Source organism: Papio anubis, chromosome 18 (genome assembly GCF_008728515.1).
Source record: "Papio anubis isolate 15944 chromosome 18, Panubis1.0, whole genome shotgun sequence".
Classification (NCBI taxonomy): domain Eukaryota; kingdom Metazoa; phylum Chordata; class Mammalia; order Primates; family Cercopithecidae; genus Papio; species Papio anubis.
In genome coordinates, this window is record NC_044993.1 from 3,404,100 (window position 1) to 3,545,435 (window position 141,336).

General features: G+C 50.1%; 4 protein-coding genes, 3 long non-coding RNA genes and 1 pseudogene across 18 annotated transcripts in view; 3 read left to right on the top strand and 5 right to left on the bottom strand.

The window, feature by feature from the left end:
- Positions 1–1,829, top strand: part of LOC103880596 — a 3,870-nt gene extending 2,041 nt beyond the window's left edge. The window contains exons 2-3 of the long non-coding RNA XR_641712.4: positions 1,329–1,466; positions 1,599–1,829. This is a non-coding gene — a long non-coding RNA (uncharacterized LOC103880596). The remainder of the gene's footprint in view (positions 1–1,328; positions 1,467–1,598) is intronic.
- A 34,827-nt stretch (positions 1,830–36,656) lies between these two features.
- Positions 36,657–42,018, bottom strand: FOXL1 (forkhead box L1). Its single transcript, XM_021932253.2, has one exon. It carries the CDS (start codon positions 39,530–39,532, stop codon positions 38,495–38,497), a length of 1,038 nt encoding a protein of 345 aa, XP_021787945.2. The 5' UTR covers positions 39,533–42,018; the 3' UTR covers positions 36,657–38,494.
- A 6,478-nt stretch (positions 42,019–48,496) lies between these two features.
- FOXC2 (forkhead box C2) lies at positions 48,497–53,323 on the bottom strand. Its single transcript, XM_021932252.2, has one exon. It carries the CDS (start codon positions 50,882–50,884, stop codon positions 49,379–49,381), a length of 1,506 nt encoding a protein of 501 aa, XP_021787944.2. The 5' UTR covers positions 50,885–53,323; the 3' UTR covers positions 48,497–49,378.
- A 5,471-nt stretch (positions 53,324–58,794) lies between these two features.
- Positions 58,795–63,176, bottom strand: LOC103880595. Its single transcript, XR_641711.3, has 2 exons — positions 63,089–63,176; positions 58,795–58,941 (listed from the first exon to the last, which is right to left on the bottom strand). It is a non-coding gene; the product is annotated as an uncharacterized LOC103880595 (long non-coding RNA).
- On the top strand, positions 62,711–87,651 carry MTHFSD (methenyltetrahydrofolate synthetase domain containing). 12 transcript variants are annotated; one of them, XM_009196995.4, is made up of 8 exons: positions 62,711–62,802; positions 64,756–64,862; positions 66,065–66,178; positions 69,666–69,779; positions 71,596–71,686; positions 76,025–76,137; positions 76,447–76,572; positions 86,022–87,625. In XM_009196995.4, exons 1-8 carry the CDS (start codon positions 62,787–62,789, stop codon positions 86,490–86,492), a joined length of 1,152 nt encoding a protein of 383 aa, XP_009195259.1. In that variant the 5' UTR covers positions 62,711–62,786; the 3' UTR covers positions 86,493–87,625. The 12 variants fall into 12 exon arrangements, with proteins under 12 accessions (XP_009195259.1, XP_009195260.1, XP_009195258.1 ...); XM_009196994.4 differs by lacking the exon at positions 66,065–66,178 and adding an exon at positions 66,211–66,324 and having other exon boundaries at positions 62,712–62,802; positions 86,022–87,651; XM_003917276.5 differs by having other exon boundaries at positions 62,717–62,802; positions 64,759–64,862.
- Positions 87,652–90,602: 2,951 nt separating this feature from the next.
- Positions 90,603–91,551, bottom strand: LOC110742070 (annotated as a pseudogene).
- Positions 91,552–102,243: 10,692 nt separating this feature from the next.
- On the bottom strand, positions 102,244–106,137 carry FOXF1 (forkhead box F1). The gene is made up of 2 exons (XM_003917275.3): positions 105,110–106,137; positions 102,244–103,739 (listed from the first exon to the last, which is right to left on the bottom strand). Exons 1-2 carry the CDS (start codon positions 106,089–106,091, stop codon positions 103,579–103,581), a joined length of 1,143 nt encoding a protein of 380 aa, XP_003917324.1. The 5' UTR covers positions 106,092–106,137; the 3' UTR covers positions 102,244–103,578.
- Positions 106,138–126,003: 19,866 nt separating this feature from the next.
- LOC108583584 lies at positions 126,004–131,190 on the top strand. The gene is made up of 2 exons (XR_002519345.2): positions 126,004–126,191; positions 128,186–131,190. It is a non-coding gene; the product is annotated as an uncharacterized LOC108583584 (long non-coding RNA).
- The last annotated feature ends 10,146 nt before the right edge of the window (positions 131,191–141,336 follow it).

The following is a 141,336-nucleotide window of genomic DNA, read 5'->3' on the forward strand; positions in this document are numbered from 1 at the left end:
AGAGCCCTCTGGTCATAACAGCAGCATGTGAAAGGCACTGCAAAGCAAGGCTGAGTTGTCATCATTGTACATTCTGCTTGTAAGATTAATCTTGATGATCTTGATGGCCGGGTTTGGTGGCTCACGCCTGTAATCCCAGCACTTTGGGAGCCTGAGGTGGGCGCATCACCCAAGGTTGGGAGTTTGAGACCAGGCTGACCAACACAGAGAAACCCTGTCTGTACTAAAAATACAAAAATTAGCTGGGCATGGTGGTGGGCGCCTGTAATCCCAGCTACTCGGGAGGTTGAAGCAGGAGAGTCACTTGAACTTGGGAAGCGGAGGTTGCAGTGAGCCGAACTTGTGCCATTGCACTCCAGCCTGGGCAACAAGACCAGAACTCCATCTAAAAAAAAAAAAAAAATAATAATAATCCTGATAAATGAAGCACTCAACAGCCCCTGAAGGAGGTGTCTCATGCAGTGTGGTATTGTGTCCAGAACTGGTTCCTTCTGGTGGGTTCTTCATCTCGCAGATTTCAAGAATGAAGCCGCAGACCCTCGCGGTGTTACAGTTCTTAAAGATGGTGTGTCCGAGTTTGTTCCTTCACACGTTCAAACGTGTCCAGAGTTTTTTCCTTCTGCTGGGTTCGTGGTCTTGCTGACTTCAGGAGTGATGCTGCACACCTTCACATTGAGTGGTACAGCTCTTAAAGGCAGTGCAGACCCAAAGAGTGAGCAGCAGCAAGATTTATAGCAAAGAAAGAAATAAGAAAGGTTCCAACAAACGTTCCACACTGTGGAAGGGGACCTGAGCGGGTTGCCCCTGCAGGCGCGGGTGGCCAGCTTTTATTCCCTTATTTGGCCCCTCCCAAGTCCTGCTGATTGGTCCATTTTACAGAGCACTGATTGGTCCATTTTTACAGAGTGCTGATTGGTTTGTTTTTACAGAGTGCTGATTGGTGCATTTACAAACCTTTAGACACAGAGCACTGATTGGTGTGTTTTTACAGAGTGCTGATTGGTGCGTTTACAAAGCTTTAGGTTAGACACAGAGCAGCGATTGGTGCATTTTTACAGAGTGCTGATTGGTGCGTTTACAAAGCTTTAGCTAGACACAGAGCGCTGATTGGTGCATTTACAATCCTTTAGCTAGACAGAAAAGATCTCTAAGTCCCCACCTGACCCAGAAGCCTAGCCAGCTTCACCTCTCAGTATGGTGAGCACTGAAGCAGCAGTGCTCATTACAGAGTGTGGCAGTATCTTTTTAATAGTGACAATAGCAGGTAATGTTACCTGGACAATCAAGATTCTCTTGGGAAAAAATTTTTGTTTTAACAATGATTCTAGGTACTTCTGAAAAAGCAAGCTGTCGTTCAAGGCACCTTCAAAGTACAGGATGTTAAACAGGTTGTGGAATAAGAAAATCCATGTAGGAGCACCAACTGGTTCAAACAACCTGCGTGAAGGACAAGATGCTTGTATGTAGTAAGTTTTCTTTAAAGAATCACCTCTCCTTTGACTTAGAGTTCTTCTTCGAGAAATGTATCTTGAAAGGCACTCTCATAAATGTGCCAAATAGCTGTACGAGGGTTTTCACTGTAGCACCATTTATCGTAGCAAATAACTGGAAGCAATCCAAGTGTTCACTGAAAAGGGATTGGTTAAACGAACTGCAATCCGGAGAAAACCATCCAGCCATGAAAGAGCAAAGATCCGTGTGTGTGATCATGGAAAATGCCCAAAGTCTATCATTAAGTGAAAAAGCAGCAATAAAGCAGGAAGTAAGGTCATTTCCCATTTTTTATTAAAAAGAAATAAAAATAATAGCTGCTGGATTTTTCATGCAAATATGTTCCAAATGTCTGTAACTGTGGTTATCCCGAGAGTGAGGACTGACACCCACTACGTTATAGATTTATTTCATTGTTATTTGAATTTTTTAAAATAACTGTATGTTGCCAGGCGCCATGGCTCAGGCCTGTAATCCCAACACATTGGGAGGCTGAGGAGGGCAAATTGCTTGAGCCTAGGAGTTCAAGATCAGCCTGGGCAACATAGCAAAGTACCATCTCTAAAAAAAAAAAAAAAAAATACAAAAAAATTGGCCAGGTGTGGTGGTGCTTGCCTGTAGTCCCAGCTACTCGGGAGGCTAAGGCAGGAGAATCTCTTGAGCCCAGGAGGTCGAGGCTGCAGTGAGCTGAGATGGCACCACTGCACTCCAGCCTCAGCGAAAGAGTGAGACCCTGTCTCAAAAATAACATAAAATTAAATTAACTGTGTGTCACTTGTTTATTTATAAACATATTTAAATACATTATAACTGAACAAAAATAATTCGTATAAATTACAGATTAAAATCCCAGAAAGTGACATGAATAAAATGTTTTAAAAATAAAATCTTTTCTACATCTGTAATGTTTGGATTTTTTACAAACACTTATTAATTTTACTGTCAGTAAATGACCAAAAAAGTCTTTGAAACTTATCTGCTGGGACTTTGTAAACCTTTGGAGAAGTTGTTTATTATTATTATTTTATTATTACTATTAATTCTCCTGGATACAGTGTCTTTCTCTGCTAACAATAAGGTATAGTAAATATTTGCATTTACTTCACTTTGAAGGAAGCAAAAAGAATCTTCCAGGCCTTCACTAAGTGCTTTGAATCCAATTTAAGTAAAGAAGTGTGCCAAATATTACCAGAGTTGATCACTTGTGTGCTAGTTTGGTTTCTAATAACTTCGACGAATAAAATAAAAGATTATGTGCCTCAATATAAGCAAAACCTGGGGTGATGGTGAGGCATAAGTAGTAGTAAATGAACAACCGAAAAATCATCCTTTGGATTTTTGTTGATCAGATACTAAGGTGCCTTCACACACCCTCCCACCCCATTTGCACTTTTGAAGATCCCCGGGTCTTATTTTCTGAATGAATGGATTCCTTCTGAAACCAGCATGCCTCAACTATTACTATTATTCAGAAGCCTTCAAAATAAATGATTCTGAATAATAATAACGTATCATGTACGTCCACACCCCAATTCAAGAAAGACCTCACACCGACGTGTCGGACAGCATCAAATACACAAAGAAACCAAACTGAAAACTCCACCAGACAGAAATACATAGGTGCACACACACATAAACACAGAAGCCCACAGTAGCTAGCCTTCATCAGATTCAGCTCGTGGTGGTCGCTGTAGGGAGTGGGAGGCCAAGGGGAGGCTGACCCACACATCTACGTGACCTTAGAGTGCTCCCCAAATAAAATAAGTGTCTCTGCAGACATGCCTGGGAAGCTGCTCCAAGTAGCAGAAAAAAAAAATCTAAATCAACCTTTCTGTGTCGCCTGTGTCATCTTTGAGCTTCTCTGGGTCTTAATTTTTATCTGGAAAGTGGGGCCAGCTACACCTGCCTAGCAAGGAACACAGACTGAGCCCCTGCCGTGTGTCTGCTGGCATGCCAAGCCCTGGGGGTACAGAACAAAAACCATATAGAACACACCTCAGGGAGCGTGTGGAAAAGACATGAGACCTTGTATACCATGTGAAGCTCACAGAATGTTGTCTACTTGCTCTCAGAGCCCACGTCTCAATTTCACAAACAATTAGAAATGCAAAGTAGAGTTTAGCACTGTGCACCAAAAATTCTGGTTTCCCTCCTACAGAATTATACACCTCTGCCCCATTTAAATCCAGCTTGGCCACTTGACTTGCTTGGCCTAATGAAATATAAGTGGAAATGCCTGTCACTTTAAGAACTAGCCCATAGTTCACCAAGCCCTTTTCCCTCAGCTCCAGGTAACAATGTTTCAAATAGGAGCTGCTTCCTCCTCCTGGGTTCTGGGTCAAACACCTGAAGAAAACATGGAACACAGCCATGCTGACCTGCAAGGGACACTCAGTACTAGCTAGAAATAGAAAGCCACTGAGCTCCAAAGGGGATTTCCTACTGCCCCATAACCTAGCCCTTCCTGGCAGCTACTAAAATGGAAATTGTTGTTGGAGTGATTGGAGCAAGCATACAGATCTCAGAAGGTGTGCTTGGTGCAAACATGCAAACTTTTCGAAAAGAAGAGGCATTTTTTACAAGTCCCTTAAAATCACACTAATGCATTTGTAGTCAGGCTATAATGGTCTTTGACATCTTGCATGAATGTGCCTCCCAGAGCCAACCCAGACTCAGCAGCTTTGGAAATTCTAAAGCCCAGGTTACAGATGGCTGTGCATTTTACAGAATTCAAAAGCATCAACACAGGAATAAAAAAAACTTCCAAAGCTGGACTTCTACATCAACAAAGACAACCCAAAGAGAACCTGACAGATACTCTCGCTTCGTGCCTCTAAACCAGGACATGCAAGCCTGGACTTGGAGTTAAAAACGAAGGCAGCCCACCTGCCTGGACCATCACTTTTACTTAACGAGTTTGTTCTAGAGGGGCTTCTTCTGGCCATCTTCTTTTTTTAGGGTGCATTTTTAATTCTTGCTTGAGAAATCCTTTTCTGTATCAAAGTCAGGAATATATCCACCTGTATTTTCTACTAAAAGTTGAAAGTTTTGCTTTTTACATTTTAGTTCCTAATCCATCTGGTGTGTGTGTGTGTGTGTGTGTGTGTGTGTCTGTGGTGAGAGTAGAGATGCAATTTCACTTTTAATCTATGTGGATAATCAATTACACCAGCTCGTTTACTCAGTAAACCCTGCCATCTCTGTCATATGCGGAGATTATTTTTATAGTAATCGGAAAATGTGGCTGTTATTAGAGAATGCAACATTTATGTGAGTTTTAGTAGATAAAATATAAATTCAGCAATTGTCAAAACTTTTTTGTTTGCAAGAAAAAAACCTAACTCAAACTGGCTTAAACAGTGTGTGTGTGAGTGTGTGTGTGTGTAATTCTGTGTGTATGTGTGTGTGTGTGTGCCTCCTGAGGGACGCAGGGTGGCTCCTGCAGCTCCAGACTTGTGTCCTATCCCTCTGAGCTACCCAGCCAAACAGGAAAATTTTTATTTTTATTTTATTTTATTTTATTTCATTTTATTTTTTGAGACAGAGTCCCACTCTGTCGCCCAGGCTGGAGTGCAGTGGCACAATCTCGGCTCACCGCAAGCTCTGCCTCCTGGGTTCACGCCATTCTCCTGCCTCAGCCTCCCAAGTAGCTGGGACTACAGGTGCCCACCACCACGCCTGGCTAATTTTTTTGTATTTTTAGTAGAGGCGGGGTTTCACCGTGTTAGCCGGGATGGTCTCGATCTCCTGACCTCGTGATCTGCCCCCCTCAGTCTCCCAAAGTGCTGGGATTACAGGCGTGGGCCACTGCACCCGGCCCAAACAGGGAGATTTTTTTCCCAATGGTCCATGATCACTGGGTCACTGTGGCTTACATGGGTCCCACGTGCACCCCTGGCCCCAGCACTGTCCAGGGAGTATGTGGGGTAGTTGTCTGATTGGTGAATTTGAATTCCTCAACCACTTCTGGACACAGATATAAAGTAACCTGGACAGGCGCAGTGGCTCATGCCTGTAATCTCAGCCCTTTGGGAAGCCAAGGTGGATGGATCACCTGAGGTCAGGAGTTCGAGACCAGCCTGGCCAACATAGTGAAACCCCATCTCTACTAAAAATACAGGAAAAAAAAAATAGCCAGGTGTAGTGTGCAGGCACCTGTAATTCCAGCTACTTGGGAGGCTGAGGCAGGAGAATGGTTTGAATCTGGGAGCGGAGGTTGCAGTGAGCCAAGATCACACCACTGTACTACAGCCTGAGCGACAGAGCAAGACTCTGTCTCAGAAAAAAAAAAGAAAGAAAGAAAGAAAAGAAAAAGAAAAAATTAGAGGAGTGTGGTGGCGGGCACCTGTAATCCCAGGTACTTGGGAGGCTGAGGCAGGAGAATGGCTTGAATCCAGGAGGCGGAGGTTGCAGTGAGCCGAGATCGCGCCACTGCACACCAGCCTGGGTAGCAAGAACAAAACTCCATCTTAAAAAAAAGAAGTAACCCCACCCAAACCAAAGGGACTGAATGTGGGGGAGCAGTGACCCCCATGGAAAGCCACAGTGCTGATGCCAGAAGACAGAGAAATGATACTGAGTCGATGTATTACTAAGTGATCATAAGATAAATCTCTGCCTCATTGATATTTTTTTCTTCTTAGTGAGTAGTAACTAGAAGGATGATTTAGTCCAAATCATGTATAAGTGAAGAGGCTCAGATCCAGAGTACAATGTGATTCAAGGTCACCCAGCTGCTCCAGGAGACCAAGTCTTATTTCCCTCCACTGATTTGAGTCACTCAGTAGTTCAAACCACAAGTGTATGTATTCTTGTGTGATGTAACACAAATCTTCAAAAGAATGGTAAAGAAAAAGCAGAGCCAATCAGGATCCATAGTTATTCTTACAAATAACCCATTAACAATAATTTTTCAATGAATTCAACTATGTTTTTTAAAATGTGGTGTTAGGGTTTTGATTTTGCTTTTTAATTCCCAAACGAAAAGGTGCTTGCATCTGGTTTGGATTCCAAGATTCTAAATAGCACTTCCAGTGGAATCTGCATTGATGTGTTCTAAGAGTCAAGTAACCCCTGAAAGTGCTTATTCTGCAAATCAGAGAACTTGTCTGTCTCTGCTGTCTGATTACTGGGGGATAATATCCCTTCCTGATAAAAGAACTTAACTGGGAGGATTTTTCAAATCACTGCAAGAAAGCATATTCTTGCAAGGTATTTGGGAGGTAGAAGTAATAATTTTTTCCTCTTTATGTCCTGGAAAGAATGTGTGGGCTCATTCCACCTGAGTGTCCTTGGCTGCCCCCTTAGAGGTAGTGAGAAAGGTTTTGAAATAGAGTGTGGGCTCTGAAATGGAAGATGCAAAAACAGATGCTGCATCATGGAATGAAAGCAACATGCTTTTCTTCAACATAAGATTTCCTCCCCAACACAGCATCGGAGACTGTCAGAAGCTGGGCGCCTTTCCAAAGGTCACAGAAGGGGCCAAAACGTATAATTTTAGCCTTTTCAGATGGCCATTTCTGTCTCTAAAATGTTAAATCGTGTCTCACCACAGTTGCAAAATCCTCGCACACAGCCTGGAGGGTGAGCCCTAGCCTCTTGGTCTCCAGGCACGGGAGATTACAGGAGACTAAACAACCACCAAGCTTCTCCCGAGGCCAACAGAAGGCCTGCGCTGCTGCCCTGAGCATTGCAGGAAAGGGCTGTACTCAGGAGGCAGGAGGCCTGGGTTCAAGTGGTGTCCTTACTTCCCGAGAGCAGCGTGGCCCCGGCTGAACCACCCGTCTGCTCTGGCCGCAGACGACTCAGCTGTGAAGTGAGGAAGGGAGAGTTTGCTCATCTGTACCCGCTCTGACATGGGGTGGCAGCTGGCTGTGCCCTGTGAGATAGCCTGAGGCTGAGCCCAGGCTCAGGGTGCTGGGAGGCTATGACAGGAGCAGAGGGGCACACAGCCACTCCTCCTGGTCCCAGGATGAATCCCATCCGTGGTCTTTCCAGAACATTGGTTTTACAGCCCTTTGTCACAGGGTAAATCCTGTCTCTCCGGGTCATCAAGAGGAGGTCCCTGTGCTGGACTCTGGCCTGTTGAGGGAGAGCTGAGAGCAGAAGGACTCCTGACCTTGGTGAACACAGCTCAACTCCAGCTGGAGCCTCCGGAGTGAGGGAGCCTCTGGCAGGGCTTCATGGTCACCTCTCTTATACCAGAGGCCCCCTGTGCCTGGCCCAGGCATGCTCCCACTGCCTGTCCATGACAATGGCTTCCCACCACAAGCTCCTGAGACTTGCTGAAGACGTTCCTGGCCATTGGTGCTCAGGCCTTGTTCCTGCCCAGTGGGAAGCACAACCCCACCCCAGAGCAGCCCTCAGCCACTGACGAGCTGGAGGCAGCCCATGCTCCTGCATCCTGGTCCAGCATGGGACAACGCTGAGGCCTGTGCTGTGACCTCCCGAGGTCCCCAGTAGGGCTGAGTCCAGGTGCTCTCACAGCGACCCCCTCATTCATGCACCCCTATTGGCTCCATCCCTTCCCTGCCTCCCTTCCCCTCTCCCATATGGGTGCTTCCTGGAACCACCTTGCCGATAAACTCCTTGCACCCAAACCCTTGCCTCAGGCTCTGCTCCTGGGGAAGCTGAGCTGAGACACATATCTGGTGACTGACGGGCTGCTGGGAAAGCTCCTTCTCCTCTATGACATCTGCCACCTGAGGCCAATCTCACTCTTGAGTCTCGTCATTAGAGATTCATCCTGTGGGGTTTAAAGATTGAAGTCTGGTCCTAGGATCCAGCAATTCCTAGACAAGAAAGAACTGAAAGCAGGGACTTGAACAGATATTTGGACACCCATGTCCACAGCAGTGTGATTAGCCAGAAGGTGGAAGCACCTCACATGCCCACAGATGGACAGAGTAAAATGCGGCATATACTTACAGTGGGGTGTTCGCCAGCCTTTGAAAAGGAAGAAGATCCTGACAAAGGCCACGGCATGGATGAACCTTGAGGACATGATACTGAGTGAAGTCAGCCAGACACAAAAAGACAAAGACTGCACAATTTCACTTTTTTGAGTTTTCTAAAGTGGTCACAGTCACAGAGACAGAAAGAAGAATGGTGGGTGCTGGGGGCTGGCGTCGGAGGAGTCATGGAGAGTGGGAGGTTGCTGGGTGCAGAGTTTCTGTTTGGGATGATGAAGAAGTCCCAGCAATGGATGGGGCAACAGTTGCCCAACAACGTGAATGCACTTACTGCTCCTGAAGTGTGCACTTCAAAATGGTTAAGATGGTAAATTTCGTTACATGTATTTTACCACAATTAAAAATGAAAATCTAAAAAAAAAAAAAATGTTTAAGTGTGGAAATAGCAAAACCTCATGGGAGGCGGCACATCAGTGCTTCCTCCTTGCTTCCCAGGAAACACGTTGGCAAGTGGAGTGGCACACCCAGGAAACTCGTCGCCAAGGCACCAATCCTGGGGGACATCCCAGACTTCCCACTCTTTCTCACCCCTTAAACCCAGCAATAACAAGCCCCAGCGTCCTCCCCACCCTCACGGCCACCCTTGCAGCCCTGGAGAGCCACCTCACCCTCCCCTGCCCTCCCAGCAGCCAGCCCCATTCCTGCCACTCTCTGCCCAGGGATCCCATTGAAGCCCACTCTTGTGATGCTCACGCTCTCCCCCAGATCCCCAGAGCTCAGGGCTGTATTTTCCGAGCATAAGGGATCATGTGTGACCTTCAGAATTCCAACCATGGCCAGCATGATGGCAGATCCTTCAGGAGACTTGATGTGGTCACCAGCACTCCTGGCCACTGACACCCTTCCCTAAATTGACTCACTTTTATCCAACTAAACTCACTTTAGAAGAAACATTCACATCGCTAATATAAATGGAAAACCAACACTGGGTGCCACCAAGAGAAAGTCACAATGTATACAAAGAAATGCCATGAAAACAAAAGAAGGTTTATGAGTATCTAGCCAGACACTCTGGCTGCCCTCAGCTTTGAGCTGAGACTCATCTCTTTTTGTTAAAAATGCAGATGAACAAGTGGTAAGAGAGGGGGTGAAGGCATAGCAGGGCAATCAGATCATCAGAAATCTTGAAGAAGGAGTGAAAGGAAATAACTTCCTGCATTTTTAACCCAATTCCGTTAAACATAAGCCCTGACATCCCACCTAAACCATCTGAGGAATGCCCAGTAGAATGTGGCTCAGAACTTGGGACACACTAATCTTTAGCAAGAACTGCAAATAGGTTTCAGCTTCCCTGTCAACTCTAACCAATTGGGGGTGACTTCCTGGGGCTTATCCTGAGAAAGATCCCCAAAGACTGCACATTGTGTGATTCCATTTCATTTGCAGCCCCATCAGGAAAGACATGATGATCGATTAGCAACAAACACGGGATGGGAGCTGGACAGCATCGCCATACACTGACCCCTCCAAACTACAGCATCCCAGTTCCCAAAAGATTTCTGTGATCTGACCAGCCCTCTTCTCCCAGTTCACATCAGGCCAATCCTTCCTATCCCAAGATGTTCACCAACGCAACTTGTTTGAAATCGTGTTTGCATCCATCCTTGTTGGTTCCTTCTCACAACCCTGGGAGGGAAGGTGTGTGATTGTCATTTTGTAGGCAGAAGGCAGGCCCGGCTCAAGGAAGTTAGGGGACTTGTCCAGGGTCACTCTGCCAGGAAATGACAGAGCTGCAGCACTGCCCAGGTCTCCTGGCTCCAGACCCAACGCCCTGCCTCCCTGCCACCCTGCCACCCGGCCTCCCTGCCACCCTGCCTCCCTGCCACCCTGCCACCCTGCCACCCTGCCTCCCTGCCACCCTGCCACCCTGCCTCCCTGTCACCCTGCCACACCACCAGAGAGGGAACTGATCCCTGCAACCACGTGAGCCTTGTCCCCATGACCCAAAATGTATGACTGAGTCAGGAGAAAAGACGTTGACTTGTATTTGTCCTACAGCTCAGTCGGCTGCCCTCTCCCAGGACAGTGGCTGTACCATCAGAGTAGACACAACAAACTTTTAATAACTCTACACAGCTCCAACCAGAAGTGTATTTTTACGCTGGTGAGTCAGTCATTTATTTGTCAATAGAGGCCAGTAAAGGAAAAGGCCCGGGGTCCATCTATAAACAGACTGTAGCCCCTGGAGACATCCCAGGGGAAGCCAAACTGTGTAGCAATGCTCTTGTTTCTGCAAACGATGCCACAGAGCAGACAAGCTGCCGAGAGCTGTCTGAAAAACGGGCTGCCAGGATGAACCTAAGGCTTTGAGGTGCCCAGAAGCAGACAGCGTTGTGGCTGAGTGCATGGCCTTGGGCAGATCTATGACCCAGCTCGAAATGTGCTGGCAGGAGGTCACTTGTGCTCAGCCTCAGCTTCCTCACCTGTGAAATGCGTACAGTGATACCAGCCTCAGCGGCCTCTGTGAAGATTAGAGAAGATGACTGACATGGTTTGGCTGTGTCCCCACCCAAATCTCATCTTGAATTGTAGTTCCCAGAATTGAATTGTAGTTCCCATCTTACCACTTGTTCATCCCCATGTGTTATGGAAGGGACCAAGTGGGAGGCGATTGAATCATGGGGGTGGTTGCCTCCATGCTGTTCTTTTGATAGTGAGTTTTCACAAGATCTGATAGTTTTAGAAGCGACATCCCCCACTCCATTGCTGGGAACTTCTCCTTGCTGCCACCATGTGAAGGAGGACGTGTTTGCTTCCCCTTCGGCCATGATTGCATGTTTCTTGAGACCTCCCCAGTCCTGCAGAACTGTGAGTCAATTAAACCTCTTTCCTTTATAAATTACCCGGTCTTGGGTATGTCTTTATTAGCAGTGTGAGGACGGATTAATACAACAATGTCCCTAGGGAGGTCTCCTCAAGTGTCACCTGTGATGGCAACGAGACTGCTGGCAGTGACTGTCCTGATGGTGAGATGGGAAGAGGGATTTCTTCAGTATTCATTCCCCAACCATTAGGTGTTTGCTGAACACCTACTATGTGCCAGGCACTTTACTGTGTGTTGGGAGAGAAGGGGGGCGAAGCATGTGCTTACATAGCCCCCCCAAAGAGTAAGAAATAGAGGAGCAGGAGCTTGGCCTCACGAGAATGCAATCTGGCGAACCTACCAAAGCTAAAAGTGCTTACACCACATGACCCAGCAAGTTCTTCTCCAAATCTCGACCCAAGAGAAATGAGGGCTTGTGTTCTCCAAGAAGGCATGTGCAAAAAAGTTCTTTACTCGTAATGGACAAGAACTTCGAACAACCCAAGCATCTATCAACAGTAGACAGAACGCCAGGTGCAGTGGCTCTCACCTGTAATCCCAGCACTTTGTGAGGCCGAGGTGGGTGAATGTCTTGGGCTCAGGAGTTCAAGACCAGCCTAGGCAACATGGTAAAACCCCATCTCTACAAAAAAAAAAAAAATACAAAAACTAACCAGGTGTGGTGGCATGCACCTGTAGTCCCAGCTACTCAGGAGTCTGAGGTAGCAGGATGGTTTGAACCTGGAAAGCAGAAGTTGCAGTTAGCCAAGATGACACCACTGCACTCCAGCCTGGGTGACAGAGTGAGACCTTGTCTCAAAACAAACAAACAAACGAACAAACAAACAATAGATGGAGAAACAAATGGTGGTGTATTCATATAGAGGAATACTACACTGCAATAAAAAACAAAAAGCCACTGTTAGATATGCCACATGGATGAGCTTCACAATCATAACCTTGAGGGAGATAAGACAGATGCAAAGGGGCACACTTGTTTTGATTCCATTTATTCTCTTACAGTCAGGAATAGAGAAAAAAAATCTATGGTGCTAGAAATCAAAAGAATGGCTTCCGCTAGGTTGGGGCGGGGGTGGATATCAACCGAAAAAAGGACACAAGGGAACTTTCGGGGAATGAATATATTCCATCCCATGACCTGAGCAGTGATGATAAAGGTGTATACTTGATGCGAAATGTTGTGTATGTTGTACCTATACTTTTAAAAAACACTAAGATTTAATCATAGAAATGTCAGGAATAGAATATATGTCAGAGGCTACCTAGTGATCCAGGGGCTGCAAACTCAAAAGTCTGTAAGGGCCTGGAAGATAACAAAAATGACTGAAGTAGGCCAAACATAAGGCAACAGATGCTAAGCTGCTCAAATGGCTACCAAGTATAAGATCTGCCTAGATACAGTATATTTAAAAATATATTTGAACCAAATAAAACTGCCAAGGCTTGGGTGCTCACACTCATAGGCTGCACGTCATGAGTCCTATGTGTCCAACACTGTGTTTCACCGTTCGGAGTGCAGGGGCCCAGAGACATCCACAGATCTGCCTAAATTGGTATAGGCAAGCACGGTCACCTACCTGCACCAGTGGGAACAGGCCACAGCTGGACTCTGATTGGCCCCAAATGAGTCATGTGCCTGATGCAGGGCCAATCGCTGTGGCCCAGGGGTGGGGTCTGATACAGACACGCTGGTTTAGATCAAGAGAAGTATCTAAGAGAGGGCATCTTTCAAACACTGCAAAGTGGCAAGCAGGCTGAAGTGGGAAGACTCTAGTAGGGAGGTTAAGAGATATGGCCCTACTCCTGGTTCCATTTGAAAGCCCTGAGACTTTCCAGGCGAGTCCCTTAACCTTGCTCATTGCCTCTGTTTTTTGTTTTTGTTTTTGTTTTATTAAAGGGATAATGACATCAGTGTGGTGCAAACGTAATTGCAGTAATGGCAAAAAACCACAATTAGGTTTGCATCAACCTAATACTTGAGTGTTAGGGCCATATCTCTTAACCTCCCTACTTGGCTACAGAAATTCCATCTTACATCCTTATCCCCCAAGGTCCCCCAACTTTTGGCAGGTGGTCCACAATGTTGCTTGGTCAAATTAATAAATCAATCAATCCATCGTTCTTGACTATATCAAAGGGACACTGTGACAAAGAAATGGCACAAACATGAAAACACGTAGTGAGGTGATGAAAACATACAAGCTGGAACAGGCTATCATAGGAGCCAGCTGCTGGCAATGACGCTAAACACATTTAAGGGTCAAATACCTGAACAAGAACGCAGGTCCTTTCTCCAGAGCACTTCAGGAGGCCAGCGCAAAGCAGCTAGACCCACCCAACGTCTGTCCACAGATGCCCTATTTTCTAGCCACCAAATGAATTGTTTAATATGTGCTTTTAAGTGTAATGTTAACAGATGTATTTAGTCAGGACTCTGGGTTGAAGGTGACAAAAATGAAACAGAAACTGGCTTAAGCGAGCCAGCTTAAGAATTTATCAACTTCTTTAATAAAATATCGGGATTACAGAAGGTATCAAGTTCCTTAATCAAATATCAGGAGCAGAGTGGGCCTTGGGGACTGAAATGTTGCTCTGTCTCTCCCTCTTTCCCCTCTGTTTTTCCTCTCCAAGAAACAAAAAAGGAACTACCAAACTGAGCCCCTCCTTCTGTAGTCAGACGCCACTGGAGAGAATGGAAAAGGGAAAAGCCTTCTCACGGGGGGCCTCTCAGTCAGCTCCATCGGGCTCCACTCCCCGACACCTCAATCACAGCCCCTGAGCACCCTCCTGGGGAAGAGCGGGGTCACCCACCTGCGCCAGTGGGAGATAGCCAGAGCTGGACTCTGGCCCAGTATGAGCCATGTGCCTGACACGGGGCCAGTTGCTATGGCATGTGAGTGGAGTCTGATACAGAAACGCCGCGAGAGGAATCCCTGAGCGGCCAGCCCGAATTATTTCTAGTACCTCTAGGAAGGACTCATGGCTTTCATTTTAGTTTCTACCTTTGTTAGGCCGTTCTTGCATTGCTATAAAGAAATACCTGAGGCTGAGTAGTTTATAAAGAACAGGTTTAATTGGCTGGCAGTTCTGCAGGCTGTACAGTAAGTGTGGCACTGGCATCTGCTCGGTTTCTGGGGAGGCCTCTGGAAGCTTCCAATCGAGGCAGAAGGTGAAGCAGGAGGAGGCGTGTCACATGGTGGGAGTGGGAACAGGAGGGAAGGGGAGGTGCCACACATTTAACCAGATCTCACAAGAACTCATTCACTGGCACCAAGCCATGATGGATCCACCCCCAAGACCCAAACATCTTTAACTAGGCCCCATCTCATGTTGAATTGCAATCCCCACTGTTGGGTGGGGATGAGATTTGAGTGGGGACAAATATCCAAACCATCTCACTACCCAACTGCCTGCATGATATCCTTTCATAGCTCCAGAAAGATGAGTAAATGGGGAATCAAGAAGAAAGCAGAAAGACTCTATATTGGAGAAGGAAGGAGGAGGAGGAGGCAGGATAAGGAGGGAGGAGAAAGGAGGAGGAAAAGAAAGAGGAGGAAGGGGGGAGGAAGGAGGAGAAGGGAGAAGGAGAAGGAGGGAGGAGAAAGGAGGAGGAAAGGAAAAGAGGAAGGAAGAGGGGAGGAGGGAGGAGGAGGAGAGAGAAGGATAAGAAAGAAGAGTGAGGGCAGGAGGAAAGAGGAGAAAGGAGGAGAAGGGAGAAGAGAGAAAAGGAGGAGATGTGGGGGGTTGAAGGAGGAAGGAGGAGGAGGAGAAAAGAGTAGGAGGAAGACGAAGGAGGAGGAAGAGCAGGAGGAGCAAGAAGGAGGACGGGGAAGGAGGAGGAGGAAGGAGAGGAGTGAGAAGGGGGAAGGAGAAAAGAGGAGGAGGAAGAAGAGGGGAAGAAGGGAGGAGGAAGAGAAAGGAGGAGAAAGGGAAAGAGGAGAGAGAAAGGGAAGCTAGACAAGTACAGAAATGACCATTAAATTATGCATAATAATTATTGTTTACAAGGCACTTTCACATTCATCATCTTTCTGCTCCTTAACCGCAACTGCAAGGTGAGACAGGGGTTCTGGGCCAAGATTATTGTCTCCACTCTACAGATGAGACAAACAGATTTCAGATAGGTGAAGTGGCTTGCCTGTAGTCGTGTGCCTTGTTAGATTATGGAGAAGAGGAAAAGCCCCAGGCGTTCCCACTGCCTCCTGCAGAACCCCATCCTGCCCAGCTCTGCTTCCAAAACATTAACCATTCTAGTGAGCATGGTGCTTACCGGAGCACATGCCACTGTTCCATTATTTCATTAAGATTTTCCTTTAAGTCGAATCATATTTTTTACTTCAATAATTTTTAAAAGCCAACTTTACAGCACTGCTGCAAATGGAAAGTTAGTATCTCTTGATAAGGAGAATGTAACTAAGAATAAACACAATAAAAACAAAGCAATGTGATTAAACTCTAGCTAGACATCACTACCTGCCCAGGGCTCTGTGCTGCAGGCCTGGATCTGTCTGTTAAACGAGAAGATTAGCAGGTGCTGGACAGGCCCACACCAAGCTGAGACTCTCCTTGATACAATCAGGTGGTGTGGAAGAGAATGGAAAAGGGAAGAGCTTTCCCACTGGGTGCCTCAAAGATAAGCAACACTGCATCTGTGCACCACCTAAAAATCAAATAGGGAACAGCTTGCTCATTGTAGTTAAGTGCTCATTTTCAGGGTTATCCTTTATTTGTGGCAGGGATGCCTGGCTTTCCTCCTCCTTAGGGACATAAAGTTCCTTTGTGAAATAAATGTGTTTGGATTTGCAGTTTTAAGAAAGCAGAATAATCCCTCTATGCTTTAAAAAAAATCAGCTCCCTCTGCAAGGAAAAAAATTGAAAAAAGTAAACCCAAAGTCTCCTTACAATGAAATGAGAAGACATCTGTGACCCTGAATGGCTCTAAGGTGTTGTACATGAAGCTGGGAAGCAGCTGGAAGATATCTCCAAAGCGATGTGTTGAGGAGGGTATCCCCACAAGCCCTAAGCCCCCCTATTCGTTCACTATACTCCTGCAGACCCCTGGGAACACTTGGGAGTTGGAAGCCCCCTTTACCTCGGAAGGTGAACTGAGGCAGGGCTGAACGAAGAGACGGCGTGGGGGCAACTAGACTGCATAGGTCCCTGAATCAGACCTCAGTCCCACGTCATGCAGAGAGGATATCTGTCCACCTCATCCCTTTTCAGGGGTCATCACCATTTTCACTGGATATATTAAACTGAAGTGCCCAGCACAGGGTCCCCAGAGATATGGAGCAATGCTGCACTGCAAACATAATGACAAAAGTCAGCATCCTAAAATGTAAGCTCCTACCACCTCCTGCCGTGCTCAGCCCCAGCGTGCCAGTCACCAGGCTCGTGTTCCAAGACAAGAGGCAGCAAGATCCATGCCAGGAGAAACAGAATGTACAGAGAGAGAACCTTTGGAGGACTGCAGAACCCTCCATCCCCTGGAGGGAAGCCCACCCATGTACATACCTCCTCTGTGCTCATAAACCCTCCATATGACTCTGTGTGCCTGGCTTCAAAACGTGACTGCCAATTCAGGGGTCTGCAATGTGAAAGTCAGAGAACACAAGCAAACATTTAAAAAAAAAATCCTCACAAACATGAGAAAATCCAGAGCATTGGGGAAAAAATAATACAGTTACAGATACTATTAATATATTAACCTTCGAGCAAATTTGAACAAACTATGGCCCATAGGCCAAATCGAGCTGGGCCTGTGAGCTAAGAACCGTTTTTACTTTATTAAATGACTGGGAAAAGTCAGATGAAGGATAACATTTTGTGACACATGAAAATTATATGAAATTCATATTTCAGGATTGATAAAGTTTTATTGGCACATAGCCACAGTCATTCACTTATGTGTGGCCCCGGGCTGCTTTCACACAGCAGTGGCAGATGGGAGTCAATGCAACAGAGACCATAAGGCCCACAGAGTTGAAAATATTTACTATCCAGACTTTACGAAACAAGTTTGCCAACCCCTGCCTTAGAAAAAAGAGAAGCTACAGTATCTATCAAAGACAGCAAGAATAGAATGCTATTTTTAAGGCTCACCTAGAATGAAAATAGATTTTTAGACAAGTATGACAGCATAAATCAAAAATTCAGTAAGTGTTGAAAAATAAAGGAGAGAAAATGCTCCCAGAAAGTAAGTGGAGGGGTTCGGGGGTAGTAATAAGAAGGATAATGGGAGAGAAAATTCAAAATTTAGAGAATCAGTCCTTGAGGTCCAATATTCTATTAATAGACATTCCAGAAAGACAGAACAAGAGAACTATAAAGAAATAGTCAAAGAAGTAAGGTGAGAAAAGTTCCCATAATCTAAGAACATGCATCTCCAGATTGAAAAGAGCACTAGTGTCCCAGCACAAGAGAAAACACCACAGCAAACATGTCAAACATTTAAAAAAAAAAAAAAAAAAAAAGAGGATCCCTGTTGCTACGTCCCCTACTTCCATCATGCCTTGCTCTCAAGGCAACCACTTTTAATTCCCTTAGCTCTCTCTTCTAATATGTATGTGTTACTGTTTCTTGATTCATCAGTTTCAGGCCTTAACTACTGACTTTTATTAAAGGAAATAGTTCATGTATCCACCTCTCTTTCCCACACTCTCCTAATAGAACTATATTGTAATTTTCCATAAAATTGGCAGCCAGTGTTTTTCTTCTTATGACCATAAAAATATTGTTTAATCTGAGACAAGTAGTGTACTATAATTTTATTTCCTTTTTGTATAATTTCTTTTTCTTTTCCTGGACCTAATAGTTGCCTCTAGTTCTTTTTTACCTGTTTTTTGTTTGTTCGTTTGCTTTTACTTTTTTATTTTTTTAACTTTTCTTTTTTAAAAGCTATTTTTATAAACCAAAATGTTAATACTATTTAATACGTGTAATTCTGATTTTTACTTTTTAAAAGTAAAATGGGCTGAGTGCGGTGGCTCATGCCTGTAATCCCAGCACTTTGGGAGGCTAAGGCGGGCCGATCACTTGAGGTCATGAGTTTGAGACCAGCCTGGCCAACATGGTGAAATCCTGTCTCTACTAAAACTACAAAAATTAGCCAGGCATGGTGGTGGGCATCTGTAATCCCAGCTACTCAGGAGGCTGAGGCAGGAGAATCACTTGTACCTGGGAGGAGGAGGTTGCAATGAGCCAAGATCATGGCACAGCACTCCAGCCTGGGCAACAGAGTGACACTCCATCTCAAAAAAAAAAAACATATATATATATATATATATACACACACACACACACACATATATTTTCTTAAAGATATTAAAATTTTCTTTTGGGAAAAAAGTAGATTTAATGAAAAATAATAAGTAAATAAGTGTACAAGTAACATGACTGTATTAGTCCATTTTCACACTGCTATAAAGAACTATTCGAGACTGGGTAATTTTTGAAGAAAAAAGGTTTAATTGACTCACAGTTCCACTTGGCTGGGGAGGCCTCAGGAAACTTCAGTCACAGCAGAAGGCAAACAGGAAGCAAGAACCTTCTTCACTGGGTGGTAGGAGAGAGAGAGGGGGCGGGGGGAACTGCCAAACACTTTTAAACCACTGGATCTCGTGAGAACTCACTCACTACCCCAAGAACAGCATGGGGAAACTGTCCCTATGATCCATCACCTCCTAGGAGATCCCCCCACCCCTCGACACGTGGGGATTACAACTTGAGATGAGATTTGGGTGGGGACACAGAGCCAAGCCGTATCAAGGACCACATGGGAAAGTTTGGGAAAAGTCCTACGTGAGTGATGAATGTGTGCATACAAATGGGTGGCAGTGATGGCAGCGGGTGTTCTGGGCAAAGGGGCGAGCCGTGCAAAATGTTCGAGGTTAAGGCAGGACCAGCCAGTGTGAGGAGCCGAATGAAGTCAGTCTGGCCACAGCTTGCATTTCTCAAAAGCAGGTGGAGGCAGGAAGGAGCAAGACAGCTTTCCTCTCACCTGGAAATGGGCTCTCCTGGTTCATACCCTAGTAACCAATGCATCGTGTGAGTGAAGAAAAGAGAGTTTTTGGCTTCTGACTCACAGGAGGGAGCTGGACAAGAGGGAAAGATGATTGGGGTTCCCCTCTGACCAGGAGCGAGGGCGTCCCTGGAAAAGCATCTCCCTCCCTGGCTGTTCTTGCCTCTCCTTCCTGCCAAGGCTTGGTCACAATAAAACTGGCTCCCCACCCTGCAACATCTGTGCCTTGTAACCATGGACCCAGACAGAAAATGCATGTGGATATCAGGTATGCCCAGAGAATGGAGTTATGTTCAGGGCTGAGAGGATGTATTCCAAGGTAGGAAAAAAGGAGATGGTAAGCCTATCAAAATTTAAAATAAATTGTTCTAATAGACTTGATTGTATGAAATACTTTTCCTACATAAGCCTTAAGAATTCATATTTTGTAAGGGAAGAACTTGTTAAATGCAAGAATGCAGTCAGAAAAATTCCAAGTATGGGCTATGCCACATGATAAATGGCTTGTTTCCTTAATAAATAAATTGCAGTGAGAGAGAGAGTGGGATTGGGGAGGGGTATGGAGAAGAAGAAAAGAAGAGAGGAAGGAGAAGGATGGGAAGGAGGAGTAGGAAAGGAGAGGAGAGTAACCATGGATTAGAAGCAACCTCCTCCTAGCCTCCATCCTTCCTCTGTGCTGGATGCTTCTTGCCCTCGAACATCAGACTCCAGGTTCTTCAGTTTTGGGAGTTGGACTGGCTTCCTTGCTCCCCAGCTTGCAAATGGCCTATTGTGGGACCTCGTGATCATAAGGAAGGGAAAGGGGAAGACTAGGAAGAGAATGGTTCTTAAGAGAATCACTCTACCACTGAGCCTTGAACAAAATTCCAGAATCCAACCTTGGCCCCACTGCAGCAGCCACGGAATCCTGCTTCACTGGACAACGAGCCCATCAGCAGTGACCTACGTGAACAGATGATCAGAGTACCTACTCATCTGTTTGGCTGGTACAAGCCCTTGGATTTTCACATGAATTAGGGATGAGGGTCCACGGATGACATTGAAGCATCATCACCTTGGTGAATAAGATTAGAGGTTAGATTTAATAAACTCAGAATAAAATGTATTCCTGACAAACAAACAAAAACAAACAAAAAAGCAATCTCAGAGAGACAGCAACTAAATGCAATATACAGCCCTTGATTCAAATAAGCCAATTGTAAAAAAAATTTTTAAAAATTGAGAGAAAATAAAGGAAATTTAATCTCTGGCGGATATTGTATGACACTGGAGATTTCTCGTCAGTTTGTGATAAGGGTATTGTGGAATTTTAAAGAATCCTTCCTTACGTCTTAGAGATAGACCCTGAAATATTGTAAGGAGGAGCTGATCTGAGATCCAAATTCATTTTGGAATCACCAGGATTAGCACTGCACTGATACGTGCTAAAGCTCCATGAGCTCAGGGAGGCACTCTCTACTCTTGTGTTTTAAACTTTTCATCATAAAAAGTTCAAAATAACTCAGATTTTACAAACAAATAAAATATGTTTTATTAGAAGTCCTGCCTAAGTTACATTCCTCTAAAATGGGGGGAGTCTAGTCCTCAAAAATGTTTTCCAGGCTCCAATTCTCTGGACAGAGTCAAATCGGTTCCCTGTAAAGGAGTTCCATGAGTCCTGTCTCACCCAGCCAATGAGGTGGCTCCTGGCTGAAAGGCTTTTCACCCAGCCAATGAGATGGCTTCTAGCCCCAAAGACTGTTCACCCAGCCAATGAGATGGTTCCTGGCTGGAAGGCTTTTCACCCAGCCAATGAGATGGCTTCTAGCCCCAAAGGCTGTCCACCCAGCCAATGAGAAGGCTCCTGGCCCCACAGGCTGTGGTCATGATTTGGGGGAGTGCCCTGACAGGCCTTGAAAAGAGAGCAGGTCTTGCTCATATCACAGCCCACTGAGAATTCACATTTCTCTAATTGTGAACCAAACATGAACCTTTTTTTCGACTTGGGAGCTCATTTATGCTTGGCAAAAGGCAACATCTCATTTCAAAGCCGGGAAGGGAAGACTTTAAAAGATTTAAAACCCAACCCCAAAAACTCGTTGGACATCAAATAGCTTTTGAAACAAGGTTCTGATGAGTTAAGAGCACATGGATCAGAAACATATGGATTAAATTCCTCCTAAAATCCACATGGGTTTAAAAATGAAGGGAAAAGGGGCTTGGCAAATATCTTTCCAGTTTTATCAAACCCCAAGCATGTTAAAAACAGTGTGAGATGGTCAGTGAATCCAAAAAGCAGATGAATTCATCCAGTGCTAATCACAGGGCTAAGGAAAAGATCCAACAGAACAAGTTTGGAACACCATGCTTGGATGGGTATTAGTTTCTCACTCCATCCAACAAGCACGGGTCTCCCTCCAACATGCCAAAAGCCGGAACTGAAAACTACAGCTAACGGTGCCATGAAGTCGTTCTGGTCTTTGTAGTCACCGTTGTTCTTCTTGGAGGCACGTAACTGCATTGCAGGAAATTGCAAAAGGCAGCATTTCCATGTAGCTCTGGCCTCCACCTGCAATGAGAGACTCCCTCCAAAATTCTTCCTGTAGCCGTGTATGGGAAACCAAAATGGCTTCCACCAAAAAAAAAAAAAAAAGTAGTATCTTCATGCTCTGTGCACCGGAGATGAAGGCCCGACTCAGCCTCTAACGAAAGCAAAGCATGTGCCCTTTTAGAATCAAAGTTTGGACTCTTGAAGAGGTATGTGTGGTCAGGCATGTTGCACTGTCTCTAAGTTCAGATGGCAGAGATCCACAGCATGCAGTGACCGAACAGCTTGGTCATCACTGAAGCCAACTCCCATTTAGTAGGTGAGGAAATAAAGCCCAGAGAACATGGGGACCTGCTGGGGGTCACTCAGCCAGATGAACGGCAGCCATGCCAGTGACTGGATTCATGACGCCCATTTCCCAGGCCGCACATGCTACACAACTCCAGTGCAACACTCTAGAGCACGACTCCGAGAATCCCTGTGGATGGCACGCCTGGGGTTGTACCAAAAAACGCACGGGTGGCCAACGCTCTTCTAGAATCCAATGCCGACTCTCACCTCTGTCTTGTCTGTGCTATCTGAATGCCAGCAGCCATCTAACCCTATTGCTGAGAACCTGCCACTGCGACAGATGAGAATGGAATGGTGCCTGGAGAATGGACTCTGGTGCCAAACTGCCTGGGTCTGCCTCCCAGCTCTACCACTTAGAGCTGCATGAGGTTGGGCAAACTACTCCACCTCTCTGTGACCCAGTTGCCCCACCTGTAAAACGAGGATGGTAGCAGTTCCCGCCAGAGGCTTGCAGGAAGAATTGCAGGAGTTTGTACTTGTCAGGCTCTGAGCGCTCAGTTGGTGCTTGCTGTTTTTCCGATGATGTTCCAGGCACTGCAGATACATGACCTCATCCCATTTAACCCTCACCACTACCTCAGTGTTATTAGCTCGTTTAAGGGATGAGAAATCTGAGGCTCCAAGCGGCTGAATAACTTACTAGCAAGTAGCAAAGCAGGACTGCCAGGTAGGGCTGGCTCCAGGGCCACTTCAAACCCCAAAGGTATATCTTCTTCAAGGTACACAGCTTGGCAAGGAGGAGTGACGTTTTCACCTCAGCCCCTCTGCTGGTTCTCAGAGCAGTGAGCAAGCAACACAGCCAAACACTATCCCCTGTCCCACTCCAGAGCCCTGGGCTCCTCTTAGCTAACCACAGGCACAGGGACGAGAGGAGGGGAGAGTCGCCACCAAGCACACAGGCAAGAGCCCTGTTTCTGTGTCCTCTCAGCCATGTAACCTGGAGCCAGTGACTTCACTGAGCCTCAGTTCCTTCACCTGTAGAATGGGCCTAATGTTAGTGCTTACCTCACAGGCTTGGGAAAAATAAATGACGGAAGATCTGTCAGCTCTCACTGGGCAGGGTTCCCAGCACATGCTAATTGCTGGATAATTGTGAATCCTCATGACTATGTGGTCTCTGGGGCATGCTCCAGCCTCCATCCCCAACCCCCACAAGTACAAAATATCTCCATAACATGGAGTCCGGCAAACTCGGTGTTCTTTCTGCAAACCGTCTCCACTGCATACCTTCGTAACCAGCTTCCTGTGCGCCAGAACGGGTCTGGGATTGGGGCACGGAGATGCAAAGAAATGCCAGTGTTCTTGTCGTCTGGGGATCTCCACAGACATCTTAGGGTGTGTCTTCATGGGCGTGCCAGGTGTCTGGCGGTTGTTATGTCTATGAATGTGCGGGTGGCTGCAGCTAGTCAGACTTCAAGATGTGAGACCAAATGAATCACTGCCATTCTAAGATGTCACCAAGGATGGGGTCACATTGGTGGGTCATGTTTTCTGTCCAGTCTGATGGATACACTTAGCCCACCTCAACCTCGGTTTTTTCACCTGCAAAACACAGCCAATAATACCTACTTCTAAAGGATGGCACCAAAAATTTAGCAAGTACCCAGTGCCTTCCATTCCCACGGCTGGACACTCTCCCTCAATCCACAATGCAGCCTCCCACGAAAAGCCAAGGACACCGCAGGTTCAGACCATGAGCAGTCGGCACTGGGATGAGTTCATCCCCTGGGCTCCCCGAGGATGACAAGAATCGCTTTGCTACATGGAGATCACAAACCTAGTACATGTTTAAACCCAAAGAGGGGTCCTTGGCCCTTTGAAGCCAACGTAAATACAACTGCTTAACAGCGTCTTTTAACTATCCAACGGGAATCGAGTTGTTTAAATGGATTCACGTTGCTGGCAATCTCTTTTTGCAACATGGTATTTGTTAGAAATCAGGATTTTACTTAACTAAATGTCTTGCGGTTGCCTCCACTTTGTTTCTTAACGGGGTTCTCTTTATGTGAGTTTTCTTTGGCTTCTCAATAGAAGAATAACAGATTCCTTTTGAAGTTTTTTATTGATGAATGAGCCGCTATAAATAACCCTTCATGGCAGCCGCCCGATCTCTGAAGTTTACTCTGGAATAATAGTAGCAGTGGGAATGAAGGGCAATTTACAGCAGCGTGTCATGAAATAGTTTAATGGGCTTCATACTGTTTAACTTAATCTTTACAGATGTAAAAACAGAAATACAATTATTTTAACAACTATTATTACATATTGCTTTGCTAATGAAAACAAAGGCTTGGGAAGCCCTCGGAGACACTGACTCAAGAACTTAGAGGATAGTTTTAAAACGGAGAGGAAGGGAGGGTGCCGGGAGGCTGGCGGGGATCTCCCTCCATTTGAGGATAGATCGAGTCAAAGGTAGAGGTTCTAAATCCCCCCAAAAGCCTCTTTCTGCCCCCAGTTTTGCCACACACAGACACACACACACACACCCCCCCCACCACACACGTCATAATCATGTGCCCATGCAGAGTACAGCGTCTCTGGCCTGACTTCAAGCTCAGCTCTGCCATATACATTACGGGCCCCATGGAGAATTTCTGTTGCGGGAAGGGCAGCCACTTGCTCTTAATGGAGCTCGAAGGACTTTTGCTGTTTCTCCCAGTCCCCAGGGGCCACCCGCTCTCCTTGTTCCTATCCCATTCCCCAGCCCCCTTCATCACAACTCCAGTTCCCCGAGGGCATCCTTCTCACCAAAAGGGAAGGGGACACAACTCCCTGGAAATCCTGTAAATCCAGAGTTTGAATCTGCAGTTTGAAAGTTTTCCCTGTCCCTCCAGGAAGTTGTGGAGATCAAAAAAACCAAGCCCTTGGGTCTTGTCTATGGTGATGTGAATACTACCCTGCTCTTTCATTCTTCAGGGAGGTCCTCCAGAGTTGAGCATTGCCATCCGGTTAGCATTCTCATATGAGGTACAGCCGAAATCCACTGCACCCCCAGACTGGGCACTGGGAGCCCCCCGTCAGCCCTGACTATCAGATTTTGTATCTTGGAGGAGTTCATTCCCCGCCCCCATCCCTTAGTGAAGTTCTCTCCAGTAAAACTAGAAAGTTGTCTGAATTCTGAACCACTTGAGACATGACAGACTTGGGCAAAGAGAAGCCAAAACTTTTGCTATGAAAGCTCAGTTGGGAGCCGGTGGCTTGCTTAGATTCACAGTGGGCAACAGAACCACCCATGCAGCTACGGCAGCCTGGGACCGCTGAAGCCCCCATCCATTATTAGGGTGGACGTGGACAGCCCCTTCTAAAACTCAGTGCACAAAGGAACAACATAGAATTTCCCCACTGCCAGGGGAAAGAAGAGCCAGGCTGGGTCTCAATATCCCATTAATTCTACTGTTGTTTATGAATCAGATCAGCCCTCCCACCCCCTCCTTCCAGAGGTGAGTGAGTAAAGGGGTGGGGGCGCCTCTGGATGGAAGGAACCTTCAGAAGCAGGAAGGAAACATGGAGAGGAAGAGGGCACCTTCACAAGATCTTACATCCGTGCCACAAGCATTTATTGTTTATTATACTCTAAGCACTTGGTTTAATGAGCTGGGGACTTTCACTCCAGCAAGAGAATCAGCAATAAGGGAAACATTCATCCTTTAGCAAGTAGTTTTGGGGCACCCACTGTGTGGCAGACACTAGGCTAGACGCTCTAGAAAAAAGTGGGAGCAGCAAAGAGAATAAACTTCTGCCTCCCTAGAGCTTATGAGTAGTGGGAGGAGACAGATACAAAACATACTAATAAGCAAATAATTACCTTATTGCCAGCATGACAAGTCCATAAAGAGCTGCAGAATTCTATAACAGTGCATGAGAGGCAATCCAAGGGAGACAGAAGCCTCACTGTCCAATGCAAGGACCACTGGAGGTGCATCTTGGGCACACGACCTGCGGCCAGTCTAACCCAAGATGTGCTGTGAGCACAAATGATGAACCGGATTTTGAAGACTTAAACCAAAAAAAGTAAAGTAGCCATAATTTATTCAATTAAATTACATGATGAAATGACAGTATTTTGTTGTTTGTTGGTTTGTTTATTTGTCTGAGATAGAGTATCACTCTGTCGTCCAGGCTGGAGTGCAGTGGCGTGAACTTGGCTCACTGCAACCTCTGCCTCCTGGGTTCAAGCAATTCTCCTCTCTCAGCCTCCTGCGTAACTGGGACTCCAGGCGATTGCCACCATGCGGGCTAATTTTTGTATTTTTAGTAGAGACAGGGTTTCGCCATATTGGTCAGGCTTGCCTCGAACTCCTGACCTTAGGTGATCCACCCACCGTGGCCTCCCAAAGTGCTGGGATTACAGGCATGAGCCACCATGCCCAGCTGATAGTATTTTGGATATGTAGGGTTAAATAAAACATATTACTAAAATTTATTCACTTGTTTCTTATTACTTTTTTTAATGTGGCCATTAAACATTGTTAAATTACTCCTTTTTTGGTTCACTGGTCTAAAAGGTCATAAAAGGCAGCCCTGCTTAAGAGGTATTCTATGCCCTTTAGCTTCAAAATCCCAGAGCTCTATGAACTTCTCACAGAAGGATGAGAAGGTAATAGAAACGTGACTTATACCATTACCATTCTTTAGAGTCAAGACCTCACAAAGAGGGATTACACAAGGTTTCTGAAACCTCAGCACTGTTAACGTTTTGAACCAGATAATTTTCTGCTGTGAGGCACTGTCCTGTGCTTTGTAGGGTGACAGTGGCATCCCTCTGTCAGTCATGACAACCAAAACTGTCTTTAGACATTGCCAGTTGCCCTCAATTGAGGACCACTGTACTAGACCAGTGTTATATTCTATAAGATTAATGGCTCCCACCCATGACTGTGCACTAAGATCACCAGGTAAGTGTGCACCAACCTCAAGCCAAATACATCAGAATCTCTGAGGGCAGGGTCCACATACCACATTTTGCTAAGTTCCCTAGATGGTTGTGATGTGCTGTGCAGACCAAGGACTTCTGTGTAGGATGCTGTTTGATAAGAGGATGTTTCCTTGCCTGTCTCTTTCATTTTATGAGGTGAGTCTGTAAGCATTGGCGCTGTATTCACCAATCCTCTCATTCATGCATCATTATCATCATCATCGATTAGTGGCATCACCACCTTACCGATCACCATGCACCTATCCTCGTCATCATCATCATTATCATCATCATCATTATCATCACCACCACCATCTACCAGTCGACCATCCTCTCAGTCAAGTAGACATCATTAGTACATACACCACTAGGTCACCATTATTATCACCACCATTATCATCCTCTATCATCATCATCAGCTTCATCATCACCCATCATCATCATCACTATTATCATTATCACCATCATCATCATCACCTTCAGCAGCATCACCATTACCATCATCTCATCACTGTCATTATCATCCTCATCCTCATCACCCTCATCATCATCACCTTCAGCATCAGCATCCTCATCATCACCATCATCATCCCATTATTGACTGTCTTCCCTACTGAAAGCCTTCTGTAGGCAAAGGCCTGTGTGTCATTCACAGACGTATCCTCCATACTGAGTTAGGTTCCTGGCATCTGGTCATCATTCAATAAGAATAAACTACCATTGTTTTTCACATGTTGGGTGTAGTGATGTTCAACACAAGTTTTGCTTCATCTCCTCACTCAACAACTACACATTGAGCACCTGGCAGAGAACATGCCCTAGGTCATGTGCTGAGGATAAAAAGAGGAAGAAGCTCCAGTCCCTGCTCAGGTCTTCCTGGAGAAAACAAATGTATAAGTGGCTTCTACTAATCCTTTAGGATTGGGTTAGAAACACTTCTCCATAGTGTGACTATGGAGTAATTTTCCATAGGGTGAGTAACCATCCCAACTTACCCAGGACAAAAGGGTTTCCTGGGACCCAGGCTTTCAATAATAACTTGGGAAAGTCCCAGGCAAACTGGGATGAGTTGGTTGCTCTACTTCTTTGGCTCATAAGGATGGTGGCAAGGAACCCTCATGCCATAGAAGGCTGCTTCAAACAATGGGAGGTGTGGAGTACAGTGGTTAAAGGCATTGCACCAAAGCCAGTGAGTCTGAATCCAGTCTCTAGCCCTGCCACTTACTAGCTATGTGAACTTGGGCAAATAACTAAGCTCTTTAAACCTCTGTTACCTCGTGCATCTACAAATAAGGGAAAACAATAGTTCCTAACTGACAGGGAAAAGTAAATGAGTTAATACTGTGTAGATGTAAAGTGCTTAGAACAATCCAAGCGGAGGCCAAGCAATCAGAAAATATTAAAATTACTATTAGCCCCTCATATATCTTATCATTCTTATTGGTTTTAGTTTTAATTCAAACTCTCCTTCATTTACACAGAAAGTGTTTATATTAAGGGATGCACACAGCTTACAGAATCTTTGCAAAACTTACAAAATAGATTTGAGGCTGAGCTTCCAGGGGCGACTCCCTGCACTATACTGCAGAAATGAGCACCAAGGAAACTGCTGCCTCTTCTAGGGTCAGAAGCCTTCAAATCACACAGAAAGTGGCTGCCACAGCCACCTCCACGTTCCAGAGCAGCAAAGCCAGCATACCATGACCTCCCCTTTGCTCACCTGCCTCCCTGAGAAATCCAAGGTTCCCTGCCTATCTCGGTGGTTGACTCCAGATGGCTAGCACACAGAGACAAGCAGGGCTTTCTTCCTGCTTATGTTGGGAAGGTAGGATTTAAAGTATGGGAATCTATCAGAAACTGAAGAGTGTTTAAAAGATTTTGAGTAACCATAAATGTCCAAATTGCCTTAGATGGCGCATATCAATTTGCTTCTCTAGTTTTTCCCACCAAAATATGAACCCTTGAAGGCCAGGACCTGGGTCTGGTTCATTGACATATTCCTAAGGCATATCACAGCCTGACAGTTAATGACAATCACTATTCGTTAGATGAGAAATGATAAACTATGCCAATTACAAAGACCACTAGATACAAGGCATGTTCTTCACCATGGAAACATGTAAGCCATGCTCTTCATCTATGGATATTCCTAAATGCATGCACTTACTTTATGCTGCACTGAAATGTGTTTTAACATTTGTGAAACTCTAGGATGGGCAGCATAGAAGATGGTGTGAGGGACAGCAAGGGTTCTAGAAGAAATTGACCTCAATTTTTGACTCAGCCTCTTCCTAACTGTGTACTGCTCATGAAGTCCCGCACCCCAGCCTCAATTTCTTATCTGTCAAACGGAGAGACTTTAGCCAACCTCCTGGAGTTGTTGAAATGATCAAATGATAGAGGGCAAAGATTGTGTGCTCAATCCTTCTCCCAAGAGTGAGGACAAGGAGATGAGGGTACAGAGCTTGTGTAATACCAAGCAGTTGGGCTGTTTCTTTCAGCCCTGAACCCACTTTTTTGTTCCTTCATGCCAAGTGGTTTTTCTGAATAATCTGGACACTTGACCTCAAGCCTTCCCTTAATGATGTCAAAACCACTGGTTCCCAAAATCAGTTACACTAGAATCATTTGGGAAGGTTTCTGAAATACCATTTGGGGTTACAACACTGCTGCCAGCACTTTTAAAGCTGCTCCCCCCAGCACGCGCACACACACAAGCACACACACAGAGTGATTTCAGTGCTTGGCCCAGATGGAGATTCAATGGTTTACACAGACAACAGAAGTCACAATTCTAACCAAGTTATTCCTGTAATTTCAGAAAGGATAAAAATCAACCTGAAAACAGAAAGAGATCCTGGCAGGGCTTAGAGAGAGAAGCCAGCGTGGTTCCCCCATGAGAATGATGGAGAAGACGGCAAAGTCACTGACTGGACTTGCCAACCAGGGGTCACTTGGCAGAAGTCTTTGTTCCCAATCCCTGGTGCCAGATGCCACAGCAGGAGGTCAGAATGAACCAGAGGGCTGGGAGTGCTAGACTCTCAATTTCAGGACTAATTCTGAAACTGACTAGCCATGTGCCTTAAGAAAAGCCACCTAACCCTCTCTGAGTGTCCCTGTGTTAGAGTGTGTGTAAGTGGAGAAAATGGTAATGTCTACCTCACATGAAGGTGGTTAAAATAGAATGAGAAAGTGGATATGAAAATTATCATACAAAATAAGTCTCTTTCACATCTCCGTACATTTCTTCACACCTTCCTGTGAATCTTCAATTATATCAAAATTTAACTTTTTAATAAATAAATATTTTTCACTCACCTCTCTCCATTACCAAGCTGTCAGCAATTAAAGTAAAAGAAGTATGACTTGCAGAGTTCTCTGTCTCCAGTGCACTGCACAGGCAATGTTGAGATGCAACTTAGTGACAGTAATGATGACAACGGTGTCAAGGCTGGTGATGATGATGATGATAGTGGTGATGGTGATGATGGTTAAGTAAAGTAAATGTAATGCGTAATAATAATAAATAAATGCGTAAGTAATAAATGTCGTAAGTAATATCTCGTAATAAATAAATGTCATGTCATGTATCGTAATAAATAATAATAAATAAAGTAAAAAATTATAATAATAATGTCATCATCATCTCCTCATCTCATGTCATGTATCATGTCATGTCATAAATATCATGTCGTAATAAATGAAATGTCGTAGTAATATCATGCGTTAATCCTAATAATAAAATAATATCATGTCATAAATAAAATAAAGTAAATGTCGTAATATCGTATCATCATCTCTTAATAATAAATGATGGTGGTGGTGATGATAATGGTGATGGTGGTGATAATGGTGATGATGGTGATAATGATAATGATGGTGGTGGTGGTGATAGTGATGATGATGATGATGGTGGTGGTGATAATGATGATGGTGATAATTGTGGTGGTGGTGGTGGTAATTGTGGTAGCATTAATGAAATAAAAACAACCTAGAGAATGATGATATACCAAAAGAAATACCAAAATACATTGGAAATACCAAGCATACACTCTTGGAGGTAGGATTTTTACAAGTAATTGTGCAGCTACAGGTTTGTTCCCTTTGTACCACTTTTCTGAATATTACGCATTTCCTGTATGAACACATATAACTTCTAAGTGGTATTTTATTGAAAGACAAATCTACGCAGAATAAAGGGAAAGGGTAGTTGAGGTCATAGAGAGATGGTGAGAGTCTACTCTGAACAAACAAAACTTGTATATAAATATGCATAGATGAAAAGAAAGAAATGATAGCTAATGCTGAGTATGTCTTCTCTCCACCCCTACAAATGCACCCAGTGGCATCTATACCTCACTGCAGGGGCTGTCAGCTCTGGTTGCAGAATCAATAGAATTGCCTGAGGAACTTATAAAAATACACCTGTCTGGTTTCACCAGAGGCCAAGTGAACCATGGTCTGAGGTCAGGACACAGGTGCTGCACAAATCCAAAACTCCCAGGTCATCCTTGGTGCAGAGCAGGTGGGAACCACAGCCTTATGGGTTTCTTCTCATCACATTCAGATACTTCAGTGAACACCTCCCAAAATGGCTGGGTCAGAAATGCAACACATTGGAGATACATTTGCTTCTCTTCCTTGTGCCACTGAGTGGCCCTTATGGAGACAGGGGGCTGCCCTCCTCCGAGAGTGTCTCCCTGCACGTACATCCTTGTCCCACAACTTCAGTCAATGCAGAATATCCAGTACACTCAGGGTTCCAAAAAGAGCCCTGGGCAGCGCCATTGATGAATTATTCATCATTTCCCCACCAGTCATGCCCTCAAGATGGAAGCTGCAGGACCGACTCAAAGTCCAAAAATGTGGGAAAGTTTATTTATTTCTCCAAAACATTCCTGATTTGTAATGTGCTTTCTAAAAATGTTCTAGCTGACCAAGCCCTGCTATATTTAGCTACAGCATTGAAAAGAAATACTCTTTACACTTTATAAGGCGGGCTATGAAATGCGTGAGTTTAGGGAAAACTGTTCCTCCAGGCTAGGCCCTTTCTCCCCAGGAGAGGGGTGGAGCCTCTGTTTTGGCTTATAGGAATGGTCTCCGTGCTGGGGGGGCAGAAATAAAGACTTGTATTCATTCCCAAGGCCCTTGAGTTCACAGTGGCTAGACAGTCAGCCCTGGGAAGTCTCCTCTAGGCTCCTTGTACCGCCCGGGCAAAGCAAAGAAGCACCAAAGGAATGTTGCCCTCCTCCAGTCTGTGAAAATCATCTCTCCTATGGTTTTCCTAAGATTCCCTGCCATGTGTAGCAGCTTATTTTGCTTTTGGTTTCGTGTTCAAACGGTTGGATCATCTCAAGAGAGGAAACATGGCAACAAAAAGATGAAATGGATCCCAGCCTGCCCGGGCAGGAGGACTGGAGGAATCAGCCCCAGGAGACTTCTGTTCTCGACAGAATTCTCTAACATGAGCAGTGCTGTTGGTTTGTGATTTTGTTGCTGAACAGAGAAGTCACAAATGGAGACTAGAGGTTACATCTGTATACAGCCATAAGACCTAGCATGTTTTGAGTGTTTTCTGTATGCCGGATATTTTATAGACATCTACTAATTTAACTCTGATGAGGTCCCATGGAGAAGGAGAGATTATTCTTCCTATTTTACAGATGAGAACCAGGGCAGGCTGTTGTCATGAACGTATAACCATCATTTAATTTATGCCCCATGACAGCTCTATGAAGCAGTTACTAATGTTATTTGTACCCATGCCAGGAGTTAAAGGACAAAAGAGTTAGGTCACTGTGCCAATGTCAATAGCAAGTGAAAGCTCAGCTGCCTTTTTAGCCTCTATCTGATGGGCACTGAGACCACACTCTTCTCCAGGTTAAGGAACCCTCTTCCGGGGCCACCCCACCCCGACTAGATCAATTACTGAGGTGTAAGGCATCAGTAAGATGCAATTACAGCAATTGTTCCCATTGTTGGGTGTGTAGGGGCAGACCTGGAAGAGGTGGATAGGAGATGGTGACCAACTACCTGGGAGAAATGAGAAGCCAAGAGCTCTGGGTGGCATGAGGTTCATAATACTTTCTGCTGCACATTGCAAAGGCATGAGCTGTTCCTTAAAGTTCATGCTGTTGAAGTTCACATGACCTCAGGAACTCCAGGATGTTCTTCCTCACCCTTCCAAGTGGGCTTAACACAGACACTGCCCTGGGGTGGAGACCTTTTTTTCATCCCAACGTCTTCTGGATTGGGCTTGAGGATGCCCTCGCCAACATGTGGTCCACACATTCTAGAAGGGCAGGACAGCATCAGTCACACAACCCAGTGAAGGTTAGATGCCGTGGCTCACGCCTGTAATCCCAGTGCTTTGGGAGGCTGAGGTGGGAGAGTCACTTGAGGTCAAGAGTTCGAGACCAGCCTGGGCAACATGCCAGACCCCTCTCTGCAAACATAAAAATTGTAAAATAAGCCAAGTGTAAGAATGTGCACGTATAGTCCCAGCAACTCAGGAGGCTGAGGCAGGAGGCTGGCTCGAGCCCAGGAGTTTGAGGCTAGTGAGCTATCATTACACCACTGCACTGCAATCCAACCTGGGCAACAGAGTGAGACTCTGCCTTCAAAAAAAAACAAAAACAAAACACTACTACCATGCACAATCACAGGCAGTCCAGCAACTTCTCAGGCTCCAAGACATCCAGGCAGAGATGCATGGCCAGGGCAAGCCTTCTCTGGAGCTCAGTTCAGGCCGAGGCCCTGCCCACCTAAGAGGGACCCAGATTAGTATCTACAGCCTGCTTCTCTTGGAAGCTTGCCAGATAGGAGATTCCAATCTTCTGGAACTCCAGATGCAGCCACAGGCATTGAACTGGGACATCCTAACCTTGGCTCTTGTACATCAAGGTGTGGTGAGGGCAGTGGCAACTTCCTGATCCCAGCAGAAGAACCCTCAGTGTGCTGGTCACAGTCAGCCTGCCCAACCCTTCCCTGGTCCACTCTCAGCCCTTCTTCACCTCCTCTTCAGGTTGACCCCTGTGGACAGCATTACCTGGGCTCCATTGTAGGTTGGGCTTCTGACAGTTTTCAGCCCATCAGAGGCATCGGATGAGGCTGGAAGGAGGAAGAGGAGAAGTGGGATATTTCCCTTCCCTCCTGTCTGCTCCAGCACTTGGCTCCTTTCCACTCCAGCTCTGAAGGTGGTACCTGCTGCGGGCTGAGGGGGGCAGAGGCAGGATGGAGCCATTCTCACCCTTGCTAATCACTGATAGTTTCCTTTACCCAGCCCACTCCTCCATAAATAGTCCTTCCACCCTGATCCTTTCCATGGAGCCATCTAAGTGGGTTTCTATTTCCTGCCAGGACCCTCATTCTTGTACTTAATGGAAAAAACAGGTTGGGACCAAATCTTTGTCCCATTGCCTCCCTCCACCCCCACTGCTAGTGTAAAGACACCTGAGTTGACTGTGTCCCCCTAGATTTCATTTGCACCCCATGGTGGAGAGCCTGAGCTTGACTCTACATCTGGCCTATAAGCCACACATTTGATTTGCCCAGTGCAGTTGGCATTTGGATGCCATCTGAAGGGACAGAACTTCCCCCCCCTGTTCAGCCCAAGCCCCACCACTGCCCGCTGCAGTGATCAGGCCCCACTCCAGGTCACTGTAAACACCTGTGGCCCCTGTCTGAGCCCTGGAGAACTCAGCACTGGGGCCTCTAGATAAGGACCAGCAGAGGAGAGAGCTTGCCATGTGGCTATTCAGGCATATTTTTAAAACTGCTTTAAATGGGAGTCAAAAGAATCTTACTTTTCCACAAACTCACGCTCTTTATTTTTAATGGACAAACTTTGCTTTTATCATTTATGTTTTTCATTCTATGAAACAATCTTTATTTCATGGAAGCAAAACTCCAGCCACCATGGAGCCAGGAAATGCACAAAATCACGACTCTCCCCCGATTTTCTCACTCCGGGTGCAGCTGGTCACTGGAAATGTCACCCACTTTTGTGATGTTAACATTAACCTGCCAGTGTCTGGGCAGGCTGGCTCTGGCTTTCAGCTATAACAATAATTATATGTGGCTAATTCTTTAACACACACACGGGTATACACTCACCACTTTGAGTGAAATGGTGAAGACCACCATTCAAACGGGCACAATTAAATCTGAAAATGGCTAAGCAGGTCCTGTTCAGGTTCTCAAAACTCTTATGGTTCATTGGAAGCCCAGGAGGCCATTCGCTTCTAGAAGAGCCAGTAACTAGATGAGGCCAGGCAGAGCAAGAGTCCTTTGTAAAGTTCTCTGTCATTGTGAATGGAGGGAAAAGTTCTCAAAGCGGGTGTCTTCTACGACGTTTGAATAAAATCTGTTAGTTTCACTATAATAACACAGAACAATAAAGTTATCCCTGGTTCACACTACATAGAGAAACAAAACTATTAAAGCTATATAAAACAAAATCTTTCAAATAGTATCAATACTTGGGTTAAAGTGAAAGGACTCAGTACTTGATCTGAGTCTCAGGTATATTCAAAAAAGATAAATTTATGAACATTCATGTACACAGAACAAATACACACACACACCCCCTACACATTCATGTATATATATATGTATATACACCTATATAAACATATACATATGTATACACAGTTTCCTACATGTGCCTGCCATATCCTCATTACGATCAGTGCACTCATATGTGTGTGGGTATGTGTTTGTGTGTATGTGTGTAATCAGGGCTTGAACCAAAACTCATTTACAGAAGACAGATCTGTTCCCTTTGTTTAGTTGAGAGCAGAGAGGTATTCCTTCAGATGGCATAAGAGTACAATGATAAGCTTGCTTCTGGCTCACCCTAATTATAGCTGAGATTTTGTTTTAATTAAGAGCAGAAACTATTGACCTTATTGAGCCATAATTTTGAGCCAACGATGAAATCTGGATCAATAGAACAGTTGTTCAGATTGGTAAGACCCCAAGTTCCTCTTTTTGGTTCGGGAGGAAGGAATACACATGAAATTATATAGATTACATAAAAATGACCTCACTATCCATTTGTCTTAGCTTTTCTAAACCAGATGAAAGTGGGGATTAAATAGAATTTATCTTTATGCATGTATAAACACACAAAGTGGATACATTTGCATTTTTTCTGTGTCATAAAAGTAACGTTTGTACAATACTTTTTGGAATGGTAACTTTAAAATATGATCCTTTTAAAATTGCAGTATCAAATTATTTGCTTCTTCAAAACATAGCCATCACAAATTAACAAAACCTCCCAAGACAGCATACCAAACACAAAAAAGAAAAAGCAAAGATTAAAAACTGATTCAATATGGCAGCATTAACTCATTGTGCTTTCTGATATGGAGGCAACTTCCCGGGCCCGGCATCCTCTTCACTCCTTCCCGTCTGTCTGTGTGTTTACCCCTCCGAAGCCAGAGCCTCCTGAGATGCTAACACGACTCCCAGATATAATCCCAGTCTCCTCTTTCTTATTACACTGTTTGTTTATTTCCCTCCAGTAATCCACTGAACCAGTCACTGAGAGGTTAATGAAAAAACAACTTTATTCACAGAGGCTGAGAGTTTGGGATAACAAAATATCCAGTGACAGCCATTCCACCACATTTTCAGTTAAACACAGTGAGCCTGGATCTCAGCAATGGTTCCTCCTGGAAGTTCTTCCAATCAAGGCTGGGCTGCAGTTTCCCAGAGTCTTCCCACTGGCCTGGGTGGAAACCAGTCACGGAAGCCTGGTTCAACATGGATATGAGAATGAATTTTCCAAAAGTCACCTCTATGCCTATGAATTATCCAATTACTCTGCCGGCCTGAAATGTCCTTTCCAACACATTGACCAGCAGGCCCTCTGGATTCAAAGTTTGTCATCATTTTTAGAGAAGTCCCGGAAACTATTTTAAAAGCTATCTTAAAGACCTCCCTCCCAGCCTATTTCCAAGAATGCGTGACTACTTGTGTCTTTATCACATGACATAAAATAAGTGACTTAGAGGTTCAGAAAATTGCATTTCACGACCTCGAAGATAACCCAGCTAGAGATGGCATAGAGGTTGGGTGCATTTCCCCGAAGTTCCAAGCCTAACTTGGTTGTGAACATCTCAATATTCTTAATTAGATTTTTGTTGCAGACCTCTGCTCCCCTCCCCAGACTGTCAGTCACCTCTTTAAGCTGCTGGGGGTGCGGGGCCGGGAGTGTCCTGCCATCAAGCCTCAGGTCCTCTGGGGCCTGGAGAGGCCCCTTCCAGCTGATACCAGCACATCCCCTTATTCTTCCCCCGCATTCCTCCCTCTCTCTCTGCATTTGCTTTTGCTTGTTTCACCCAACTTTTTAAATTAAACGTAGTCCTTCATTATCTGTTTCTGAAAAATATAGCGACCACAAGCCTGGATCTTGAAAAAACATGGAAATCAAAACTCCAACATTGTCTGAGGCATATCCCCTCCCCCTCACACCCTTCCTCATGGTATGTCTTGAAATATTTTGATCCCTTAAAAACAAAAGCAAAAGGATAGGCCATCTGCTGTTGTGGGTTACATAGCTGCATGTGTATTGGCTAATGAGATATCATAATGCAAGAAGATGTTATATAGAGTGCACTTTCTTAATAAAAGTTGTTAATACACGCGTTTTCAAAGGTCAATGCTTAGAGTCAAGTATTTATGCAAATAATAAAACATGTTCTTTTTACTACCCAGAAAGAAATTAAGAGAAAACTTCTCTGTTTAAAATAAAAGTGTTACTGCTCTGGGTGGTTTATCAGCTTCTGTACCTGAACATTGGTCATAAATCCTAATCAGGCCCTACATCTTCCAGAAAACCTGAAAACCCGGGGTCACCCCCGGCACCTCCACAACTTCAAGTCGGGAACAAACCCAGCTGTGACCACCCCACACCCAGATGGGCTCATAACCAAGGCCTGACCCACACAGCAACAGCGAAGCAGGCGACGGTCATATGGGGGTCCCCAGTCGAAAGGACTACACTGCACCTGTAAGGCCTGTCTTGGGTAGTCTGCGGGCCCTCGCATGCCCGGGACGCGCAGGACCTGCGGTGGGCGGCTGAAGACCACTTCATTAGACAGGTCAAAAGTCAAGGAATCTCCCGCGGTAGAGGTCCCCGCGGGTGCCCATGACCCCGCAGGGATCTTTTAAGTCTCCGTAGCTGCGCCCAGTTGCTGGGAAAAGTTTGCTTCGGAGAAGGCAGGCCAGCTCGCCCACCTGCGCGCAATGGTTGGTGACACTTCCCTGAACCCATAGGCCGTCCCAGGCAAAGATCATTTTAGAATCCTCCGCAGGTGGGAGCTGTGGCCTTTCGCTCAGCGGAGGCGCAGGCCGGGCCGGGAGAAGAACCGCGCCATCGTTTGCTTTACTGGAAGTGGAGCACCGTGTCGGGAAGTTGCAGGGGGAAATAGGAGAGGAAGGGGATCCCGAGCTGGTAAAAACCGCCCTGGACGTGCGGGTCGAGCATCAGGGAAGCGTTGAAAGGCGGACGGAGGCTGGAGGAGGCGGCCAGGAGCGAGGCACCCAGACGGCCGCCAGGCCCGGGCTTGGCGCCCCCCAGGAGCTCGTCCCCTGCAGGCGGCTTCTGGCCCTGCCTTCCCGCCAGGATGCTGTCTATGCTGAAGCTCTTGGACTTGTCGGAGCTCTTCGGAGAGCTGCGGGAGGCGGGGCGCAGAGGGGACCCCGGGCCGTCCCCCGTGCGCGCTGGCTGGCCGACGGCCACGGCCGCTGCGCCCTGGACAGCGTCACCGGCGTCCTCGTCTGGGGACGCGGTCCCCGGCCAGTGGAGGGGCGCCGGCGGAAAGGGGCCGTCCAGGAGGGGCGAGGGGCCCGCAGGCGCTCCCTCCAGGTGTGGGATTGCGGGGCCCGAGCCCCCTGCCCCGCTCCCTGCCTCAGGTTGCCCCTCCGCGCTGCGCTCGTGCGTCTCGGCGCGGGGCCTCTTGGCCTCCGGGGCCCCAGGGCCCGGCTTGGGCTTCCTCTTTCGGCGCCGGTAGTTGCCGTTCTCAAACATGTCCAGGCAGCGGGGGTCCAACGTCCAGTAGCTGCCCTTGCCCGGCCGCCCTTTCTCGCGGGGCACCTTGACGAAGCAGTCGTTGAGCGAGAGGTTGTGGCGGATGCTGTTTTGCCAGCCCTGCCGGTTGTCGTGGTAGAAGGGGAAGCGGTCCATGATGAACTGGTAGATGCCGTTGAGCGTGACCCTCTGCTCGGGCGCGTCCTGGATCGCCATGGCGATGAGCGCGATGTAGCTGTAGGGAGGCTTCTGCGGGGTCTCGGCCCGGCCCGAGGCAGCCAGAGCAGCCGCGGGGGCGAAGGCCAGAGGCAGCCCGGGTCTCTCGGGACCGTACAGATAGAGCATGGGCGAGGCTGCCAGGGCAGACAACCGGGGATCGAAGAGGTGGCTCATGGCAAGCGAGAGCCTGCGCTGCGCTCCCCGCAACGCAGGCGACCCGGGGGACCTAGGCACTGCGCCCCGCGCCGCAAGGGCCCTCCTGGGGAGCCAGCCGTGCCTCTGCCTCTGGCTCTGCCGCTCTCCCCGGCAGCTCCGTGCTCTGTCCCTTCTTCATGGCTTTAAAAATGTTAAATAATTGTTGTAAGTTTGCTGTTATATGTTGACTTAGCCCTGGAAAATAAATTGTCTATGATAAACAGTCCTTGTGTTCTCAGCCCACCCACATTAATTAAAATTTCATTGCTGAAAAACTCCAAGCTTTTCCCTCCACGTGTCTTTTTGATACCAGCCAATCGGTTTTGGGGCTATTCCTTCATTTGTTTATAGAATTAGTCTGTTGATAAGTCCGCCCACCCAAGTTGAATCAAGCTGTGTTTATTTGGAAAAATTTCCGGGCACCCAATATATAAACGCACTGATCTGATGTTTGAAATATCACGTCCACCCCTTGACGCTGTAAGCACACACAGTCAGTGAGGCAGGATGTAGACCGCGGTGGCTCGGAGCAGGGTCTGCTGAGCCAGGAAAGAGAGGTGGAGATGGGGGTGGGTGTGCAGGGGTGAGTTTTACGCTGGCCTGGGGGAGCCCCACAACCCCAGGGCCTCCCACAAAAGGCCTTTTCTTCTCCCAGGCTTAACCGGACATGTCAAGATGTAAAACGTCGAGTCTAGTAAAACGCTTTCTGAGGTCCTAGGAACCTTTTAGATCGGGGCAGGGAGGGTGTCTAAGAAGCCTGAGTGTCTGCTGAGAAAGGGATTCAGCCCTCTCTGAAAAAACAGGTGGCAGACCCAATAGGAGGTGGCACTCTCTAGGGACCTGCTCTCCCACACCCTCCCTTCCAGGGCTCTTTGGAAATCGGAGGGAAATTGGACGCTGGGAGCCCAGCCTCTCTGGAAGGGAAGGCCTCGGGCACTGGAGGCCTGGGGAAGAGCACCTGGTCCACAGCTCCATCGAGGAAGGTTTCAAAATAAACCCATTTAGAGAACTGGGGGCAAAAGTAAGGTCCTCCTGATGGGGCCAAGGTTGCAAGGGAGGAACACCATAAAAGGAGGCTGTGGCAGCTGGCGCGGGAGGCCTGGTATTTGTGAATGTGGGTCTCCAGCTTTATATTCTGGGCTTTCCTGTTTATAACAAGGAGGGGGTTATAACAACTTTACAAGTGCATGCAGCTGGCCCGTGATTACATTAGGCATTTGGGAAGCCTGCTTGCTCTCCCTGCATCCACCCCCCCTGGGGTGTACGCTGCTACCCACCCCCATCTCATTTTACATTTTCCCACGTCACTGTTTGAATAAAAGATCCTGAATCATGCTGATTTCGAAGGCGGCCTCTCTTCCCCACTCCACTCCTTAGGGTAGGGGTAGAGGGCACCTAGTGTGACTACTTCCTGTTTATGATCACCCCCTGAATATGAAAACACACACACTCTCACACGCACGCACACGCATTCGGATAACTGGTGTCTCATTGAGTAAACCGTGTGAGCATGTCAAAGAGACGAAGGAAGGGGGATGATGGCAGGTGGGTGTACAAATGGCCCACTACATGTGGGCCAAGAAGGAGGGAGAGGCACCGAGGGCACTCAGAGCGGTAGGGGGAGTGTCCGCTGCTGCCACACCCGGCTGGGGATGTGAGTGCCCGGGTAGCCTCTGAACAAGGAAAGGTGGCGGGTATCCTTTTTCAAAATGAGAAAAAGAGAAATAGCCGGTGTGTTTGGGGTTCCCGGGTGCCCAGCCCATAGAAGAAGCAGACCGCAGGGGAGCGGGTAAATTTAAAATATCAAAAAGGAAGTCGCAGGAATGGTGGAAAAACCGGTCTGGCTGCCGACACTGCCTGCGGGAGTGACAGGCCAGTCCCTGGGACACCTCGGGCCTCCTCCCTCCGCGGCCCTACTCCTTTAACGTGGGTCCAGCGCTCAGCCCGACCCGCCTAGGTCCTGGGGGTGAACCTCTGGCCAGCAGGGGCGGGGCGTCGTCGTTTCGTGACCGCTCGCTCTCACTCGCGCACACCTTTCAACCTTGGGACGAAGAAACCTCAATGCCAGCGCCTTTGCAACCCGCAGGCCCCACAGTCTCTGGGGTCACCCAACCTCTCCCGGGCGGCGCGCCCCCAACAAGCTCAAGTTTGGATCCAGTTCCTTCTCCAGCCTCGGCGCTCGCTCCAACACACCCAGACCGAGAGCTAAACCGGTGTCACTATGCAACCCTTTCCCCACCTTCCTATCCCACAGCCCGTCCTGGAGCTCCCCACGCGGCACCCGAAGTCCAGCACGCACATCCCTGCCTCTACGCAAACGCCTGCCGTCCTGGCGCGACTTCCAAACTCTAAGACAAATCCGAGCTTGAATTTCTACAGTGATAAACACTGCCCGATTTGGTAATGGGCGGGACGCGGGCGGAGACACGCTAGGCTGGTAGGCGGGGCACCGATAGTAAAGCAAAAAAAAAAAAAAAGAGAGAGAGCGAGAGATTGGGAGAGAGAGAAAAAACAAAACAAAACAAAAAACAAATGCCCATGCTCCAGTTGCGGTTTGGAGACGCACAGCCAGCCCCGCGCTTTTGCAGAAGTGTGCAGTCTCTGGGAGGTTTCAGCTGTAGAACTCCGGCATTGCGCCCCAGCCCGGCTCCGGAGCGGGTTTGAATCCCGGGCTCCTGGGTGATTGATGAGTTTGTAACCTGAGCCTAGGAGGGGCCTCTGTTAGAAGGAACCCCGCGCTGGGGCAATTTCCATATTTCCGGGGAGTGCAGGCTCAAGCCCCGGGAGTCCGAGAGCGGATGCGCCCTCGTGCGGATGCTCTGCTGGCTGAGGACTGAGCGAAGGGCCTGCGGGGGGCAGCGGAGCCTGGGAGACGGCCTGGCGGGCCTCTAGAACGAGTGTCCTAGAGAGCCAGATGGGGACACTGAACGTTCCCTGCAGATTCATAAGCCTCGGATCCCAGAAAAGAGCGTCATCTGAGAAGTCACTTGGTGAGGGTTCGCCTCCCAGCCTGCAAGAAAAGCCTGAGATCTCCGGCCTGCCCGGATGCTCCGGAAGGACTGGAGTCTCCAGCTCTGAGGCTTGAGCAGAAACGGGGTTCAGCGTGGGATGAGGGTAGACAGCCTCGTTGCCAGCCCTGGGACAAAGCGCATGTGCGATCCTTAGGCAGGCAGATCGGAACCCAGGCACTGGTGATGAAAACTGCCTCAGATAAAAAGGCCGAGGGGTGAGAGACAAGAGCTCCTCCCACTGTGCCCCAAGCCATCCACTCAACCTTCCTCACTGACAAGTCAAAAGCAGAAACCTGAGTTAACAGTAATCTGTGTCGCCTTTCCAAATGTCTGCATCACTTTTCCAAATGTAAAGACAGTTAACACATATACAGTGTGTGTGTGTGTGTTTTACACGTATGTGTGATTCAACCGCATGTGTAGCATGTTTGAGAAGAGCTGTGGTGGAAAGATGAAGGGCTTAGCCCCTCACCTTACTGACAACCTAAAAACACTGGAGACATAGATGATAATAATATGAATAACTAAAATGTATTGAGCCATTTCGTCCTCACAGCAGCCCTAATAGAAACCTTTGTCGTTCCCATTTTGCAAACCAGGAAACCGACCGAAGCTCTGTAAGTTAACCTGCCTCAGGTGTCCCATGGGGAAGTGCTCCAAAGACAGAAAAACAATCTTATAATAGCACCAGGTGTGGACACTCAGGGCTCCATGGAAGTTATCTTGCCAACCCTTACTACCTCTGTGAAAGGCAGGCGTGGCAGACTCACCCATTTGACAGACGATGAAACTGAGGCTCGGCACAGAATACCCCAAGACCCTAAAAGTAGGAAATGGCGGCACAGGGACCACAGCCCATGTGAGTGTCCTCCAAAAGTGGGTGCTCTGGGGTCTGACATGCTCAGGTATCTGGAAGGACTCAGAGGCAGAGATTGTCTGGAGTAGAGAGTGGGAGAGGGGCCCTCCAGAGCGGAGAGGGTGTGCAGCACCCCTGGAGCTGGGAGATTCAGGACATTATAAGTAGAAAATCCCAGAGTCCCTGCTTACGTTCCACCAAAACCCCGAAGACCTCTTCCTCCTTCCCTCCCCTCCCACTTTGAAAAGAGTGGAAGATTTCCAGAGCTGGGGGAGCAGGGCCCAGGGCCTCCCTTCTCTTGGGAGGCAGCGAACGGGACATGAAGGTAATGGCAGTCCGACTGGGTCAGTGAATGCAGAAGGAGACCCAAAAGCAGGGCAGGATTTCCCAAATGACGCACTTATTTATAGCGCACCTTTTTCCCAGAAATGATGGAAAGGCTCTACACAGAGGCAGCTGGTGCACATGCTCTCTCTGGGTTTTTGAATAGCCCAACCCTCTGCTTTCCCTGTAGAACAGGAAGGTTGAAAAAGGAAGGAAAACGCCTGGCAGAATTAAAGGTGAGCGGCATCTTCCCAGACACGGTGGCTTTCCCTGCCAGGGCTGCACAGTACCGTGTGATAAATGCGCGTCACTCAGACCAAAGATTCCTTTCTCTTTTTCTTTTCTGTGCTCCAGGTAAACCTTAATGGCTGGTCATGAGTGTTTACGATGAACAGGACACTATGGAAGCACCTTGCCAACCTATGTGAGGTTCATGAATCCTGGAGATAACCCTCTCAATCCTATTACTGTTTTCAGCCAAGAGACTGCCCCAGAGTGCTTAAGGTGATCTGTCTGATGTCACCTGAATCTTTGTAAGGGCCTGAGTTGGTGCATGTGGATTCAGCCTTAGAGAGAGTGATTCCACTGGGGAGGCCACCTGTGAAAATAACACAAGACAGATGGAGACCCAGGGCCAGAGGGCCGCTGAGACAGGCGAGGCCCAGTGTCTCCATGATCTCGCAGCCTGGGTGGGCATAGACTGGGGTTCCAGAGCATGAAGCTGCACCTCAGGACACAAAGGGGGTGGAAGCCTCCCAGCTCCATCCCCCCTAAATGGGTCTGGGATGCCAGCAGCTTTACCAACCATCCCCCCTTCCCTCTTCACACACCCACCGCCCAGGATGAAGTCCCCACAAGGCTGACACTCAGACAAACCTAGCCCTCTGCTTTTGGTCTACAGCAGGAAGGTTGAAAAGGGAAGAGAAAGCCTGGCACAAATTACAGGTGGGTGGTGTCTTCCCAGACCCAGTGGCTGTCCCTGAAGAGCAGCTGCCAGCCTTCCAATCTCCCCTGAAACCGTCGGCCCCCTTCCTTACATGCCTATGTCAAAAAGCAAACATTTCAAACGCCTTGGCGAGCTGAGGCCATGCAAGAGGCAGGCAGGGAACGCTTCTCAAAGTTTGGGAAAGCATTTCAAATATGCGGTGCAAGAAAGCGCTCACTGGGAGGCAAGGGGCGGGCTCTCTGGGTGGCTGTGACCCGGCCTGTCCCACTCACCTGGAACAAAAGCACCAGACCCCAGACCCCCAACCAGCCTCAGCCTACTGGCACCTAAGGCATAAAACCTCAGGTCTTTACTTACCCACCTTCATCCCACTGAGAGTCAGATAGGGACGCAGGCGAACACAAGTTCCCAAGATGCCAACCACAGGCTCCGAGACCCCAGCACCTTCTCAAGACATGTGGCTCTGCCCACCCTTCAATGGGTGTTTTATCTTGGTGTGTCTATCTCCCCCCAGCTCATGTTTTCAGTTAACAATAGGTCCCCATCAACCAACCTTGCCCAACACCCCCAACCCCTTTTTTGGATGAGTGGGGAGGAGGAGTGAGGAGACCTTCACTAGCACACAGGGTTCATTTTCACCGGTGAGCTGGGAGCTCTGTTCACAAGCCTCTCCCTGCACCAGCAGCAACCCCCACGCAGTCACTGGGTAAAGGGAAGGGGACGGACCCCCGAAAGATTTATGAGCCAAGCGCAGAAGTTCCCAGGACCCTGTGTTTTCTTCTGTGTCTGGCTTCTGATCTTCATGTCTTGGTGGCAGGAGGGTCAGCAGCATAAGTGAGGCCCCATGGCTGCAGCCCTGGCTATGCCCAGAAGGGGAGTGCAGCGTAGCCCTGGCCGCCTGGTCATTTTACAGATAAAGAGACCAAGGCCAGGGAGGGGAAGCAGTTTGTTCACACAGAAAGATGTGACTTTCTCATTCCTAGCCCAGGGCTCCAGCAATTCCTGGACAAAAGTTACAGGAAGATTTGCATCTTCAGGGATAGGTCACCTATTCCAGAGCAGTGATGGCCTTTCGACCACAGATCCAAGCCCAGCCTTCGAGAGGCCCCGGCACGGCCGGTGGGAGGCAGGCAGTCTCTCTACCGAACGTGCGGTGGAGCCTCAGAGGCTACACAAGATGGCCCATTCAAGGAGGCCACTCTGGCTGCAGCCTCTCTGGGGCTGAGAATGTATGGGACGCTCAGAGGCCATGGGGGTCTCTCCGGGTAGCCCATATCTGTCATAACTGGACTGTGCTTAGAGTCAGAGGCCACTCAGCCAAAACCCGCCAGGGATGCAGCGCTAATTCAATGGGAAGGTGTCTGCCATGGTATTCAGGTGCTTTCATTTTATTTGCGACATCTTTGTGATTGGCCCTGAGATATCTTCTTGCTGGTTCAGGAAGGTACAGGGTTATCAGACAGACTTCGTGCAAACTGCATTTGCGTGGTCTGCAGAGCCGCCCCAGCCCAGAGTCCCTGCAGCCTGTGGCAGACACTCTGACCCTTCCATCCTCAACCTCCTTTTCCCTTCCCTTGAAAGGCCCAGAACCTCCTGAGGACCAGAAGGCAATAGGAAAAGGTGGCAGATGAGTGGATCAAGAACAGCCAATGTCCTGGGCACGTGCTTTTTGTACACTGGGCAGCAGACGAGCAGGGTGGCTGCCAAGACGCAAAACTGTTGGCGAGAACGTTGGCTGTTCACAGCATGTGCTGTGGAATCTTCCCACCCTGCTGGGAGCAACAGATGCCCCAGGAGCCGCTAAGCCCCCAGGCCTGAGGTCCACACAGGCACTGCAGGAGGCTGGAGTTGCAGGAGACCGGGGCTGCACAGAGCTCTGAGCCAGCTCACAGCACAAGGGGCTGCCGGCCTTCTAGCACTTACCGCACCTATGCCTGTCCCCACTGAGACGGAGGAAGCCTTGAGTGACAGGGTCCTCAGATGAGTCCCACAGTCCCCAGGCCGCTACACACTAAGGGCCTGGTTCTCCACTCTGCTGCCGCTGAAGACCTGAATAAAGCTCCAGATACAGTCCTCCAGCTGCCCACGTTCCCCAAGGAACGGAAAAGCCCCCTCCCGATAACCTCCACAAGGGCCACTCACTTGGGTTTCCGGCCCCCACACAGCAGGACTTCTTTAAAAAGGCTTCCTAAAGGTGCAAAAGCCCCGCGTGGTTTCAACAGCAGGGCTGGGGGCTCTCAGCCACACCGTCGCTCTCCTTTATTTTCCGTGTGTCTCTCAGGCCTCGCCACTAACAGGACACCAACGGTTTCAAAGCTTACGAGGAGGGCAAGCTTTCAGAAAGACTTCTTTAAAACGTCTAGGGAAGGGAAAAAGCCAGCTCGCTTAGGGTCTGGAATACGCTCCTCTTCTCCTGGGGCAAATAGCATGAAGCGAGCAGAAGTAAAATGAAACCGTCACGGTAGACGCGGGCGAGGAGCTTGGGCCACCTTCTTCTGCAGCTTGGAGAGGGTCTCTCCCCACCCCTACTTCCTTAACTTCCTCCTCCTGTTCACTCAACCAAAGCCCGCCTGGCCTGGGGCCTGCTGAAAGTCTAGCACCCGGACGCCCGGGCACCCGCACATTATGAAAAGGAATGAAACAGCCTCCAAGTTTTAACTGTGTGCCACCTCTGGGGCCACACATTGAAAGAGTCTGTGTTGCACATATGGGGAAAATTATTATGCTTTAAGCTTCCCCTAATTCTGTTTCAACACAGCGTAGAGATAAAGTACCATGCTTAAAACAACAACAAGAACAACACCCGGGCTACGTTCAGCGCCACGGCATCAAGCAAAATCGCCTTTAGCAAAATCATCAGGTCTTGAAACGTTAAGCTCACAAAGAACTTCAGCATTGGCAAGGTACAGCTCACCTGCCGGGGTGGGAATTGATGAAGCTTTGGTCCCCAAATTCACACATACAGGCCAGCAGGGGAGTGGTGGGCTTCAGCCATTGAAATAGATAATAAAGCCATTTCCTCAGCTACTTTTCACAAAATCTATGTTGCTATTAAAAATGTAAAAGATGAGATATTAACATTGAAAAGAAAAATAATCTCTATTATTTAACATATTGAAAAACTTGAATTTATAACTCTAAAGGCATCATCAATTATTTTTGAAGGGTAATGAGATTTCAAAATTTTTCACTGCGATGAGGGTATAGATTTAGACATGACATTGAGAAGTAACGAAGTCTGAAATTCCCCTCTGATCTGGCTGCTAAGAGGGACGGATATTCAATGCTGGAAAATCCATCCCCTTCAGACCTTCATTGGCCCAGTTCAAATTCTCTGGAACACCATTAAAGCAGGCAAAGAAGCTCGAATTTTATAAAATCGGGGGAAAGCAGGACTCACCCTGGTTTGCAGTTAGCAAATGGGAAATGTTTATTCTTCCCCTCCTTCACCTCTTAAATTGGGGATGGCTGGACACTGAGATGGAGTGGCACTGTTTTGACAGTTAGCATGTTTTTCTGCATTTAACAAAATGCATCACAGCAAGCTCACGGTCCGGTCCTTCAGGCAGCCCCCTCCAACTGGGCGGTTTCTCGAAAAGAAAAAAATCCTAGAGTGGGATTTTAAAATTAATCAAAAGCCTTTTTCTGTCACTAAACAAGACAGCAGGTGTGTGCTCCTATTCTCTGGTCATTTTTATGTGTCTACACATATACCCACCTGTGTAACAAAAATAATCAAAGCAGGCGGGTTTGCAAACACACCTCGTTTTTAAAAAATGCAACAACACAAACACTGTCCAAACTTTGGGCAGAAAAAACAACATGGGTTTATTTTAAGGTAAGTACAACAATTAAGACCACATAAGACAAACATAGATGAAGTTAGATTTTCTAAGTGTTTTTTTTTTTTCTTTTAGGAATACTCAGGGTGGAACCTACTATACAAAACCATCACACTTTGTAAATAAAAAGTATCAGATACTTGACTTCTTTATCCACCAACAAAAAATAAATTATTTTCTTGTTTTGTAAAAGACCTACAATGGGAAAAAGAATTATATCTCATAATTGTACAGGAAACAAAACCCACATCGGTTTCTTGAATTCAATTTGGCAGTTAGAAATGGTTGGGCAAGATGAAAAAATTATCCAGTGAACTCAACTTTAAATATTATATTAATGGCTCTGAACAACAACAACAACAACAAAATAGCCTGATTACAAATCCACACATTTGTACAGCACGGTTGGAGAAATTTAAAATTACACACAGCACATACATTATCTATAGACACCCCCATACACCTATGGGGACCCCTACAGAGAGTCCCCAGGGGCTCGCTATGGGATTTGGTCCATAACTTAACTTTTGAAAGCTCAGATAGAGCACAGCACAGCCGTCCTGGTAGGGGAGGGGGATTTTAAGACCAATATTCATTTTGTTGGGCTGCGTCCCTTTGGAGGGGATTTTCTGGGATCCCAGAAACGGGGCGGCGAATTAAAGTTACCTGCGCGCTTCACAGATGGCTGGGGGCTAGCGTGCCCGCTCTCTGCTCCCGGGTCTGAGAAAAAGTTGGAGGACATGTTTTGTTTCTTTTTTGCGTGTCTGCAACCCCTTAATTGTCTGGTTGGGTCGGGGCTGAGAAGCGAAGCCGGAGCGGGCCGGGGAGGGGAGGTTCCGGGACAGGTCAGTATTTCGTGCAGTCATAGGAGTAGGGGGCTGCGTGGCGGTAGAGAGACGGCGTGGATCTGTAGGGTAGCTGACAGCTGGCATTGCCACTCACCTGGGACTCCCCGAGGGTCGAGTTCTCAATCCCTAGCCGGTGGGAGTTGAACATCTCCCTCACGTTGGGGAAAGTTTGCTGCTGGGCCGCGAACGTGTGGCCGGGGAGGTGGTTCAGCTCCCCGCTGTGGTTGAGATACCAGGAGGCCGCCTGGGCCGCGGCGGCCCCGGGCTGCGGCGTCGGCTGGGGCTGGGGAGCCGGCGGGGGCGGCGGCGCCTGCGGGTGGTGGTGGCCGTGGTGCTGGTGGTGGTGGCCCGCGGCGGCGAGCGCGCCCTCCTGGCCGGCGGCGAGGTTGAGAGCGCTCAGGGGCGACGTGGGGCCGCTCGGGTGGTCCGAGAGGGCCTCGTCCAGGGCGGGCGGGACACACATGTGCGCCGGCCGCTCGGCCCCGGTGTACAGGCTCATGGCTCGCATGCTGCACTGGTAACCCCCGGCGGCCCCGGCCTCCAGGCCCTGAGCGCACGGCTGGCCGTAGGCGGCGGGCGGCGCGGCGGCGTAGGGCAGCGCCAGCGGCGGCACCACCAGGCCCGCGCGTCCGGCCCCCGGGCTCAGCTCTCCGCCCGGCGGCGACGTTCGCAGGGTCATGATGTTCTCCACGCTGAAGCCAGGCAGGCCGTTGGGCGCCGCGGCGTGGTGCTCGGGCAGCGAGCCGTCGGGGGAACCGGCGGGCGTGGAGGCCGCGCTGCGCGGGCTGCCCTGCAGCGCGCTCTCGGGGCTCAGCGTCTCCACCTTGGTGATGACCGGCAGCGCCGGAGACGCCGCCTCGCTCTTGATCACCACCTTCTTCTCGGCTTCCTTGGGAGCGTCCGCTAGGTGGGGGGCGGCCGGGGCGCCCTTGGACGCCGCCGGGGGCGGCTCCTTGAGGTGGGCCCGCTCCTCCTTCTCCTTGGACACGTCCTTCTTTTTGAAGCGCCGCCGGCGCCGCAGGAAGCTGCCGTTCTCGAACATGTTGTAGGAGTCCGGGTCCAGGGTCCAGTAGCTGCCCTTGCCGGGCTTCTTGTCGTCGCGGGGCACCTTGACGAAGCACTCGTTGAGCGAGAGGTTGTGGCGGATGCTGTTCTGCCAGCCCTGCTTGTTCTCCCGGTAGAAGGGGAAGCGGTCCATGATGAACTGGTAGATGCCGTTCAGGGTGATCTTCTTCTCGGGCGCGTTCTGGATGGCCATGGTGATGAGCGCGATGTAGCTGTAGGGCGGCTTCACCAGGTCCTTAGGCGCCGCGGGCTGGTGGTGGTGGTAGGGTGCGTAGGAGCGGCCCATCCCCGCGCTGTACTGCTCCGGGTGGCCCGAGTAGACGCCCATGGGGCTGGCCATGCCGCCGTAGCTGCCCGCAGCCCGGTAGTAGTTCTGCTCGCTCAGGTAGGGCACCACTCCCAGGGCGTTGGGGTCGGACACGGAGTAGCGCGCCTGCATGCTGCTTCCGAGACTGCTCGCCGGCGCCCGCGCGCACGGACTGCGGCCGGGGGAGCGAGGGGGGCCCCGAGAGCGAGAGAGCGCGAGAGAGCCAGAGGGGGAGAGGAGGGGAGCGGGAGGGGCGGCCCCGGGCTCCTGGCAGCCTCCTGGGCGAGGGGGCGCGGGCGGCGGCGCTTGAGCCGAGCAGGGGCGCGCGCTTTCAGCGGACCGGGCAGATCGGCATCCTGGAGGGCGCGCCCCGGGCGAGCGCAGCGCCAGCCCCGCTCCTCGTTGGCTCCAGGACCCGGCGGCGGCAGCGCGGGCAGTCGCGCGGCCGCGGACCCAGCGGAGATGCCGCGGCCGGGGGACCCAGGTGGACCCTCGGCCCGCGCGACGAGGGGCGCAGGAGGCTCTCCAAGCCCCCAGCGAATCGGCAGCCCCGAGGGTCAGCGCGCCGGGGTCCGAGCGGCGGCCCCGCCGAGCCCGGAAAAAGAGGCCAAGTCCCTTTTAGGGATTGGGAAAAGTTTCAAAAGTCTTCTTGCTGAAAGCGAGTTTTTACTTTCCTCGGGCCACGCCCCCTCCCGGAACTTTGAACCAATCACCCGGCAGCTGAAGGGAGTCGGCGCCAATCAGGGCGAGGAGCGCAGGAATCCGTCGGCTCTAAGACCCGGCCGCCTATGCCTCCGCTGCGACTCCGTCTTCACTTGAAAAGACTTTTTAAAAAGTTATATCTTATTAAAATTTATTTTATGATCACATTTTGGTGAATGGACCCACATGCCCAGAACAAAAAATAGCCACTTTCCTCTGTTAAAAAAAATCACTTTGAAATATAAAATAGAATGGATTAATGGAGTAAAATATCTCCCCCAAAGACCTTGTAAGTAGCAATGATCCTGGGACATTTTTCTTATTAATGAGTGATGAAGCGAATAATTAGATTTCCTAATTATGGGGGCCCAGGTGTAATGGATTCGAAGCAAACGCGCTGGTTTGGAATGGCAGGGCCTCCCCTGGATGTTATACTTATTTAATCAAATAATTAATCATCAGCAGGGAGTTTCCAGGCTCGGGGTCGTCAAGGATAACCTATCAAGGTTTTAGAGGCAAACCCTAGAAACTAAGTTTCTCTCGCCCCCCGCCGAGGAGCCAGGCCGCGGGGTGGATAGAGGGGAAGGTAGCAACGTGCTGACAGTCTAATCCTCTGAATTCGCTGTGAATTCGGTAAATCATCCGCTTCACTACGAGCAGTTTTGTGGGGTTTGGGGAAAAGGGTGAAGTGACTCTGCTATTTCCCCCTTTCGTCTCCCGCGTGGACACTCGCAGCCCACCGACTTCAGCTTCGAAGCTCCTCTCCCTTTTCCCAGATAGAAATTCCCTCTAACAAGCTGACCCCGCGCTCCCAGAAGACCGGGACAATGCAGCGACCCACGGGGGCCAGGCAGAGCCGAGTTCCTGGGCCCTGCGAGGAGAAACCCGAGCCTGCTTTCCGCGGGGGCTTCGCTCGAAGACGCACGCAATGAGCGCCGCGCGCCGCGGGCACCAAGCGTGGACGCTTTCCCCGGCCCAGGCCGGCGCCGGCCGCTAACACCGACCCCAGGGCGCTGTCCCTGCCTCCTGCTCCTGGCAACGTCCCCCTGGGAGTCTCCAAGTTGATTTTCTATATTTTAGCCTTTTTTTGTTTTGTTGGGTTTGGGTAGGCTGAGTTGGGGAGCGCGCTCCGTGGGGAGACTGGGTGAGCGATTGATTGCAAACGGTTCAAGATCTCTTGGGGATAATATTATTCGGGAGGCAGACCTGGAGCGACTTGGATCTCCTTCAAGGATTTCTCCTTCCCTCTAGGAATCCCGGACAGTTTGTTTATTTGTGGACTGATTGTTTATTTCTTCCACACCTCAATAATCAGATCCCCCTTTCCCACTTCCCTTGAAGGAGTGAGACACTCCTTTAAAAGGGCTAAATACGGGCAGAATTTTGGAATTTGCTTGTCTGGTTGGGCAGTGAAGAGGGCTTCAGACAGAACATTTGTATTTCGGGTTTCCTCGTCCCTTCCTGGCTGTTCATCGGCTGCGTATTCGATTCTCAGCAAAAGGATGTTAAGAGAACCCACAAGGCCTCTTCGCTTCGGGGAGGTGACTAGAAGGCAATCGGGGTGTGCTAGTCATTTCAAATAAAAGAACAGAAGACAAAAATGTATATGCATTATCTTTGTCTCCTGATCAATTCAAAGCCAAAGGGAAGCTACAAATCAGGTTCCTTTACCTTGAATATTCCACTTCTAGAAACATTGTTTTTATGAGTATTCTGGGCTTTTTTTCTAACCTGATGCTTTTTCTTCTTTCTTTGAAACAAAGTGAAATAAAGCTGCCCAGTTCTCAGCTCAGAGGCAAATGATTTGAGCTTTCTGCCCCAACCCTAAACTCCCACCATGACTTTATTATTTTTTAATACCGCTAGTATTTCCGCATCTAGCTTAAAAAAAAAAAAAAAAAGGACTCCAGTGAAAAGTGCCCTTCTCCTGCAGCGTACGACAGGCACACTGAGTTCGTGTCACGACTTTACTGGAAATGCAAACTATTGATCAAGAAACACTCCTCAGCCTGTAGGCTTCCTGGAGGAATATTATTTACTCTGCTTTTACGAGGTGTGTGTGTGTATGTGTGTGTGTGAGAGAGAGAGAGAGAGAGAGAGAGAGAGAGAGAAACAGCTTTATCACAGCAAAACCTAAAATAGCTAAGGACTATGAAAAAATAAATTCCAAAATGGCAGTTGCTGCCTGCGTTTGTATTTACAAGGATGTCCAGGTTTAAACCAATGTCATCTGGGGAAACAAACAAAAAAAACCCGCCTGAATCGAGTCGCCCAATATATTAACCATCCTCCCCTGCCCCAGAGAAATGAAAAGGGGAGAGGAAAGAAATTCGTATAATCAAGACTGAAAAGGTGAGAGAGACACTTCCCTTTGCCCCTGGAATTAGGTTTCTTCCCTGCTCAGAGGGACTCCGGGAAAGATGTTTGTTCAGGTTATTAAAACAACGCCTTTCACACACCTGGACTTTGCAAAAACCGTATTTCCGAGCTTTTCTTTAACCTGCCAAAGTATTTTGGATGGGGGGTTGCTACTTTCTGGCTGACTTTCCCCCTTCTTGACCTCACAAGTCAGTGAGCCGAATGCGGAATCGGGTCCCAAAGGGCCTCGCGTGTTCCTGGAATAATAAGCGGCGATAAAGACGAAAGGTATTTAATTCGCCTTCCACCCCCACCGCGCTGCGCTCCTCCCGGCCCGTGGCCGCTGCACCTGGAGCGGCTGGGCGGACTCCATGGGTGTTGGCGTCATCTTGAGGCCAACCAGGGAACTACAACGATAAAAGGAAAAAGAAAAAGACCGCCCGGTCCTCCCTACTTATCATGAAGGTGCTGACACCTTGTGGATACCCCTGGGCATTGCACGGCAGGAATGGAGCCTCCAAAAATCTGTAAAAGCAAGGAAACAGGATAAACTGCGCCGCGTCGATTAAAACTATTTCCCATAGCTTTGCAATCTGTCAAGAACACGATCTGTTGGGAAACAAAAATGTCTTTGAAACCGCTCGGGGAGCAAGAAATTTTCTCTAGGGAAACTTGCTGAGGTTTTCAGCAAATCAAACCTATGCCTCTTAGGTGGCTAGAAATGTGCATGTTTTTCCCCCAGAGTTGTTGAACAAATTGCCTCGTCCTTGTTTTCCTGCTGCAGCTGTCCTTCTGCCCGAGGTGTGGCGTGAGCGTCAGGGAATTCATCAGAAAGCTATTTGTGCTGGGCGTGTGTTTAGAGGGTTGTCTTGAACAAGAGGAAGACTTTGAAACTGGCAGCAGGCCACTTCCGCTTTTGAGGCACAGCAGAGAACCCAAAGAGGGGACAAGTGAAAGGAGTTTTGTTTCTTCTCTCACGATTTCCCATTCATTCATTTCAATATCCTTCAAACATTTCTTTTCTGGGGTCACGAGGTGCCTTGGTTTTAGGGAAAGGGATCGGGTGGCAGAGGAGTCCCAGGCTTCCAGAAGCTGCTTGGGAGGAGCCCTTGGGTTACATAAAGTCAGCGCCACCTCCTAAAAATCCATCGCAATCCGGCTTCTGGAGATTCTCTTTTGTGGGACAAAAAAAAAAAAAAAGTGTCTTTTCTAAAACTCAGTTCAAGCTCATTTTACTGTGCGTGAGTTTTCTGGTGAGTGAAAGCCACACGGTCCCATCGACAAATGGCAGGGCCAGAAAGGACTACAAAAGCGGGTGGGTAGTGAGAACCACTCTCGGTTAAAAGGATTAAAGAAACTCAACAACTAAACACAATCCTCAATCCTAGGTGGAAGAAAATTTTAAACAGCAATCAAGGACAGGTTTGAGGATACTTGGGGAAATTTGCATCTGGGGTGTGTATGAGATAATAATCTTGTATCAAGGGTAAGATTCTTGCGTGCGATAATTATACATGGTCAAGTAAGAGCGTGTCCTTGCTTTTAGAAGGTACGTGTCAAAATATTTGGGACTGATATTCATCATCTCTGCAACCTTTAAAAAATTTACCCTGCTGGGCGTGGTGGCTCATGCCTGTAATCCCAGCACTTGGGGAGGCTGAGGTGGGAGGATTGCTTGAGCTCAGGGTTTCGAGACCAGCCTAGGCAAAATGGTGAGACCCTCTCTCTACAAAAAAAAAAAAAAAAAAAAATTAGCCGGGCACGGTGGTGAGCATCTGTAGTGCCAGTTATGTGGGAAGCTGAGGCAGATAATTACTTGGGCCTGGGAGGTGGAGGCTGCAGTAAGCCATGATTGCACCACTACATTCCTGCCTGGGACAGAGCAAGACTCTGTCTCAAAATAAAAAAATAAAAAAAAGGAGAAGGAGAAGATTCAAAAGATTCAACCAAGGTGGGTCAAGGGGAGAAGGAGGGCAGAAGGCCATGCAAAGGTAGTAAGATGAGAGCAGTTGTTGAACCCATGGTGCCTGGGTATTCATTGTATTGTTCTTGCAACTCTGTAAATTTGAAATTTTTCAAAATAAAAAATGGGAGTAAAACACCTTTCTTACTCTGAACACTTGAAAAGAAATGTGACAGTAAAGGAAGGTCTTTCCATAGAAGGAATTTACAAAATGTTTAGCGAGGGCCTAACTTAGTCCAGTGTCTACTCTCCTCCTTTTCTCGAAGTTTTTGGATAGCTATGGAGTTTATAGCTATCAATAAACCATCAATAGCTATGGAGTTTATCACAATAATTCGTGGTTTAAAAAAAAAAAGCACATTCTCTGAGGAACTTATCTGTTTTATAATTCAGGTATTGCCACAATTAACCAAAGATGCCAGACATTCAGTATTATAGATGTTATAGGATTTTTTGTTTTTGCTTTTGTGTTTTTTGAGACAGAGCCTCACTGTGTCACCCAGGCTGGAGTGTCATGGCTCATGGCTCATGGCTCACGGTAGCCTGAACTCTTAGCCTCAAGCAATCATAATATTAAAGATACATATATGTTTCTTTTTAAAGGAAGTTAGTCTCAGTGACTTCATCCTGAGCCAACCCCAGCTTAGCAGGGGGCTCTGCTCATCAAAGTCATTCAGGAGCCTGAGTTTTCAAAGGCCACCTCTCATCATATCGGTTCCTGTCATCCTGGCAGGGGAGAGAGGTGATCTGGCCCTGGAAATTAAGTCTTCCAGCCTGGGAGTGACATGTATCACCTCTATTCACAGCTCATAGGCCAGAGCTGGTCATATGTCCCCAACACACCCAGGGGACAGGAAGATCAGTCTTCCCTGGGCCCAGGCATCTGCTCGGCAGCCTCATATCCTGTCTTTCCAGGTGGGTAACCACTGTCCTCTGTTCTCTGGAGCCCCAATGCACTGCCCAGTACCTCAGTACAAGATGTATGTGCAAGAAGTGCTTATTGACTGAGTGTACGACCGTTTCCAAGATTTCTCTCCTTAGTAGATAAGGGGGAAAGTGATGTATACAAACCATGTGCCATGCACTGTGCTAAGCATTCTGGCCACGACCTCTCATTTACTCCTCTTTTAGGGTAGGTACTATTAATACCATCATTTTGCAGGTGAGGAAACTGAGATCTTAAATAATAAACTAAGTGTTGCTGCTGCCAAGTGATGAGATCGGGATCTCTTAACCCACTCCTTTGCTGCTTCTTTGAGATTAAGAATTAGGGACTTGGGCCCAGGCACAGTGGCTCACGCCTGCAATCCCAGCACTGTGGGAGGCCGAGGCGGGCGGATCACCTGAGGTCAGGAGTTCGAGACCAGACTGACCAACATGGAGAAACCCTGTCTCCACTAAAAATACAAAATTAGCCGGGCATGGTGGTGCATGCCTGTAGTCCCAGCTACTCGTGAGGCTGAGGCAGGAGAATTGCTTGAACCCGGGAGGCGGAGGTTGCAGTGAGCTGAGATCGCACCATTGCACTCCAGCCTAGGCAACAAGAGCAAATCTCCATCTCAAAAAAAAAAAAAAAAAGAGAGTAAGAGAGAGAGAGTTAGGGACTTGGAAATTAGAGCAGATTTAAAAAGTAAAAAGAAAAACTTCTATATAAATAAACACAATCTATACGGAAACCTTGTAACTATATAGACACAGTCAATGGTATATCCATGAAGCCATGACTTCTGACCACACACAACTTAATGTGTGTGAGATTTGAGTTTTTTATATCACTCACTTGAACCCCTGTGATTAACCTTGTGGGGTACATGGACTCACTGTAAAGGTCTATGGAAAGCAGGCTGCCCCTGGGGAGGTCAGACAGGACTTCAGTGTTTGGACAGGGACAGGGTGAGAAAGAGGGGAGGAACACGATTTAATTTTCACCAAATGCGCAGCCTGTAGGATGGGTGTTCTGAGCCCCAGGGAATAAGCCAGGCTCAAAAGCCATAGCCTGGGGCAGCTTCAGCCAGTGCCTCCAGTAACCACTGGGACTAGGGCTGGGGCTCACAGTGGCATAACTGAGTGGGACCCCAGTAGGTCTCACTGAATAAAGCCAAGAATGCAGAGCGCTGCCCCAGGGGAGTCCAACCACCACTGTCACTGGGTGCTGTCCGCCTTCAGGAGCCCGTGAAAGCCGAGAAGGCTCCCTGGCCCCGGCCCCCACCTCTGCCTGTGTGCACCCCGACACCGGCTCAAGGTGGGGTCGGCCCAGCCCTGGACTCCACCTCTTCTGCCTGTGTGTGCACCTCTCGGACACGGGGCCCGGGCGGGCCGGGCCCAGCCTGGACCCACCTCTGCCTGTGTGCACCCCGACACGGGGCCCGCGTGGCCGGCCCAGCCTGGACCCACCTCTGCCTGTGTGCACCCCGACACGGGCTCATGCGGGTCGCCTGCGCCTGGACGCACCTGCCTCCTGTGTGCACTCCCCGCACACGGGCCTGCATGGCTGTGCCCAGCCTGGACCCACCACAGGGCCTTTGTGCCTGCTGTGCCCTGGGCCTGGTCCCTCATCTCAGTTCTTTGCCCCCTTGCCCCCTCCTCCGAGGCCTCCCCCAGCCACCCGCTCACCTTGCCCCCACGACCTCCCCGCTTCTCCTCACTCATGTTCTCGGTGGCACAGGCCCCCCTGCCTGGTGTGGTCTCATTTGGTCTTCTGTCTGTTGTTCGCCTCACCACGCCCATACAGGGAAGACAGGCAGGGGCCTGGTCCGCCCTGTGCATGGCTCTGCTTGACACAGACTCCATGTTCTTAATTATACACTGAACAAATGGGACTTCAGAGATAGGCACCCCCTCCCCGGCTTCACTGCCTCCAGAACTGGAACTCACAGGCCTTGTCTCCCAATTGTGGTTCAACCCCAGAATTTGTTTCAAACATTTACCAGCACTTATTTTATAAAGGCAGACACTGCATAAGAAATGGGGACTCATCGTCAAGTGCTCCCTGGCTCCCAAGCTGTGTCAGGCGCACGGGTGATGACAGGCTGAAACTTTATTTTAGGCCATTGCACATAGAGAGCTCTCCCTGCGCTCCACGTGCTGTTCTCTGGGCTGCATGGATCCGGCACTTCACCATCACCAGTGTGGAGAGGCGGATGCCAACGGTGCTTCTATCTCCACCCTGTAAATGAAAAGCAAGGCACGGAGACGTTCAGTGACTCCCCCAGCCTCACGCAGCTGGAGAGCTGCAGACCTGGGATTTGAACCACTCAGGCAGCAGGGTCAAACCTCTACCGTGGTGCAGTCCCTGCCACAGGACGGTGCAGGGAGGGAGGGGCCGGGCTGAGCAAGCCCAGAAGAATCAGAAAGGGGAGGAGGAGGCTGTGTGAGTTTCTGGAAGAAGTTGGCAACAGACTGGGGGTCCTTTCAGGTTCCAGCTTGAGCAAATGAAAATAACGATACCCACAGATTGCATGGAACATGCTTACACTAAAAATGAAAAAAAAAAATCACTTTATCTGAAGTTCAGGTTTAACTGGGAAACCTGTATTTCATCTGGCAACCCCTAATTTGAAAAATTTCTTCGAATATCTTTTCAGTTATTAGCTAATTAAACAATCTTACATTTTGTTAAGTTGGTTGGTGCAAAAGTAATTGCGGTTTTTGCCATTACTTTGAATGTAGATTGAAAGTACAATTGAAGCTACTAGATGTAGTTTCGGAGAACTGTGATGTTTGAAGTAGACCATACAGGGGAACACAGTTTGGAGATTCACAGCCACGCTCTTCATGCCTAGCGAGACTCCCCATTTCCACAGCCAGGTTCTAAAAGAGGGCTGAGGATTCATCAGATGCCTGTGACAAGCTTTGCAATCCTCCATGAACCTGCACAGGAATAGTTATAGAAGGTTTATGTGTATTTGCTAAAATGTAGGGGCAACTGAGGGGTCCTGCAGTGGATGAATGGATAAATAAACCGTGGGACACCGAAACGATGGAGATTATTCAGCACTAAAAAGAGAGGACTGAAGGAACCTTAAATGCATATTACTAAGTGGAAAAAGCCTGTTTGAAAAGGCTACACAGTGTATGATTCCAATTATATGACTTTCGGGAAAAGAAAAAGAAAAAAGACCAGTAACTGCCAGGGGTTAGCAGGGAGGGAGGGAGGGAAGAAGAGGCAGAGCACACAGGATCTGTAGGGCAGTAAAAATATTCTGCATGATACTCCAGGGATGGGCACATGCCATTATGCATTTGTCAAAACCCCAGAACATACATAAAGCCCTGAGCTCTAATGTAAACTATGGCTGTTGGATGGTAACAATGTATCAGTGTAAGTTCATTGATTGTAACAAATGTACCATTCCACTTCAGGATGTTGATAGTGGGGGAGGCTGTGTATAAATGCAGTGGCAGGGGTGGTATAGGGGAACTCTCTGTACTTTCTGCCTAATTTTGCTGTGAAGTAAAACTTTTTTTTTCTTTTTTTTTTGAAACACAGTCTCGCTCTGTCACTCAGGCTGGAGTGCAGTGGTGCAATCTTGGCTCATTGCAACCTCCGCCTCTTGGGTTCAAGTGATTCTCCTGCCTCAGCCTCCTGAGTAGCTGGGCTTACAGGCGTGAGCCACCAACCCCAGCTAATTTTTTGTATTTTTAGTAGAGACGGGATTTCACCATGTTGTCCATGCTGGTCACAAACTCCTGACCTCAAGTGATCTGCCCACCTCAGCCTCCCAAAGTGCTGTGATTACAGGTGTGAGCCACCACTCCCAGCCAAACCAAAACTTTTTAAATGATAAAGTCTACCGAAAAAAAAAAAAAAAAAAAATCCTGAGGTGCCCAAATGCAAATTTACATATGTGACTGAGTTTTAAGTATTTGAGTTAAAGTTCAATTGCGCCTTCTTTTTAAAAAAAATTTATTTTAAGTTCCAGGATACACGTGCAGGATGTGCAGGTTAGTTACATAGGTAAATGCACGCCATGGTGGTTTGCTGCTCGTGTCAACCCATCACCTAGGTATTAAGCCCCACATGCATTAGCTATTTATCCTAAGAGCATCTTCCTTGCATAAAAGAGCCCGTTGATTTCTTCTAAGGGGTCTTTTATTACTATTTATTATTTTTATTTATTATTATGTTTTTCAGAGAGGAGTTCTCGCTGTGTCGCCCAAGTGGAGTACAGTGGTGCCATCACAGCTAACTGCAGCATCAAACTCCCGGGCTCAAGTGATCTTCTGCCTCACCCCCTCAAGGAGCTGGGTGTAAATGCTTTTTGAGGCACTTCTAACTTGAAAACATGGTACGGAGGAACTGAAAAGAATGTCCTTCCTAGCACCACCTGCTTTCTAAAATTGCCACTGGCAGATTGTCCCTGGCGTCTTGTGACCCTCTGGGGGCCGTGCCAGGCTGTCTATGTGAGAGACTCGGACTCTGTTTTCAGTACAGCTGGGGAACGGAATCCTGCACACACTTCCACCGCTGGGACCAAGGCTACTTGCATAAAAACACTCTCTGCAGATCCGTGCTTCCATGAAAGGGGGAAAGGACATCCAACCTCTTTGAGAGATTTTATCACCTCCAAAATGATGTTTGCACTCCTTTTGCCAGCCTGGTGAAAGACAGACCCACCCACAAGCAGAACTAAGGCTCCTCGGTGTCTCTATATATTAATGTTGCGGACACCACATAGAAAGAGAGAGACAGAGTTATGATGGGACCCACAGGAGTTGCAAATAAGCACGTTGTCAGGGCTAAATCACTGCTCTGTTCCTTCCCAGCTGGGAGACTCAGGCCAAGCTTCTTGAACATGTCTGAGCTTCTGTTGCCTCCTCCGTAGAAGGCGGGTCACATTTGCCTCTGACGGTTTGTTGTGAAACATATTTAGCTATGACTTTTAAGGCGCTAAGCTCAATGCCTGGCACATCGTAGCACTGCTAATTACCATCATTAATTATGTCCTAAGGAGGTCAAACGGCACAGTACCAGTTACCGGCAGACGTGAGTAAGTCGCTTGAACACGGAACACCATTTTCTGTATTGGTCAAGTGGGCAGGCATTCAGACGCTTTTGTCTGTCTCACAAGCGTGTTGTGAGGGTCTCATAAAGTTTTGGGCATGTAATTTCGAAAGGTGGCAGCCACGTTTTGAGTGCTTGTGATGTGCCAGGCACGTGGCTACGGGGATGCCTTCATTCGCTCAGGGAGCGGTTCCTAGTGGCTGGTCCCTGACATGTGTGTGTGTGCTGGGTGGGGCTGGGGGATGTCTTCTTCCTAATAAGTGAATGCACCGCCAGGCTGAACGCCCTCGTTTTCTTCCCGCTGGACTGGGGCCTGGGAGGGCATGGACGTGATGGTCTGTGCAGCCTGGTCTCCTCGACCCTTAGGGTCTTCCCGACCCTTAGGTTGGCAAACATGAAAGACATAGACGAGCAGACGCAAGCTGCCACGTTCGTTCTTTCTCAGGGTATGCAGAGATCAGGGTAAGAATCCCTGACCTCTCGGGCGTTTCTCAAAGGATGGCCTCTGGCCGTCCGCAGCGCAGTCGCCGGGGCTGGGCTGGCTTCGAATCTCCATCTGCCTGACCCTTTAAAGAGCTGCCGGCTGAGTCCAAGTGTGAGCACACGAGGGTCTGCAGGGTCTCAAAGGAGGGAACCGCGTCCTGCAGGAGGAGCAATCAAGGCCGGCTTTCCGGAGGAGGCGGCCTCTAGGACTGGAAGAGGAGGTGGGATGTGTTTCAACCGGCAATGGGCCCCGAGAGGCCAGGGACTTGTTCTTTCAGTAACTCCAAGGCTTGGCAAAACGCCTGTCACGGGCGGCGCTCGACAATGACCAGCTAACAGCATGAACGACATGCCCAGGAGCGTCCCTGAGGGTCCCCGGCACGGGTTTTATCCGCGCGCGCATGCGCGCCCGGGCCAGGCCCGCTCAGCCTCCGCCCCTCCCGCCGTCGCGCAGGCGCCAAGCGGATGACGTCACTACGCGCCAGACTCTGCCCCGGGAGTTGTCGCGCGGTGACTGCGTCGCCATGGAGCCAAGGGCGGGTGAGGCGCGCGGCGCGGCGCCCGGGCGGCTGGGAGTGGGGAGGGACGGCCGGGACCGGTGAGGGTCAAGGCGGGGCCACGAGGGCTGGCAGAGGATGGCGCAGAATCACCAGAGGCGGGCGAGGGGGTCGGAGAGGGTCTGTGCTGGGTTCGGGTCCAACCAAATAAAGATAACGGGAAGACAAGGCGGGAGGGACACCTGCCGTTCACGTCGGGGAGCCTGTGGGCCCCTTGAGGTCGGGGAAACTGAGGCTCAGGGGCAGGATCGGAAGCCGGTTTGACTTACACGCGGGGGTCGCTTAACTGCTGTGGTCTTAACAGATGGTTGTGGAAGCCCTGTCCGCGCGGGGCCCTCTCTGGGCACTGGCGAGGCTTCCTCCGGTAGAGCCCCTGGCCTGTAGGAAGTCACTCGCTAGTGGGGGAAGGGGTGGATGATTGCTCGCAGGATTGCCTGGCAGATACCCCATACTAGTAGTATACAAGGTGTGCCAGGGTCTGTTAAATGCCGGAACCCCAGCTGTGAACAGGTCCACTCCCACCCATACTACGTGTGCAGCATACACACAATACATAGACGGAGGGTGATCATATGCCGTCATGGTTAGAGTGACCTTTTGGGATGCCTGCCCTGTGCCAGGACTGAGCTGGGACTGGAGACTTAAGGGTGAATGAGACCCACGCTGACGCAGCAGGGCCCACAGCCTGCCGGGGAAGCAAACAGACAATTACAGAATAGGGTTCAGGCATTTCACACATTACTATGTGTCACCTTTTATTATTTTAATTATTTCTCATGTTTTTGTAACTTTCCAAAGGAGAGGCCCTGCCCTTTTCTTTTGCAATGACCCCTCCCCCTACCAGTTAGCCCATTGCTTTATTAGGGGGAATCACTGTTATGGGATTAATTGACTCCAGAACAGGGGCCACAGTGTTACATTTCTTGTGTCCCACAGGGTACCCTGCGCAGGGCTGGGGATATTCCAGGCCCTCTGGGCTGTTAGTGAAAGTGATGCATGTGGTAACCTTGTAGTAATTGTTCCAGTTTGAGAAAAAAGCCCAAATGGTATGGGTACTCCTTAGATTTCTAAAGGGGGGTCATCTGCCTGAGACAGCGCTCAAAGAGTGTTTCCTGGGGGAGGTGGAATCTAAGCTAGACCTGAGGGAGAGCAGAGAAGGTACAGGCCTGAAAGGGAGACGGAGGTAGGCAGGTATGTTGGGGCTAGGGAAGAACAGTCCTTGAGCCACCTTTTGGATTCAGAGTGAGGAATGACAGGAGATGAGGCCAACATGGTCATCTAATTATTAAGCCCACACTAATAAAGGGGATTGCAGTCAGTAATCCAAAATAATAGCTGTCTTATAGATCACTTAGTTTTAAGGCAAGCTTACCTGACTTATGGCAAGAATAAGCGAATCATAGTTATATCAAGACTGAATAGATTGAGAGGACAGTTTCTCTACATGAACAGAACCTGAGTCCCCAAACAAGGACTCTAGGAGGGCTTGGTTACAAGGCTTGAGTTGTATTTGGCTCCCCTACTGCTACAAGGTTAGTATAACTGGATTAAATATTAGAGCTATGTTTAATTTACTCTGAACTTTAATAATTGTTCCTGAGTATGTGGTGGCACATGCCTGTAATCCCAGCTACTTAGGAGACTGAGGCAGGAGAATCGCTTGAACCCGGGAGGCAGAGGTGGAGGTTGCGGTAAGCCGAAATCACACCATTGCACTCCAGCCTGGGCAACGAGAGCGAAACTCCACCCAAAAAAAAAAAAAAAAAAAAAAAAAAACTTACTACATTTTTCAATGTAGAGACCAAAAAGCCTCTCAATCTGGTCTGGCATAGTCATGAACTCCTGTGTAGGGAGCTGAGCGTGTAATTGGAGCAGGCTTTCAGCATGGGCTGTGGAATTCCTTTGTTTGTTGTTAAGTGGGAATCTTTTGTTGCAGTAGGTGTCTCCAAACAGGACATTCGTGAGCAAATTTGGGACCACATGGAATCACAAAATTTAGCTGACTTTCCCCGACCTGTTCATCACAGGATTCCCAACTTTAAGGTACTGACACATTTCTGGAGTCTGGAAAAGGAAAACGATATTCCTAAATGAATAACACTCGTAATAAAATTCTCGTACTGCATCATGGTGGATTAGAATGTGGTGAGCAATGAGCAGTGGTGTGAAATCAACACCATTTGGCCAGGGCGTCCTTAGCGTTTAGAGACGTCGTTTACCCTTCACCTGGAGCCTCTTGCCTCTCTGTGCAGGGCGGCTTGGTTGTCTCTAGGTGAGGTGGTGCTACTTGATATTTTCTGTATAATACAAAGTAAATTATTTATCCTGGCCAGAAGCATGTTATTGTTGTGATGGCTTTTCACAAAATTGACCCTGCTAAGAGCGTTAGGGAGTGAAGGGTACTGAACTGGAAGTCCAGGCTCTAGCGCCTTCGGAAAGAAATGAATGCCTTGACAGCCTAACGATGCTGGGCCTCAGTTTCCCAGCTGATCAAAATGTAAGACAATCAAAGATGGCTGTTCCTAACAGGGTTGACAGAAAACAAAAGGTTAGTTGAAAGAGGCAGTGCAACAGTTCATAATCTTTGGCATGCCTGTTTTCCAAGAGAAAAAGAAAGCGCTTGTCAAAAATGCTCTCTCTGGCCTGAAGGACTTAGCTGTTTGCTTGCTTCACCCCATTTTGTCGGGACTGTCTCTCCCCAAGCCTGGCTTCTTCACAACAAGCTCCACCTTCTCTGGTCCTCAGCTGAGGTGGTTCCAAGACTGTCCTGTCCCTTTGAAAAACTGCTCTTTTGATGATTTTCTGTTGTTACTGTGTTTTGTTTTAATACTTCTGACCCCAGAGAGAGAAAGGTATCTTGGCAGAGGAAAAGATGAAGGATGTAGAGAATCATGTAGAAATCTTTAAAAATGAATGAAACAGGAGAGAGGTGGGGCTTCCAGGTCATGCTGTTGCTTGATTTTGGTGGTGGTTAGACAACAGTCTTCATTTTGTGAAAAATCATCACATTTTGCACTCGTGATTTGTATTCTTCTTGGGGTGCGAGTTTTATTTCAAAATTAAAACTCAAGTGGGATTAGGCTCCTTTTCTCAAATCCCTTTCCTTACTTACACTACTTCCTTAGATGTTTCTTTGGGTGACTGTTAGTGCCTGTCTGGGTGAGATTCTGGGCCAAGCTGCTTGGGCTGCAGTTGGCCTGAAAGCGTGCTGTCCTTTCAGTAACGTGCGATTGCATTGGAAACAGGGCGCTTCTCATGCTGCTGAGCAACTCCCACGCTTGCAGGCGTTCAAAACGGCCAGGACCATTAAAGTAAATCCTGATGCCCCCCAGAAAAATGCTCGCTTCTTCGTCCTTGAAGTAAGTGCACCTCTGTCTATTTGCCTAACTAGGGGTCTTATCTGGCCTGCAAAAACATCAAAGACCTAGACGTTTTTGCCAGAACACAGGAAGTTAAAGTGGACCCTGATAAACCACTGGAAGGCGTTCGGCTGCTGGCGCTGCAGGTAATTCCGCTTCCCTGAGCCGAGCCGAGACCTGGCCGCCAAGGGGGACACCTTTTCCAGGTCGCTGGTCAGTGCACACGTCTGTCTTGTATTTAGAAAGTCAGTGCTTCTGATTCCCTCCAATAGAGAAAGTGCCCTTGGTGGTGATTTTTCCAAGAGTAGTTCAGAAGCCCTTCAGCTGTTTAGCATTCAGTTAATCAGGAGTCCCAAATGTGTCTAAATTCAGAGATAAAGGATGTTCAAAACAATGGCTTCCGCACAAGAGAGGGAATGCAGGCAGAACCTGTGATGGTCCAGAATTGAGGAGCCGGCGCTGAAACGGTGACACCACTTTGCCATTTGAAATGAGCACGCTGACAAGCTGGCTGAACACAGAATCATTTGCCTCTGGATGACAGACGTCACTTGTCATGTTCTGAGACTATGAAGACCAGGGATAAGAACTGGAAAGGTTTCTTCTCAACACTGTTGAACTTTTTAAATTCAGGCATGCTCTTATAATTTTTATTTTTTTTCTTCCTATCCAACCAAACACAGAAACTAAGGCGTGGAAACATTCTCAGTTTTGATGTGCTTCATCAGAGGAGGGAGATTGCAACATATTTAGTTCTTTTTCCCTTAGGTGTAGTGTTATAATTCTTTGAAACATGATCCATCACTAGTAAGAAGCCTGATGTGCCCTCAAAATGTATCCATTAGAGCACTATTTCCCGACTGAAAACATAGAGGCCCCTTTTCAAGGAAAAAAAGAAAACTCCCCCAGGGTTGGTTTAAATTAGTTTATTATAACCTAACTCAATATGATAAGCATAAAACTTCATATAAATTTTAACGCAGATAGCTTTTATGCAACTATAAAACAAAATAAGCATATAAGTTAAATACAAACAAAACTATAAAATCAGTAACATTCAAATCACCCCATTAATGTAATGTAATGGTTAGTGTGGTTTTGCTGAAGCAAATCACAGCTGATAACACGAGTATAGTACTGGCCATCTCACGGCAGCATCGTCATCATTCTGCCTTACGCGGCCACGCGTTGTGTGCTGACACCATTCTCCCACCCCAGTTGTCAAGTCAAATTCCTGAGAAGCCCTGGCGAGAGGAGCGCTTTCCACACTGCGTGGCAAAGAAAGGGGAACGGCAGAGTGTATTCTTGCTGGAGCTGAGAGAAGGGGCCTGCCCTGGGTCCAGGCTCGTGTGGGACATCGTTTTGTCTGTTGATGGCGGTTCAGTCCCAAGAGAGACTTCTATGTAGGCTATTCCGGAAGCATAGCTTCCTGTCAGCCTTATTTTCTCAGTTAATGAATCATTTGAATAAGCTAGAAGTAGGAATAGCAGCAGTAGCAAGGAAGGACAGTAGTCAGCAGTCGCTGCATTCGAGGCACAGTTCTGTCTAAATGTTTTCCCTGTGTTATGTGGTTTAGCTCTCCAGTAGTCCTGTGGGAGCCATCTCTTCTCCTCTGTGACACTTGAAACCAGATGCAGAGAGGCTCCACCTCAGGTTACCACACGTCAGTCTCGGTACAGCCAGGATTCTGACCCAGCCACCTGACTCCAGAGCCAGTCCTTGCAGGTGTGAAGTTCAGGGTGTTCTCAGCTGTCAGCCCCTTGGAGCAAAAATCAGAAACCTTGACCGTGTGGAGGTCAGCCTTAGCCAAGACGGCCTGGAAGAGGGATGCAGCCCTGAGCAAATCCCTGTTGCTTCATGCCATCGTTTATTCAGGCTAGAGAAACAACTGCATAAATAACTGAGCTATCTCCCAGGCTGCGTGCTGGGCATAGGATGTAGTGGTGAAAGACACCAACACACATGTGGTCCCTGAGTTCTGGTGCTTACAGGGTCCTCAGTGGTTTTTGGAAACTTTAAGGGACTTAAGGATCAGCTGGGATGCAGGTAAAAATCCAGGTTCCTGAGCCCCAGCTGTGTGTGGGCAGGCAATGGGGACATGCACAGCCTCAGGCCACACCTAGAGGCACAGCGGCCAGTGTCTGACTGCACAGTCCGCAGTGCGGGGGACATGCACAGCTTCCCAGGCTCAACCCCAGACCTGTGAGTCTCTAGAGTGGCATCAGACTCTGTTTCATCAATACTCTGGGGGTGCTCCAAGCACACAGGTTTCAGGACCACTGGCTTAGGTGCCACTTGCCAGCTCTAGCCACGTGGTGGTGTCACTCAAGGAGGTTTGAAGACTGTCTGTTGGCCATGCCAGGTTCCAGTTGGTCTCTGGAGTGAGGTCTAGACCTCGGTAATTCTTAAAGCTTGCTGGTGATTCTAATGCACACGAAAGGCTGAGATCCACTGAGCCAGAGGATGAGCAGCTTCTAGAAAAGAGAGAGCGATCCCCATAATGTGGTGCATAGGATTCCAACACTGCCAATGAAGGGAGCCACACTCCACCACTCACAGAAAAGCAGCACGCGGCAGTTAGAGTGCTGTGTTGAAGTCCTTTGCTCTCGTGGTTGACAAGCCTTTGTTGAAATAGGCCAAACAGATGTTATGGGTCTTTTATTGGTCTTGCGATGTCATCTCCTGCTCAAAAACTAAAATATACTATTATTTACATGAAAGATTTCACACATCTTGTGATTGCCTTGTGGCTTACCCTTGCATAATCTATGAGACATCTCAGCCAGCAGTTTTCAAACTTCCATGTGTATCAGAGTCACTGGAAGGCTCATCAGAGCTCCCCCAGAGGGGCTGATTCATTTCGAACAGGTGCCAGAAGCACTGATGCGCTGGCCCAGGGCCCTCACGTTGAGAAGCCCTGTTGTAGAGGTTCTCACAATAGGCATTTGAGAACTAAGTAGAAGTAAAGGGCTATTGGCACGTGTCGGTGTATTGATTATCATGATTACTGGTCTCTTTGACTGTGATTTGCTGAACAGCCAAACTGCATAGAAATGTTTGAGTAAGGTAGCTATGCCTTGCCAGTTTCTAATGACAACATTATTGTAACTCTGTTGCACTTGGTGCTGAGCACAGAGAGGGCACAGGAAAGTTGAGGTTGGGATTTTGTCAGAACCAGCCTTAGTTTGGATTTCTGTTGTCAATTTTTACCTGTAACGATTTTGAATGGCAAGTGAAGTCAAATTAGCAAGTTTAGTAAACACTGTGGCTCTTCAGGGTAAGGAGGTGCCGAGTGGTGATTCTAAGAAAAATCGACCCCACATATTATTTAATTAGGTTTTCAAATAAGTAATTTCCTTGCCACACACCAAAAAAGAATGCAGATAATAGTAATTTGCCTCTCCTCCTGAAATGGTAAAAGCACATGTAAGAAAGTCCTATGGAATAATTTAATTTTGTAATTTATTGATTGTCTTTTCTTTAAAAGAGCAATAAAACATTGTTGGTTCCAACACCACGACTGAGAACGGGGCTGTTTAATAAGATCACACCACCCCCTGGGGCAACTAAAGACATCTTGAGAAAATGTGCCACCTCTCAGGTAAGCGCCAGAAGCACCGTCCCCACCTAGGAAAGAACTGTACCCTGTGAAGGCTTCTCACAAGTTAGCATAAGATAGCATCACGCAGTTGGAATTCATTTTTAACAGGGCCAAAAGAACAGAGATATTAAAGTATTCAAGAATTCTGTCATTAACGGAGCCAAGTAGGAAGACTGAGTAAACAGATTCTATTTCTGTAACTCAATTTCTATTTTGCACCAAATTGGCAAATTATAAATTCCTTATTGTAAGAAAAGGGAAGACGAGTGATCTGGTTCTCGGCGCTGCCCAGTGTTAACCTGCGATGTTTAGTATTGTGGAGCTTTTTCTTATCCCCAGCCTGTTCGTCAGATGCCGCCAGAGCGACTGGGGAGATGGGATAGAATTTCCAAAACGTGCTCCACTGGAAATTGCCTCACCAGTTCTAAATGAGTAATTGCTGACAATTATAAATTTAAGATTTTCTTGAATGCCTCGCAATTTAGTAAAACCAAGTGTACAAGTATGACGTTAGGGTGCATTATAATACAATTGGTCATGTATTTTACAGTTAAGGAAGTCGAATTTGGTGGCTTTTTTAAGAATCCTAAAGTAAACTCCAAGTCATTTAATTTCTAATCTACTGAGAATAAAAAATAAGGCAATTCAAGATACCCTTTTTTATGGGATTCGCCACTTAAGCCTAATGTATAAAACTGGAATGTTTTATTGTTTACTTATTAGCACCCTGCTTATTCCAAAAATAGAATTTGATATGATTTATAAAAATACATATGATAAAGTAAAAAATATATATATATAGAGAGAGAGAAAGGAGCAAAGGAAAAATAAAGGTAGAAAAATGAGACAAAACCATGGTGATGGTCAGCATTCACAAATGCAAGCCATCTGTTCCTCTGCAGTTGGTCAGTGCCTGCCCCCTATGGCTCCTGTGAGATGATGAGAACACAGGGTTGCCTGCAGTGGAGGGTTTCCTGGACTAAGCCCCTGTGTGACTGTTGGGAAACCCCAAGCCACCTGTATGCACTGATCCTTACGGAACTTGTCATAGCTCTGCACTGACAGACAGAGCCCACTGCCACATTGAATGAGCAGTTACTGCTGGATACAGGACTGAAAATGGCTTTTTCCTGAGATTTACATAAACCATGTTATGAGAATCATGAATGTATTCAACTTCCCTATTCTTTACATGCAGGCCTACATTAATATAAAGCGATACACTTTTGGGACATTTTGGGTGAAGGGATAATTTTTTAGAAATGAGTATATTGTACATAAAAATAGTGCCCTTCAGGATTTTATATTGAATAAATATGTCATACAGTGTTTACTGACCATGTCTTATGTGCTAAACACATGTTTTGTTATTTAATTCCAACACTGGTCTGACAAGGCAGAGGGTGGTGTCACTGTCTTACAGGGGAAGAAACTGAGGCTCAGAGAGCTCCAGCCTGCTGGGGTCCTGTGGCTCAGAGGCCCTGAACCCAGTTCCCTGGGACTCTGCCCCTGTGTTCTCACCACTGTGCTTTTCTGCCTTATGGGGAGAAACGATTTGTTAAATGTTATGAAATTGGCAGCCTATGAATTTGTGCTGTGAGTTCCCCTTGGCCACGTTTCTGGGAAAGAGACGGGAACTGCCCTAAAGCGGTTTCTGGAATGCGGCTTCTCCTGAAGCACCACCTCGGAGGGGCTGTGTGCCTGCATCGGTTTTGTCCGAGAGGTTGATTCAAACCCTGAGCGCACTTTGATCATGAATTACAAAATGAGGAAGCAGCTGGCGTTGAAGTTTTCCAATCCATGTCTCTGTGTGCAGGGTGTGAGGAACTACAGTGTCCCCATTGGCTTGGATTCCAGGGTCCTTGTGGATTTAGTTGTGGTGGGATCCGTCGCCGTTTCTGAAAAAGGTAAGACTAGCAAATGGGAACTCTTGAGTGTGACAGCTCTGCCTGAAGGCGGCTGCGTGCCAGGCTGTCAGTGCCAGGCTGTTTGTCTTTCAAAAGTCGCCGGTGATTTCTGCTTTCTGGATGCGCTTACCTGGTCTCCGAAGCCACTGCATTTTTCAGTGGTGAATTGGCTCAGCGCCCCGACTCCTGGCCCCAGCCCAACACATGTACAGCATTTTCACTTTTCTTAGCGGGGAAAACAAAGTGAGATAACTCTCTCTTCAGGTGGTGAAATGTTTTCTCTCTGTTCTTAAGTGAGCTGGAGCTGAATTTCTTTTCAGTATGTCAGTAAATACTTGGTTTTGGAGGGACTCCAGCAAGTGGAAAAACGGTACCTTCCAAGCTTTGTTTTTATTATGAAGCAGCAGACTCCTGAACAACGTGGTGTGTCCCTGAGACTTCTTCTGAGGCCTGGTGCTTTGCCGTGCTGCATGCGAGGCAGGCTGCTCTCGGTCCCCAAGGCCAGGGGGCCCTTGCCAAGAGGGCAGGGTCACCGCACCATTCCTGGCTATCTCCAGCTTCAGGACACCCTCTTTTCCCAGCCACCACTGGAGCTGATGTGGGGACATTATTCTTTGCTTTCATTGCATTGCCAGTTTCCGGTGCTTTGTCTGTGTCTTCAAGGCTGGGGACTCAGGAACACACTGTTCTGGTGTACCTGCTGCACGTGCTGTGTGCCAGGCAGACACTGGGTGGTCTCTACCTTAGTACACGGTGTGTGGGTGGGGCAGACACGAGAGCTGGACCAGGACAGGACTTGACATGATCAGTGCTTGACACAAGTCAGGACTGACGGGAGTGGGAGGGGGAGTCTGAGGAGGGACCTGCCGGCCTGGAGGGGGCATCTCCTCAGTAGTGGCCTCAGGGCTGGCTCCTGCATGCCCTCTCCTGGCCACTGTCCAGGCAGAGAGGGCTGAAGGGTCCTCAGGCAGCAGGCTCTTTACTAGGTTGCGGCCCCTTCTCAGAAGCCTTGAGGCCAGATGATGGGACTTGGGCTCTAGGTGGTGGGAAATCAGCAAAGGTCCCGGATCTCTTGAAAAAGATCATCAGGTTCAGGGATGTATAAGAAGAAAGCAATGCTTTGTAAGTTTCATTGTTCACCGGACCCCCTGTGTAAAGTAGTGAAGTAGTCATGTGTCTGCTTAGAAAATTGAACAGCACAGAAAGCTCTACCATACGTCTTCCCTGTTCCTTCCCCAGCTGCCCCATTAGGAGTTCCTAGTGTAGATGTAGTACATAGTAGCATGCGTGTGAGACACAGATCTCTTTTTTTTTTAAGTTCCTGGGTGCATGTGCAGGATGTGCAGGTTTGTTACATAGGTAAATGTGTTCCGTGGTGCGTTGCTGCACCTACCAAGCCATCACCTAAGTATTAAACCCAGCATGCATTAGCTATTTTCCCTGATATTCTCCCTCCCTCTGCCCCTGCCCTGACAGGCCCCAGTGTGGGTTGTTCCCCTCGCTGTGTCCATGTGTTCTCATTGTTCAGCTCCCACTTATGAGTGAGAACATGTGGCGCTTGGTTTTCTGTTCCTGTGTTAGTTTGCTGAGGATAATGGCTTCCAGCTTCATCCATGTCCCTGCAAAGGACATGATCTCGTTCCTTTTAATGGCTGCATAGTATTCCATAGTGTATATGTACCACATTTTCTTTATCCAGCCTATCGTTGATGGGCATTGGGGTTGATTCCATGTCCTTGTTATTGTGAATAGTGCTGCAGTGAACATACATGTGCATGTGTCATTATAGAAGAATGATTTATATTCCTTTGGCTATATACCCAGTAATGGGATTGCTGGGTCAAATGGTATTTCTGGTTCTAGGTCCTTTAGAAATCAGCACACTGTCTTCCATAATGGTTGAATTAATTTACGTTCCCACCAACAGTGTGAAAGCTTCCTATCTCTCCACAGCCTTGCCAGCATCTGTCGTTTCTTGACTTTTTAATAATCGCCATTCTGACTGGTGTGAGATGGTATCTCATTGTGGTTTTGATTTGCATTTCTCTAGTGATCAGCGATGTTGAGCTTTTTCTCATGTTTGTGGGCCGTATAAATGTCTTCTTTTGAGAACTGTCTGTGCAGGCCCTTTGCCCACTTTTTAATGGGGTTGTTTGGGTTTTTTTCTTGTAAATTTGTTTCAGTTTCTTATAGACTCTGGATATTAGACTCAGACAGATAGGTTGCAGGATTTTCTCCCATTCTGTAGGTTCTCTGTTCACTCTGATGACAGTTTGTTTTGCTGAAACACAGACATCTTATAGCAATGGTCCCCAACTTCTTGGCACCAGGGACCGGTTTCATGGAAGACAATTTTTCCATGGTCCACGGAGGGGATGGTTTCAGCATAATTTAAGCACATTACATTTATTGTGTACTTTAGGAATAAATACGATGTATTTATTCCTACATCGTAATAAATAATGAAGTAATTACACAACTCATAATGTAGAATTAGTGGGAGCCCTAAGCTTGTTTTCCTTCAACTAGACGGTCCCATCTCAGGGTGATGAGAGACAGTGACAGATCAGCAGGCATTAGATTCTCATCAGGAGCATGCCACCTAGATCCCTGGTACGCACAGTTCATACGCGGGTTTGCACGCCTATGAGAATCTAATGCCGCGGCTGATCAGACAGGAGGCGGAGCTCAGACAGTAATGAGAATGACGGGGAGCGGCTGTAAATACAGATGAAGCTTTTCTCACTCACTGCCCACCTCGTGCTGTGTGGCCTGGTTCCTCACAGGCCACGGACTGGTACTGGTCTGTGGCCAGGGAGTTGGGAACCCCTATCTTATAGTTTATAGGTATAGATTCATAGACATCCCTTTTCCACATTCACAGAAGGGACAGTGGCACACACAGAGCTCCGTGCCTCGCTGGAGAATGTGTCTTAGAGCCCCTCCTGTCAGCACAGCAGGCCGGCCTCCTCGGCCGGTGTTGAGGAACTGCACGGTGTTCTCTCGTGACTGCCCCTCAATAACTGAAGCCCACCCCGGCCGACGGATGTCTACGTTATGAGTTATTTCCAGATATGGCTTTGGTCTTTTCCCTCACAGATCATGCTAGAGTGAAGTATGTTCTGGGGGATAGTCTAGGTGCGTGTTTGAGGCTCTCCATGGGCCAGGGCCTTGGAGGGGAGTTGCTGAACTGAAGGATGGATTTTGTCAGCCTCGATGTTGCCACCAGAAGGGCCGCTCACTTTCGGCCCCAACAGTGGTGCCCGGCCTCTGTCTCTGCTTCCGTGTTCCTAGCTGGAATGAGTCAGCTTTGACTTTTTGCAGTCTGCTGGTGAGCAGTGAATAGTATCTCCTTTGCCTTTGATTTGTACCTAATTAGGAGTCAGTCAAGAATTTTGTATGTTTGCTGCTTATCTGCCTGTCATTTTCTGTGAACTGTTCATATCCTTTGCTATTTTTTCTGTTGAATTTTCTTTCTCTTGTTTCTTTGCATGCACAGTTGGAGGTTTTGAATTGTCAAAGTAGCACGATCAGATGTGAGTCTCAGGCACAGCGGCAGTAATGCAGGTGTTCTGCGGGTGATGCTGGTGGTGGCACACGCAGGCCTCCGTTTCTGAAGTGCCTCAGGCTTCTCACAAGAGGAATTGTAGCTTCTCCATGAGGGTCAGAAGGCATTTGATGTTTCCTGTCTTCCTGCATTTTTGTCTCTGAAGAGCTGATTTGGCTAGAGAGGCTGTTAAACCTCGATTTCATCTTAGCTGCTCTTTTAGGCTCAGATAATCCTTTTGTGGTGCCACTCATTACAAATTTGCAAAACGCGTTAGTACTGCTTAAACCGTCCCTCGGGACCTGGTGTCCAGTGGTGACTATTCAGTGTTTTTAAAGAAACAAGGCCGTGCCGTCACGGGCTCCTGACTTCACAGCGGCGATTCTCCCCCGAGGTAAGTTGATTAAACCTATTTTGCTTTCAGTAGGAATTTGTTTTTAGTCTTTTTGAGAACTGCCCTTTTTGTTCTTTTTAAGTATGAGTCTTGCTAACATAAAGCTGACATGAATGTGAGCTGTTTCCCTTTGTAACACGGTTAAACGGTCCAGTGTTCACATCATTGTGTTTTCACCACCTGATATTTGCTGTGTTGTTATTCCTGTTTAATGCCCAGAAGTCCATCTTCATGGTGGGCTGCTTGTGGGCATTTGGTGGGCATTTCTGTGAAAATTCCTATAGATTAGCTCGGGATATTGGGTTCAAGTCTCTCCTTCCACTGGACCTGATGGAAAATCCACTTCTCAGCGATGCCCTGGACCACACAGCGATACTGATTCTCGGTTGTCTCTCAGGCTGGAGAATCGGGAAGGGAGAAGGCTACGCTGATCTGGAATATGCCATGATGGTATCCATGGGTGCCGTCAGCAAGGAGACGCCGGTGGTCACCATCGTCCACGACTGCCAGGTGCTCCTTATGAATGGGCTGAGCAGAGCCACTGCCACTCTCTTCTGAGGGAGCAGGGGGTGGGGAAAGAGACTTGTCTGCTTCTGAACCATGCCGTGTCATGAGTGGTGTGGATCAGCCAGGGCTGGACTTGCTAGTGGTGCAGTGGCTAAGCCTTAGCCCCAAAGTGGATGTGGGGGTGCTTCTCTAGCCAGCCTCACATTCCCACTGGGTGGGGCAGTGTGCACAACTGCAGTGGCATTCCTACCAGCCCCTTTATCCTGCAGTGGCGTTCCCACCAGCCCCTTTATCCCGCCTCCATTCCCCCAGGTCGTGGACATCCCTGAAGAGCTCCTTGAGGAGCACGACATCACCGTTGACTACATCCTCACTCCAACCAGAGTCATCGCCACAGGCTGCGAGCGCCCACAGCCAATGGGAATCACCTGGTCCAAGGTGGGTCACGGCCGTGGCCAGCTCTGGCCTGTAGCTTAGCGGCCCCTCCTCTTTTAAGTGTTTTCTGTCTGGCATGGGAGCTGTTGGCAATCCCAGCGTGGCTATACATTAGAATTACTCAAGGAGCTTTTGAACAATTTGGCTCCTGAATGACAATCTCCAGGCCCAGGCCCAAGAATCTGCTTACAGATCTCTGGCATTCTGAAAAGCAGCTGGGTTTAAAATCCGCCTCTGTGGATGGCAGAAATGGCCACATGGGCTAGGAGGGCGAATGCCTTGAAGCTTTACTTGCCCACTGTTTTTCATTTTTAAGAGTTGTTTTCTGCCATCCCAGGTGCAGCAAACTCTGCCTGGCATTATCTCATTGGTCTTCCCTTTTTAAATCCAGATTTTTTTTTTAACTGAAGATCTGGATCTTCAAGCAGATCTAGCCTGAGTAGAAGGCAGTACCAAGCCTTTGTACATTTTATACACGTGTGGTTTTTATTTCCAGATTAGGTAATGGCACACGTTGCAAATCAGTCTGCAGTAGGAGTTTGGCCCTGCAAGGCAGCCTGTAGGCTATGATGCTGTCTCTGCTGGCAAACAGCCAGAATTACTGAGAAGACATTTGTGCTTCGTGTTGACAAAACTATTGGTCAAATAAGCGTATGTGTCCACGTCTCCCATTCTTTAAACCCAAGTCATTCAGTGTTTGAAAGTATCCTTCCTTTGGGCATAGAAAATCAACAACATCCACCTCTAAGGATGAACACAAAATACCTGCTACTTTCGCCACAGCCCAGCAGGGACTTTCCCTGCAGGCGTCCTGGGCAGGCACTGTTGGGGCCTCTCAGGTGTGCACTCCTCGGTTGGTTGCTGATGAAAGCAGAGGGAACAGCCTGTGTGACCCAGAGTGGATGGGCGGCCCTCCAAGCGCACCAGGAGCACTGGGGAGAAGGCGGTCACTGCTCTTCCAGGAAATGAAAATATCCCTTGGTGTCTTTCTTCAGAGTCTTTCACCTGGGAACTCTGGTCCACAGCTTCCTTGTAAGTGGAAGCCAATGCACTAGACAGAGCGTGAGGCTGGTGGCTCCTCAGAGCCAAGAACAGGGATGGTGGGAAAGTTGCACAAGGACATTAGCCACAGTGAGGCTGCTGGCAGTCCCTGCAGGCCAGCACGTTAGAGAAGGGGCCCATTGCAGCCATATTAGGGGGAGCCTGGACAGCCTCTCCCGGAAGAGAGCTAGGAACAGCCTGGTTACTTTCTGAAGATTTTAACAAGAAAAGTAGAAAAGTAGCAACAAATGAAGTCATCGGACATGTTAGGTGAATATATCCTCTTACAGAAAAGCAAACCAAGGTTCCTGAAACAGGGTCAGCACTGTGGGGGAGGGAGGGCATTGGGGGCGTCACTGTTTGTCGAGACCCTCTTCCAGGAAAATGGTCACTGTTTATGAGGCCTCAGCAAGAATCTCAAACTTTTAAAAACCTGTCTCTCATTTTGGGTCCTGTGTTCTCAGTTTCACCACCTGGTAATCCCTTTGCATGGTCAGAGGAAATCAGTCACTTTCTCTAGCCCCCAGCGTTTCTGTTTTAGTCTCACTAACCATGCAGCTCAAGTGAGTTTTTATCAACATTTGTTGGGAGAAAAAAAAAATCCCTAAATTCCAGGAAAGATTTTGGATGTGGAAGGGGGGACTGTTCAGTGCTAGGTTATGATATCATCTCAAATGGACTTTTTGGCAAATATTTGGTATACCCCTCCATGGTATTGTAGTGGTAATGATTTATCACTCTAGGTTTGTGGGTCTTAGAATCCAAGAATTTACCTCTTGGCCATCTCACTGGGATATCTGCGATGCACTGTCGATCGCTTGCGGAAGGATGTGAAGGAAGCACAAACTGCCTTGCCTTTACTCATTTTCAAAACACAAAGATAGTTCAGCATCTGATTCCCTGGCCTTTGTTCTACCTTTCCAATAGTTGACGTCCTGCCCTGTCTTACAGAGCAGTCTAATACACGCTCTGTTTGAGTGCAGTTACTGTAAACAGCGCATCTCCTTGATTCACCGTCAACATCCGCGTGGACTCTTCTCAGCCTGTGTCTCATGATTTTGAAGAAAGGAGACCAAGTGGCCAGTGAGCGTATTGCTCAGTTTAGCAGTCCAGAGTTTCCCACTTCGTAGCTCTGTCTGTAACCTCCAGCACACCCTCCGAGCCCCTCGTTTGTCTTTGAAATAGGAGGGTGCGCGGCAGTGCACGTAGAATGCCCAGGACGATGCTTGCGAGCATGGCCACAGTCTTCATCATTGTCACAAATGGGAGGTTGGTTGTTAAAGTTGAGAAATCTTCCTGGACGTCATGCATGTTTCTTCTTTCCCTTGCTGCTGGTAGAATCCTTAGGATGGTCCTTCTGGGTAGCTCACTGAGCCAAGATGGGGTCCTTCACGTGTCTCCCTGTGGCCACGGGTTGTCACGTGGTGCCCTGGTATGCCCTTTACTACCTCTCAGTGGAGGACAAGGAGAGAAAGGCACTGACCCGGCTCTCCAGCCCTTCGGCTGCTCCATACCGCCTGTGACCGTGCAGGTGCTTTGCAGAGACCCCCCACGAGGAGCCATTGTTCCTCCTCCATCTCCTCTTCGACAAAGGAAGCCTGGTAGGGTTGGGAAAGGGGCTGAAAGTGCATTCCGGCGCTCTGCACCCTCATCAGAAACTTTCTGGCAGGAAGAGAGAGGCACAGAGACGTTCCCCAGAAGGCTCTGCTTTTACTCCTCCTTTCTAGAAGGCACATTGTCTGCTCTGTCCTCGTGGGCTCTTCTGTCTCTGGGCGCGATTGCCTCACCCACAGACCCGTGAAACTCAGGGTGACTTGGCCACATCCAAGCCACAAGATGCATAGCCACTGCTGCCCCATCTCCCAGTCACCGCACCCTGAGAACCCAGGACTCCCTGAAACCCCAGCTACACCAAGGATCTCTGCCAGGCTGGAGATGGTACCAGAGACCTGGGCCTGAAGCTGGAATGTGGTCCTGAACCTCTGGGCAGTTCGTCCAGCTCCGGTGATCTTCTGATCTTGGAGACAGTCATGCGATGTCCCTCCCTGTGACAGCCATGTGTCAGGTGATCTGCAGTGGGCTGAGAGCCATTTGGCTGCCTCAGCTCTGTGCAGTAGCAAACCGAAAATGGCTGAATTCCCGGACCCGCTAGTGTCGAGCAGCCCCGGCCACTGACCAGTGCCTGCCCTTGTGGGGCAGAGTCCCAGCCAGCTTCCAGGGCTGAGTGGTGTCCTGTGAGTCACTGGCAACAGAAGAACGGAACTTCCTGTTGAGACCCATGGTCACCTGCTGGACCCAAGTGAGCACCTGGACAGCAGCAGCGGGTGGAGCCTCTCTGGGGAGACCCGGGTCTGCCACCACCCTGGAAGCCCCGTTCTGCCCAAGCCGCACCTGGGCAGTGGAGACGCGCCACACCATTGTAGTGTTTCCCTAGAGCTGGCCTGAGCTGGGGAGCCAGAAAGATACATGTTAGAATACCTCGGAGACGGAGAGGAATGGTAGGGCATGGCTATAGACTCCAGAACCTCAACTGCGCCGAAGGCAAGGCCAGCCTGACTCTCGGAGACTGAGGGCTTAGGAGAAGCCACTCGGGCACCCACAAGCCTGTGGTCCCCGTCACCAGACCCACAAGCCAGAGGACCTTTTGGCCTTTGCCAGGTGGAAGGACTGTCAGTCACACACATCTTCTCACCCGTCCTGTGCTCTTCATTGGAACTCCCATCAGCATATGGCTCCTGATTACCACGGGGGTGGCGAGGATACCATAGACCAAGGTCTGTGCGTCTGACTTTCCCGGGTCAACTCATTTGCTCCTTAATGAAGGAAACTGGATTCTTCCAGAGCCACTCTCGTGCTTATACTCAAGGAAACAATTCTGTGGCTTTCAAAGCATGGCCCGTTCTTCCCCACACAGCCTGCTGGGGAGAGTGGTCTTCAGATGGCCACAGTATGCTGCATGATCTATAGACACTTCAAGAAAAAGGATTTGAGGACAGTCTCCTCTGTGACAGCAGTCCTGGGACAGCAAAGCCCAATTTCAGATCCCACATAAGACAAAATTGTTCTCTGCAAATAATGCAGCTAACTGTGAACCAACCCCTACCCACAACTGGGCCAGTACATTTAGAGGGCTGAGAGAGGCTTTCATTGAAAAAGAATTACTATATTTGACCTAATAATTTACCTTCTAGGAATCAGTTCTAGAGAAATATGTAGAAATTCAGATAAGGATTTATTGAATTTCTATAGAAGACTTGCAGTGCCTTAAAATGGGGATGGGGGGAGTCCATTTAAGTGCATACAGCTGTTTTTTTTTTTTTTTTTTTTTTTTTTTTTTTTTTTTTTTTTTTTGAGACGGAGTCTCGCTCTGTCACCCAGGCTGGAGTACAGTGGCCGGATCTCAGCTCACTGCAAGCTCCGCCTCCCGGGTTCACGCCATTCTTCTGCCTCAGCCTCCCGAGTAGCTGGGACTACAGGCGCCCGCCACCACGCCCGGCTAATTTTTTGTATTTTTAGTAGAGACGGGGTTTCACCGTGTTAGCCCGGATGGTCTTGATATCCTGACCTCGTGATCCGCCCGTCTCGGCCTCCCAAAGTGCTGGGATTACAGGCTTGAGCCACCGCGCCCGGCCGTGCATACAGCTTTTTAAAGAATATTTAGTGGCATGAGAAAATGCATGTGGTATAAAGTAGAAAAGGCACAATATGATATTATACATGCTTGATAATGAATTTCATATTCTGCTCATGTTAAAAGGCAGAGAGAAAAGACGGGGAGGAAATACAACAGAATATTAACAGTATTTATCTCTGGGAGATAGGATTTCAAATGTTTCTACTTTTTTCCCAAATTTCCCACAACAAGCATATCCTAATTTTATAATCAACAATATTTAGGAAAAAAACAGTAAATTTGTTCAACATTTTCCAAGGTAGACATTGTGCCCAGGTGCATTTGAACCCAGTCACGCAGCAGTAAGGTAGGTATCTGTTCCCAGTGTACTCAGTTGGTAGAAATGAGAATTCAGAAACAAAAATAGTTAAAGATGCGCCAGTCCTTAAAACTCACGCACACACATGGGTAGGGTGACACTGGAACAGCCAACACAGAAAGCTCAAGTATGTCTGTGTGAGGGGAACCATGCGGCTGCTTTTCTCCCAGGGCCCAAACTCCAAGTGTGAAAGTGAGACAGGAGCTGCTGGTCCCATGCAGGACTCTGTGCAGAGCAGGCGGAGGGAGGCACGTCACTCCCACAGGCCTTGCAATGACGGCCAGGCAGGAGCCATGGCGTGCAGATGGAAGCTGGCATCTCGCAGCATCAGTTTTAAGGTGATCATGTATACCAGAAAACAGAAATTTTTTTTTACTAAATAGTTCTTAGTGACTTCCATACCCCTCCCAAGTTGAGCCATCCCTTCCCGATGTTGGGGTACAGTCGAACGCAGTGCTGCCTGTGGTCAGGCCCCTGTTGGGAGATCCAGGCCTCGCCCCTGCTGTCTGCCAGCACTCCCAGTAGAAGCGTGATTGTAAAGCGGTGGCCCTATTGAGTCTTTTTCTACCAACTGACATAGTTGATCAAACAACTATGAACAAAAGGGTTTTCCGTGAGCCATGTTGAAGAGATTCTGCCCTTAGAGAGCCAGCAGAGGCTTCGAGGCCTACCTGGCGTTTGTGTTTACGGAAGGCAGCACATTCCGTTGGCCTTCCCTGTGCTCTCCTCTGAGCATACCTTCCATATGGTTATTTCACTGTGGCCATTTGGAAGTATCTTAAGGCATTTTCATCAGTGAACAATCACATTTAGTCTCGGGCAAGAGAACTCACTATTTATGGAGGTTGAACTTAGTATTAGAAATACTTCTGATGTCTGCTCATCTTGGCCAGCATGGCTCACGCCTATAATCCCAGCACTTTGGGAGACCGTGGCAGGAGGATCACGTGAGCCCAGGAGTTCAAGACCAGCCTGAGAAACATAGCAAGACCCCATCTCTACTGAAAATAGAGGACTTAGCTGGGTGTGGTGGTGAGTGCCTACATGGAGTGCCAGCTGCTTGGGAGGCTAAGGCAGAAGGATTGCTTGGAGTTGGGTATTCAAGGCTGCAGTGAGCTATGAGTTGTGCCACTGTACTCCAGCCTGGGTGACATGGTGAGACCCTGTCTCTCAAAAAGAAAAAAGAAAAGCGGGGAGATTCAAAAATCATCCAGTTTCCTTATCTCCAGGTCAGGTAATGCAGGAGTCAGAAAGAAAAGCAGTTTATCCAAAATGGTAAAAGCAGCATGTAGCTGCCTTAGGATTAGAGCCCAAGTCTCTGCTTTTTGAGCAATTTCTGACTCTCAATCAGATATCTTAAAAGTCAGATTTCAGATTCATATTTGACTTAGCATGTCTAGGGGACAGGTTTTTAAACTTTATTTTAATATGATAATATAATAATATTTAATATAAATACAAGTTCTATTTTTTTGAGAATAGAATTAGTTATAAAAAGGCAAAAATGTTTTCTCATGTTTGATTAACAAGCAAAATGTTTCACTTCACATTGGCAGAATGTAACAGCTGTTCCTCGTTGCCAGCCGGGAAACAGTAGCACTGCCATGCGCTTGTTCCGACCATGGTGTCCAGCCACCCTGCTGGCTGGTGCACAGGAGGCTTTCTTGTCAGCTGTGGCAGGGATGTGGCAGGGATCGGCCCAGTCCTCCAGCAGCTGGCAGAGTGGCAGAGCCGCCCCGCAGCCAGGAAGATGTTTCCATTAGAGCTTGAGGAGGAGGGAGCTGATGCGAAGCCTTGTCATCCTTTACCCAAAAACACTGCTCGTGAAAAGAGCGATTTTACTTCAGTGGAACACACTTGCGCATTTCCATTCTAACGGCCCCCCTGCGGATGCCAGTGTGTCGGTGCCCTGGCCGTCCAGTCAGCTCATAATGTGTGGTTAAGATGTTTTCATTATTCTTCAGCCGATTGTATGTTTGCTGGCTCAGAATGGAGGAGCTCCCTGTGATGTGCATGGAAGGATATATTTGTCTTTCCCACCGCGTGTTTCAAAACAGATTTCTGCTGTAAAACCCCAAGTGTGAAGCCTCGCCCGAGAATGCTTGCTTCTGCCATAGGGAACCTTGAGGTGCTACTGGACACAGATGGGAGGGGAAGTAACTCGGGGGGCAGGAAACTGGGCTGGCGCAGCTCCCGATAGACCCCATCAGAAGAGCAGTGTTTACCCGGAGGGTGCAGCCTGCCCCCACACCCCTACCCCTTACTGCACTCCTTACCTCACCCCCACCCCCAGCCCACTTGATGCTCTCACCTCAAGGCTTCTGGTGCTGTCCTCAGAGCCAAGTAACTTTCAGTTCTTCCAGATAAATGCATAGCCACACTTTTTCTCTCATTGTAATTGCAGTTTTAAATTTTATCATCTGTTCTCAGTACTAAATCTGGTCATTTAAAAGATCCTTCAAAATCAAATGATGACCAGTTTATATCTATTTTTAAATACTTCAGAAGAACACAAAAGCCTGAACTTTCTGAGAAGGTGGAGTAGAGGTGTGGAAAGAGGTTGGGTTGGTTGGACTTCGGTCGTTTTTGAGATTCCCTGGGCCCCAGAACTTGTATGATACTGCTCTATGAGTTACGTCTCCTCGCAGTCAGTCAGTTGAGAAGGATGGCCGAGGGCCCAGTAGAAGAGAAATGCCTTGTAATTAGAAGAGAGCACATCGCGGATATGTTCATGGCATAGACGTGAGTTGTTTTCCTTTGTGTCTGAACAATGGGAAATGTTGAAGCAAGTCTTTGCAGAGTCTTTCTGTGACAGCCAAGAGTCTGTTTGCCATTCAAGACCAAAATGAGGCCTTGTGCCTGCCACCTGCCAAGGCTTCTGATGTGGCAGTGCCAGGGAGCAGAGTGGCATCCCATCACAGAGGACTCTGACCAAAGCGAAGGTTTCGCCGGGAGGGGAGGTTACTTTCCACCCAGCACTGGGAGACAGAGCCAGGTACGAGATGAGAGAGGACTGAGAGCCTCTAGGTTTGCAGGAACGCACTTGGCTGTTCTTAGGTGTTTGTGTATCTTTAACTATTACTCTAATTTGTTGATGCTTAACTTTGGGCCTGTGCACCTCTTGTAGCTTGGAGGCCCATGAATAGCCTTTATTGACCCTGGGAAATTGTACAGAAAATTGTGGGTGAGTCATTCCTGGGAGGGAACCCCAGCTCCTCACAAAGGTTCCTCTCTCACCCTGCCAAGGATAAGAACCATTGCTCGAAATTACATATTATTCTGAATGTAATGAGAGCATTGATACTAGTTGAACTGTTTCATCTTGTAGAACAATTTATAGTTGTCTAGCTCATGTGCTGCCTCATACTGTGACATACTCACTTCTGTTAGAGGCCTGCAGGTGACCGCGGCTTGCCTCTTGGTGACCATGCTCATGTGAAAGCTTGGTGCCCAAAAGAAAAATAAAAAAACATCTCTAAAGAATGAGAATTGTCAAAAAGGACTACACAGTGTCTGTTTCTTTTCTGCACAGGGCACGGTGGTCCAGGTGTCACCTGACTTGTCCTGACCCACAGGCAGCCCCCAGTGCAAACTGCCCCACAGGACGGAGCCAACAGGCCTTCACTGTTTAGGCTGCCTCAAGCCAGTTCAAGTCTGTTCCAAGGGGCCCGCTGCAGTAGTTGATTGATTAGAAAAATCTGGATAAAGCCAAAGATGTCCTTTGTCTACAAATCCCATACAATTGAGACTTAAGCTTTTGCGTAGTATTACTGATTTCATAGTTTGGTGACCCGTCACTAGGAAGTGTTTTCAAAGCTGTGTTTCAGACTTGCCTTGTTTTCTGCATTTTTGGCTCTGCATTGAAGGGGATGATCCCTGACAGATGTTCCCTCAGTGGAGAGGAGACCCCTGTGATCCTATTAAAGTCCTCGTGCCACCCAAAGGCACAGATAGGGGGCAGATACAGAGGCAGCTCCCTGTTATTCTTGGTGGGGGGGAAGTCATTAGGGGAGCTGCCTTTGGTAACCCTGTAATCCCAACAGTAGCAACCTTAGGTGCCTCTTCTGGGTAGGAGGCCTGAGCAGAGAGCCCTAGCTTTACTTTCCTGCTTCAGGGCCTGGAGGAAAATGGAGGCGCAACCTTGCAACCTCCACAGCGTGTGGGCAGACGCTCCAGAGAGCCCCCATGAGCGCTGATTTCCCTTAAGCCAGGGGCAAAAGGCAGAGCTACAGACTGGTGACATCGTCTGTGTGAGACAGTGGGTGGGACAGTGGGGGTCCCGTCCCTAGGGCTGAGTTAGACCACTCGGCATCCAGCCCACGTGTGTAGCACAGCCGGTAGTCAGAGGTGTGGACGCGTGTGTGGCAGGCGCCCTGTGAGTCTGTCCCTGAGAACAGCTGCAACTGCTTTGCTTTTCAGATCAGCCGGGAGATGATGGAGAAAATCCCAGTATTGAGGAGCCTCCGCGCCCGAGAGCAGCAGGCTGGGAAGGACGTCACCCTCCAGGGTGAGCACCAGCACCTTCCGGAACCAGGCCGCCAGCAGGCAGTGCCCCTGAGTGCTGGCAGAAGGCCCCCGGACACACCCGGGCCAGAAGCCAATTCCATGGAGGCAGCCCGTGGCTCCCCACCAGGGGAGGGTGCCCCGCTTGCAGCCGACGTTTATGTTGGGAACCTCCCCCGGGACGCCCGTGTGAGTGACCTGAAGAGAGCCCTGCGTGAACTCGGCTCCGTGCCCCTGCGGCTCACCTGGCAGGGCCCACGGCGCAGAGCCTTCCTCCGTTACCCAGACTCAGCCGCAGCCCAGCAGGCCGTCTCCTGCTTGCAGGGTCTGCGACTGGGCACCGACACCCTGAGGGTGGCGCTGGCCAGGCAGCAGAGGGACAAGTGACCTTGTGGAGAGCCACAGAGCTCACTGCAGACTCACCATCCCCATCCCCTGCTGCTCCGGTTCCCATGGCGCTCGAGAGGCCTGCGTGGCAAGACGTGGCAGAGCCACCGCGTGAGCTGCTCGGGTCTCAGTTCTTTCCAGAAGTCACCACTCAGTGAACGCCCAGGGCCTCCTGTGAGTGGGGAAGCGAGCCCACAGTCCATCTCACAGCACACACAGACTTCAGCCTCCCGTTCGTGCAGGCTCAGGCCTTGAGCCAGTTCGTGTTTCTCTGGAGGGACAGAGCAGAGGGGCCGGGGACTGAGTGAGTGGCGAAGCAGGGGTGGGTGATGTGAAGATGATCTCGGGTTTGCCAGGGGTGGGCTGAACGGGAGAAGATGGACAAAGGATCCGGCTCTCAAGAGGCCCTGGCCGGGACTGCACACCGGGTACAGAGAGCGCCCTTGGACTTTAGGGTCCTGAGCTGGCAGCATGGCAGAGAGAGCTCCATCCATGTCACAGGAGCCCAGGGAGCTCAGCCCCTGGGTAAAAAGTGCTCACTGCAGCTCAGATCAGTCCTCAGGTCACACTTTGGGGAGCCAGCGTCCCTTCTTCCCCTCCCCAGCCCACTCCTCCCTCTGCGGACACACACTCTGGGCCCTCAGCCAGCTGGCTGCACGGGGAGCAACTTGGTGTTGTGGGAGAGACCGGCTCTGGGAGAACGGGTTTCATCCCAGCCTACGTCACATTTGCCCAGTGCCTTACGTTTTCTGGTTTTTTCCCTCCAGTTCTGTTTCTAAAAACCAGCTGGAGTTTGGCTGAACTGTCCTTTCTCAACAGAAGCGCTTTTGCAATTGATCCCGGGCAACAAGTCAAAATAAGCTTTTAAGTGGAGATTTTATTTTTTTCAAATGTATATGCTTTGGAAATTTTGATTTTTTAGCCAGAGGGTTTTACCAAGTGTTATTTTAAGCACATTATTATGCCTCAAGAGGGCAGCCCTTGCACGCACTTTAAAGAAAATGTTTTCAGGACACTCAGTCTTCTCTTTGAAAGGGCATTTTCTCACTGGTTTTCCCGTGAAAATCCCGTGGAGACTTTGGAAAGAAAACGCGGCCTTAGATTTGCTCATTAAAGACTGATTTCCTTCCTAAGTCGCCATGAATAAAATGGGGGAGTAGAAACGACTGGAAGCACCACACCTGGCCCTGGGCCCTGGGCCCACTGTGTCCTTGGCCTCCCCCCCACCCGCACGGCTGGTCACATTTGTCACTGGGCATTCAGCTCAGTGTCAGAGGCCGACTCAGCCCCCAGTTCAGAGTAGTCACCTGGTTACACTGAAGTCCTCACCTTCTTTTCTCTCTTTTTTTAAAGAACACTTCTCTTTTTGAAAGATTCTCGTTTGTTTTTTTGTTTACCTTTTTTCTGTGGATTTGCTGCCGTTAGAATAGCAACTCGAGGAGAAGAGCAAGTGAGTCATCCCTGCCTTGTCCACTCCCTGTCCGGCCAGCAGTGGGCACAGCCCTGCAGACAGGAGCAAGGACTTCTGGGAATAGACCCACTGGAGCCGGGAGAGGGAGAAGCTGGATTCTGACCCCACCACTGAAACTCCTGTGTCCAGCCATGCCTGATGACCACCCCACCCTCAGACGGCGGGATTAAACCAGTCAGTACAGGCTCACTCAGGGAAGCCAGACTGCTGGGGTTCCCTGACACTTTAGCCAGAATAATCCAGGTGTATGGATACACAGATAATCTGAAGGAGTTTCTCATTTTTATATTTGTGGAACATCGTGTGAGAAAAACCAAAGAGCAAGTGCGTGAAATAAAATCCCCCACATGTATCAGCCTGCACACCTTTGACTGCCCTGTCCTTTGCAGGGAGACCTGTGGGGACAGTTCCCAAGGACTGTGGTGACAGGTGGTAGTGAGGCAGGTACTCAGCTACCCAACTTCTTGTTCCCACGGTGGTTGCGTGCTCATCAGCATCGGGATTGTGTCACTCACATGTGATGAGGGGAGAATGAATGGAAGACAGTCACTTGACAAGTGCTGAGACCATCCCTTTTGTTTTTATATCTATTATTATTTTTTGAGACAGGGTCTCACTCTGTCACCCAGGCTGGAGTGCAGTAGCATGATCACTGCTCACTGCAACCTTGAACCCCCAGGCTCAAACCATTCTCCCGCCTCAGCCTCCAAGTAGCTAGGATGATACAATTGAATAAACAGAAAACAAATCAACGTGGGGCCTTTGAGAGACTCAAAGGGAAGGAACCACATCTTGAAAAAGCTTCACTGCAGGAATCGAGAAAATCTCGGCACCATCCACTCCTTAGTCCTGAGGCATTTGATACGGTTTTGCACGAAGAAAAGTTGTGTCGATGAAGTGTCCTTGAAACTTTATTAAGAAAAATGTTTTTTAAAAAGGAAAATGTGTCAATTTTTGCTCGTGTCTGCTCTGATCTTACGATATACAGGAAAACATGAGCTCTAAAAATAGAAGTCCTGTGAGGTGGGTGAGGATCCTAAACAGCCTGCGGACAGCGAGCAGGAATGAAAAGCCCAGCAGGAAGGCTGGTGATACTTCTAAGAGTACAAATCCCTACTCACAACATCGACATTTGTATTAGAAGCCGGGCTGTGGCGGGAGAAAGAAAATCTGTGAGTAGTAAGACGAGAGTGCTGGAGACCAGGCGGTGGCAAGCCACAGCCAACCCCGGTGTGGAAGGCAAGACCGCCCCGGCATTCAGAAACCACAGGAGGGCTTCCCTGGGCTGCGGAGGCAGCGTCTGAGCCAGGGCGTCTCCACACACCTGTGGCGGGAGTCTGGGCCTTGTCTACAGATATGAGCAGGCAACAAGTAGCTGCCAGACAGCTGAGGACATCGGCATCTTGAGACACGTGCTAGCCGTGGTGGACATGTTCATACAGGAGTCACAAAGGGACTCAGAGGCCATCGTGTCCATTAAAAAGAGAATGGACTGGTAAGAAAAAACTCCTTAGAAATTGAAATCACAGGCCGGGCGCGGTGGCTCACACCTGTAATCCCAGCACTTTGGGAGGCCGAGGTGGGCGGATCACTTGAGGTCAGGAGTTCAAGACCAGCCTGGCCAACATGATGAAACCCTGTCTCTACTAAAAATACAAAAATTAGCCAGGCATGGTGGCATGCACCTGTAATCCCAGCTACTAGGGAGGTTGAGGCACAAGAATTGCTTGAACCCGGGAGGCGGAGGTTGCAGTGAGCCAAGATCCCGCCACTGCACTCCAGCCTGGGCGATAGAGTGAGACTCAGAAAAAGTTGAAATCACAAAATACAGAGACTTAGTTGGGCTGAAGGCACAATGACACAGACACAGATAGTGCAGAGATGGAGCCGGGTGATTCTTCCCCACAACACTGCAAAATGGGATAGGGGTGGAAGAAGCGTGAAATGGAAACAGTCGCAGTAAAACTGTGCACCAGCTGAAGAAATGTTTGACTTCATAGTGAAAAGGTCTGGAGGGCCAGAGCAAGTCACATGCATTTCCACGACGCACTAGCAAACGTTTAAGGCAATGACAACAAAAACGAGTCAGTTCTTAGGAAGACACCTGATTAGTTCCCGACTCATCTGGATAAAATGGTCACACTTTCCTGAGAGAGAGGAAAGATCTGAATCAAGAAACAAGTTGTGTTCCAGAGAGGAGTTTGATACTGGAAAGATGCCAAGGCGTTCTATACCGAACAGCCAAATCTCACCAGGCATTCTGTGTGGAAATCGACAGGGTGGACAGGAAATGCTCAAGAACAGTCCCGGGCCAGGAAAAGGGACTGGCCTCTGGGTGCAGGTCTGATGCTGGAGCTTCCCACCTCCACACAGCAGGGTGTCTGCCGATCAGGAGAGTGGAGGACAGGGTCTCCAAGCAGGTGGGAACCTGGGACATGACAGTGATTTCAAATGGGGGAAGGATTTGCCTCGTCAGAGACAGACTCAGAGCTGCTGGCTGTTGTTTTGAAGGATGGAAAAAGCAACCTGGATTTTTTTTGAAGGAAAATTTGTATTATTTTAATTATTTTTATGTACAGAAAACTCAACAGTGTACACTTAGCCCGGTTTAGTGGTAAGTTCTTTAACCTTTGCCTTTTTGAGCTTGGTGATGCGAGCCACAGACTTGGGACCCAGGACGTTGCCTCCCTGGTGACGGTGGATCTCATCATATCTGTCATTGTAGTTGGTCCTGATAGCTTCTACCAGCTTAGCCAAAGCGCCTTTGTCTTACGAATTCACCTGCGTGAAGGCGACGGTCGTGCAGGTCTTCCTGTGGACTAGACGGCCCAGTGTTGCCTTCCCCTTGATAATGCAGTAAGTGACTCCATTTTACAACACAAGGCAGGCAGGAAGACAACCGGCTCGATGGAATCCGTGTCGTGTGCTATCTCCACCAGCTGAGCTTTCTTGTTCTCCACCGAGGTGGTGACAGTGTTAACTCCTGCTCAAAGGACAGGTGGTCTCTTAGTGGGGATGTCCCCTTTGCTGGTAGCTTTCTTCTCGGCCCGAGCCAACAGCCTCTGCTTCTTCTCCTACTTTGTCTCAGGTCTGTACTCGTGGGCCAGGCTAAGCAGCTGAGGAGGTCTGGCAGTCCAGGGCCTGGGTGAACTGGTTAATCGCAGGAGGCACTTCGGCCGCTTATAGAGGGTGGCTCTCTGCCGCTGCAACCTGATAGAGTGGGGCCATTTCACAAAGCGGCTGAGGTCCCTTTTGGACTGGATGTCCTGTCCAGTGCCAAAATTCTTAGGCCTTTTCTCAAGCAGGGGATTCACCACTTTCTCGGCTTCCTGCTTCTTCACAACAGCAGTGGCTGGAGCCACCTTCTTCCCCTCAGCCTTCTTTCCTTTCAGCATCTTAGGCAGCGGGAGGAGACAGCGCAACTTGGATGTCTAAATTGTGGCACACATAAAAATAAATCCCAGCCTAATTCAATATTGTAACAAAATATGAGAGGCAGCCGGGCATGGTGGCTCACGCCTGTAATCCCAGCACTTTGGGAGGCCAAGGCAGGCGGTTCACAGGTCAGGAGTTCGGGACCAGCCTGGCCAACATGGTGAAACCTGTCTCTACTAAAAATACAAAAATTAGCCGGGCATGGTGGCGGGCACCTGTAATCCCAGCTACTCAGAGGCTGAAGCAGGAGAATTGCTTGAACCCAGGGCGGGGAGGTTGCAGTGAGCCGAGACCGTGCCCTTGCTTTGGAGACAGTAGGAGAGAAGTCTTTATAATGTTGGGATAGGAAAGGGCTTCATAAGCAAGACCTTGAATTTCAAGAGGAATCTATTCCTTTGTCCCCCTTAGAAAGTCAGGTTTTGACTGGTGCAGAATCCAAATGAACCCACCAAGATGAACTATCTGAAGACTTCTCCAAGCAGCAGAATTAACCAGGCCAGGTTATGTAGTTATTCCATGTCAGCCTTTTTTTTTTTGTTTTTTTTTTGAGACGGAGTCTTGCTCTGTCACTCAGGCTGGAGTGCAGTGGTGCAATCTCTGCTCACTGCAACCTCCGCCTCCCAGGTTCAAGTACAGGTATGTGCCACCACGCCTGGCTAATTTTTGTATTTTTAGTAGAGACGAGGTTTTACCATGTTGGCCAGGCTGGACTCGCACTCCTGACTTCATGTGATCCACCTGCCTCGGCCTCCTAAAGTGTGGGGATTACAGGCATAAGCCACTGCGGCCAGCCCCACATCAGCCTTTCTCATGCTGCCAGGTGCAACAGATAAAGCACCTTTCAGCATCAGCCATGTGAAAATAAGGCCAGTGAGCCCAGCGCTCCCCAAGGGCAAGTTGAGAAGGTATGGAAGAGTCTGTCTCCCCCAATTCACATCTTGTTAATATGAAAAAGGAGGAAGAAGTCTGTAGAACAGCCCAGTTCTACCTTCTGGAAAAGCATTCTCAGCTTCAGGATGAAGCCCAAACCCCTGGCTCTTTTTCTCTCCCACCTTTCATAGCTCCTCCCTGCAATCCCACCACACTGCTCAGGAAAACGGATGGGACACACCTGGCTGCCAGCCCCTGGCATCTTCTTACCATGGCTCTGCACCCTCAGCTGAGCGGCAGGCTGTGACACAGGTGCCGGCGTTCCCGGAATCTATTGACATTCGCAGGGTTTTTTCACATACGGTTTCTGTGTGAAGTCAAGTCTGAGTGATGCAAATAGTTCCTAATTATTTTTCAGTAAGATAATAGAGAACAGCAGTGATGGGTGTGGGAAGAAGCACCTCTGAAACCTTCTGTTCTTCATTCAAAGTGTGACAAGTCTAGTTCTGCAGTATGTTGAAACTGATGTTTGCACAGGGTTCCCTCCGTGCTGCAGGATGGCCACCGGCAGGCAAAGGTGCAGTGGGACTCCAAAAGCCAGCAGTGTGGGCTGGCCAGAAGGCAGCAGCAGCAGAATCATCACGCCACCTTAACCAAAGCACCACTGGGATTTGCACGGGTTCTTTTCTCATGCTTGGCACTGTGCATAGGTGATTTTTTTTTTATTTAATTTTATTTTTTTAGTGTTACTTAAATCATTTTTGGAACAGTAGGATAAAAACCTTGTATAACATTTGTCTACTTCTAAAAGCAATTTCTAGAATGCTCAGGGCAAAGGCTTGGTGTTCCACTTACATAGGGAAATGTATCTGTTCTTGAGTCTGGCTGCACAGGTAGGATCAGGACCCAGGCTGCCCCGGGGGCCAGCCCCCAGCACACACTCCCCACTCTGTAAGGCGGAAAAATGCTCTCCCCAGTTTTGCCAATGAAAAGACTGAGGTCCCAAAGGAGGAAGTGACTTTCCCCCCACCTGGTCCCACAGCCAGTGCTGGCAGAGCTAAGCCCAGTAAAGGTGGCCTCCTCAAGCCAGTGCCGGCAGCCTCTGCCGTTCTCATTGCTGTCAGGCCACAGGTCCTAGGCCGGGCCCGCTCAGCCTTTGGAGAAGGATTCCGTGACTGTGGCAAAAGGAAAAGGCTTCGTTCAGGAGGCCTAAGGGACTTAGGTCCAGGGTCCCAGACCTAGGCAGGGGTAAAGTCAAGACTTAGGCCCCAGTCTCCCTGCCCCCAGAGCTGTGCCTGCCTCTCTCATTACTTCTTTCTCAACCAACCAGATGGGCAATGCTGGCGCCTGTCCTCCCAACCCACTGCAGCCCCTCAGCTCTGGCAGAAGCTACCCCCTGCACTCAGAGTAAGTATCCTCTGGGCATTTTTGCACATCCCCCACCCCCCCGCCACCGGCTGTCAGCCAGTGACCCCCACATACTTTACCTCAGACACCCACATAGAGAAGGCAATGGATGGAGACACAAGACAGCAAATCAGAAAGGCCGAGAACAGCAGTGGAACAGAATCACTGAGAAATCAGAAAAGCCGAGAACAGCAGTGGAACAGAATCACCGAGAAAGGGCCAGTGCAGAGACCACCACAAAGAGTGGCATTTTAGCAAAGTGATGGTGGAGAGGATGAAATGTCAGATGAGAACAGCATTTAGAACAGGAAGCAGTAAGCAGGTGTAGGAATGGCGGTAAATTTAGGGTAAACATATGGGCCCGTCTGGCACCCGCAGCAGACATCAGTAACGATCCCTGCACTCTTGCTATCTGATCCACAGTGCCTTCTGCAGCACGTTCAGCCCCAGGACCTGCTGATATGGACAGGAGATGTGAAGCTTTCTGCATTTTTACCAAAGGAGCAAAAATGGGGATTCCCTCCCCTCCCCTCTTCCCGTCCTCTTGGGGATGGCTGGGCAGTATCTTCTCCCTCTCCCGCAGGCCCCCAGGAAGCACCTGGCTTGCAGCCGACTCAGTTTCCAAAATTTTAATTCTCACAACCCCTCCCCCTCAGCAAAAATAACCAATCGAGGCTTGCTAAGCCCACTTCCTCCATTCCGTTCCCTTTATAGATTTATCAAGTACATGATGTATTTATGTATAAAATACATTATTAAAGATATTAACTATATACATAGATACACACATTTTTGTCATTTCACATAATCCTCGCAGTCACTTTTGAGAGGCCTATGTTACAGCCGAGGTTACTGAAATGCAGAGAGGAGTCAGTTTCCCACGGTGCCCCTGTGTGCAGGGAGTAAAGCCTCGGTTGCAGCAGCAGCTGACCACAGGTTGAGCCACCAACACCCCTGTGCCTTCCTTCACTGGGGATTGTCCCCTGCTTGCCACTGGAGGTAGGAAGAGGCAGACAAAGCCAGGGATGTTTCCTGGAAGAGAAAAGCAGGGTCCTGTGGAGCAGTGGGGGCTTCTACCAGATCACGCGGTGGTGCAGAGGTGCTTTGGGGACCAGGGCTGCTCAGTCAGAAGCCAGCAGGAGTCCCTGTCTTGTGTGCCCTGAACCCGTCAACTCTGATCTGCACATCACCACCCTGTGACCTGCGGCCAGCCCACCGTGCGACAGCTCCGCACGACCTGCAGCCAGCCCACCGTGCAACAACCCCGCAGGACCTGTGGCCAGCCTACAGTGCGACAGCCCCGCACGACCCTTGTCCTGTTGCTGGAAGTAGCCCCATATTTGATTGCATTTGTAGATGAAGAAACTGAGTCATAGAGTATTGGCTGCTTGTTTCCTGGTGCATTGCAGAGCCGCAGGTTCAGGGGATCTGGGAGTCCCTCTTCGTCCACCTCTCCCTGCTACCCACTGCCCCAGCAAGTCCCCATAACTTTGCCAATCTCAGTGGTCATCCTGTGTTTTTACCAGAGACCATCTGGGCACTTGTTCAAACAAGCAGAGACGTTTAGGGAACCCACACTCCCATTCCCGCGAACACGGCAGCACTCCTTCCCGTGAATGGAACCTTTTATTTTTGATGTCCATAAATTGCAGGGGTCGGAATGGAGCTGATGTGTGACCATGTGGTTTGGGCGTTTTGCACTCTGCATGGTTTGGAAGCAATGAGCTCAGGCCCTGAGTGCCAAATTGTGAGCAAATTAACCATCCCTGCCCACCTTGGAGGGTGAATTAGCTCACTTAAGTCTTAGAATTCTGAGTCCCAGGAAGCACGTACTACTGTTTCCCTTTCCCAGATAAGAAAGGTGTGGCTCAGAAGGGCTTTGTGACTCCCTGCAGTCTCACAGCAGAGCCAGTCATAGCACCAAGCCCCTCCCTGCAGGGCGGAGAAGATTGTCCTCCGGAGAAACACCAAGTGCTCATGTCTTGACCACAAGCCGGGCCTCAGGGGTAACGAAGCCACCGCAGCTTGTCAGAACAGAGAGACCATTTAATGGTCGAAGAGTGCCGTGCTGGAGCCAGGCACACCAGGGTTTGCACCATGTCCTGGCCGTGTGGCCTCTAAGTGCTTGCCCTCTCTGTGCCTGGTTTCTTCACTGTAAGCCTTTCACAGATTATTATTTATTTAAGCCTCACAGCAATGCTGTGGGAGCCCTGCTCTTACCATTGTCCCCACTGTACCGATGGGGAAACTGAGGTGAGCAGAAGAGAGACACCTGTGCAGGCTCACGAAGTTGAGAAGAGGTGGAGCCAGGACTTGAACCCAGGCCCTGTGACTCCAGTGCTCTGACCCACTACCTCCCTTATCTGCTCCTCGTAGAACCACGGGGTCCTTCAGGGTGCAGGAAGATGTCTCCTGTGGCCACCGGAGCACAGCTGTCTCACTCAGGAATGGGGTTGGAAGTCACTTTTACTTTCTTCGTTTCACTTTAATAAAGTTTTTTATTATTATTATTTGGAATAAGCCACATCATTTGTGTAATTAGCAAAAGACTACATTAACTGACCCCCTGACCAAATAAAATAAAATAAAATAAAAAGCCAGCTACCCCTTGACAAAGAACAAAGGGCCTGAAATAGGGCAATCAGGTTCATTCCTCGCATCCGCGCCTGCCCAGCCTGGTGAGATCAATTTTCCTGATGGGACTGATTTTTTAGGGCCCAACAGCATCTGCGCGAAGTGGACAGCAGGTGGCGCTGCCTCCTCGTAGAGAAACAGCCCAACGCGAAATCCCTGGTGCGGGTCAGAGGCTGCCCTGCAAGAAAGACCCTGCTGCCCTGCGTCCTCTTTCGTTTCCCAAGACGTTTCCTGACCCTGAGCTCTCTCCCTGGGGCGGGCATCGCGACGAAGGCCCCTGGGAAGTGAGGCAGGACCTCCTGTCCCCCCTGTCCCCATGGCCCACATTTGCTATGGCCTCGCCCAGCCTCCCCTGGCTGCCTCCTCTTGCCCTGCCCACTTCGCTGGCCCGCCTCCTGCACCTGGACCGAGGCGGCGCAGTCCTCTCTGCTCACCCAAGCTGGTGACCCGCCGAAGAGTCACAGCAGAAAGCCCGTGTGGGCCAGTGCTTCCTGCCTCACGGAAATGCCATGCGCTGATAGATCACGGCCTGTTTGTGGGGAGGTGTCCAGAACAGAAATGTTGCTATCCTCTTCCAGGGACATTTGCAGACTCAGCATGCTTCCCGGTGGCCCAGACCCCAGACCTGCTGGGGAATATGGGGTGGGAGGAACACGGGGTCCGTGCCTGCTTCCTGGATGCTGCTGGTGGTTTCCCTAAGATGCCTTCAACGACTGGTCACAGCACTACAGCACTCTCAAGAGCCCTGCGTGTGGTATTGCTCCTCCCTAGGCTGCCACCCCATGGACATAGAACATTGTCCAAAATAAGTCAGGGAGGATGCCTGCACCTGGCCCCAGCGATCCCTGCCCCTGCTCTGCCAGGCTTCCTCTTGGTTGTGTCGCCAGCAAGCGTCCTGCGCCGTAGGATGAGAGAAAGACCACCAGAGGGACCCTGCAGACACCACATCTGGCCAGCTTTCTGCCTCTGCTCAGGACATTTGTGGTCATCCTGGCCTTTGTGTCGTTGTCTCTTCAGGGTGTCCACATGACCCCAGGTGTCCTGATGCCGGAAGCAGCCGGATGGTCCTGCAGGGCATGGCCCTGTGTATTCAGCTTCTGGGCAGCACATGACCTGGACATCTGCTCCAAAAGGGACTGCACACTTTCCCACCTCAATGCCAGCTGCTGTGCAACCACCACACGCTTGCTCCCCTGCCAGTGGGTTGGGTCAACAGGGCACTGGGCGGTCCATCTGTGATGACAGGTATGTGTCAACATGTCCATCACAAATCTAGTCTAGTGCGGTGGTGGACACACAGCCAGGGCCCCATGTGGAGAGGATAGTTCTGCAACGGTTCCCCCCGTCCGTCTGTCATTTCATGCTGACAATGTTTTCTTTTATTTCATTTAAGAGCTTGATTGAGCAATGAACAATTTGCAAACTGGACAGCCTTCCAGCCAGAGTCAGCTCGGAGACCCCCCAACTGCCACGATGTTTTATGCTTATAGATAGTAGGTGTTCCTCTGCCCCTGCCCACCCCCAAAGCACATGAAGACATAGAATTGTCAAAGGCCCGTGATTCCTCTCGGCCCTACAACAAGTCAGCATCCTTTCATGGATGGATGCGACCCCTCCCTCGCTGCCCCACCCTGCCGGCCACATGGCCCAGGACACTGCCCCTGGGTTCAGCTGCAGAAGATGCTGGAAAAGGGCCTTCCTCCTTAACACAGAGCCCAGAACTCTGAGGTATTGGTCCCCAGAAGTTTCCATAAACAGTGTGGAAGCGGCCACAGTGCTGTGCAGCTGGCCTCGTCTGAGCACCCACTTCCATCTGAAGCTTTGCTCAGCTGGTCTAAGGGGACCACAGGAAGCAAAGGAAGCTTCCATGGCAGGCCATGGTGGAACCGGTGAATCACAGTCGGAACCCTGAGAGGGGGTGAAGGTCAGGGTCTGAGCTGCGCTGGCTGCTAGGCCAGCCCCTGCCCCACCTGCATGCGCCCTCCTGGCTCAGCTGGAAGGCAAGAGGGGGTCTGACAGCATGTGTTCGGAGACTCCGACTCTGTGGTCCTGCCCATTGCCGCCTCTCCTCTGGAGGCCGGAAGCCAGCAGAGGCTAGATCACGGACCCCATGTAAACTTTCCTTTTTCCACTAGGTCCTGTGGATGCAGGCAAATGGGTGTCCAAGCGCCGTGTGGAATAATGGCGAGGGACACAGGCTTCCAGGTCAGAAAGTACTGCGTCTGAGTCCAAATTCCACGTCTTACCCACCATGTCGGGAGCAATCACTGACCCTCCCTGAGCTCAGGGTCTGCCTCCAAAACAAGTAGAGTAACAAGGGCAGAGCTGAGGCAGGAGCAAGCTGGGGTGGACTGGGATGCCCATGTGGGAAGAAGGCCTGCCCCAGCCCAGTGTTCACATGATACGCCTGCAAATGTGGCCATGGTGCCTATTTGCCTGGCCTGCAAGTTCTCTCAACCAGCTGCTGCTACAGACACATGGGCCTGATCCAGCAGGCGGGCAGGAGGGGGCAGCAGAGGCCGCTCAGAGCAATCTTGACCAGCGTGGGAGAACAGACCCAAACTAGCACTCTCCAGGACCACCTGGCTTATCTGTGAACACCATGGACTCCTGGGCCTCCCCTCTGGAGATTCCAATCAGTAGCTGTCAGGGACCCCTCGAATCTGCTGTTTAAACAGACACCCCAGATATTTCTGATGAGGGTGATTCCTGGGCTGGACTCTGATAGTTACCATCAGAGGTGAAGCCACTGGGTTCAGGGGGCTTCTGATCTCCCACTTCCCCGTAGGGTCATCCTCAGGACTCAGATGCCTAGGAGGGGTCAGTGAGGTTTGGGGAGATTCTGGTGGCTGGTGTATGTTGGCATCCCAAGCCCTAACCCACTGTGAAAATTCTCTGTCCAGCTATGTGAGCCATCTTCCTTATCCCTGGGAAGGGAGGGCAAGTCCGTGAAGATGGGAATTTAGCTGTCCCCACACTGGGATCAGAAGTCCCTGAGCAGAGCGCCTTGTAAAATATGGATTTTTCCACCTCTTATGGTTCCCACACCCCCCACAAGCAGACACACGCACTACCACCACACCACACTGGCCCCACTAGATGTCTCAGAGAGAAAAGCGAGGTCTGACCGGCCACTCCTGTCTGGGTACCAAGGAACCAGGCCACCCCTTTACTCCTGAGAAGCACCTGCCTTCTTAACCACGGCCCGCGTGGGTCCACCAGGACTGTACGATTAGCCATGAGGAAACCGAGGCTCAGAGGCAACTTGTCTTGCTCAGGTTGGGGTGGCCGCAGAGGAGGAACCCTAGCTCCTTTGGAGCTGCTTTGAGCGAAAGCTGCCTGCTGACGGGTGGCTGGAAGGCCTGGAGCCAGGCCCTTGTGGCCACCAACCCCCTCCAGCCCCAAAGAGAAAAAAGAACAGACAGAGCACACCTCTGTGACCCAGGCGCCTTCCCATCAGAAGCCCACACCCCAGGCGCCTTCCTGCCGGGCGACTGGCTCTGCTGGCCTGGACGGGCCCTGGGGGTGAGCTCCAGGAGGCGAAGTCCCGCTTCCTTGGGGCTGAGGGGCCCGGAGGTCCCGCCCAGGCGCTTCTGCTGCCCGGGGCTACAACGGGAAAGCCGCTGAGGCTGAGTGCGTCCAAGGCGTCCGCCCCGCACGGAGAACTGCGGCGTCCGCGGATGTGTAATCCACACGCAGAAACCCTGCTCCAAGCCTCTCCTACCCCTGCTCCGGGCTTTATTACAGAGGGGATTTCATGTCAAGGGGCATCTTGACTTGCCTGTTCCAGCGCAAAATCCTTAAAATAGATGAAGAAATTGTGAATTAATTCTACGTTATTCCAGTACAAAAACCCCTAAGATAATACGGAGCGATTATGAATTAATTCTACCTAGGACGCCTCTGTGCTAGCGGATCCTAGGGGTCCTTTACGCACGCAGGGCGCATAATTTCGCACCAGCCTCAGGAGCCGTTCGCGATTTAAGCTTGTGACTTGCACATGCTGGGCGCGCTTTTGTGGCGTCGCGCAGCGGTGGGAGCTTCACCCGCGACCCCTGTGCCAGCCCAGGACGCAATGGACTCCGAGGAAGACACAGCCCAGCCGAGCGCAGTCTCCGCGCTGCAGCAGCGGCGGCGCGAAATCTCGGACGCGGCTGTGGAGGCAGTTTCGCCTGCGTTATCTGGCCCTTCCGGGCTTGCCTGGAGCCAGGATCTCCTTGCGGGAAGGCTGGACTTTCCCTCTCATTCCCAGGCCGCAAGTCAGGCCGGAAGACCGAGGCCGGTCACCGTCCCCGGGCAATCCGTACCGGTTTTCCTACACAAGCCCCTCTGGGTGCCTCCCGCCCCGCTAGACCTCGACATGGGTGTGCTGGGAGATCCCGCTGAAGCGAAGGCAAGGAGATGAACAGGCAACCGGGCTTTGCTACCGCCCTGGACCCTCGTCCAGCGGCGCCAAAGCCACGCAAAACCACCGCGCACAGGGGCCTCTGGCCCGCCAGGGCGCCAAGTGAGTGGGTGCAGGGGCTGGAGACTCCGCAGAAGAAAACCTGGGAGCTCGCAGTTGGGTTTCTCCTAATCAGCCCCTCTTCCCCGGAGCCTCTGCCCTAACTGGGCCGCAGCCTCTGCGGGAGAGAGGAGGGGCTCCCAGCTCCTCTAGCCTGCAGAGGCTGACCGGACGCCAGCGCAGCGTTGCCGCGCTAGGAGGCCTGGGGACTCTTCTCAATACTGGTTTTCCGGGCTCTGGTGGGAGGCGGAGGGTGCAGAGAAGACCTCCGCCCCAGGAGGACCGCCTTCTCCGCCTGCTGCGAACCTGCTCTCGGAGCGCAGGGCCAGGCGCGTGCGCCCGGCAGAGCCTGACCTGACGCTTCGGCCCGCCCGGAGACCCTAAGGATGGAGTCGCTGGCCTTTTCTTGTCCCCTTTATCTCGATTTTATAGACAGCTGTTAGTTTGGGACATTAATTGCCCAGGCGAGTTTATTGATAATTTTGATGTAACAGAGCACCGGAGAAATTACCCCCACGTCCAAAATGTCAACTCTGAGAAGAACCAGGTTCAGAGACTCACGACCCCACGACGCAAGACACTGCGGTGGGTCTGGAAGGGCCGCACCAACAATGTGACTTACTGTGTTTGTTTTCCTCCCTAGCCGGGAATTGGAATAGCAAGAGAGTGGTCAGTGGAAGATACAAGCGTCAAAAAATATTTTTTCCTCAGAGGCGACGAACTGTGACTTAGGAGATAAACGTTACAGGATGGGAAAGGTACCTGTCACCCGGCCCACCAACGGCCCTTTTGCCTCATTTAGATTTTACTTGATTTACTATGGGGGAAAACCAAGAACAAGCCACCAAATAGCCGAAACAGAACAAGACAAAACCAACAACTACAAAAAACCCTTAAAGTTGATTCATGATTTTTAACAGCTACAGCAAGAGAACAAGAAAGTCTGAAAGCCAAAGTAAAACTCTCACTGGTCTTGTAGTGGCAAAAAATATATATATTATGTACATGGACACATATACATATATGTACATATATGTGTATACATATATATGTGCACAAATATGGTTTAATTGGTGTTCCCTAGGGGAAGGAGGTCTACAGTGTTCTTTAAACGTTTGATTATTTCTTTAAAACGATCAATGACATTTAGAGGGGCAAAGGGCTCTTCTTAAAAAACAGAAGCCAAGAAAAATAGTTCCTCTTGTCCAACATTTACTTCAAAGTGGAATGAAGAGTGAAAAGAGGAGGATTTGCCAAAAAAGAAAACAGTATTCAGAATCACCCAAAATTTTTAAAAGTCTAGAGATCCAAAGCCTGTTTTTTTCCCCCACTCTATCTTTGGGAGTCTGTAAGGTATTCTGCAATCTCAATCCCAATAAAATACTCATGCAATTTTATTTCTAGTTGATACAATTTTAAAGGCCATGTACAAATGTTATACATTTTTATTTTTGTTCTTTTTTTAGGAAAAAATACACAAAAAGCAAAACATCCTCAAATGGTCCTTTTCTACAGTGCAGAAGGAAATTTCAAATTTCAAATCCGTGTCACAAATGCTGCACTCTAGCAGCCAAAATACAAAAAAAAAAAAAAAAAAAAAAAAGAGGGTAGTCCTTCATATTATATATATATTTATATAAAACATATGGAAATTTGTTTTTACACAGATCGGTCTTTGTTTCAAATTTACAATGGATATCTAAAAAAAAATTCTACACGGCAAATATTGCCAACAAGTTACACCATTAATACTGATAAACGGAGGAGCCTACGCGGTGTTTTGGTTATTAGGGAAAGAAAGTAGAATAAATAAACAGGAGCCTTGCTATAGTTTTTAAAAGTGCCTTAACCTTTCTGCGTCCCCGCAATCCTGAATCCGCGCGGTCACCGGGCCGTCCTAGTCCCTGCGTCGCGCTGTGTTCGGCTCGTTCTCGGACCAGAAAGTTTACAGTAGAGGTTGGGAGAGAGAAAAATACTCACTGAAAAAGTCTAAATAAAATTCAAGACAAAACATAACAGAAAAGGCTGAAGCGAAGGAAGAAGAGGAACGTGGAAGGGGACGGAGGCAGACGCCCGGACGGCCGCTTGCTTCGTGGCTCCTTCAATTTTCTGTTTAAAGACGGACAGTGGCTTCCAAAATGCAAGTTGTTCGCACAAAGATCCACCTGCGGTCCGAGGAGGAGACTTCCGAGGTGGGGAGGGAGATCGGGAGGGAGATCCGAGCTCTTGTGCCCTCCCGCTCCCCGGAAAAGACAGCTCTAAAGGGAGACTTGCGTATTCCAAGACATTCTTTCAAAAAAAATAAAAAATAAAAAGATAAATACTCAACCAAAAAATAAAAGTATTTGATAATGATTGGTCTCACATGTTTGCCTTTCTTCTAAAAATCTTCCTCCCCTTCTGCCATTGGCCGGAAGGAGGGGGGACCTCAGCAGAATTCCTGTGTGGATGCGGAAGGCCTTCCCCTGCACAGCACCGTCTCAGCCGGGTTCAACAGGATCAAAAACCTTTATTTACCAACGGCTGCAGTCGGATCAGACCCACCACTACCATTTCTTAACAATTTTGAGGGAGTGAGGAAGGAGGTGCCAACCGCAGCGCTGTGTCTTTGCGTTGGGGATTCCTTGCCAAATACTCCTGTTGCGGAGGGGTGGAACCCTTTTTTTCTGCCGACGGTTATACCTCGAGAATAAAGCAGTTTCTTGTGCCGGTCCAGGGTCCCTGTGACCCGCCTGCCTGCACCAGGAGGGCCGGCGGCGGCAGCCTCACATCACGCAAGGCTTGATGTCTTGGTAGGTGACCTGCTGGTGATAGTAGGAACCCCCGCCGGCCGAGTGCATGGAAGAGGACGCCATGGCGTTGAAAGAGAAGACAAACTCCTTTCGATCACACATGCTGGGCGACTGCGAGTGATACCGCGGGATGCCTGCAAGGCGAGGCGACAGGAGGGGTTGGGGGAGCAGAAGAGTTAGCCACGGTGGCTCAGAGTTCAGGCGGAGGAGCAGCGCTCCTGGGGCTCACAAGGCCTGCCAGCCTGGCTCCGGAGCACGGCGGCCTACCCGCCCTCCTCCCGGCCTTCCTGCTGCGCACCCAAGGAAAAGACTCCAGAACACTTGCCACGGCCTCGCTCCCCGCGGTGCCTGCCTGCTGCGTGCCTGTCCAGCCTCGGACCCCGTGCAGGGGCCCAGGGGGAAGTGGTGAGGGAGGCTAAGTGGAGGGCCCCTAACTCACGGCCGTCACCGCCAGGGCAGCCCCCACCCCACCCCCCGCCGACCTCAGAGGCTCCCACTGCCGGCCGGGTGGAAGGAGAGGCCAGTGCGGGGCCAGCCCAGGCCAGCAGCAGGGGTGAGAAGAAGCTTCTCCAGAGAACAGGCCCCGGAGCGGAGAAGTCCGCCGCGGATAGGCTGCCTAAGGCCTCCAGGCCTGCCTCCTGCCTCCTGCCTCCTGCCTCCTGCCTCCTGGGGTTGCTGACAGCTGACCCTGGATGGGCCCTGGTGAGCTCGCTCCAGCTTTTACCAGAGCTGGGCCTGCAGGCTGCGGGGAACCTGGGGCAGAATCAGGAGGCGAGGCTGCCGCATCTCCCTTGGCAGATGCTTCTGTATGTTTGGGGTTATGGGGTATCAGGGGTGTTGGGGGTGTGGAGGCCTGAAAACTTGGATCCTAAAAAAAATGGAGCCCCCATGGCCCAGCCTGCAGCTCTGACCCTCTGGGGCCTGGCCACGCACCGCCCTGCCTCCCTCACCACAAAATGCCCCTGGACTCAGCTGTGGCTCTGCCAAACCCGGTCCCCTAAAGGCCGGGGCTGAGCCTCTGAGCGCTGGCCCAGCGGCTTTGGGCCTAACTCTTCCGTTCTGCCCAGCCCCAAGCAGAGGCAGCTCTCCAGGCAATGTGAGGGCCACCCCCGGGGAGGGAGGGCCATCTGGCCAGGGCTGGGAGCCTTAGGTCCATCCCAGGACCTTTCCAAAGTGTAAAGGGACTTAAGGGACACAAAAGGACTTTAGGGCACTGGGGTCTGGGAAATCTTGCTAAGGACCGGCCTACCTGGTCAGGCCTGGAGCAGCCGGCAGCCGGAGTTGGAACAGAAAGAGAAACAGATGGGCCCAAACTAGGCTCAAGAAAGGTGGTCACTCTTCACAGGGGGAGAGGTGGGGCAAAGAGGCACCTTGGCGAGCTGGTGCCTCCCCTCAGCCTTGGGGTTCCGACCACAGAAGTGGAGGGGCTCGCCCCTGGCTGGGTCCCGCTGCCACTCAGATTCGACTTCCCGGGGACCAGGACGCCCTCGGCCTCCCCACTCACCTTGCAGCTCGGCTGGGGCGTTGTGGCTGTTCTGGTGCAGATACGGCTGCTCCAGGGAATGCGTGGAGAGGCTGCCGGACAGGGGGTTGGCCGCGGGGTTACAGGGGGACAGGGGCTGCTGCTTGATGTAAGAGGCGCCGCTGTTGAGTGCCGCGGAGGCCGAGGGCGGCCAAGCCGCCGCCGAGCCCGAATAGACGGCGTGCGGCTCCATGACCCCGCCGGCGCCGGTGGGCAGCAGCGGGGAGGCGGGCACAGAGCTGTCGTGGTGCGGGTACTCCCCGGCCGCCGCGCCGCCGCAGCTGCCCATGTACGAGTGGCCGCCGTTGGAGGGCAGGTGGGGCACCGAGTGGCTGGGCAGGGCCATGCCGTCCACGTTGCCCGGCAAGTGGCCGTTCATCATGCCAAGGCTGCCCTCCAGCGCCAGGCTGTTGGGCGGGCACGAGAGGCCGCCGGCCGAGCCCTGGAAGCCGTAGGTGTCCGGGAGGTGGTTAAAGCCGAGCCCGTTCATCATGCTGTACATAGGCTTGAGCGCCTGGCATTTCCTTCGGAAGCCGCGCGGCCGCCGCCGAAAGGAGCCCTCCTCGAACATGAACTCGCTGGCCGGGTCGATGGTCCAGTAGTGGCCCTTGCCGGGCCGCCCGAGGCCCTTGGGTAGCTTGATGAAGCACTCGTTGAGCGAGAGGTTGTGGCGCACGGAGTTCTTCCAGCCCTGGTAGGAGCCGCGGAAGAAAGGAAAGCGGCTCTGCAGGAACTGGTAGATCTCGCTGAGCGTCAGGCGCTTGGTGGGCGAGCTCTGGATGGCCATGACGATGAGCGCAATGTAGGAGTAGGGCGGCTTCTCAGGGCGCCGGATGCCGGCGTTGGTCTTCTTGGCCTTGGACGGGCCGGACGACGCGGGGTCCATGGCCGCGCCGCCTCCCCCGCCGCCGCCGCCGCCGCCGCCGCCGTGCGGTGGCTGCTGCTTCTCGGGCGCCGAAGACATCGGGTGGCTGCTGCCGCCGCCGCCGCTGCCGCCGCTGCTCTGCGCCGCGGACGGGCCGGGAGGAGGAGGAGGAGGAGGAGGAAGAGGACGGGGGGGGGGGAAGAGGGCGAGGGGGAGGGGGCTGCGCGCGCGGGGCTGGCTGCACCTCTGCCGTCATCGGCGGCCACTTCTCCCGAACGAGCCGCTGCGCGCCCGCCCCCGCGCTCCCGCCCGCCCTCCCCAAGGAGCTGCTGGATCCGCCGGCGGTTGGCTCAGAGCCCCTCTCTCTCCAACTCCCGCCTCCCCCACCTCTCTCCTCCCTCTTTCTCTCTCGCCCTCCCACAAGGAAAGAAGCCGAGCTGAGGCAGAGGGCAGCCCAGGCGGAGGCCGTGAGGAGGCTACCCCCGCCGGTATTTTTGTGGGGGAGGCACCACCTCCAGGGCTTACGGCCGTGCGCCCCAGCCGGGAGCAGCCCTGGGTCCCCGCCGCCCGCGGCGCTCGGCTGCGAGATTCCGGCCGAGAGAGCCTTCACTTCATCTCCGCTCGGCGGCGTCTCGAGGTCGGCGTAAGACCCTCCCGGAGTTCCCTCCCTCCGTCCCTGCCCCCCTCGGGCCCCCGCGTTGGTGGGCGCTTAAAGAGCCCCCACTCTAGCCGCCCCGCGGCCGCCAACAAAATCCGCCCCGCCTCCACCAACCTGGCCAGCAAGTGTTAATGCGCCCTCCGCCCGCGGTTCAGCCCCGATGCGCGCTGGACCCCGCCTTCCCCGCCCGGGCGGCGCGGCGGGAAACGCGCTCTGGGCCAGGGCCTTCCCCGACGCGCACAGCCCTGTGGCAAATCGCAAGTGCGGTGGCCTCCCGGTCGTGACCATCGCGGGCACAGCCGGCTCGACTCCGGTCCTCTCGGCCGGCCGGCGTAAGTTCCCGCGAGGGACCGCCTACCCACTCTCCCCGCCCCGGGAAGGACTGCGCAGCGCCCGGGATTTTTCGGACTCGCCCAGCAGCTTGCGAGCGGTCGGGCAGCCGCCGGGGCAGAGCGCAGGCGGAAAACGAAAGCGCAGCACGAGTCGCGGCCGCTTTGTCTCGGGTGCCGCGGGCCTGATGGGGGTGAGTGAGAACCCGCTGGCCCAGCGGCGACCCAAACCGCACAGGCCCCGGAACAAGCTGCGTGCTCAGTCACTCACCCATGCCCGCACACCCTCGCGCTCTTGTGCACACGTTAGCACACACATACATGTCTTGATGCACATGCAAACCCGGTAAATTACGCAAACAGACGTGTAAACACACCCATACGTGTGTGCACACTCATGTGCAGAGGGCGCTCAGGCATGTGCGCACCCACTAATGCGCTCGCTGACACAGAAGCTTAAGGCCCACAGGAGCTTAAGTTCGCACTCACTCCCACTCGCGTACACACGCCACACTCGAATCTGAACTCACACGTAGTTCAGTTGCCCTCCCCCACTCCCAACACACACTGAAAACCCGCCTATTTGGCCCCGCGGCCCCCATTTTCAAAGCACAGGTTCCGATTTCCCGAGAGATGGCAAAGGCCCTGGCAGGAAGTTTACAGGGTTTAAAGTAAACAAGTTCTGGGGGATTCTTTAATAATAATAATAGAGAATTCCGCGTGCGCAGCGCGGGAGGGGGGAGTTGGCCTAATGCCCCTGTGGGCTCGGCCTGCCGCCGCCGCGGGGGCCTCTGACACTGCGCGCCAGGCCAGGTTCCTGAGAGCAGACAGCGCGGGCGGGGAGCGCGGGCCAGGGCGGCCCTCGCGCGCCTGGCTGCCAGCCCGCAGGGGGCTCGCACGCAGACCTGCCCTTGCCACCTCAGCCCTAGGGTGCGGGCTGGGGCGGTGGAGCCAGGGAAGGTGGTGCGGAGAGCCGAGCGCAGGACTGCGCAGGAGCCCCGGCGCAACGCTGTGCGCACAGACCCAGGTGAGTGCTGCTCTCTGGCACCGACTGCTGGGTGCCGGGCCCGGCCTCTCCCTCCAGGGTTCCGGGTTGGGAAGAGGGGGGTGAGGGGTGTTTTCGCGGGTCATCGCGAGGAGCCTAGAGGCCAAGCCCCGGCGCGAGCTGGGGCGAGAGGCGTGTGCCGGGCTCGCAGCACTGCCCGCGGCGCGGCGCGTTCAAAGCCCACCCGCCTCTTGGTTTCTCCGGATTCCTTGTCTTTCGCTAACTACCCGCCCCCACCTTCCTTGCTCGGACGCCTTCATTTTCGGCGGGAGACTCCTTGTCGCCTTCGGGGCGCCTGGCACGTCGGTGCGAGGAGCTGGGGGGCTCGCCGGAGCAGCCTGCCGGGCTGTCGCCGCCTCCTCCCCCAGATCCGCGCTCGCGGGAGAAGAGAGCCGCCTTCGCGCTGCCCTTCCGCTGGCCTCTCTGGGTCTCCGCGCTCAGAGAGCCTGGCCCGCCTAGGGAAAGAATGAGTGTGGGACGTGACCCGTAGTGTGTGGTTGTGCATTTACGCAGGTAAACGCTTTCTGGCAGACCCGCTTCCACTTCACACAATCAGCTCAGCCTCCGCGGACACAGATACGCTCCACACGGCCCACGACCTCGAACACCCTTCCCAGCGACCCTCACAGCTCAGGCGCCCCCCAACCCTTGGACCAACACACAGGCCTGCCCAACGGGGAGGGCACACTTTGGTTTAAGTGCACACCTCATGCACGCCCACGTGTTCTGCACTGCGCATTCGCCCACGCATAGCCAGACGCCGCGCGCAAATAATCATAAGTACCGCCACTCCACACGTGCACACGCGCCCACGCACACACGCATTCTCACACTACTCTCCCCACTTTTTTTCTTTCTTTCTTTCTTTTTTTTTTTTTTTTTTTTTTTTTGGTTGGCAAATGGCAGTTGCAGATGAGGAGACCCTGGCCTCCGGAGGAAAGTTCTGTTCCCAGGAAGGGGTCGCTACTGCCGACTGCCAAAGCACATCTGGCCTTTAGCAGAGGGGAGCAGGGAAGCTGCACAGCTCTTAAGCCAGCTAGGGGTGCAGGACGCACCCTGGGGCTCTCTGCAAGTGGAAATAACATTCTTCCTTCCCCTCGCCCCTCCCCCACTCATGGGGCACCTTCAAAGTGAGGGGGTCTCTAAAGCATGAACTTGGGGAGCCCTTTCCCAGCAGCCTCCTTCGCTCTTGGGCCTTCTTCAGTTGGGGAAGGGAAGCAGCAGGTCCCATCTTTGGCTAACTCGGAGATCCTTTTATTCTCCCTTTCCACCCTTCTTTCTACCCTTTCACCCGCTCTGACAGTAAGCCAGATCTTACAGGCCAGCCAGCCATGGAGTCTAGGGTAAGAGCCGGCCCAGTAGGCCTGGGAGTCTCAGGAAAGCCAAAGATGGAAGCTCTCCTCAACTGCTAATCTCTACTGCTGGGTGTGTGTAGAAGTGGGGGCGTGAGAGAGGAGGGTAATTAGCTCCCAACTGTGTAATTTGGAGGGGACCCCCTGAATTCTGGGGAAAACCACAGTCGTAGCAAGAAGGGCTTTCCTTCATGCCCAGAGACTGCATTCTCGGCTCTTAAAATGTCCCTGAGAGGTCTCCCTTAATCCTACATTTTTAGGATGGAGAAACTGAGGCCCAGCATGGACTTGGCACTCATCAGCCAGCGCTGAGAGGTGAACATCTCTCTGTCTGCCCTCTGTACGCCCAAGGACAAAATATCCTGGCTTTTCACTCTTCCAGGTGCCTCTGTGTAGGTTGGGAGTGGAGAGAGTGGGGCTTAGAAAAGAAATGCCTCTGCTGTCACCACACAGCCCTGGCTTCCCAGGCCCAAGGGGACAGAGAGCCCCATTGGAGAGCTGATGGTGATAAAATAGCAATGACAACTACAAATACTGTGATAATAGTAGGCTCATCCACTGCTGCCCAGGCACCAGGCGCTGCTCCTCACTCCACAAACTGCCCTTGTCTGCTCCTAACCTTCCTCTTGGCTGTCAATTCTTTGAAAACTAGTCAGACCTGCCCCCACCCCCAGAAGGTGCATATTTGTGACATTCATAGAATGATTTTGAAGGTTTCACCAAATGCCTGGAGCCCATCTGTGAACCTGTGAGGCACCAACCATGAACACAGGACCCCGGTTAAATGTCCCTAAGAAACTTGCTTAATATTCCCCGATGCCCCTACCAAGTCAGTATAATCTCCCTCTTCCCTCACAGATGGAGCTCGGCGAGGTCACTCCAGATCCTAGGTCACCCTACAGAGCCAGTATCCAAACCTGGCCTGATTGCAGAACCAGGGCGTTAAGTGTCCTGACCACGGGGTGAGGTCCGGCGGTGCCCAGGGCAGAGGGACCGCTCTGCCCTGAACCCCAAAGGCAGGGGAATTTGAACTCGCCCCACCACGTAGGGATGATGCACACGCTCTTTGTGCCTTAGTTTCTTCATCTGAAAAATGGAACTCATCATGGTTCCTATTTCTTAGGGTCATACGGAGGGTTGGACAAGACCATGCACGGAAGGCTTAGGTTGTACAAACAGAAACAAAAACCCCAAGGGCTCAGTTCCAGGGACGGAGGAGAAAATGCAGACAGGGACAGAGATCGCCGGCAGCCTTTTGCTCTTGGATTAAAATCCATGAAGGCCGGCCCCCTCCCACCCCAAAACAAATCTGCGCCCCAGCTCCGGCCCCAGGAATCCTGAAATTGGCAGAGAGGGGTTGGCGGGGGTGTGTAAAAACAGACACGCCTGCGACGTCTCCCACTCCCCAGGCCCAAGGTATTTTTACTAGCTAATTGCTTAAGTGAAGCCGCCCGGGCCGAGAGCGCGCCGTAACCCGAGCGGGGAACCAGATCCCGCTCTGAGGGAGCCCGGGCCGGCCGCGCGGGCGGGGCAGGGGGCCGCCGACCACCCACCGCGAGGGCAGCCGCCCCGCCGGCCGCCGCCGCCCCTGCTCGGCATTAACGCAGAGCCCGCGCCCTCCTCGCCCCCGCTCCCTCCAACCCCCTGCGAGGCGAGGTTCAAACGACGCCTCAAGGTAGGGCGGCCAGCCAGGACCCGACGCGGGAGCTAGGCGGGAGGGAAGCGGCCTGTCCTGGGGGCTTCGGAAGGGAGGGAAGGAGGACCCGGCAAGGGGAAACGAAACTCCACGGCCGGCGGAGGGGAGCGGGAGGTATATTTGTGGGTGAAAGTGCAGCCCTGGGGACTAGGGGACTGTGGGGAAATATCAGGTCAAGTGAGTGGATTATAAGATGATCTGTGTACAGATACCTGAGATACTCCTCGCACACTCTAGATGTGCATGCGTCATGCTGCTGGCGTGCAGAGGACTGTGGCCAGCACAGGGAAGGGAAGAACCTAGGTCTCCCTTGGCAGAAGAGTGTGAGGTGGGCGTCCAGTGTGAGTGGCTGGGCGCACAGAACAGCGAGAACTGTGCAAATATATCAGCCTCTGTGCGGGACAATCCAGAAGGATGTCGGTACCATGCGGCGGTTTCACGCCTAATGAATATTTTAAGATGTGAGCAATGCAACTTGTTATGGAAACCGAATATTTGAGTCACAAAATGAGGTGCTTTCTACACAGAATATGAGCAAATGTGTGCACAGCATAATAGTGTTATGTACACAGAATCTTTCAGATGTGTGCAGGATAGCATGTTACACACATGTTACATGTTGCTCTGGGAGGTGTGCACCAAATAACATATTCCAGACACAGAGTCCTGCAGGCTCTGTGAGCATAAAACCTAGGGTACAGGTACACTGTGTGTGCCCTGCAATGGGTCCATGCAGGGTGCACTTAAAATTGTATACAGTGCAGTGCCTGAGGGAACAGAACTCCATGGGAGACCCGTGGATGCAAAACAAATTCTGGCTACAGCACGTTGCAAGGACAGGGTCCACGTGGTGACCAGTACTCTCGCCACCCAAGCGTCAGGGCATGGGTGCACAGTAACGCATGGCTATGTGAAGGGAAGACTGTCCCAAGGTTTCCACACCACCTGACACGCAGTCGTAGTAAGAAGGCAATAATGCAGTGACCACACAGCGAACGGTTTCCGAGCCCTGTCTGTGCCCTGGCTAGGCACCTCAAGGTCATCATTAGCTCACAAAATCCCACCGTAATGCTATCAGGAAGAATCTCTTTTGATCTCAGGTCCCCGGGAAGCGAAATGACACTCCGACTTTATCTTTGTAGACATCAAGTGACATTTACCGGCTTTGTGGCTCTGGGAGGGGAGTGGTGGCAGCTCTTGGTGTGGAGATGGACGGACAGGTGTGGTGGGTTCCCAGTGGGCCTGTGAGAGGCCATGTGCTCAGGCACAGAGCCACCTATCTGCAGTGGGCAGAGGGAAGACGCAGGGGCAGGTGAGATGTACAGAACCTGCAGCAGAAAAGGCCCCAAATCCTGGGATCCCCCAGTGTCTGGGGGTGATGGCATTATCAGGAGAGCTCCTGGCCTGAGCCACACGTATTAGGGGGGCTGTCTTCACTTGTGCCTGCTGCTGCCTGATCAATCTCAAACCAAGGTAGTCAGTCAGTGTCAGGTAGCGAGCCAGGCTCTGGGTTCCTCCCCAGACTCTTCATGGGGGTACCCCAAGGTGAGCAGGAGAGAAAGGCAGCACCCCCTGGTCTACCCAGCCCTGCTACACCCACTTAGCACAGAGGGGGCTGGGAACCCACCTGTGGGGACCATCAAGGTCAAGTTTGGGGAGCAGCTGTGATGAGGGTGATCCCTGGCCCCAGGCCCTGGCAGTGAATCTCCTCTCAGCTGAACAACATAGAGAGGTTCATAGTTTGGTCATGAAAAAAAAAAAAAAGGAAAAAATAAAAAGAAAAAAGGGAAAAAATGAAAGGAAAAAAAGAAAATAAAAGGAAAAAAAGAAAAGAAAAAAAGTCTGGTGCTTGTGCTGCTGCGGCCTGAGCTCGCCCCTTCCACCGGCCCTTTTACCCAAACGCACGCATTTACCATGATGTTCCTCAAGGAAATATTTGACAACATTGCAGCCCAGGAATCTCCAGCCCTCTTCCCGGCGAGATTTTCAGATTTCTTGCATCTGCAGTACATGTGGCTCTCAGAAGCAGAAAGCGCCTCAGACAGTGAGCTTCCCGGTGTTCCCTTGCTGGACGCCCGGCCCATCTGCAGCTCTGTCTTCCCACAGAGGCAGTGCCTGAAGCATCCCGATAGATTTTTAATCTCTGCTTCCTAGACAGTTGTGCTTGGAAAGATGGCAGTAATATTTTCCTTATAGCATGAATGTGTGTGTATGGGGCGTGTAAGTTGGGGGGTGTTGAAGAGGCACCCAGAATTTGTTCCTGAGCAAAGGGTCCACATTGAAGGAGATTGATGACCAAAAGGGGCAGCAGAGAAAGAAAGGGAGCGGGCTGTGACTCAGTGGCTCTCTGTGGAATTATAAGACCTCCTGAGACAGGGAGGGAGCAAGGCAACAAAGAGAAAATAGATTGGAACGTGAATGGGTTTCTAAAAGACAAACAAAACCAAAAGGAAAACATAAATTAAATTTCAGTGCGCAGGTGTCGTTTCCGATTTGAAAGAGAGAGGTGCAATAGACGTGCATGCTCACTCCACAGGGAAGAGGAAATCAGAAACCAGGGAGACCCCTGGAAATGGGGACCATGGAAATAGAGGTGAAAGGGGAACGCGCTCAGGTTTATTTCTTAATCAAAGGTAGCAATTTGCTCCCAGAAATCTGCTAATGTGGACACTCAACCTGTGCCCGTTGGTCTGCATTTACGGCTTGTAATGCCCTGTCTATTCCCGTTTAGAAGTTGTTGAAAATGATGCAAACAAGTTTTTGTTTTGTTTTATTTTGTTTTAATGGAGAAAACAAAATCCACTCAGCCAAGTGATGGCAGGCTTGGGAAGGGAGGAAGGGGCTTTACCAGCTCAAAGATGCTGCCCACAGCCCCTGAGAAAATGGAGGCGCCTCCCTCTTCTCACACCCTCCTCCAAGGCTAGTTTGGGTCCTTTTTGTCCCAGCCGGGTTGTGGTTCAGCCACTCCAGGAACCCCTTGAAGGATTTACACTTGGATGTGTGCAGACATGTACAGACCCACCGGCCTGTTTTGTTTGTTTGTTTTGCAAAATCGATTGGAGAGCCAGATCCTGTGTGCCTGGCACGGGCAAAGGTAACACAGCCCCTGGGAAGTCAGTAAAGAAGAAAAGTTCAGGGTGGGAGCCAGGTGGGTTGCATACAGAACAGAGGCACAGTGAGGCAGAGGGACCCCTGCCCACCCCAGAAAGAGACCGAGGATATTCCCTCATCAGAATTCAGAGACATCTAGAGGCTCAGGGACAGGGGCAAGGCCCCAAGAGACATATACAGAGATTGTGGGACAATCAGGGACTCAGCACAGTGAGGGAGGCGTGGATGGAAGGCAAAGACGTGCAGAGAAACAGCAACACACACACGCACACACGCATACAACACACGCACACACCTCACACAGCGAGAGCACACAAATACAGAAAACACACAAATATACAGGCACACACAGAACACACAAATGCACACACAGGCACACACACAGAACACACAAATGCACACACAGAACACACACATACAAGCACACGCATACACAGAACACATTCACATGGATGGATTTCCTTGGTTGGCTGTAGGGAAGTATCCTGAGAAAGAAGGGGGTTTGGGATAGCCAGAGCCCCAATCCAGAGGCCCCCACTCCTGGCTCTGAGTTTAAAACCCTGCTTATGCAAGAGGGGTCCGCAGAGGTGGAGAAGGGTTCAGTCCTACCTCTGGTACTAGCTCTGGCCTTGAGCAAATGATTTAATCTCTCGGTGCCTCAGTTTCCTTATCTTACGGTGGGGATAACGTCAGTCCCTATCCACAGAGCTGACATGAGGACCAGAGAAGGAACACCTGAAGTGTGTCCTGCAGGGTCCGGCAGGGGTGGGGGTGGGGAGATGGGCACCGTAAACTCAAACCACGGCCACATTGTTAAACAAACAAATATAGGCATTAGTGATAAGGAGTGTGGGTCCCACCTGGTTAAGACTCTGCTCCACGGTTGTGTGACAATGGCCTGTGGCTTTCTCTCTCTGTGCTTGGTTTTCCTCATCTGCAAAACAAGGACAATGCCAGCACCTCCTTTCTGGCTGGTTGAGCTGATTACATTCATTAGCAATTGTTAGCTGTGGTTGTTATTGGTGGCGGTGCAGAGCACCTTCAAGCCTGGCAGTTTAGGGTCAGGGCCTGGCGTAAGCATAAATGGGAGTCTAAGCTCTCATGTGCCAGTGGATGAGCGCCTTCCACTCTGGGCTCTGGCAGGAGCCTGGGGGTCAGCCGGTGGCCTCCTTGAGCCCTTGGAGAACTCAGAATGACTTCTCAACACCAAGAAGGTGCACAGTCTCAGATGTAGCCCCCATCCTGTCATGGCTGGGCTTGGTCCCCAGTCACCCTCTGCAGTCAACAGAGCCCCTCATTAAGGGGCCCCCACCGCATTGCAGTGGCTGCCCGAGAACTGGGTCAGAATCCCACCTCACTGCCCCATCTGCCGTGTGGTCCCTGAGAAGCTTCTCCACCTCTCTGAGCCCCCTTTCTCTTTTGCAGGCTAGCAAGAATAACAGTCCCTGTGCCCTAGGGCAGCCATGAAGACTAAATGGAAGGATAATGCTGTTATAATTAGAGAACCGCTATCCTTCGAGAACCACTGAGCCCCCGCAGTGTGCAAGCACTGTGCTGAGGCATGGCCGTTATTTGGGCAGTTACTGTTCTGAAGCCCATTTCACAGACGGGAAAGCAAGGTGCAGCACAGAGGCAAACAGTAAGGGCCCAATAAATGCTGGACCGATTTTAAGGCACTTCCCTCCCTTCTCTTAAAGTCAAAAGTGCAGACCCCTGTGGCATCTGGACTCTAGGTTGCCTTTGGCAAGCCCAGGAAAAGCTGGGGGTTGGGGGGAGGCTAGAAGAGGGGGAGGGGAAATGTCCTTATCTACTAGGAGGCTCTGGCAAAGTTAAGGCAGGTTTGAAAGCCCTCACGTCCCCCTTCCCCAACTTCCCACAACACCTAAGAACAAAATAACAGCTTCTAGCCTGGGGTCCTGCCTGGGACCACTTCCCCGGGGAAAGCAGGGGAAATCTGAGGCCTCCTGGGGAGGCCCCACCAACTCCCACCCCCACTTCCCGGCCTTCACTCCCCTACAGTCCAGTTTCTGAGAAATGACAGGGTGGGTGAAGGGTGGGGGTTTGGTCCTGAACATCCTCTCAACGTCAGCACTCTGTTGCTGTTTTGCTGCGGGGTTGGGGGAGGCGTTCATTCGCCCTCTGCCCCTCCCTGGGTGTTCAGGGAGAATCTTTCTTGAAGGCTTTTGCAAGTCAAAGAATTGGAGCAGGAGAACTTTGAGCAAAGCGGGGCCCTTGGAGCAGCTTGGACTTAGCTCCTGGGAGGTCAGAGGGGCCCCTTTCCCCCACTCTGCAAAGCAGACCTCCCAGGGGAATTCCTGGGAGTAGGGGCCCCTGACTGGCCCAGGCACTGTCTCTCCCTGGGGTGTCATAGAGACTGCTCCTGTGCGCCTCAACCTAGGGGTTGGAGCGTTCCTAGCGATGTAAATAACGCGCCCTATGCCCGCGTCTTCACGATCATTAGTTTTTCCTCTCACTCCGTGCTCACCTTGTTACCAGCCGGCAGCTTTCTGACCTCTAGATTTAAAAATCAAATGGAGGCGAAACTTTCATTAAGTAACCACTCAAACTTTCTAGTCCTTTTATTTTGAAACGTATTTTCTCGATGTTCGAAATACACCAAATCTTTAAACAATTTGATCACACAGAGATCCTAGCGCCTATTCGTTTTTAAAAGTAATTTCCGTGGTTCACTTGGTTTTCATATGGGCACTGCATTTCTCTACCCCAGTGCCAATTAACTCTCATCCCGGGATTTTTTTCTTAATAGTTAGCAATTAATTACCTGCAAAAATTCTATCCCTGACATAAGTAGATGTATAAGACCCGCTATTTTAAAAAGCATAAACCTCAAAAAATTTTAAATATTTTATTATATGCCCAAGGTCGGCATTGATCCTTTTATCTGGGCTCTCCTCCCACCTCCCTTAGGGTCTGAAAACCACTTCGTTCCCACTGTCAGCTGCAGGCAAAACTTTCTCTCCGCGGGGTCACTGTTTTTCCCCCAAAATTGAGCTGAGATCCATTTAATGCACCATGAAAACTGACTTAATTAGGAATCAAATTCACTGTGTTGTGAGACCAGCGGTAAGCGTCCAATTCTCCCTCCGCTGCCGCCCCCACATTTCTCTGCGTTTTTTGCGTAGTCGCCTCTGCTGAAGTACGTGGCTCCAGGGCAGCCGCCCCTTTGCCGCTGCCCACCTGCCCCTGACTTCTCTCTGTCTCTCTCTCTCCTTTTTAAGCAGCCGAGGCGCACTCTGGTTTTGCAAGTCTGACATTCTTTACGTCGCTTTCCCGGAAAAATTTGTCCAGGGCTGGCGTTCGGCCGAGGCGGTGCATCTGACGCCCGGGAGAAGCAGAGCGCGTTTCTTTCCGCGAGGACCTGGGACCCCCGCGGGTTCCGGGGGCGCCACCCCTTGGGGTCGGCGTTGGGACCTGGCTGCGAAGCGGCTCCGCGGCCATCACGGCGCCGGCGGCGGCGGAAGGGTGCCGGGCAGACTCGGCTGGTGACTGCTGTTCTAGCTCTGCACCCAGGCGCTCCTCTCCACCGCGGTTTGGGCTAATGATGGGTCCTGCCGGCGTGAACTCCGTGTTTATTATACCTTCACCAGCTCAGGGGAGGGGTGCGCGCCTGAGCGCCTGGGGTCCAGGAACGCCGGAGCTGCAAAGCCGAAAACTTTTCAGGCTGGGAAAGGGACTTAGGGGCCCCCTCCCACCACGCCTTTTTCGCACTCGCTTGGCCTTGACTTGGTCAAGGGCGGATTCAGCCTGCTTTCAGGCCTCAGGGCCTCGGGGCACGGGGGCGCACCTGGGACCCGCCCCCTTGGGGAGGCACCTTCTGGAAACCAAGGCCCTGCGCGTCTCCCGCCGGTACTGCCCCTAGGACGGTGGTGAAACTGCCTAGGCCCCGGGTATCATGATCATATTCAAACCCCAGCCCCTGCCCGCCCCAGCCGGTGGGGGAGAGGGTTGAGAGTGGGAGGCCTCGGCGCTGTTCTCTGGATGGGACTGAGATTGCCGCTAGACCGTGACGCCTGGGTGGGAATCCGAGGTTCATGAATCTGGGGTGCCTGGAACCGTGCTTTCCCCCGGAAAACCCAAGAAATGCACTCACAGTGCGAGATTGGTTGGGACGTGTCTATAGGGGCAACGGGAAATAGCGAGTACTACGGATTATGTGCTAAGGGAGGGGAAACAGATCGAAGGTCCATTACTTGCACATTTCTACGACGATTTGGGGCCTGAATCATCCAGGAAACCGGCTTTGTACTGCGCCTGACTGTGCCAGTGTAGACGGAGTCTGGGGCCGGGGCCAGCTGATTTTCCAATGCAGTCCCATTGCAGTCCCCGAAAGCCTCCCAATTTTTAAAATTTGGACAGTGCGGGCCGAAATTGGGGTACAGACGGTGGGGGGGGGGGGGGGGGGGGACGCACAGATGTGCGACACCCGGGTTACTGTAGTAAGCTCTATTTGGGGCGGGGCGCGCCCGCGGAGACCCTGCGCGGCTGGAGGGACACGTGTACAGACGCGTGGGGGTGGGGTGGTTGTGAACTCGGGAACGCAGACCCGGGAGAACCGCCAGATAGTGGCTGCGTCCACTTAACCCAGCGGCAGAGACCCCTCCCCATGATTGCTCTTCCTCCACCAAAAGCCCACCCCAGCAAGCGTGGGCCTCCAACCCCAGGCCGGAGGTCCCAGGCTGCGTCTCACCTCCCGCCCCCTTCCCCCGTCTCCGCCTTGCGTCCGGCTTAACGAAGACCGCTCCGGTTCCAACTCAATTAGCTCGCTGCAGAGGCCGCCGCTGGCGTCGAGCTCCTCCAGCAATTAGGGCCGCGCCGGCTGGGGCTGGGGGCGGGGGCGGGGCGGGCAGGTAAAGACGGAACCAATTTGCCTAAAGGATTTATCAACAAGTGGCTTAACTAGGAATTTGCGTTGACAACTCAGCACCTCTGTCGGGGCTCCGGTGGCGGAGGGCCGAGATGACAGGCCAAATGGGGGGGAGGGGGCGGGGGGGGCGTCCTGGGAGCCGGGAAGACCCAGACTTCAAAGCCATCCGAAACCACCTCGGCCGAGCCCCGCGCGCGGCGGGTGCCGAGTGGATCGGAGCACCCGGGGCGCATTGCCGGAACTCGGGGCTCGGCAGGCGGGCGATCACGGGCCGGTGGGCGCTGGACTGTCTTACCCGACGAAGTAGGTGGCCGTGTATATTTTTGTTCAAGTGGTGTTTATGTTAATGAAAAAAGGATGGAATTACAAACAGCCAGCCGATCGCGCCGCGGCCGCCGGAGACTCGCAGCGCTCTCGTCCCAGGCCCAATCAAAGCGAGCGCGCTCTTGGCCGCTCTGGGACCTCCAGCAGAAACCTTCTCCCCCCCTCCTCTAACTGGGTGAATTTGTCCTGCCCGCCTCTCTTTTTCCAAGTCGAGAACCCTCTGTTTGCAATCAGCACCCTCACCTCGCTCCCCCCACCAACCCTCGGTAGCGCAATCAGGTTTGTGGATAAGAAAAACCCTAATTTAACCCCCGCAACTCATTTTTTAAGCAGCACTCAGCTAACGCTTCCGGGACACTCGGATGCGGCTAGAACTCAGTCTCCCTTCTCCCCTTCACCGCCCTGCTCTTTTTCATTTTCATTTTTTTTCTTTCTTTTCAATAATATAATTAGCCCGGATTTTGACATTATTTCCTGGCCAGCTGCCTTTTTTTTTTTTTTTTTTTTTTCTGGGGGAAAGCAATTAGATTTTCTAAAGGCCCCATTCAGTCCTTCCATCCCGAGAGAACTTTTTTTCCTCGCCCCCTTTTCTGGAACCCACTGCCGTCTTTTCCTCCGATAGGCAAGGACCCTGGCTGTGCTGCCCTCATTTGCTTTGGTTAGAGAAAAACCGCCAGCAGGAGAGACAACCCGACTTGCAGCAGCGGGAGAGAGACTGACCCACGCGGCTGGGTGACCTGGGCCGTGGCTGTGGCCCTGGAACAGGGTCGGTGTTGCCTGGGTCAGGGCAGCCAGGATGATACGGGCACCACGCCTTTGGGCGACCACAGCCCGGCGCTTCCAGGTCCGGTCCACTTACTAGACACCGCATAGCTGCGTCTCCATGGTGAAACGGAGCCTCGGCGGGTGTGTAGCCCAGTGGAACTTTCAGAGCCGTGTGTAATCTTTTCCTAGAGGACCTTTGACTGGGGAGATTTGGGTTATCCGCCCTATTTTCCCTGGTGGTCGCCATAGTCTGCTTGTGCAGATGCTGTTCCCTTCCTTTCTGGCTAGTTCAGCCCTGGTGTGGGTTCACTGGACCCCCGCCCGCATGTGGATGGAAGGCAGGGCCCAGAGAACACCCGACCTGGGTTTTCCACCTGGAGAGATGGACCTCCTGGCACTGTTGGGGCGCCATCCCCCACGCCCTGTTGTGAATCTCTGCTTTCCCGGTTACTACAAAGGAGACGACACTGCTTCAAACACGCTTTGAAGGCCGTGCTCACCAGCCTGGTGATCAGATTAGCACCCCAGCGGTAAAGAAGTCAGTCGATCCCAGGAAACAACACTTTCACAAGGAAGAGGAGACATCGAGAGATAATTACTGGACCAAATTAAAGTTTTGCATTTAAACGTTCTCCTCCCTGGAAGGAGAGTTTTTCTGAGGGTGGTTCCTTCCAGCTCCTCCAAGGTTGACGTAGGCACCATGCTCACAGCATAGGGAGTGAGTTACATGGGCATGAGGCATTTCTTTGAGGACTTTGTCCCACTTTCTCTCCTCTGCCACCTCAAAGGAGACCAGCAGACCCCTTGATTGGGGTCCGGAAGGTTGCTGCCCCCAATCGAGGGTCAGCCTGGTGGCTGCTTCCAGGGCCTTGGGTAACAGAGTGGGTCAAGCAGGGGGAGGGCGAAAGACTGTGTTTTTAACTCCAGATCAAAGGATATTGAAGTGGAAGGTGCAAACTAGGTGTGTAGGTGCATTTTTGAGAATAGCAGCATCATAGTTTCCACCAGATACAGCAAGTCCCTAACACATCTCCCTCCCAAATAAAAACGGCCAAGACAGAATAAAGTGCGCCTAAGTCACAGTTATCGGGCACCTTGTTCTTTCAGCGAACTATGATTTGTCAAACCCGTGCGCACCGCTGACACTCCCTTGACGGCTTGTGTAGCCTTGACGTTGAGCAGCCGCGGGAAAAATCTGAGAAGAGTCAGGGGCGGGTGCGCGAAACGCCCGCGCTGCCACAGGCCTGAATCCTCCCCTCTCCTTCGGGCAGCGGAGGTCACAGGCTCCGACTGGCCCGTGTTTTCCGTACAGAAGCGCTGGAGTTGCAGTTCCAGGGGTGGGAGGCCGAGTGCAATTGCTCCGCGGAGCCCTTCCTGCTGGGTCAGCCGCCCTGCTCAGCCGTGCACCGCAATTTGTCCGACAGCGCGGGTTCCATTCTCTGAATGACCTTCAGCAGGTGCCGGAACTGGTCCTCATCCTAGCTCCCTCCGCGCCCTCGCCAGAGGGATAGACACAGGAACGCTTCACACTGGTGTTTAATCTGTCGTGATGGGTGGCGAGGCATGCGCCCAGGTAGCCAGCCTTGCGCTCAACTCACGGGGGTGGGGTTGATTTTTTCTCCCGGTGCTTTGAAAGGAAGGGCGGCAAGCTAAAGAAGGAGCGAGATCGAAAGGGTCGCTCCCCAGGGGTAGGGGGCTCCCTATTCCGGCCACACCGGGGTGTTCCAGGGGCAGCCCTGGCCAAAGACTACACCTGGCTGCTCTAGGGCGCCTGCGCTCTCCCCTGTCTCAGCGCCCCGGGCGCTGCGGGAGCCGCTTTCTCCACCCGCACCACTTTCTCTGGGGCTGGTAGATGCCAGATGCTGAGCCCTGAACTCGCCTGCGAGCTGGTAGGGCCCCTTCTGCGCGTCCCAGCCATTTATTCCATCCTGCAATTAAACCCGAGGTCAAATATCTCCTTAACGACGCTATCAGGCCAGTGGCTCATTATGGCGTATATTTAGCCATAAAATATGGGTTGTAGTGAGGAGGAGATGAAAATTATTGTGTTCTGGGAATGAATCCTTTTAGCAGAAACCAGAGCTGTTATTTACCACGGAGAGCTAAGTACAGGCTCAGTCTTCTAGGCGACCCCAGCAGGATCAGCCGCTCTTCCAGGCCCTTTCCGGCTGTGCCTGTGCCCCCGCCACAGGCCTGGCACCGGCGCGCTGCCTGTGCGCCACTTAGTGCATCCCAGAAGGAGCCGCTCTGGTCGCGGAGGAAGAACATCCTCATGGAGCCTTAGGGCGCTTATGGATGGTGTTCTGTCTCAGTTCCCAAATTCGGATCTCCCTGCAGCCCACTCGCCTAGTCTGTAGTGGGAAAGCCTTTCGCAGGATGGTAAGAAGATGGTGTGCTAGCCATGGCTTACTGTGGAACTATCTGGAGCTTGGTAGAGTCAGTACACCTGGCTTCTTGAGAGGCTCTACTTCTGACTGTCATGGGTGGGTTAGTTAACCTCTCTTGACGTCAGTGACCTCATCTGTAAAATGGGGGAAAGGCCATGCCTTCTCCCGAAAGCTTAGGAGAATTAAATCCGACGTTAATCTGAAGCCTGTAGCCCAGTGCAGGGTGCAGAGAAGTTTAGTTCGTGGTGACCAAAGGACAAATCACGAGGAAGGGGATAAAAATAAGTCTTTGGGCTGCTGATATGAATGCATGAATGAAACCACTCATGTAAGGGGCTGTCAGTGATTTGGAGTCCAGGATTGGACAGCCCTAGGTTTGGGTGGGGCCCAGACTATCACCAGCGGTGCCCACCAGCTTGGGTAACTTTTTTCCCTTGTGCAGGATCCCCACCTGCCTGCAGGGTTGGACAGTCGTAGCTTTGTGGGCCGGGTGGGGACAGATCATCACTCTGGGTAGTACCTGCTCTGGAAACCTGCTCAGAGTTGCCGTGATTTGCTGAGATCGTGCTCTCTGGTGATCAGCAGTGCTCACCGCAAGAGGAGTTGCTCACACATGCTCTCGTTCCCTGCTGCCTGCCCCACCAACCCCCGCCAACATCCTGATGTCCAGGTGGCCCCAGTTGGAACCAGAAGCTTCCAGACACACCATCGATGCTCAGCTTCATCCTGGCAATGCTGGGGAGATGGGAATTGTGTGCAGGGACATCCCCAGATTTAGCCTCTCAGGAAGTGGCCGGGTGACCCACAAGCTACAAATATTTGGACAAACCAGATGAGGGAGTCCCCAGTCTAAATGTTTGCCCAAGGCCTCCAAGGGGGCAGATTAATTATAAGGCTAATGGGCCCCCCAGGCGGGGCAGTTGTGTCCTAGAGGAAAGTGGCCATGTCCCCCACCCCCACTGGCCAAGGCCCAACTTTTCTGGCTTCCAAGCTGGGCAAGACACCAGAACTTCCATCCCTTCCCTATGTATGTCCTGCTTAGAGATTCTGGGAGCTCCTGCCAGATAGATGCAGGCTGTGCTGGGACAAGAACAGATTCTACAGACCCACTCCTGTGGACACACACACATACACACACACAAGTACCCTGGCACTACCTTCTTAGGGCAGCCTCCTCGTATCCATCTGAATACAGAGAAAGCAGCAAGTCCTGGGCAGCTTTCTGAATTTCAGTCCTGGCAAGGAAAGGATGCCCGTGGCCCTTTCTAGAGTTTCCTGCCACTCTGAGAGGGAGGCACTGGGTGGCAGTGCTGTGTGACCGTGGCCACGTCCCGCTCCATCTCTGGCCATCTGTTTCTTCTTCTGGGAAACAGGGATTCTTTGTTAACTCTCCAGAGACCAGGTCTTTTGCCTGTAGCATTTGATGGTGCCATCATTTTTAATCATTTTGTCTTTCTCTGCAGTGTCACCTTCATCACCACCACTGTCACCCTCATTAAGCACACACCAGTTTCTTCACAAGCATTTAATCATCACACCTCTCCAAGGCAGGTGGTATTGTCCCCATTTTCCAAGTGAGGAAATTGAGGTTCAGAGAGGTTGAGTAACTACCCCAGGGACACACAGCTAGTGAGGGATGCCACACTTGTTACCTCTCTGCATCATTTGTGCTCATTGATTGGTGATTAGGGATCTGAGTGGGAGATTTGTTCTAAAGTGACCCTGGCACCCATGGCTAGGGCAGGGGTTCAGGGGAAATGCAACAGGTTTAATTATGTAGATCCACCATTTAACTTAGAGTTTCTATTAAACGATGCTGCAAGATGTAACGTTTGTTAGTTAATATAAATTTATGGCTTATTGCTATAAAACAGTGTGCATTCAGAGCTTGAGTTTCACTGGGTTGCATCCTTTATTCCCCGGGAACTCTGAGGAGGGAAGATAGGCTGCAGGCAGCTAAGGGTTGAACAGACTGTTGGGTGACTCCACTCATCTTCCTTACCCTCAGGTGCGGCTAAAAGCTCTAGCTCAGACCAAGAGGGGGCCATGTCCGAAACAGGCATCACTGCTCCGAACTGGCTTCCTTGCTACTGTTCAGGTTGTTTTGTTGCTAGGAGGGTCCCCCATCTGAAATGACAAATGTGACAGATACTCTTGGAAGTACATGGTCTATTAGTCACAGCAAGAGAATCTGCCACCCAAAGCCTTTATTTCATTGGAAACTTGTTTACTGTCCGGCGAGCTGGCTGCTCTGACGAGGAGCCGCAAGTACAATACCCCCATTGTGTCCTTCAGGACCTCAAAATTGCAGTTCTTACACAAACTCAGTTCTTGCTGTGAGAAAGGTTTTCTCTATGCTTCTTCCCCTCCAAGAGAGAGATTGAATGCTTTCCTTGTGTGAGGCTCAATCAAGCCGTGGAGGCAATAATGGGAGATGCAGGAGGATTAGGCTCCCTCAGGCAATCTTTTCCCTTTGGGGATCATACTTGGGCTTGTTCTTTGGGTTTAACACAGACGCTTACAGCTGACCTATAGGGAGACGGACACTGGGCACAGCCAGCCAGCATCTGGCCACAGGGAACCCTCACTCACTTTGCAAGGCAGTGCCCGATGTTTATGAGGCACTCCCTGAGTGCCAGCCACCAGGCAGAGTGCTGAGTCTATGATCTCACTCAATCCCCGAAGCAGCATAACGGAGGACGCTTCATATGAGAACATGGAGGGAAGGAGAGGTTGTGACTCGCCCAAGGGCACCCATTAGTGAGTGGTGGAGCTGGGTCTCACACAGGCATTCGGTTCCAGACCCCAAGTTTGCAGGGCACCTGGCATGTGCTCATCGCCACCACTGACACTGAACATGAGATGCAGGGCACATGTGCAGGATGAAGGAGCGTCAACAATAGCGCATGGGATTGGGGCCTGGACTGGGCAGTGTTCAACTAAATCACTAAATTTATACACATCACATTTATGGTAAGCAGTTGACTGCAGAGCACCCTAGAATCACTCTTGGAGTTCTAACCATTGCTTTCCAAACAAAAGAAAGGACGGGCGTGTCTGTTTGTTGTGTGTTTTCGGGCTTGTGACTCATCTGGAGCATCTGTTCCTCATAAGAGCACTTTTCCAAACAGGATTTGTGAAGAGGTGACCCAAATTTCCAGACAATGTTGGATGCAAACCGATTTGCCAGCAATTGCGTCACTGTCAAAACCAGCTCTGCCCGTGTCTTCCGAAGATACCAAGTGAAATACGTATAGATGTGATTTACATCTGAGAAACCAAGGCAAGAGGCCGTGGGAAGGGCCGGAGGTGGAACAGGACTGGACGGGAGCTGATAAATGGTTGTTTCTGAGTACTGGGCAGATAGGGATTGGTTATCCTATTTTCTTTACTTTCATATATTTCATTTTTTTCTGTAACCAAAGCAAATTAAAATCACCTGTCTTGATCTCACAGGGGCCAATGTGGGTTGTGGAGTGAAGCAGGAAGCTCTGCAGAGTTCCTTGGTCAAAAGGATGAATTACAAAAGAACCCCACGAACACCAAGAAGAAGAGAAGGGAATCCTGGGTATTTAAAGCCAAAAGAAACTTGATATGGTCTTGTCTCCTTCTCTCAACTGACAGTGAGAAACCGAAGACCAGAGAGGGTGAGTGGCTTATCCAGTTTGGCAGTCAGGTTAGTAGGTTAGTGATAGCACCAAGACTAGATTTCAGAACTGACATAGACTGCTGGTCCTTTTTTTTTTTTTTTTTTTTTGGAGACGGAGTCTCACTCTGTCGCCCAGGCTAGAGTGCAGTGGCGCGATCTCGGCTCACTACAAGCTCCGCCTCCCAGGTTCACGCCATTCTCCTGCCTCAGCCTCCCCAACAGCTGGAACTACAGGCGCCCGCCACCACGCCTGGCTAATTTTTTGTATTTTTCAGTAGAGACGGGGTTTCACCATGTTAGCTAGGATGGTCTCGATCTCCTGACCTCATGATCCGCCCCCCTCGGCCTCCCAAAGTGCTGGGATCACAGGCGTGAGCCACTGTGCCCAGCCGAGCCACTGCTGGCCCTTTTTAAAACCATATCATGCAGCAGAAAAAACTAGTTTAGTGTTTGCTGTTTGTCTTGCTCCATTTGGGCTGCTCTAATGAAGTGCCATTGCCTCTGTGGCTTGTAAACAGCAGACGATTGTTTTCTTACAGTTTTGGAGGCTGGAAGTCCAGGATCAGGGTGTCGGCACTGCTGAGTCCTCTTCCTGGCTGTAGGTTTCCATCTTCTTGTTGTGTCCTCACATGGCAACAAGAGCTCTCCAGGGTCCCTTTTATAAGGGCACTCGCCCTATCATAGGACTATCATAGGACCTATCATAGGACTCCACCCTCATGAGCAAATCACCTCCCAAGATCCCACCTCCTCATCCCATCACTTTGGGGGTTAGGATTTCAACCTAACCTAATTCCTATTTCACAATAGGAATTGTGAGGGGCACCACTGTTCAGTCCATAGCACTGTGAAATCATCTAAGACAATGTTCAGTCCATAGCACTGTGAAATCATCTAAGACAGGCAGCCAAATGAGTCTCCTGCAACATATCTGGAAAAAAAGGTGAGCAACACAGCAAACTCCCTGTACATTCCAAATATCCAATATCTGGTTTGTGTCCAGAGCTTCTAGGTCGTGAGCTGGAGTTTTTCATTTTCTCAGGATGTTTTGGGATTTGCTGACGTATCTGTAGATGCAGTGACTGTACACAGAAGTCACACCTCTTCATCTTTTCAGACTCCTAAGATTGTGGCAGGTGACATGGCTAACACATCACTTGAGGTGTTTTGAGTAGATGGGATTTGGTACAGGGCTTGAGGTGCTTCCAGGATCACTGGAGAGGCTGTGTTCCACACTGGGCCTCCGGAAATGACTCTGGGAGCAAAGTAGGATTGGCACCAAAGAGCTGTAAACCGGAGGTGAGAGGCAGAAGGTTACCACTGGAACGGGTGGACTCAAGAATGCAAACAAACGGGGCACAGTGGTTTGTGCCTGTAATCCCAGCACTTTGGGAGGCCAAGCCCAGGAGTTCAAGACCAGCCTGGGCAACATAGGGAGCTCCATCTCTACAAAAAAAAAAAAAAAATATATATATATATATATATATATATATATATATACACACACACACACACACACACACACACACATATGAAAAGTAGCCAGGTGTGGTGGTGTGTGCCTGTAGTCCCAGCTACTTGAGAGGCTGAGGTGGGAGGATCGCTTGAGCCCAGGAGATTGAGGCTGCAGTGAGCCATGATCACACTGCTGCACTCCAGCCTGGGAAACAGAGCAAGACTTTGTCTTAAATAATAATAATAATAAATTAAATAAGATGAAAAATAACACAAACAACTCTGGTTGCAATCCAGGGTCAGGAAGGCTCTGCCCACTTGCCCCTTGGCACCCCAAGGTGGATGCCTGGATGCTGGAATGCCACCACAGAAAACCCCGAGTTTTTATGCTGTGGCACCAGCAGGATGCATCAGGAGCTGGTCTCTGCCCCAGGTCTCTTGTGACTGCATCTCATTGGTTGAATCTCATTCACCTCCAGCACCTTGGCTGCAAGGGAGCCTGGGAAACGTTTTGTTTTGTTTTGTTTCACTTTCCAGACTAGGAAGATACATCCAAAAAGGAAGTGATTGCACCACTGCACCCCAGCCTGGGCGAGAAATTCGCTGGCAGTGTCAGTCGCTGTCTCCCTGCACTTCATCCGTCTGATATCCCAGTACCTAGTGCTGTACTAGGCACACACTGTACTTCAAAAGGAAGCATTAGTCTGCATTAATTATCACCAGTACATTCGTCTGTGTATTGTCTGTTCATTCAACAAATATTTAGTAAGAACCAGGCATTGAACTCGTGGTTAACGAGGAGCTTCCATTCTGGTTGGAAGAGGCAGACGGTAAGCAACACGAATGGGCAAGTCCACGGAAAGATGGTTTCAAATAGAGCTAAGTGCAATGAAGACGGTAAACCAGGTAAGGAGATAGAGAATGACGGCAGGAGGGACACACCTAACCTGGTGCCATTTGAGCCAAGGCTTGCATCGTAAAGAGTCAGACAGGAAACAATCCAGAAGAAGAGTGTTCTAGACAGAAAGCGTAGCGCATGCAAAGGCCCTGAGGTCACAGCAATGTGATGTCTTCCAGGATCTGGGAGGAGGCCAGTGTAGCTGGGACTGGGGAAGTAGAAATCTGAGAAAGCAGAGAGGATGGAAAGCGAGGGTGGAAAGAGTAGGCAGGGGCTGTGGTGATCTTGCCAGCCTAGTGAGCTGGGAAAAGCCTGCATTCTATTCTAAATGGGATGGTTAAGCATTGAAGGTTTTTAATGAGAATGACATGCTCTGTTGGTGGTTTAGACCATGTCTGCAAACTCTCTGATGCTTCTTCTCTGGAAGATGAGGTCTAGGACTCCTCCCCTGGAGTTGGGCAGGCCTATGAGATCGTTTGGATGGCTTGACTGGCAGAAATGACTCTGCGTGACTGTCAAGGTTAGGTGAGTAGAGAAGCTTCTGCCTGGGCCCTGTCTCAGGATGCTCGCTTTAGGAGCTGCGTTGTAAGGAGTCCTTATAAGGAGTCCAGCTACCCTGGACTCCTTGTAGAGAGGCCACAGAAAGTCATTCAGAGGCTCAACTGGGCTGAAGGTGCAAGGTTTCTTGCTCATGTGGCCATCAGTGGTGCTTGCTGCTATTGGGAGCTCCACTGGACTTTTGACCAGAGCTCCTCAGCTCACCTCTGTGTATCCTTGCCATGTGGCTAAGGCTTCTAACAACACAGAGGCTGGATTCCAAGAGGAGGGAAGTAGAAGCTTTCAGCCTTCTTAAGACCAGGATTCAGATGTCCCAGACTGTCATTGTATTGACCGGAGCATTTACAGGCCAGCGCAGTAATTTTTCCATCTCTGGGCAAGAACAGGTAGCATATGCCGAGGGTAGGGGTAGCATTGTTGGGGACCATCTTTGGAGCAGTGTGCCAAGGAGTAAATTGCTGGGCTGCTTTCTACCTGGGGAAGTTCACTGTGCTTGCTTGTGGAGAGTGGATTGTGTGCTCAGAGTCCACCAGGATTTAAGAATCAGCTCCCAGCCCTGCTCCCCTTGCCTCAGCCCGTGCATTAGGGCCCTGTGGTGAGAGCACTGAGCCATTGTGAATCAAGCCCTCTCCCTCAACCTGCATACTGACAGGCGAGAGGAGCTTTCTTGATTTTGGTCCTAGGCTTCTGCCTGTGGGTTGGGGATTCCAGGGGCACTCCGTCCTCCACAAACCAGTGACAGGTGCAGCCCCTCCATGCAAGCTGTCCACACTTCACCCTAAAGACAGATCCTGCTGTTCAGCAGCAATGTGAGTGGCCCACACATTTGCCCAGCATGAAACTGTTTTCAAATTCCTTTCCAATACACAGTCCCATCAGCCAGTCACATCATGATGACAGCTCCTCGAAACACCTTTTGGTTTGCAGTTGTGTAGCTTAGAAGTAGGAGCCTGCACAACTTCAGGACTTCACAGAAAGAACACACTTTGTGCTTCGAGAAGTTAATTATGGGACTATCTTGCAACCTGCTGCTCTGAGCCTGTGCACCTGGGGTGTTTCCCCGGAGGTCCTGTGTATGCGGATACTCATCAGCATGGGGTTTGGGGAAGCCTAGCACTGGAGGCAACCTAGGTGGTGCTCTCCAGGGGAGTGGGTAAGAGCCCCACAGTGTATGCATATGAGGGGATCCTAGGCAGCAGTGAAAAGCATTGAAGGGAAAGCATGTTCAGCAGTGCTCTGAATCTGATCAGAGCAACCTGAACACATTTTAAACACAGGGCATCTAGAACTAGGGTAGAGGCACTAGAGCACCATAGACACAAACTCAGATTCTGAAGGTAAATGTCCAAGTTCCAATCCAAGCCCCCTCGCCAACTGACCACGACTCCCCCAAGTTACCTGACCTCTGTGTTTACATCCTTAAAGTTAAGTAGTCAGGAAAGGGGGCTTGGGGCTTGCTACATGAATGGTTGCCACTCTCCTTTGCAAAGTGTAGTCCCCAAAAACAGGTGGAAGAGGGAAGGGTCCAATCAGAAGGCCGAGTACCAGCTGCCGTGAATATGCCAGAGCTGCTGGCTAGTGATATATAACTCAAATCCGGTGGGACAGCAGAGCTAGGGTGACCTTACATTCTAGGAAAGAAAAGATGCCTGTTGTCCTGGCTTTTTATCCAGCTTAAACAAAGATGGGCAAAGAAAATAATTTAGAAAATAGTAGAGATGAGCACAGAGAAAGGGCACAGATGGAAGCACAAACAGAAGGCCAAGTGATGGTGGAGGCAGACACTGGAGAAATGCCTTTGCAAGCCAGGAAATGCCAAGGATGCTGGTGACCCCGGGAGCGGGATGAACCTGGAACACGCTCTCCCTCAGAGTCTCCAGAAGGAACCGGCCCTGCATCACCTTTTGGACTTCTGGCCCCCAGAACTACACAAGAAAACGTTTCTGCTATTGGAGGCCATCCAGCTGGTGGTCATTTGTTATGGTCACCACAGAAAAAAATATAGATTTAGGCATCTAATTTGCATATATAGATGTGCATGTGTATTTGTTAAATAAAACGTAAGGCATAATAACTCAATGGACAACAATACAACTCATTAAATTGTGTTGGTTAAAAAAATGATAGATATCACCCACACATTTTTATGTGCTGGTAAAGAGAAAAATCCAAGACTACATAGGGTTCCTCTTATTTTAATTATTTTATTCTTTTAAACAACAAACAATGTGGCTAAAGCAAACAGAAATTATTTTTTCATGAAAGAAACAGAAAGGGTTCAATGCACTTAAATGATCAAAATGATCAACCATTCCCACCAGCATGGAAACAGGGCTGGGGTTGCAGACAGTGATGTGTGTGGTGTGCATCTGTGGGGTTTGGGGTTTTGCTTATTTTGAGGGATGGGAGTAGAAGCCTTTCCGAGAAATGCACACCCAGGAGCGAGTTCCTGGGCCACAGAGCTGGCTCCCTGCTGACTGACTGGTTCATGGTGCAATCTGGGTTTGGGGGCAGCTTTGCTGCAGGCAGGAGCCTCAACCCTTCAGAACAGGATTCCACTCCTGAGACCTCATCTGTCCCTGAGTCTCAGGACACACCAGCCGGAAACTGCAACCCTTCTGTGTCAAGCAAACAGCACTCATGCTTTTGCAATTCCCCAGTGCTCCCAGCACACCTGCAGCATTTGGGAACACTGTTCTCAGTTTTCTCTGTGTGCTCATCTACTTGGATGCCAGACTATTATCATCATCCTCATTCTACAGGGGAAACTGAGGCACAGAGAGGTTAAAGTCACTTTCCCATTGTAGGGACAACAGGACTAGAACCCCAGAGCTCCACCATCCAACTGAAGGAGGAAGGGGGCTTAGCTGCGTGGAAAGGGGGCGCCCTACGGAACACACCCTTGGCTTCACCTTCACCTGTACTTGGCCGCCTCCGTTTCCCCTTTCTATCTTCCTGGGCCTCAGTTCAAGGGCCACCTCCTCAGAGGGGCTGTCCCCACACCAGGGCACCCTCCCCCAACTCCTCCCCCCACTCCTCCCCATTTTGCTCTCTGCGTGGTGCCTTACTTGTCACTGTCTGAAGTTATCCTGCTTTTGTCAGGGTCCCAGGGGCAGGGAATATTCTCTCTTGTTCCTGGAGATTGTTGCCTCCCCAGCACTTAGTGGAGTGCTGGCTCCCAGGTCCCGGGTCTGCATTCTCGTGGGCTTGGGCCCTGACCTCAGCCTCTGACATTTACATCCATGTCTGGAGTGCCAGGCACATCATATTTTACCTTCAATGGGAACAAGACAGTTGCCCCATTTTGATGTAAGAAGAGGCCAAGTCCCCTGGCGCAGGTCACAGCAACAGGTGAATTGAGAGCCAGGCACCCCTGACTCCTGAGTCCCAGGTTGCAGCCTGGCCTGAGGGCTGGGAAGACTTAAGGAAATTCCAAAGGAACAGTTACTGTTTTTGTTAGAAGTCAATAGCCATGAGACCAGGATGCTGGATGCCCAGGGTCTCGCCATCTGTAGGTTTACACAGAGATTCCAGAAACGAGGCGACAGGCATGAAGTCACCCCACAAAGGCCAGGCCATCCAAGTAGGACACCCCATGAGAAGGAAGTGGGTTCTGTGCCCGCCTCAGCCTGTAAAAACAGGACAGCAGGGCAGAGGAATGAAGAGTCCCCATCCAAGGGCTCTGCGGGGCTTCCACACCATCCCTGAGCCATCCCCCTTGGGCCTCTGGTGAGCATGTGTGCGTGGGACACTAGGACCCTATTTTTTTAAGCCACTGTGGTCAAGTCTCTCCTACAGCAGCTGTACGTGCTCGGTAACTAAAAGATGCTTGAATGTCTGACTCCTTTTGCATTTCCTTGAGAGGCAGCAGTTCACCCCAGGAAGGATTAGGATGTTATGGTTGGAATGCAGAGAGAAAGCTTTTGATTTCCAAAACAGGCTATTTGAGTCTGTGTCATCCCAATAGCCCCGCAGTCCTGCATTCTGACCACCTGCCCTTTCCATAGCAGGAGTCAAGACCTCTGAAACAGGTTGTGGAGTTTCACAGAACCCACAAGTAGAGGAATCCCTGCCTGCACCTGCAATGGGAATCCTTCCGAAGGGAAGGCTGAGAGAAGCGAGGTGAGGCTGGGGTGGGTATGGCTGGGTGGGGTGAGGCTGGTGTTCTCAGGGTTGAACCTCATGGGGTAGATGCAATCTGAGAACTCAGGGAGTCTGAGGACTGTGCGACCTCCAAGCAACTACCCTGAACTACTCATTCATGATTTTTAGATAGAGCCGCACTCTCCCCTGCAGGGAGGAGACAAAAATTTCTGAGATGGCAGAGAAAAATAGTCACCCTCATGTGGGAGTGCCCTGGGGCTGCCAAAGAAAATTACCACCACAAACTTGGTGACTTAAAACAACAGAAAGTTATTTTCTCCTAATCCTGGGGGCCAGAGCCTGAAATCAAGCTGTCAGCAGGGCTCTGTTTTCCCCAGAGGCTCCAGGGGCAGCTACTTCCTGCCTCTTCCAGCTCCTGGTGGCTCCAGGCACTCCTGGGCTTGTGTAGCTTCACTCCAATCTCTGTCTCTGTGTCTTCTTCTGTCTCTTATAAGGACACTGTCATAGGACTCAGGAACCTCTCCAAACAGGATGATCTCATGTCGAAATGCCTAACTGATAATACCTACAAAGACCCCTTTTGCAAAGAAGACCTCACTCACAGGCTCAGGGGTTAGGATGCGACCATCTCTTCTTAGTGAAGAGTCGTGAGGGCTACCATTCAGCCCACTACACCCAGCAGTAGCCGTTCCATGCCCTGCAGCTGCACTGAGATGACAGAAGTTGTAGGAAATTCTTCCATTTTCTTTTCCTGGAAAGCAAAACTAGTGCAGGAAGAAGGGAGGGGAGAGTAGGAGATGTGTCTGGAGTATGGGCTTGGCTGCTGCAGTGCAGATCCTGAATAGCACAGGTCTGAATGAGAAGGAAATTAAGTCTTGCTTGTTCACAGCTCTCCAGGTGTGCAGTGTGCAGGGCTGAGTGGCAGTCTCTGTGCCAGGGATCCAGAATCTCTTGCTGGTTCCTCTGCCAACCATAGGCTGCTGTACCCATCTGCATGGCTCACCTCCAAGTCCTCTTTCTGGCCAAGGGGAGGGATGTCCATGACTAATGGTGAGGTTGTTGCACATTGGCATGGCTGAGAGCCTCCTTCTGGTGCCATGTATTCTAACTGCCTGTATTCTATTGGTTGTTCAATGTTTGGGCTGCCACCCCTGGTATATCCCTCCCCTTGAAGGCATGACCCAGAAGTTATACCTATCACATCCTCTTCCACTCACACCCTATTGGCCAGTATTTGGTCATATGACCACAGCTAGCTGCAAGGGAGTCTGGGAAATGTATTCTTTATTGGAGATGGCCATCTGCCTGGCAGAAAATTCTAATAATGGATACTGGGGAAATGGATAACTGGGTGATAGCTAACATTCTCTGCAAAGGAGGGATCTGACTTTCTGGGACCAGGCTCAGCATCTCCTGGCTCTTCCAATGACTGGGAGACTGCTGGAGAAAGGTTGATGGGTCTTTGCCTGGAAAAGCCCTAGATCTTATGGTGGCCTGGATCCTTGAGGATAGCAGTTATGGGACGTTGCTGGCTTCACTTTGCTTGTTTTTACACCAGCTGATGCCCACTGCCCCAGCATGACAAGGGTTCAGCTTTCTGTCCTTTGAGATGATAGCCCACTCTCTGCCCAAATAGGTGAAGAAAACTGCATTGATTGTACACTTTGGTGCTAGGTACTGTAGCAAGCATTTCTCCATGCATTACTGCTATTTGAGAAGCTGCAGGAGCTCTCTGGCAAACTGCCGTCTGCAAAATAGGATGTAAACAATCCCCCAGAGTAGCCTGCTCAAGGCCTTTGGGGACCTGGGGGTAGCCCCCAGCATGAGTTGGCTGTGGGGTGCTATGTTGCCCAGCAGGCTGTGTGAGGTTACTAGCCATAGGAAGGCAAAACCACCTCCTTTCCTTGGCGATATCCTACTTGCATTGTGTGTTTCTTTTTTTTTTTTTTTTGAGACGGAGTCTTGCTCTGTGCCCCAGGCTGGAGTGCAGTGGCGCGATCTCGGCTCACTGCAAGCTCCGCACCCCCGGGTTCACGCCATTCTCCTGCCTCAGCCTCCCGAGTAGCTGGGACTACAGGCGCCCGCCACCTCGCCCGGCTAATTTTCTTGTATTTTTAGTAGAGACGGGGTTTCACCGTGTTAGCCAGGATGGTCTTGATCTCCTGACCTCGTGATCCGCCCGTCTCGGCCTCCCAAAGTGCTGGGATTACAGGCTTGAGCCACCGCGCCCGGCCGCATTGTGTGTTTCAAAGCCTCCTGCCAGACTCCAAACGAAGCACTCACGCCGTCCTGTTCTCGTTGTGGCTCAATGATAATAGAGAGTGGACCTGCTCTAGTCCACTCATTCATTCACTTTTTCAGCAGTCATTCATTTATTCAGCAAATAAGAGTACATTCTAAAGGCCAGACCATGTGTTAAATGCGCCAGGCATCATCTCTGCAGCTAAGCAGTGTGTGATATTATGGATAGACAGGCACAGACATGATTGTATCATGCTAAACTATTATGCTAAAAGTAATGTGAATTGGCCAATAAGGATATGGAAATAGGTCCGGCCTCACTAGAACTGTTCAGGAAATGTGAATACTAATCCCCCAGATACCCACTGCCCGGTATATATCTAGAGGAACTGAAAATGGGGCTGAGCTTGGTGGCTTGCACCTGTAGTCTACCTACTCCGGAGGTGGAGGAGGGAGGATCTTTTGAGGCCAGGAGTTCATTGCTGTAGTGAACTTTGATCACACGACTTCATTCCAGCCTAGGCGATAGAGCTAACCCATCACTTAAAAAAACGAGAAATGAAAAAACATAAACTGGATCTTGAAGATATATTTGCACACTTATATTCACAGCAGCACCGTTCACAACAGCCAAGAGGTGGAGGCAACCCACGTATCCATTGACAGATGAATGGAGAAACCAAATGAAGTAACATTTTTCACCCACTGGATTAATTCTATTATTGGTGGGAGTGTCAGTGGCTGAACTCTTTGGTTAAGTAATTTTGCAACAAGCTTAAAATTTTAAATGCATGAATCCTGTGATACAGCAGTGTCTCATTTGCAAGTTTTGAGAAACGAAAGGAGGTGACAGGTTGGCTTAAGTGCAACAGTGGAACCGCTTAGCACTCTGCCCAGCAACCAGCTAGCACTCAAGAAGTGGCAAAGAACCTTATCATTCCACCAGTGCTGAGAAGACCTCCCTCCCCTCACACCTCCCAACCAGCTTAGTCGTAGGAGCAGTGTTAGCAATCAGGGTTTCCAGAGAAACAGAACACACACACACACATGCACACACACAAACAGAATATCCCCTGCACACACACAGAACACCCCCCACCGCACGTGCGCGCGCGCACACACACACACACACACACACAGGTTTACATGGCTGTGGTGGCTGGCAAGTCTGAAATCCACAGGGCAGCCTGGCAGTCTGGAAACCCAGGCAGGAGCTGATGCTGCAGTCTTGAGGCAGAATTCCTCCATCCCAGGAAAACCTCGGATTTGGTTCATAAGGCCTTCACCTGATCGGATGAGGCCCACCCATGCCGTCAAGGGTAATCTGCTTCCCTGAGAGCCGACGGACGGTAGAGGTTAAACACGTCCACCACATACCTTTGCAGCAACATTTAGATGAGTGTTTGAATCGCTGGGCACTACAGCCTGGCCACACTGATGCATAAACCTGCCTGTGGCAGGGGCCAAGGTCAGATCACACTGTCTCTGACTGGGTCCCTCTTCCCTGCAGGCCCAGGCTCTGCCTGTATCTGACATTGGGCCAAGCCTTGTAGCACCACCACTTGGGATTATACTGAGGTGCTGACTGACACTTTAAGGTTTTTGTCTTTCTCTACTTCTGAGCTTATCAATGGGACAAAAAGTCAGAGCCTCGGTCCATTGCTGGCCTTTCAGCCACCTGGCAAGCCCACAGTTGGACGGCCTCCTCCAGAGAGGCACCTTGCTATTGGTGAAAGAAGGGCAGGAAGAGAGGATGAGCACAGCAACACTGACTGAGCATTTATTATGCACCAAGGGCCTTTAACCCACTTCTGAGTATTAACTTCTTTAATTATACAGTTAGATACTATGCTATTATTACACCCATTTTACAGATGAGGAAACTAAGGCCTCCAAAGGTGAAGCAACTTGCTCAGGTTTTCATGGCTAGAACAGGGAGGGTCAGGATTTGAATACAGGCCCTCTGGCTCTATCTACACTCTGTTCTCTTGATCAGATGTCACTGTCTGTCCCTATGTCAACCTTGGGTCTGACAGCTGAGAACAGGACAGACACCCAGAAGTCTTAGCCTCGATCCTGAATTCCTCTTTTGACAAATGGAAACCTCATTCCACTCTTGCCGATGCATCTTCTAATCCAGAGCAGAACATAATCCCCATCTCTTTCCTCTGGAATGTTGGGAGAATTTGTGTCTGTCAAATGCTTTGGAGAAATGTGAGAAGAATGTTTAAAATGCCATATCCTTTTTACAAAAAAATTAATTATAGGTTTGCCTTTGGGGTAACCCCAAGACGACATAAAATCTCAAACTTTCATCCCACTGGAGTGAACGAAAATAATTACTCCGTTAGGTTTTCAGCGATTGTGCAATTGCCCTGGATTTCACATTCAAATTCCAACCAGGAGGGAACTGCGATCTTGGAGAGAATTCTAAAGAAGTGCCGCGAAGGCACAGGTCTCTTCCACAGGGCCCAGGCCTCAGAGCCAGCAGAAACTGCAAAGCAGCATTTGCAGTCAAAGCAATTCTGACAGCTCCTCTGGTAACTTCACTCTGCAAACTGGAAGAAATTAGCTCTGACCACAGACCATCCAACAGACCCGTATTTAATAATACTTCCCAAATGTGTGAAGCACTTAGTTTTAGAATAACAGGAAGAACGGAATCGCCTGGAACTACAGATTTGAGTTTCATTCTGGCCATCACACCTTCCCAGGAGCCTTGCTCCTCTGGCGTCCAAGAAGGGTGGCCAAAGCCCGGTGCCGCTCCCCTGTGGCCCCCACCCCGGGTCTGGCCTGTCTCAGAGAAGGGTGATGTTGAGGCTCTGTGCCCTGCACCCCTGGCCTTCTCAAGGCAAAAGTCAGGTCTGCCTGGGGAAGGAGCCCACGTGCCAGCTCGGGCCTGGAAACGTGAGTCTCCACAGATTCCACCAGGCTGCGGAACGGCTACAAAATTGCTCCCTTCCTTCTCAGCTGCTCCTGGACAGCTCCAGGAGGCCTTTCCAACAAGAGAGCATTGTGTCCCATTGGAGCCCTCCCCTGTCACAAAGGGGGCCTTTCACAGCGGCAACTGGGGAGGGTGGGGACCTCGAGGCCCTCTCGTTAACCAGCTCTGGGCACAGTGGCTGTGGCTTGAGCTACCACTACCTGGAACGGACCCTCCTTGGAGACAAACCCCTTATTTGACTTCCAACAGGGAGCTCTCCTGAAGGAGGCCAGCTTGTTTGTTGAGAAGAGAAGTGGTTGGCTACTTACTGCAAACAGATGATACAAAGTTCACATATCCCTTCCGGAATAAGGGCTGTGGAGGGATAGATGGGCTTGTGGTGGGAATGGTTTTCAGAAGGATATGCAAGAGATTGACGCTCCTGGTTGTATCCGGGTAGCTGGTTAGTGTGCAGAAGGGACAGGAGGGGAAGAAACTTACACTCTGTCCCTGTGGACTTAGGCATATTGGACTATGTGAACAAATATCTAATTCAAAAATATCCTCACCCTGTAAAAGTCTAAATATATACTCCCATCTCAGAGAGGGAGGGCGGGAGGGGATGCGAAGTCCTGCTGGCTATCCCTGGAGACTGGGCAGGGCGTGTGTGTGTGTGTGTGTGTGTGTGTGTGCACGCACATGTGCCTGGATGTGTGTGAGAGAAGATCTAAAATGTAATTGCTTTCAGCGGAATATGGCCCTACTGTGTAATTAAACCAAGGGGGCTGTCGGCTCCCAGAGTTTAAGCAATTTCATGTGCATTTGGTGATTATGCCTCTCTCCTTGGATAAAAGTGCTGCTTCTATTTTCACCATACACAATACACAATGATTCCCAGACCAGGATGAAGGGTCACCTTCCCTGCCCACCTCGGCATGAGGCTCCCTCCAGCTGGCAATCCGGGAAGGCTGGGCTCCTAGTGGGTGCTGGGAGGGGAGGTCAAAGAGAAAAACTCTAGGAACCTCCACCACCGCCTTGGCCAGAGAGAGAGCATGGCAGCTCTGGGTTTCTCTGGACTGACGGGGCCACTGTGTTCTGCGTCATTCAAGGACACACGTGCTCAGCTGAGCCAGTCTTTTATTGCTGGAGGCGTGAGTGTCCCTGTTCTTTGATCCACCACTCCTCTGTGGTTTCTTCTGTGACCCATGGGTTATTTGGAAGAGTGTTCCTTAATTTCCAAGTCTCTTGGGATTTTTTCCAGATATTTTCTTGTTGATGTCTAACTTAATTCCATTGTGGTCGGGGAACATATTCTGGACGTTTAGTCTTCTGCAATGTATTACAACTTGTTTTATGTGCCAGCATATGGTCTGTCTTGACGAATGTTTCACATGCCCTCACAAAGAGTGAGTGTTCTACCCTTGTTGAGTGAGTATTCTATACGTTCCGTTAGGTCAAGTGGTGGCTAGTTTGTTCCAATGTTTTATATTTTTGGTGATTTCTTTTGCCTACTTCGATCAACTGCTGAAAGGATTTTAACATCTCCAATTATGATGGTTGATTTCTTGGTTTCTCCTTTTTTACTATAAAACTTTGCTTTATGATATTTTCAAGCTCTGTTATTAGGTATATACACATTTACCTATTCACATAGGTTAACATACATGTATATTTATTAATTATAGGTTAATATACACATGTATATGTATTAATTATAACATTAACAAATATTAATGTTTTATTAATTAATGTGTAATTAATAATGTATTAATTATAACATTATGGCAATATATAATATATAATTATATAAATATATAATATAAAATGTATAATAATATATTAATTATAACATAATTATAATTAATAATATATTAATTATAACATTATAATTATAATTAATAATATATTAATTATAACAAAATATTAGTTTTATTAATTAATATGAATATATACATGGATGAAATTATGTATATATACAATATATAATATATGTGCATACAGTACATAGACACACATGTAGAGAGAGCTCACTCCCATCTCTGTGCCCCATTTTCTCAGTTTTTAGCATCTCCTCCTCTCTGCCCCGTTCCTGGATAACCACTTTTATTCTTCTAAGATTACTTTATGCACATAAGAGAAAATGCTCTATCTACACTCTGTCTGCAACTACAGTGGACCCTGAACAACGTGGGTTTGAACTGATTCAACATGGGTTTGAGTCCATGTATCCATTTACATGTGAATTTTTTTCAACCAAACCAGGATGGAAATACAATGTTCATGGATGTGAAATCCGCACACATAGTGGGCTGACTGTTGGTATCGTGGGTTCCACAGGGCTGACTGCAGGACTAGAATACGTGCAGATTTGATATATTCAGGGGTCCTGGAACCAAGTCTCCGAGTATAGCAAGGGATGACTGTATATATATTGTTCCTCCTACAAAAAAGTTAGTGCATCATAGATACCCTTTTGCAGTTTGGCTCTCTCCCTAACAACATACCTTGGTGCTCCTTCCCTATCAGCCCCAAAAGAGCTTCCTCCATCTTGGTGGCAGCTGTCTGATATTTAGTCTACTACCGTTTCTTTAACGAAACTCCACTGATGGACATTTGGCTGGTCACACACACTGGCTGTTACATCATGCGGCCTCTCTCTGTCCCACCTTCTAGATTGCCTCCACCCTGCTTCCCTGGTCCCCACACCACACCCCAGCCCAGGAACCAGTCAGGTAAAGGGAGCACCCTTTCTCTTTTAGAAGGTGGGGCAAGAGGATGGTGGTGAGCAGTTCTCATTTGACATTTTCCTTCTTTCACACACAAATACCTTGGCGTTACGTTTGTCTGCATGCAGCTATGCCCTGCAGCCACTGCAGAATGCTCGCATAAGGAGCTCTTCTCTGCACATACCCCAACACAGTGATGGCATCTTGCAGCTGCTGCTTCTATCCAAGGCACTGCAGC

Excerpts from the sequence above, each read along its gene's own strand:
- FOXL1 (XM_021932253.2), bottom strand. The coding sequence starts at position 39,532 with ATGAGCCACCTCTTCGATCCCCGGTTGTCTGCCCTGGCAGCCTCGCCC.
- FOXF1 (XM_003917275.3), bottom strand. The coding sequence starts at position 106,091 with ATGTCTTCGGCGCCCGAGAAGCAGCAGCCACCGCACGGCGGCGGCGGC. Across the intron at positions 103,740-105,109 it reads CGCCCCAGCCGAGCTGCAAG|GCATCCCGCGGTATCACTCG; the intron begins GTGAGTGGGGAG and ends CTCGCCTTGCAG.
- MTHFSD (XM_017953645.2), top strand. The coding sequence starts at position 64,704 with ATGGGCTGTGGAATTCCTTTGTTTGTTGTTAAGTGGGAATCTTTTGTT. Across the intron at positions 64,863-66,210 it reads ACAGGATTCCCAACTTTAAG|GGGTCTTATCTGGCCTGCAA; the intron begins GTACTGACACAT and ends TTGCCTAACTAG. Across the intron at positions 76,573-86,021 it reads TGGGAATCACCTGGTCCAAG|ATCAGCCGGGAGATGATGGA; the intron begins GTGGGTCACGGC and ends TTTGCTTTTCAG.
- FOXC2 (XM_021932252.2), bottom strand. The coding sequence starts at position 50,884 with ATGCAGGCGCGCTACTCCGTGTCCGACCCCAACGCCCTGGGAGTGGTG.